The sequence below is a fragment of the Melitaea cinxia genome, chromosome 4 (assembly GCF_905220565.1).
Source record: "Melitaea cinxia chromosome 4, ilMelCinx1.1, whole genome shotgun sequence".
NCBI lineage: Eukaryota > Metazoa > Arthropoda > Insecta > Lepidoptera > Nymphalidae > Melitaea > Melitaea cinxia.
The window spans coordinates 6,942,653-7,086,831 of NC_059397.1; the positions used below are offsets into that span (position 1 = coordinate 6,942,653).

At 32.3% G+C, this 144,179-nt stretch overlaps 4 protein-coding genes across 4 annotated transcripts; 2 read left to right on the forward strand and 2 right to left on the reverse strand.

The window, feature by feature from the left end:
* Window positions 1-39,310: 39,310 nt before the first annotated feature.
* LOC123670246 (monocarboxylate transporter 1-like) lies at window positions 39,311-46,701 on the forward strand. The gene is made up of 8 exons (XM_045603754.1): window positions 39,311-39,320; window positions 41,079-41,222; window positions 41,650-41,922; window positions 42,216-42,381; window positions 42,623-42,770; window positions 43,180-43,324; window positions 44,638-44,826; window positions 46,567-46,701. Exons 1-8 carry the CDS (start codon window positions 39,311-39,313, stop codon window positions 46,686-46,688), a joined length of 1,197 nt encoding a protein of 398 aa, XP_045459710.1. The 3' UTR covers window positions 46,689-46,701.
* Window positions 46,702-53,095: 6,394 nt separating this feature from the next.
* On the reverse strand, window positions 53,096-64,450 carry LOC123670077 (cytochrome P450 4g15-like). Its single transcript, XM_045603583.1, has 10 exons — window positions 64,243-64,450; window positions 63,405-63,602; window positions 62,995-63,177; window positions 60,165-60,234; window positions 59,068-59,194; window positions 58,520-58,706; window positions 58,064-58,176; window positions 57,518-57,755; window positions 57,037-57,222; window positions 53,096-53,474 (listed from the first exon to the last, which is right to left on the reverse strand). The coding sequence occupies exons 1-10, from the start codon at window positions 64,448-64,450 to the stop codon at window positions 53,296-53,298; spliced, it is 1,689 nt and encodes a 562-aa protein (XP_045459539.1). The 3' UTR covers window positions 53,096-53,295.
* An 8,131-nt stretch (window positions 64,451-72,581) lies between these two features.
* Window positions 72,582-78,848, forward strand: LOC123670248 (facilitated trehalose transporter Tret1-like). The gene is made up of 4 exons (XM_045603756.1): window positions 72,582-73,039; window positions 74,908-74,915; window positions 75,320-75,455; window positions 75,588-78,848. Exons 1-4 carry the CDS (start codon window positions 72,907-72,909, stop codon window positions 76,835-76,837), a joined length of 1,527 nt encoding a protein of 508 aa, XP_045459712.1. The 5' UTR covers window positions 72,582-72,906; the 3' UTR covers window positions 76,838-78,848.
* An 18,997-nt stretch (window positions 78,849-97,845) lies between these two features.
* On the reverse strand, window positions 97,846-99,060 carry LOC123670078 (achaete-scute complex protein T8-like). The gene has a single exon (XM_045603584.1). It carries the CDS (start codon window positions 99,058-99,060, stop codon window positions 97,846-97,848), a length of 1,215 nt encoding a protein of 404 aa, XP_045459540.1.
* Window positions 99,061-144,179: the final 45,119 nt, after the last annotated feature.

The following is a 144,179-nucleotide window of genomic DNA, read 5'->3' on the forward strand; positions in this document are numbered from 1 at the left end:
ATTTTTTCTGGAGTGATTCAATCCTGTCGATGTGTACATTGTATACAGGGGCCCATATAATACAAGCGTATTCCAGTATAGTTCGTGTTGCAAACTCGTGATATGAAACCTAGTTGACTATATGCTTTAGGAATTATTGTATCGATATGATTTACAAAAGTCATTTTGGAATCTAGGTCTCGAATAGAATCGACTCTTACGATGGGGACATTGTTTTTAGCATAAGTATATAATATAGGATTCTTTTTACGAATGAAAGTAATTTGATGACATTTAGCTGTGTTTACAGTGTGATACGATTAGTTAAATAATATATGTATAGATTATTTAGGTCACATTGTATTTTGTGGCAATCAGTGAGTTTATTAATTTTTAAATAAATCTTCTTGTCGTCAGCAAACATTATAAATTTAGAGTAAGTTAAACATGAACCAACATCGTAGAGATACACATTGTAGAGTAATGGACCCAGAATAGACCCCTGAGGAACTCCAGAAATAACTGAAACGTAAGAACTTTGCACTCTTCCCAAAGTTATGGCTTGACTCCTATTTGTTACGTACGAGCTTAACCATCTAAAAAGGTCACCTCTTATACCCAGGGCATGCAACTTGTGTAACAGAATTACGTGGTAAACCCTGTCGAACGCCTTTTTAAAATCTGTGTATATAGCGTCAACTTGAATACCACCATCCATTGAGCGAAAGATGTAATCTGTGAATACCATTAAATTGCTTACAGTGGAACGCCTCTTCATAAATCCATGTTGCTCATCCGGGATCGAAGAGAGAATTAACGGACTTATAGGTTGGTATACTAATTTTTCGAAGATTTTACAAAATAAGTTTAATTTTGAGATTGGCCGATAATTCTCAATCCGACCACGGGAACCACTTTTATGAATGGGTATAACTAACGCTTCTTTCCAGATACTAGGAAAAGTGCCAAAAACGTTTAAAGAAAGATTAAAAATTAAGGTCAACGGCTTAGCTAGGCAAGAAGCACAGTTTTTTATAAACGTTGGGGGATCTTATACCTACCTGGGCCGTTGTTAAGATCAATATTTTTTAGTAATTTTAAAACCACATCCTCAGAGAAGCTTAGCCTATGAATTGTATCAGTTGATTCTGCTAGTAGTGGGAGATTACATTAAGATTATATGAGAGATATATTCCCTACTATGAGTAACGATCGCTATCAGGTGTGCATGATAATAACCGAGACCGACGGCTTAACGTGCTCTCCGAGGCACGGTGGGAAGACCCACAAAGACTGCACAAACATCCAGACCACGGCAAACACCTGTATGGCCAATACAAATGTTTGTCATGTGCGGGGACCGAACCCGCAACCGCCAGCGCAACAGGTATAATCCATGGCTGTAACCGTTGCGCTAACGCGGCGTATTATAATTAATATGAATAAATTTGGTAAAATCTTATCATGAATTTCTGTATACTCTCTGCAACTTTACAAGTTATAAAAATAGTAGTAAATATAATACAAATTGTTTGATTTTGTAAGTATGTTTCATTTTTAAATCAAATTCAAACACACTTACACACTTCAGCTTATCGTAGTCCACTGCTAGACATAGGCCTCCCAAAATTCAAACACGTTGCTATAATTAAGTTTTATATAAAACTCCCGAACGGTAAACACCGTATGACTTGCACACGCAGTTACTTTATATCTTGAGATATGTTATTGTACTGTAGAATGACATTCAGATAATTAACAATTGAATACTTTCCTTATCACAATTGAATTCATATGTCACGGATGTATTGAAGAAATTATTTATTCCAAGGTTTTATGTATTTTGTATTTACATTTAAAACATCTACATCATTTGAATAAGTCTAAAATATCACACTTATACAAAAAACGATTAACCTTTATATTCTTTGAAGTAAAGAATATTTTTTTTTAGAAAAAAAAACTTCGAAATAAATATTATCTAGAAATGCTTACAACATTAGTTATGTAGATGAATGTTGAAAATTTTAAATATATTTTAATAAAATTGCTTCATTAATGTCGACGGTTGTGGAGACTATCCTTGCTGGGCACAGATGTTGGTTGTATTTACACAAATATTCTGGGAATCCCTACCGTGCCTTGGAGAATATATAAAGCTATCGATCTCGCTTATATTTAAAATATTTCTCAATCATATTTACATTATATTCAGATCAAGCTTTCAGTTCTAGCTCAGAAATAGCATTAAACTCTATTTCTTTTCGAATATAGAAAGGAGCAGCCCAGCGTTTGGACACTCGTAAGACTATTTCAGTGCAGTTCAGTTCAAAATTCGTTTAGGTATACTGCATAACTTCCTCAAATGATATTGATTGATAGAAAAACAAAAAAAAAAAAAAACATGTACGATATTACACAACTCTAATTCCAATAATTTTATGTCTAGAATTGTTACAGTGACATATAAAAAAGCGGAATATGCGAATTTGCAATTATACCTAAAAATTATTATAATCGGTATAGTCAGTGAAAAGTTATGCGGTATAATACATCGTTAGTCGACGAAAAATACTAAACTAAATACGTATTATATAGCTCGAAAAGTACCTATTTGTAAGATCTTAATTAAATTCTAATGGGACAACATGACACGCACTATCTTTCGATTAAAACAAAAATCATCTAAATTGCTAGTCCAGTTCTGACGTAACATACATAAAAAAATACAATCGAATCTAGAACCTCCTCCTTTTTTAGAAGTCAGTTAAAAAATAACGAATTTCGACTAATTATTATTTTTATATAGGTACATGTGTAATAAGTGCTTCTCTGTATAATTAGATGTACATACGGGTCTACGAGTATTTGTATAATTTAGTGTTCATTTAGGTTTTATATGTATATCAGATTTGTGCAGAGTATCATTGTATTTAACAAAATCCTTATATGTCTTAGATGGAAAATCATAAATACTTATGCAATTGTATTATTATTATTTATTTTTATTATTTAACAGCTATCTGTTGCATGGTTTTGCTTTTATGCATGATATACAAATTTCTTTTTGTGCATGATTTTGTTTGTGAATAGGAATTTTAATTTAAATAATTGACGCTTCAGCCTGTACTGTCTCACTGCTGAGCATATGTCTCTTTCCCCATGTAGGAGAAGGATCAAAGCTTAAACTACCACGCTGCTCCAATGTGGGTTGGCGAATATATACTCTACCATGAGTAACAATCGCTAACAGGTGTACGTGATAACAATCGGGACCGACGGCTTAACGTGCACTCCCAGGCATGGAGGGCCCACAAGGTCTGCTAAAGCACCCAGACCACGGTAAACATTAGTATGGCCAATACAAATGTTTGTCATGTGGCGGGGATCGAACTCGCAACCGCCAGCGCAACAGCCACAAATTAGTGCTGTGACCGTTTGCGCCAATGCGTCGTCAAATCATTATATCGGTAAATTATTTATTACATTTTAATTTATAAAAATAAATAAATAAATAGTAATCATGATGATGATGATGATGATGAATTAACAAAATATTTATTCTTACCGTATTCTGACTGAACATATCATAATACATTTCTGTATTAATATATTAATATTAATATATTATATTAATACTAATATAGGTCAAGTTATTGTTGAACTTTGAAAAAAGGCTAAAATTCGTATCATCGTACAAAACTATTTTAACACTACAGTGTTTTTTTATTTCATTAGAAACGCTGAAAAACATACGTTTCTTGTATTGGGTACATTGTATATTTATTTTACATTGTATATTTCCTCGTACATCTACGTAATAATCTGCGTAATAAACGTAAGTTATCTAACATACAGGATGATACAGGAGATAGGAGGATTAATTATTATATCAAAAATCAAAATGTTGATTTTTTGTTATTGGAGAATGATGAATTAAGGAATAAATTAAATAATTATGAGTTAGATTAAAAAACAGTATTCTTATATTGAGAGTTTAGATAATAGAATATAATTTTTAGAGACAAAATCGTTATCATCGAGTATTGAGCTGTGTAATATTCCCTTTACCGTCCTCAAAATAAGTCTACTTCCTATAAGCCTATTGTTGTTGAGTTGAGCATGTCCTCTCAAACGAAAACATTATCACAAAGTTAAAGAAATTTAATAAGCAAACACAGTGAGCAAAAAGTTTTGTAATATGACACGATATTGACAGACCCTATTGACAGATTTATACTGATGATGATATGACTATGACTGTTTTACCTAGCACGTGATTTCGTCAAAGATAATAATAATTTATTTTGCTGGACTTCGTCTGGATGTATTTACTTGCGTAAAAGACAAGTACGCCGCTAATACGTATTGATAGCGAAGAGAAATAAAAAACTCAATGAGACTAGTACATTTTAATTTATTTTTGAATTTTAAAGTTTGCATATGCTTATGTTTAACTGTTTTATTACTGTAAGATATATATTGGTTTTTATTTGGTTTCCGTTTGTAATTTACATAACATAACATAACAATACACTTTATTGTACACCAAAACAGAAATAATACATATTATGGACTTAAACTTTGTTTACTTACATTTTGTTTGTTTATATTGTGTGAATACACAACATATGTGTTACCGGACATGCCTTGCTCAACAAACACTTACACAACTTAGGTGTTACAGACAGCCCCCTATGCAGAGCGTGCATGGAGGCAGAAGAAACGGCCACACACATCCTGCTGGAATGCGGTAGTGTGGCGAACTACAGGGCGATACACCTCGGGACACCGAGGTCGCTCCGGGAAGTCGTCGGCAACGCAAGGGGTCTGCTAGGCTTCCTCAAGGAGCTAGGCTGGCATGAATGAAGCCCCCAGCCTACCACGCAAAATAGGCGCACTAAGTCGTCGAGTTGCGGAGAATAGCCCGTTGAAAAATCAATCAATCAAATACACAACATAAATATCAGTCCATATGACACATATACACTTTCGCACATGTCCCTTTTGCAACATTATAAACTTGTTAGGAAGTTACTGCATAGCATTCATGGAATTATAGAATTTATTTCTATCGTTATACAGGTACAAGACTTTCTTGATTCAAATATTACAGATGTAGGTGACATCAATATAAACATTTTTTCACCACATAAGGATACTAACGCACATGAGTATCTTAATTTGTCGTTCTAGAACATAGATTGTCACCCAACAAAGAAATTTTAAAAAAGATATATTTTCGACATAGGAATTGTGAAAAGGTGCTAAAGAAATCAAAACGTGCGTACGGGAAACACGAATTTGATAGAGCAAAAAATAATGTATATGCCACATGGAATGTTATTAAAGGTGGCCGAAATAAGTCCAAAGAGTTCTTCAGCTACTGAATTGCTTAATTTATGTTCTACGCCTGATGATTCTGTAAACTAGGTTAATAGATTTTTTCTCAAGTTGGCTGTCAGTTTGCTCAGAGCATTGGTTCGGGTCCAAATTTCATGTTTCAATTGTTGTTTAATTAGATATAAATTCATTTAAATTACCATTACAGATGGACTCATACACCGTACATATTCTATCTCACAGCTATTGAATTGCTTAAATTACGTTCTAAGCCTGAGGATTCTGCAAATCAGTTTCATAGATAATTATATTTTTTCACACATATAAAAGAATATTTTATTTTGTTAACAATTATTTGTTTTGTATTCGCTACGCGTCTAATTTTTAATTAAGTGTAGATTCCTAGAGGGGAGAACCCTGTTAGTTTTAACTACTTCATAGGTATAATAAGTGCTGTTTGTACCACATTAATTGTAAAAATGTTAATTTTACCTGTTTATTTGTAACCATAAAAACTTGTTTACTGTCATAACAATAACAATATTAAAATATATACTGCAAATTTTCAAGTGTCTAATTAACTAACCAAGATTTCAAAGACACTGATGATATCCAGAAGGATAGACATAAAATGCTTATTGTACATACAGAAATGTTTGTTAATTATTAATATATGTAAGAATTCAAATATTTCTTTCGTAAATTATTCTAATTTGTTGACAATAAATTGTACATTATAATTTTTCTTATATAAGTCACAACCCAAAAAAACTAGTTTTTCGTTTTGAAGTAAACTTTTTCTACATAGGAAATCTGTGTATCTTTGCCTTGTTTTGTGTCTCGTGATGTCTCGTAACGTTGAGTCGAGACTCGAGACTGTAGCGAGGACATAAGGAGGCTAGCTCTTACGCGTGCAGGTTGTCTGCAAGCTTTGCGGACAAAATGAAACTTTTCAATAACCTAAAGTAGCATAATTAATTTATGAAATAAATAATAGTTACGTTTACCAAATATGAGCATAGTTAGTTGATGTTTCATATCACAATTTTGTTAGTTAATTTGTTTTTGTTTCGTGAATTTTTTATTAAAATAATATCAATAAAATGGATGAAGCATTTGCACACCTCGAGGGAAATAAAATAAGGAACAACAAGAAAACTGAGATTCCTCCGGATGGTGGCTGGGGCTATGTCGTTTGTATCGGAGTAGGATTTACGTTCGTAAGTATTAAAATTTTTACTAATAAAAACAAATCACAAAAATTATAATTCCTAGTCTTCTTTAAGTAAGTTATATATATATATACTAGCTGACTCGGCAAACGTTGTCTTGCCGCTAAACGCTATTTAAAAATAGGGGTTGGTAGTAGAAAGGTATAAATTTAGGATTGTATGTATTTTTGAACGTCAAATTATAATAAAATAAAAAATAAATAATTATCTAAAAATTAAAAAAAAAAATTGGGGCTGGACTACCCTTAATATTTAGGGGGATGAAAAATAGATGTTGTTCGATTCTCAGACCTACCCAATATGCACACAAAATTTCATGATAATCGGTCAAGCCGTTTGTGAGGAGTTTAACTACAAACACCGCGACAAGAGAATTTTATATATATAATACAAGATGACCCATACTTACTTCCCTTCAAAAGTTTTTCTTGCGATAAAATAATAGTGTGTGATTCTTAGCGCTATTTAGGATTTTTTATTATTATTTATTGACTGCTAGTACTGTATAACCCATGTTGAGATTCATTTTCCAAGACCTCTGTAACTATGCGTAGTATAATGACCTTGATGCCAAAGTAAGTTATTTATTCGTAAGTAGTATACCATACTTTATTTGAAAGCTTAGAAATCTCTTGCCAAATTTTATTTTATTTTCAAATAATTTTTTTTGGTTGTAATGTTTGCAGGTCTCTTAAACAGTTATATTTCTTTAATATATTGTATCTTACAATTACGTTAACATAAGCCGATAAAGCGGCACACTACTGCCTTTTCTTGCAATGTTTTACAAATATAAATATATTATATTCTGACTGAAAATTCATTGTTACGAAAATTATAACCTCTGAAACCTAAATAATTACATAGCTTTTAAATTTTCCCATCATTCCTAATTCTAATATATAAAATTCTCGTGTCATGGTGTTAAACATTGAACTCCTCCGAAACGGCTCGACCGATTTTAATAAAATTTTGTGGGTATATCGGGTAGGTCTGAGAATCGACCAACATCTATTTTTCATACCCCTAAGTTATAAGGGGGGGGATTAAGCGGGTTAATAACATACCTATATGGCAAAGAAACGTTTGCGGGGTCAGCTAGTCTTCTTCTAATATATAAAATTCTCGTGTCACGGTGTTAAACATTGAACTCCTCCGAAACGGCTCGACCGATTTTAATAAAATTTTGTGGGCATATCGGGTAGGTCTGAGAATCGGCCAACATCTATTTTTCATACCCCTAAGTTATAAGGGGGAGGGGGGATTAAGCGGGTTAATAACATATATGGCAAAGAAACGTTTGCGGGGTCAGCTAGCATTTATATATATTACCTACTAATACTATTAGTACCTACTAATACTATTAGTACTACCTTACAGATTTGTTTTAAAATTTACGAATTAACCGACTTTAAAAAAGGAGGAGATTCTCAATTCGAGTGTATGACTGATTTTTTCAAATTTGTGTTAATCTCTTTATTTGAACTGGGTGTGATGTTTTTTTTATTCATGACACGTGGTTACATTTAAATTTTGAGTGAGATCTGAAGTATTTTATGAATTATAGCTAACAATGTGTATTTTATTGACATTGATGTTTTTATTAGTCCATGTTAATTTAAGTCAGTTTATTTTTTATTTTTTTGGGGATAAACAAAATTAACATTAACTAGAATAATATAGTAATTTAACCGGTATATTATAATTTTATACGACAATATTTATGATTCGTGATAATCTATAGAATGACAATTTTTAGGTAAAGCGTGAAATTTGACGTATTTCGTACTTTTCTCTTAGTTTCCACGCGTTAATGACGATGTGACATTTTTAAGTATGATACTATTAATGTTAGTTTTATTAAAAATTAGCACTTCTGCTCAAGGGTTGAATGTTAAACGAGCCTATAATAAAAAGTTTAAAATTTCAATTTCATGCGAACCGGTCCGCTCGGTCCTTATTTTGCTCCTTAGTTGCATTTTTAAGACGCTCTGAACGAGTTATACAATAACATAACCTGATTACCTTCTTCTGTTTGTCAAATTTTGGTTTATTTGTTTTTTAGTTTGTTATCAAGGCAATTTATAAAAAATAAAAATGGATAAAATATTCCACAAAATGTCTAGATTAGATTTGAATTGTATTCTATATATATATATATATATTTTTTTTTTTTCTTTATATACAATCTTTTTATAAGCTTCCATATAATATTAATTTATAAATGTAATTAATGTACAGATTTAATAGTGTATCTGTGTCTCGACACTATTAGTTATGTTTTATGGGCTAGGTCGTTATGTTCATATTATTAATGATGTTTATCATTAATAATAAACGTTTTTAATAAAAAAAAATTATTATTATTAAAGAAATGTGCGTTAATTATCACTTAAAAAGGAGTAATATCTATTTAATCTTTTGTAAAAAAAAAAAAAAAAAACAAAAAATGTTTCCCTAATTTATGTTTATTGGTCAATATTTGTTTATGTTTGTTTAGAAATAGACATAAAAAGAAGGCGTCTTATGTGGTATGTGTTTTTTATTTGTGTTAAAATATCACAATAATGTAGTAGTTGTTTATTGCGGCTTCGGCCGCGTGGAATTAGTTCTGTCCTATTTCCAGTGACGGTAACGCAATACGTGTTACACGGAAACATTTTAGAAAATGTTTTTTTTTTTTTTTACATAAACATATATAATTAAATTATTTAGAATTGTAAACTGTTCGAGATAATCAGTATCATAATATATGTATATGAAAATAACTTCAAAATAGCAGATCTAATCTTTACTAATATTAACTTAGAATGTTTATTTATTTGTTTAAACGCATTAATCTCAGGAACTACTGGTTCGAATTAAAATTAATTTTTGTGTTGGATAATCCATTGCAGAAGATATTACAGAGCTATATAGCATCACGCTGCGATCAAAAAGATCAGAGCATTTATAAAAAAGTGTTACTAAAATGGGAAAAATATTCTTTTTTGAAAGTTTCCGTTGCATACACTGCGTAAACGGTAAAAACGGTTAAAGCTAACGTAAAATTATGTAATACAGAGTTGATCGCCATTAAAAGTTCTAAAAAAAATTCACGACCGCATAATTATATCCATCCTTCATTAACACCTTTTTTGTAGTAATCAAGTTTGTTCTAAAATTATGCTTTATTTTTGAATTTTGTGTGCATATTACGGGAGGGGGGGTTTAGGGGATTCGTAATATGGCAAAACAACGTTTGCTGGGTCAGGTCAGCTAGTTCTTATCTAAATAAATACGTCATTCATAAGAAGTATTTCTTTTTGAACAAAATTGTCCTTGACATCATTTGATTTCAATCAATATCTTAAAAGATATCATTGTGTTAGCTCTGAACGAATTAATGATCATAAAAAATGTAAACGTGATTTTATTGCTTTATTTTATTAGCCAGGCATAGGAATCCTTACGCAATAGTTTATCAACAAGAAAATTTTATGAAAAGAAACTGTCTTTTATATAATTTGATTTGGTCGCAAAATTTGGGAGATAATGTAAAATCAAATGATATAACGCCGCGTCGCGCCGCGTGATTTTGCAAGTAAACCAAGTTGCACAGTGATGTTTTAAAATATTTTAGTACGTCTTTCTTCCAACTAACGCGGGTGAAATCGTGCGGCACAGCTAGTACGATATTAAAATTTTAAACAGTTTTATTTTTTATTAGCCAACTAACTGCCCGCAACTTCGTCCGCGTGGAATTTGACAAAAAAGTTATTGTTCAGTTCGCAGTCATAAAATAATTAAATTTCTAAAATAAAAGTAGCCTAATTTACTCCCTATTATATCAGCTGTCTGCTAGTGAAAGTCCCGTCAAATCGGTCCAGTCGTTTCTGAAATTAGCCGGAACAAACAGACAGACAGACAGACAAAAATTGTAAAAAAATGTTATTTTGGTTTATGTGCCTGTAATAATAATAACAATATTAATACATCCATATGTATTTAGTAAAAATCGGTTATTTTAATATTACAAACAGACACTCTAATTTTATTTATTTGTATTTGTATCTTTGGAAATTAATATTGATAATCCCAGCCCTTTAAACATTTTACGTTTTACTTTTTATTTTTAAGGGCAGTTTAAACATTATCATAATAAAAATCAGCAAATTATCCTATTGCTATTCCATCTCATGTTTATAGAAAGTGATGTTGTCTCATATAATTTGTCAGGTTCTAGTTTACCAATGGGTTATTGGAGATCCGTATTAATAGATAAATAGATAAAAGCACATGCTTTTAAAGCATATGCATTTGTACTCTCTGTAGTATATATGTTAGTAGCTTAACTTTGTCCTCTACTCCTTTCTTCTAATGTCTTTGAATTTATATTTTCTGCGCAGCGTAAATGCAACGTTCTGAGCGGTTATCAACCTCTCTGGTGTAGTGGTGCGTATGACATGTCAGCGCCCGCGCACCTGTGGTTGCGGGTCCGAATCCCGCTCGGAATGTGCATTACTATTTACAAATATTTCTTTCCGGTTTGGACGTCTATTGTTGTGGGTCTCCCCACCTTGCCTCGGAGAACACATTAAGCTGTAAGTCCCGGTTGTTATCATAAATATCTAATAACGATCGTTACATGAGTAACATGAGTTTACATGAGTAACGATTGTTATCGTATCGTTATATGAGGAACGATCGTTACTATGAAGTAGGAATATATCCGCCAACCCGAAGTCGAGCAGCGTCGTGGATTAAACTCTAATCTTTCTCCTACACGAAGTAACAGCCCTATTCCCAGTAGTGAGGTATAACGGGCTGAATCGTGTGGGTAAACAGGTAAATCCCGTTTTGACAAGAGCATACAACATTAATAAATAATAATAAATAAATAAATAAATATCTATACAATACACACACGGTCGTCTGTTCCTAAAGTAAGCAACTAAATGCTTGTGTTATAGGTAACAGCCGACTGGTATATAGCTACATATATTTTTTTTTTCGATAAACCTATTTATAAATAATACATATATAAATATATAAATAAATATTTATATTACACCCAGACTCGGGGTGGGAATCGAACCCACAACCCTCGGAGCAGAAAGCAGGGTCACTACAAACTGCGCCAACGGGCTAGTAATTGTATTGTAACATTGTAGACAGGTGGCGTCGTAAAGTCTGACTGTACGATATTAAAGATTTTTTGAATATGCGTTACTTTGAAACTGGTATTTTCAAAAATATACGTAGGTACGTTGAAATAAAACAATTAAAATCTGTATTAATATAGAGTACATTCATTAAAGAGAGAGAATACATTCATATAATATTACTTGCACCTATAATTAAATATAAATTCTTATTACTTAGATTTATTACTTATTTTGATATATATATATATATATCAAAATAAGTAATAAATATATATATATATATATATATATATATGGGTTTTATTTTGGATAGGGTGTTAAAAGCTCAGCTCTGATCTTTCTTCTACATGAGGAAATAGGCCTCTTAGTAGCTTGGTTAGCCTTTCTAATGGGATATTATATGCTGAAGCGATTAGATCTAGCTCGAAAAGTAGTTGTTAGATCTCAAATAAATTTGGGACCAATTGACACACACCACCTTTCGATTAAAAAAAATTGTCGAAATCAGTCCACACGGTCAAAGGTTCTGGATATAACATACATAAAAAAAAAATTACATTCGAATTGAGAACCTCCTCCTTTTTTGGAAGTCGGTTAAAAATAGGTCAACGCGCGGCTGCTTAGGCTTACGCGCACCGCTGCCAAACCGAATAATTTTTAAAAATGATGATTTACTCTAAATACTTAAATAAATAGGGCTATTGTTAATTAGCAAAGATTTTTTAATGTAATTTTTTCCCGACCTTCGTTTTCATTGCAGATAATAAAAAATCTTTAAAATAACTGCTTTCTTATATATAGACTCAATATGATCACGTTGCTAAAATTTTTAAAAGTTATGTATTTTGTATATAATAATTTTTTCGGAATTAGTAAAAAAGACCGATTGTTAGAAAAACACAAATGCTTCATCACGTTCATGTCGTACTGACCAAAAATCTGATAATTATGCGAAGGAAATTCCCTATAACAGACAGTTTGAAAAAAAAAAATTTCTTCGTCCGGTCACACCAACCACGCAAACCGGCAAATTAATAAAATTCCGTTATCAGAAATACGTAGTCCACATACTACTACGAAATACTACTACTGTACTAATATCTGACGCGCTCGAGTAGGTATTTCCTTGTGACTGACTACACGCTCTCTCCACCGCTGAAAGGTCATCATATAATTTTTCTTTTTTCTTTTACTAGCCTTCACTATAATAATAGATGTTTATTGTCTTTTTTTACTTCTGTAACTGCTGCTTATTTGTAATTTTGTTATTACGTCGTCGTATCTTAAAGCTCTTGATGTTTCAGTGTATTAGAAGGATAAATACTGTAAATTTGTACCTCCTGGGATAAGTAAGACATGTCAAAAATAATTTTACAGGAGAGCATAAACAAGTTAGATAAAAACATTTTTGAATATCATATCAAAAATTGACCGCTCCAGCGGGATTCGAACCCGCGTCTCCGACTGACCGTGTCGGCGCTCTAGCCAATTAAGCTATGGAACGATGTACCCGCTAGAGCGAAATTTTTGATATGATGATTTTTATTTTCGGTTTAAGCGAACCGTGGCGCCGTCTATAGTGAGTTCTTTAGAGAGACCCGTAACTATTCAAAGTTTCATATTACAATGAAAATCTTTGACAGGAGACGACACCATGCTATTTTTAATAAGTACGATTTTATTTTTGTGTTACCCTCACATTAGGAATTCTAAACATTTTTGAATATCATATCAAAAATTGACCGCTCCAGCGGGATTCGAACCCGCGTCTCCGACTGACCGTGTCGGCGCTCTAGCCAATTAAGCTATGGAACGATGTACCCGCTAGAGCGAAATTTTTGATATGATGATTTTTATTTTCGGTTTAAGCGAACCGTGGCGCCGTCTATAGTGAGTTCTTTACAGAGACCCGTAACTATTCAAAGTTTCATACTACAATGAAAATCTTTGACAGGAGACGACACCATGCTATTTTTAATAAGTACGATTTTATTTTTGTGTTACCCTCACATTAGGAATTCTAAACATTTTTGAATATCATATCAAAAATTGACCGCTCCAGCGGGATTCGAACCCGCGTCTCCGACTGACCGTGTCGGCGCTCTAGCCAATTAAGCTATGGAATGATGTACCCGCTAGAGCGGCGCCACGGTTCGCTTAAACCGAAAATAAAAATCATCATATCAAAAATTTCGCTCTAGCGGGTACATCGTTCCATAGCTTAATTGGCTAGAGCGCCGACACGGTCAGTCGGAGACGCGGGTTCGAATCCCGCTGGAGCGGTCAATTTTTGATATGATATTCAAAAATGTTTAGAATTCCTAATGTGAGGGTAACACAAAAATAAAATCGTACTTATTAAGTTAGATAAAAACTTTGTACGTGACCTAAGTATACTAGGTTCAACTGGATTATCTTCTTTTGTAAAGTTAAACGTTCTCTTTTAATATACATTTTAGTTTTTATGACAAATCATTAATTTTAAAATTATTATAAGAAAAAAAATTGCATTGTACCTTTTCACATTTATTAGGTGTTACAATTATGTGATAAATGATTACTTTACACCTATAACTTGTCTTTGTTTAAATTTTAGATTAATGAACCTAACGCAATGTTCCTCAAACAAAAGATAAAGATACAACGCTTTAGATTTATTTATTTTTGTTATCCTCCTACTCGTCTGTTCACATAATTTAATTAAATTTTATCAGTTTACAAAAGCTTATGCGTTATGGGATATAATTCTAGATACATCAGTATTCACGAAAAATCGAATGAAAAATAATTGTGAAATTAAATACGAGTACAATTGCATTTAAAGCACAAAGCTGACAAAATTGATATCGATGAATTTTTTAACAAAGTTATATCACTTTCAACAAAAGTTATATACGGAACTCTGGCTAATAGAATAACGTAGGTTAGACCCGTAAATTTGTTATTTTTTTTCTGATAATGTCCATTAATTATCACATCACAAAAAGGCTATAACCTGACTTAAATTACTTGTCACAGGGAGGAACTGAATATTATAAGTAAGGTTATTTAACACTACAAATCAAAATTTATTTTTGTTACATTTGTTTTCTATATGAAAACCGATTTTTATAATGTGAAAAATCTATTTTCTTACGGAAGAAATACTAAGTCGCGTGTGGTAAATAAATCGGCTTAAGGTGCAAATTAAGGCTAGCTGGTGCGCCTAGATGTCTGTGACACGCTGAGCTATCTTTAGTTAGCACGTTTTAAGCGTTTAGCTCATTTTACAAATTTACTGTAAATTAGATATAAATATTATAGTGTTTGTTGCTTCTAAAATGTAATGTTTTTTCTTTTATTTCCGTTGCGATAGAATTTAATTGGAGCCATATGACCTGGAATTTGATAAGATTTCTACGGCCTACTCGTATTATTATTATAAATTTCCTTTAAACTACTAGAGTAGTATGAATTTGAATGTTTGTTCGTTACACAACTCATTCATAATTTAATATGTTGATAGAATAAATTATACCTTGAAATTATTTATGTCTTGAAAGTAAAGTATGTATATGGTAGAATTACAATACGAATTAAATACGAATACGAATTACATATTAGATTTAGGTAGTTACTAACCTGGTCATCATTACAGCCTATACAGTCCACAGTTGGACATAGGCCTCCACAAGCTCACGCCAAAAATAACGTGAACTCATGTGTTTTGCCCATAGTCACCACGCTGGGCAGGCGGGTTGGTGACCGCAGGGCTGGCTTTGTCGCACCGAAGACGCTGCTGCCCCGTTTTCGGCCTGTGTATTTCAAAGCCAGCAGTTGGATGGTTATCCCGCCATCGGTCGGCTTTTTAAGTTCCAAGGTAGTAGTGGAACTGTGTTATCCCTTAGTCGCCACTTACGACACCCACGGGAAGAGAAATAAAGATTATATAGCGTAAAATAATAATTATATAGGGTTTTCAATTAACGTGGGTAGGTTTTGGTGGCCCGTAGTTTTGGTGACATCTGTAGTCTTTTGTTTATTATTTAGTCACTTAGTTACTAATGCCAAATCATCATGGAAAGTTACACGATTGAACTGCTGTTCAATCAGTCCATATGGTAAAATTTCAAAATGAGTGTTCGTAAGCGCGGTCATTGTGTGCGCATTGCGTGAAGATTTTTACGGTAGATATGGTTAAAACTTCACAGTCGACTCTTCAACGTTTAGTGGCTAAATTTAAAATAATCAATAATAAACAATCAACTATACGTTCAAGAAACGTAACATCAGCGGAAAACATCGCCGCGGTACGTGAAAGTGTATAGCAGAACCTAAGACAGTCGACTTCTTGCCATGCACAAAAAATCCGGCTTTCAAAGACTTTAAATTGGGCGCCAGGACTTTGGTCGACATTCCAAAAAAAAATCTATCGATCTATTAGCTCAATGTTTACGACCAAAGATAATGCCGTTTGGTTGTCGACTACCCTTCGGATCATTTGGTATATCACCCCAATTTGCGGAAAAATCATCTTCAGAGAGGATTCCCATTTTTTGATGGATACTTATTATAACAAACTAAATTGTCGTATATCTGATGACACCAACTTACGCGAGGTTTATTAGGCAATAATGCATCCGCAACGATAACCTATCCAGGGCTAGCAGCGACAGTTGTCTGTACTTGCTGCACTGCTGGACATAGGCCTCCACAAGTTCGTGCCAAAAATGGAGCGAACTCATGTGCTTTGCCCATAGTCACCACGCTGGGCAGGCGGGTTGGTGACCGCAGGGCTAGCTTTGTCGCATCGAAGACGCTGCTGCCCGTCTTCGGCCTGTGTATTTCAAACCCAGCAGTTTTTTTTTAATTTATTGGAACCACAAACAAGTTTACATTAGACATTAATAACATTAAGCTTAAGTATTACAATTTAAGTTATTGCAAACTCAACATTGATGGTCACATTGAACATAATTAAATTGCAAATGGTGAACCAGTCTTACAATTCATTGTTTCTATAATGAAATTTGATAAGTTTTAATCAAAAAATAATATATAATACATATGTACTCACATATAGATATATAAAATTTTATTAATAGGTACACAATTATTAACGTGACTATAAAATATGTAAATACACTGATATAGTAGTTTTAAATATACTTTTATATACATATTTTCTTCAATATAGGTATACTATGCGTGTAAGTGACTGGTGTGTTATGGTTGTGCATTTAAAATATTAATAACCTGCCTTGTATATGCGTCAGTAGGATGGTTATCCCGCCATCGGTCGGCTTTTTAAGTTCCAAGGTGGTGGTAGTGGTACTGTGTTATCCCTTAGTCGCCTTTTACGACACCCATGGGAAGAGAGAGGGTGGCTACATTCTTAACGCTGTAACCACACAGCACCAGCGACAAAAAATCTATCAAATACAAAAATACATTTCAAGAACCCGATAATTTTAGTTTCAAAATTACAGTAACGGTAAGTAGCGAAGAATCAAGTGCTCGATAGCTACTTTCGAAAATTATTAATTAAATTCATCCACTTGCTAAACAATGTCAAAAAATATCGAAATGAGCCAATCTTGTAAGATATTTATTTATGCTAAGTCTATTTGACGTTTTTGTATAAATCATTTAGGTTTAAAACGAATGCAAATTTTAATTAGCCACATTAAATAAATTTATTATAATTTTAAAGCAATCGCAATAACATGAACGCAAATGAATTAATTAGGTATTCAATTATTATTATAAATATTTGTTTTAAATAAGGGTTAGTTCGTTAATTTTTATATCTAATAGGGAACTATCCCTATAAGATATCTCTCTTCCTATCAATCCTTTCGATTAAGGAGTTGAAACAATTACACTATTGAAAAAATAACAAACAAAATATTTAACTTAGTGACTCATAAACATAACAGACAGGTTCCAAAATATTTATCAAATAATTAAAAATCTTGTTTCTTGTTTTATCACATACCTGTCTGAACGCTTACGCATGTGGATGTGCACACGTGAATTTAGCTACATAGTGGCTGTTCAAAAATAAAATTTACATTAAGTATAATTAATGACTAATTTAGCAAAAACAAATATATATAAATTGTCATTTTATATAAAATAAAATATTTTAAATTTATTTATTATTACATGATTATTTATTATTCAGTTCCAAACGAAATGTTAAATACTTAAGTCATGTTAATATTGCTTTTCATTTAAGTATAAAATGAGAAATCATTATTATAAGTATGTTTTTTACATACCGTTGTGCAAGTATATCATTTTACTATAGCTACTTGATATGTTTTACGAAGGTTATGTTGCCACAAGAGGCAGAAAATAATTTTAGTATGGCGGAAGGAAAAAATAAGTAATAAATGTTTAAGTATACAAATGTATACAACGTATATTTTGTTTTCTTTTTTTTTAAAACTATATATAATTTAAGTTTGGTTCATCGAAAAATTTCTTTTTTAACCGACTTCCAAAAAAAGAGGTTCTCAATTCGATTGTATTTTTTAATGCATATTAGTTACCTCAGAATTTTTGATTGGTTGAACAGATTTCGATGGTTTTTTTTAATCGAAAGGTTGTTGTGTGTCATGTGACCCCATTAAAATTTATTTGAGATCTAACAAGTATTTTTTGAGTTATATGTAATAATGCGTATTTGCTTGACTATTTTTTCGTCGACCTACGTTGTATAATTCCGAATAACTTTTCACTGGGTACACCGATTTTGATGTTTTTTGTTTTGGTCTATAGCTGATGCTTGTCTTGAAGTCCCATTTTTCCCAGTCCCAAATTAGATCAAGATCTGATAACTAGTTTTTGGGTAATCTTTGATAACGCGTATTTGTGCGTGTACTTGACAATTTTTTCGTCTATTTATGTTGTATTATTTGTCGATATAATTGAAGTCGGTTTTTTTTTTCGTTTGCGAGAAAACAAATTTATATAACAACATTATTAATTGTTACTATAAAACAGTAACAATTAATATGGCACGCAAATTCAGTAGCTATGTCTTCGAATTAGTTACTTCTAAAATAAAACTTAGAAGCTCGAGGTTTAGAAAAAAAATTAGAATTATAATTCTTTTCACCTAGTGACGAAAGAGGTAATGTCCAATTTTATTTCGATTGTCAATAAATATTTAGTTCTGATCTAGGTTTTTAGTTTTTTTTTTTTCGTTTCAATATTTGTAACTGGTACGGGACTAGGAGTTGCATTAAGTATACGAGATTACATATTTGTTTACAATCAGTATAAAAATTCAAATAGTATCGAAAAAAGTTTTAACGAGATCAGATTTAAAATAAAATTCTAAGACTTTAAGTTAGTGAAATTTTCATCTCATAATTAATACTCTGGTTACAGTAGTATGTCCGATAAATAAAAAAGTACTTGTAGAATTCGGAGCCAACAAAGAACCTGTTATATCAGCCCAGTACTTAAAATTAACCATTTAAAGTTGATCCACACACCCATGCTTTCGACTATCAAAGTAATGCTATTTTAAGATGGTCAATATTTTGTTTTTTATTTTTTATTTTATCAAGTAAAGCTTCGCATAATAACTTCGCATAATACGTTAGGTATAAGTTGACGAAATTTTGTTACTAATTATTTCAAAGGTTCTAAGTTACTGGTTTTAAGTTGTGTGGATCATCATAACATTGAGATTAGGTTGGCACCGAGTTTTGTACCTTATTTTCTATTATCATATTTATATTAACAGTTTTGTTTTCATAAGTTTAAGGGAATTTAATTATGTATTATTATTAATAAATTATATATTTATATATATGTATATATATTATTAATAAATGATATAATATATTATTAATAATAAATTATTAATAAATTATATAATATATTATTAATATATTATTAATTAGCACTCTAATAAAAGTACAATAAAATTTTGTGAATTACTAGAATACAAAAAAAAATATTAGAGGCGTGCAGACTTGTTGTTAATATTATACTTTTAGGAATCTTTTTTTCATAAGTGCGATATAGTTACAGGAAAGACGTAATAATTAGGTTAAGCCGACTCAAACTGTTAAATAATCCACTTTGAAGCTGTTAAGGTCGAATTCACTAATCTTATTTTGGCTTCGTATGTTAATGTGTTAATTACCACCTTATAACTTAATTTAGATTTTTTTAAAACTTTTTTATACGTATATAATTGTATAATATTTATTGCAATTATTTTTCTCGTTTATCTAAGATTATAAATGACACTAATAACATAGTTATAACAATGTGGAAATGTAAATAATTATATGGAGTTTTTATAATATGATACTACTTTAGTACATTTTATTTTATAAATGAAATATTCGTATAATGTATACCTACATATGTAGGTATAATAATTTATTGTAAATAAATATAATAGTTAATGGGTAGGTAACATAATAAATTGTATAATAACTAATCGATGTTTGTATATGACATAGCTATGCCCGTATTTAGGAAAAAAAATTGTAAATTTTTTATAATTTTTATTTTTCTTAATCAGAATCACTTAAACTTTCTTAGGTTTTATAACAAACTGACTGAAAAACTGTCTAGAAGTATAGTTACTCTACGGAAAATTGTGTTTGAACATCGTGCTTATGACATACCTAGCGTGGTTTTTTACCACACATGGCCCACGGAAAATTTGCCGCCTTTAACAATTCATTTAATTATCTTTACCAAATTAATTTAAAGACTTATTGCAAACACAATTTTCATTTTGTTCATTAACTGACTTCAAAAAAGGAAGAGGTTCTCAATTCTACTGCATTTTTATGATTACATTGCTGCCGCGAATTGGAATTATTTTTTTGTAAATTGAAAAAAAAAACATTGTGATTTTGCCACCCACCTTTTGTGTGCCCCCTCCGCCCCTGGCATCCCCCACGCTACGCCACTGTGACACACATAAGTGGAATAATTCTATTAAAGGTAACGCTATTGGAATCAAATCCACGTCATGTAATTGTTACTTAGTAGTTGAACTTAGCGTAGAGTTGTCATCTGGATATCTGACCATGGTATCTCGGGTTTTTGTTTATGTGTTCTATTTGTTTTAAGAGCGATTGCTAAAACCAAGTTTGGTATTACTTCGAAGTAATAATTCGATCTAATAAAAGACGTTCACAAAATATATGTAAGTACGGTACACTCAAGAGCTTTATGTCACGGAAATGAAAATGCTGCGAGGGCTGTGTGGCGTAACGCGAGACAACCGCATACGAAACTCCTTTTTCCGAGGCAGTCTCGGGGTCCGTGACATAACCGATAAAGTCTAAGAGCAGCGCCTAGGGTGGTATGGTCATGTGGTGCACCGGTCTGAGGATTACGAAGGAAGAAGGTGCATTAATATGTCTGTCCCTGGAACTAGACCTCCCAGACGTTCAAGAAAGAGATAGTTAGATATTCGTGAAGTTGGACATGAGAACCAATGGTCAAACCTTTATACAAACATTTGTCCGGCTTTAATGACAATTTAGGTTACAACACATCTAGTTTAGCGACCCTGTGTACCTCCGCGTAATGTAAAAAAGAAATCATGGTTATAAATTTCTTATCAATCAATCTTTGGTTATAAATTTGTTATATTTAGATAGCACAGATATTCTTAGTCTAATATTATTCTTCTTTTCCATTATAAATATTGTAATTTTTTCATATTTTACTTTAATGACGAAGTACCAACACCTGAACGTAGACTTGAATTAAATGAATTGAATGAGTTTGATTAATCGTAGGATTCGCAGGGCTGCAAACCATACATATAAATATACATATAATCACGCCTCTTTCCCGTAGGGGTAGGCAGAGACCACTTCTTTCCCCTTGCTACGATCCTTACATACTTGTTTCGCTTCATCCACTTTCATTATTCCCTTCATACATGCTCGTCGGTTTAGGGTACTCTTGACCTGGCCTTTTTTCAAGACGTCCCCGATTTGGTCTTGAAATGTCCGCCTAGGTCTACCCCTTCCAACACTTCCACTCACACTCGCCTTATACACTTTTTTCGTCAGTCGTTCTTCATTCATTCTCTCGACATGACCAAACCATCTCAGCATACCTTTCTCAATTTTTGTCACTACATCTTCTTTCAGACCACACCGTTTCTTTATCTCACTATTTCTCATCCTGTCACTCAGTTTAACTCCTATCATACTTCTTAACGCTCTCATCTCAACTGCATTTATTCTGCTTTCATGTCTCTTCTGCCATACCCAACTTTCGCTTCCGTACATGAGTGTCGGAAGCAACACCCCCTCATGCACAGCCAAACGAGCCTTTTTAGACACCTTCCGACTGCTCATAAAGGAGTTCAAAGCTCCGTTCACCATGTTTCCTGCATTCAATCTTCTTTCAATATCACTCTCACACTTTCCATCTCTTGTAAACTTCGAACCCAGATACACAAACTCTTTCACCTGTTCAATTTGTTCATCTCCAATCACGATATTACAGTCTGTCACTACCTCATCTCTTTCAAACACCATCACTTTCGTCTTCTTTACATTCATCTTCATTCCCTTTCTAACAAAAGCTCCACTCATAGCAGTTACCATCTCCTGCAACTCCTCGGCCGAGGACGCAAGTAGTACTTGGTCATCAGCATAGAGAAGACATTTGACGAGTAACTCACCCATTCTCAACCCACTTTCATTCTCTTTTAACTCTGTCAAGCAATTGTCCATGAACAAGTTAAACAGCCACGGTGACGCTACACATCCCTGTCTAACACCTTTTTCGATATTAAACCATTCAGTGTATGCCCCGTTTATCCTCACACAAGCACTAGAATCCCTATAAAGAGATTGTAGTGCTCGCATGAGTGCGTCGCTCACACCGTACACGGACAATGCTGACCACAATTCATTCCTCACCACTCTATCATAGGCCTTTTCCAAATCCACGAACGCGCAATAGACCTTTTTGTTTTTTGCTAAAAACTTTTCGGCTATGCACCGCAAGGAAAAGACCTGATCCGTACATCCCATTCCCTTTCTAAATCCCGCTTGTGCATCCCATACTTTTTCATCTGTTTCATTCACAACCCTTTCAATCAACACTTTCGCATACAATTTACCGACGACGCTGAGAAGGCTTATACCGCGGTAATTTATGCAGTCCTGCCGTGACCCTTTTCCCTTATACAACGGCACGATTACGGCTTTGCACCAGTCTTCCGGTACTTGCCCATTTCGCCAGCACAAATTGAAAAGGCAGTACAGCTGGCTAGCCACTATACCCTGTCCAGCCCTCAGCATCTCGACGGTGATCCTGTCATACTAATGGATAACCGAAAAAATTTTATTCATAAAAATGGCGGCGGTGTGGTTCGCCACCCATCACGTCTCGTTTCTCGCGGGGGCGAAAAGCGGCCCATGGAGAGCCGCTTTGCTACGTTGAATGTAAGAGGAGGAATGGATGGTAAGGTAGATGAAGTATGTCAGATGATGGATGAAAGATTCATAGATATTTTGTGCGTGAATGAAACCAAGAGGAAAGGGTGTGACACCACGGTACATGGACCCTACACGGCATACTGGTCGGGAGTCCCCCAAACCAGCCGAGCCTGTCAGGGAGTTGGTGTGATCCTTTCCTCTCGAATGGTTGAATGTGTGATGGAGCATGAATGTGTAAGCCCAAGACTCCTCCAAACCATACGATCTGTTTAATTTAATAAAATTATGAATTTTTCGCATTATCGTCTATTTTTGACTTTGACTTGACTTAGCTAGGGGCCCTTGAATCCGCGGGGCCCTGAGCTGAAACCCAAAAAGCCATATGATAGATCCGGCCCTGAGCTTAAGTAACTTTCATCTGAATTTTAACATTAACCGACGTCCATTTACATATTACTTATACTTACTCCTACAGCTACAGTTTAGTCATTTTTATGTATACGTAATATGTAAAAAAATTAACTTCATAACATCAATGAAAGCAAATTCAATTTATTTTTTTACAATTTTGAAGGCACATTATAATTGTATTTTTTTTGTACAGCAAGAATTACCATATTTAAATCAATCAATTATACTCAAAGAATTAATAAAATTATCGCGCATTTATGACTTAAGTTTTATTTGAATAAACATCATATTTTTCAAGCCATAATAAAGGTATACATACTATTATACATTTTTATTATAATATATGTTGATATAGGTACATTTTTAATTCTACAGTCTAAATTGAAATTTACATTAAATATCAATAAACAAAAATTCCGATCTACTATAAAAACAATTTTGAACCATAATAAAATAAATTAGGCTTCAAAAATAAAATTTAAATGATGAAAATTTTGTCTCTGATAACCTTTTTATTTTCGTAAGTAACATTATATACATCGAGAAATAGTTCCTAAAAAAAATTGGTAGGTATATGTTCCTATACTTCATTCTATATATTTAAGTTTCTTTAAGATAACAAATCTATAAATCAGATTTGGATTTCAAATTAGCAGTTCAATTTAAGTGTATAGCCACTGAACTAAACAAGTACTCGCATATCTACCACTTTTTTTTAAATTCTTGATTTATGTTCGTGGTTGGATTTTAATGTAAAATTTTTATTTTTATCAATATTTATTTCATATATTATTTAACTATAAAGAAAAATTAAATCAATCCTAATTGATTTATGAAAATTAATTAACTTTTAAAAATATAAGTAATTTAGAATAAGCATCGCTCAAACTACACAAAATAGGTATAATATACACTCTTAGCGATAACTTTTTATTAATAACTAAAATATTAAATTTAGATTTGGGTTTTTTTTCAATAAAACAATTAAATGTAAAATTTACTAATAGGCATTTTTTTAGCTTAAGTTTTTAACGTTTTGTATTTCTATTATACCATATAGCTAGTGATGATACGGTTTGAACATGACAATACAAAATAAGATATTAATTTATCTCTTTAGGTATACTTAGAATAAATTGACAGTTATTATTATTTTATGAAAATAAGCGTGTTTTTTAAAGTATAAGGTGTTCGACTGCTAACTGCTGTCATTCAAATGGGGTCCTGTAGGTGTTATAGATCACGTTTAACGGAAAAAAATTGTAGTCCCCCTTTTAATTTTACATTATCTTAATATACTGGCTACTCCGGATAGATAGCTCTGTATAAACCGTTCTTCCATTGTAAATTATAGTCGTGCTTACGCGTTCAATGGACACTACATACGTCATAACTACAGGACCCCTATTCGAAAGACTGCAGTTAGTAGTCGAACACCTTATAAATTTTCGTACACACGCGGTTTTTTGTTTTTTAGATAAGCAACTTAAAAGTCCAGGATCCAGATTCAATTGTTACCACTAATTACTATTGGTCTTATTTACCGAGTGTAGGTTTTTTTGGGGAGATGCCCAATTTTTTGTCTGACAAAAGTTAGTAATACCTTTTTGAGAATCGTCAAATTAACATATTCCATCCCTGCTACCTCTTTTACCTACCACAATCGAGAATCGTTGTCCGAGAAAAAGTTGGGCGTCTCGTCAAGTTGAAGTTATTCTCGGAAAGTATGCTTGGTAAAAATGGACCCTGTAAGTGTAAATATAATAAAAATAAAAACAATTAAAAAAAAACAATATGTAGAATAATCTTGGTCAGTGGACTCGCGTAGATTTTTAGAGATTATTAGGCTAGTTCTTAAGTTTTCTAAAGTTGCAGTGAAGTACCGATGCATATTTAAAAAAAAAATTAAAAAATATGAAATAAAATCACGGGCATTATAAGCTTGTGGATATATCACTTACATAAAAAAATGGACCCTAGATCCTGGACTATAATGTTTTTTTATAGGTAAGAGGCGGCTAATTTACTCGTAACTATATTTATTCGATAAATATACACATACATATACTTGTACATAAAGACATATTTTACACCTAGAGTCGGAGCGGAAATCGAATCATTTTGATGTAATAAATATGTATTAAGATATAAACAACAATATAATTTAAAATACACGGATTGTTCCATACCAACCGTTTGATGAATAACCTAATTCAAATATCTGTGACATATAAAATATCGACCCATCGTGTCACTATTTTCTCGACCAGGCTGCACACAAACAACAAACAAATATGCACATTCTTGTTTGTCGTGTTAAGACGGATACAAACTTATCTATCCAGTTTCATATTTTAATTCGCATTAATCTAGTCATTCTAATGTATCGGCTTGTTATCTTTCTATAGAATACTTGTTGAGCTAGTTTGGCATAAAAATAATTAATTACTTTTTTGCTTGATATTTAAAACTTAAAAAATATGTTTCGTAAATATATCTAGTGTTACTTTATAAACAATGAATGATGAATATCTCATTTTGTTTCACATTTGTGACATCGTGAGGTAATTATTAATAACGTGTATTAAATATGCCAACATCGATCATTTTAATCACATTAAAGTCCTATTTACCTTTTGTTTTTAAAGTTATCTGACTTTATCACACTATTTCTGTTAGTAATTTATCTAAAAGTTCTATTTTTAACCGACTTCAAAAAAAGGAGGAGGTTACACAATTCGACCGTATATATATATACTAGCTGTGCCCGCGGCTTCGCCCGCGTTGAAATCAGTGTGTCACAAAGTTTTCCCGGCACACTTCCAGTTAAACTCTCATTATAATCGGCTTAACCGTTCCGTAAACCTTCCTCTTGAACCGCATGAAAATCCGTTCAGTAGATTTTGAGGAAATCGATCACATAAACTTTTGGAGACTTTGTTTTATAATACACTAACTGTTGCCCGCGACTACATCCGCGTGGTTATGAAGATATGCATTACTATTAAGATGTTTAACGCATTTTTTTTATTTCAGTCACTTGAAATGCTTATCACACTGAGTAACTTTTTAAAAGGCACAATTTAGTATAATTTAATACTTGTTTTTATAAAACCTCTCTATACACCACATTTTTAGTTTTATTTTCAGGCTGCAGTATAAATAACCTATCGACGAATTTATATAACTGCTGTATATGTTTCATACAAACTATCAACCCCAATTAAACCCCCTTAGTGGTGGAATATCGCTAAATCTCTCTACTCTACTACTATTATCTACTAACTATAATCTACCTCCCTGCCAAATTTCATCTTTATCCATCCTAGATGGATGGACCTTCCAGCTGTTTTTGGGTTCTCGTGATGAGTGAGTCAGTGACCTTTCTCTTTTATATATATAGATTACGATGTATTATTTGGACACCTCCTCGCCATCTATAGAGCATATATTTTAAATTTCAAGTCTCTTACTTCAAAGACATAGAACTTTCATACAAATTTCCAACCCCCGTTTTATCCCCTTAGGGGTTGAGTTTCGTAAAATTTGTTCTTAGCGGATGTTTACGCTCTATAATGAACCTACCTATCAAATATCAAATTTGTAGCTGTTATAGTTTCGGGGATTTCGTGATGAATGAGTCATTGTACCATCCCCCGTTTTAACCCCGAAAGGGAGTTGATTTCTAAAGATAAATTGTTTAGAGACCTCCTCACTATCTATAGAGCATACATTTTAAATTTCAAGTCTCTTACTTCAAAATCATAGTACGTTCATACAAACTTGCAACCCCCATTTCACCCCTTTAGTGGTCGAGTTTCGTAAAATTTGTTCTTAGCGGATGTTTAAGCCCTATAAGAAACCTACCTATCAAATGCCAAATTTGTAGCTGTTATAGTTTCGGAGATTTCGTGATGAATGAGTCAATCTACCATCCCCCGTGTTAACCCCAAAAAGGAGTTGATTTCTAAAGATACATTGTTTACGTGTATTATGTGTAGACACCTCCTCACCATCTATAAAGCATACATTTTAAACTTCAAGTCGTTTACTTCAAAAACATAGGACTTTCATACAAAATTCCAACCCCCGTTTTATCCCCTTAGGGGTCGAGTTTCGTAAAATCCGTTCTTAGCGGGTGTCTACGTCTTATAAGAAACCAACCTGCCAAATGTCAAATTTTTAGCTGTTATAGTTTCGGAGATTTCGTGATGAGTGAGTCAATCTACCATCCCCCGTTTCAACCCCAAAAGGGAGGTTATTTTTAAAGATAAATTATTTGTACACTTTCTCATCATCTATAGAGCATACATTTTAAATTTCAAGTCTCTTACTTCAAAAACATAGGACTTTCATACAAACTTCCAACCCCCGTTTTACTCCTTTAAGGGTCGAGTTTCGTAAAATCAGTTCTTAGTAGATGTCTACGCCTTATAAGGAACCTACTTGTCAAATATCAAATTTGTAGCTCCTCTAGTTTCGGAGATTTCGTGATGAATGAGTCAATCTACCATCCCCTGTTTTAACCCCAAAAGAGAATTTATTTCTAAGGATACATTATTTGGATACCTCTTCACCATCTATAGAATATACATTTTAAATTTCAAGTAGCTTACTTCAAAAACATAGGACTTTCATACAAACTTCCAACCCCCGTTTTACTCCCTTAGGGGTCGAGTTTTGTAAAATTCGTTCTTAGCGGATGTCTACGATCTATAAGGAGCTTACCTGCTAAATTTCAAGTTTGTAAGTGTTATAGTTTTGGAGATTTCGTGATCAGTGAGTCAACCTACGAACCCCCGTTTTAACCCCAAAAAGGAGTTGATTTCTAAATATACATTATTTGGACACCTCCTCACCATCTATAGAGCATACACTTTAAATTTCAAGTCTCTTACTTCAAAGACATAGAACTTTCATACAAATTTCCAACCCCCGTTTTATCTCCTTAGGGGTTGAGTTTCGTAAAATTTGTTCTTAGCGGATGTTTACGCTCTATAAGGAACCTACCTATCAAACGTCAAATTTGTAGCTGTTATAGTTTCGGAGATTTCGCGATAAATGAGTCAATGTACCATCCCCCGTTTTAACCCCAAAAGGGAGTTGATTTCTAAAGATAGATTATTTGGACACCTTCTCATTATCTATAAGGCATACATTTTAAATTTCAAGTCTCTTACTTCAAAATCATGGGACTTTCATACAAACTTCCAACCCCCGTTTTATCCCCTTAGGGGTTGAATTTCGTAAAATCCGTTCTTAGCGGATGTTTACAATCTATAAGGAGCCTTCCTGCCAAATTTCAAGTTTGTAGGTGTTATAGTTTCAGAGATTTCGTGATGAGTGAGTCAACCTACCATCCCCCGATTCAACCCCAAAAGGGAGTTGATTTCTAAAGATATATTATTTGAACACCTTCTCATCATCTATAGAGCATACATTTTAAATTTCAAGTCTCTTACTTCAAAATCATAGGACTTTCATACAAACTTGAAACCCCTTAGGGGGTGAAATGGGGGTTGTAAGTTTGTTTCGTAAAATCCGTTCTTAGCGGATGCCTACGTCTTATAAGGAGCCTACCTGCCAAATTTCAAGTTTGTAGGTGTTATAGTTTCGGAGATTTCGTGATGAATGACCTTTCGCGTTTATATATATTATATATATATATATATACGGTCGAATTAAATACTAACGAAAGTAAATACTACAACAACCTGACTACAATAAAAATACAAACAACACACACACAACAAACGAGTACAAAAAATGTTATTAGATATATCAAAACAATAACAGAATAATAACAGTATTCAAACTAATAGTCAATGAAACAAATTATGAAAGAAAACTGAATACAACTTACCAGTAGATACTAGAGTAGTTATTGTTTGACTTGGCACCGACTTCAAAATTAAAAAACATAACCCTTCCTTGGCAGTCGGGTAAAAATATTTATTAATCATTTCTGATTAACTAAATCAAAATACGAATTACTTTGTACTAAGTAAATTTATTTTTCACTTTTTAGTTTCCTGTTTGAAGTCGGTTTTTTTTTGTTAAAAATTATTTTATTCATTGATGTGAAATAGGCGTTTTAGTGTACAACCCGTTGCATAAAATTTCCATATACGATTATCAAAATAGTTTCTGGGTTACAGCTAAACGCCACAGAATGAGCAATTTAATTAAATTTTATAATAAATAATAGTTTTCGTAAATACGACTAAAGTTGTTGTAAAAATAATTGTGTTTGCTTGCAAACGAAAAAAAAACCGACTTCAATTACACCGACGAGTAATATAACGTAGATCGACGAAAAAATAGTCAAGTAACTACGCGTTATCAAAGATTACTCAAAAAGTAGTTATCAGATCTCGATAAAAATTTGACCACATGATAAACATCCGCTTTCGATAAAATTAAAAATTATCAAAATCGGTACACCCAGTAAAAAGTTATTGCGGATTTTCGAGAGTTTCCCTCGATTTCTCTGGGATTCCATCATCAGATCCTGGTTTCCTTATCATGGTACCAAACTAGGGATATCTCCTTTCCAACAAAAAAAAGAAATATCAAAATCGGTACATTCAGTAGAAAGTTATGCGGTATAATACAACGTAGGTCGACGAAAAAAGTGTCAAGTAAAAACGCATTATTAGATATAACTTGAAAAGTAATTGTTAGATCTCAAATAAATTTAAATGGGACTAATTGGCACACACCACCTTTCGATTAAAAAAAAATTTGTCGAAATCCGTCAAAAGTTCTGATGTAACATACATAAAAAAAAAATACAGTCGAATTGAATACCTCCTCCTTTTTTGGACGTCGGTTAAAAAAAACATAATTTTCGTTAATGTTAAAGCTGGAAGAATAATAAATTTACTGTCCTAAATAATTAATTAAATAACCAAAATGGCGGCGATGTGGTCCGCCACCCATCACGTCTCGTTTCTCGCGGGGGCGAAAAGTGGCCTATGGAGAGCCGTTTCGCTACGTTGAATGTAAGAGGAGGAATGGATGGTAAGGTAGATGAAGTATGTCAGATGATGGATGAACGATGTATGATATTCTGTGTGTGAACAAGACTAAGAGGAAGGGATGTGACACCACAGCTCATGGTTCCTACACGGCGTACTAGTCGGGAGTCCCCCAAACCAGCCGAGGCTGTCAGGGAGTTGGTGTGATTCTTTCCTCTCGAATGGTTGAATGTGTGGATGGAGCATGAATGTGTAAGCCTAAGACTCCTCTAGATCAGACTAAAAGTCGGACTCATTCGCATTTTTATCCTTGGGTCTATACACTGACAGAGCTGCGCGGAGGTGGGTTATCAAAAGTCCAACAAGAGACAGAGGATTTTTGGGATAGCATGAGAGATGTCTTGAATAAGTGCGGAAAAATGAACGGATCGTGATGTTAGGGGACTTTAATGGATGGGTTGGAATGAAGCGTGATGGGTAATAAAGTGTTCTGGGTACGTATGGGGACGAGAGAGTGAATGACAATGGGAGAAGCTTGCTTGAAGTATCCTTGGAATGAAATCTTTGCGTGGCCAACACAATGTTTGACCACAAAAAGATCCATTTGTATACAAGAGATGAGGGTGAGTCTAGAAGTATGATTGATTTTGTAATAGTGGATGAAAGACTGAGGAAGAAAGTGCTAGACACTCGGGCATACCGCGGTGAAGGCCTTGACACAGACCACTTCCTGGTCGTAGCCCGAATGCGTGGCCTCTTTAAACGGTGGTGATACCAAAGGGCCGAGCCTATGAGTGTTTTGGACAGAGTGAAAGTCGAAAACCTATAAGAAAAGGAAAAGAAAGACGAGTATGTAGAGAAACTGAAAGAAAGTTTTAAAGGCATAGAAGAGATAGGTGTGATTGAAGACGTTTGTGTGGAAAAAGGTGTTAGACAGGGATGAGTAGCGTCACCGTGGCTATTTAATCTATTCATGGACGATTGTTTGACACATTTAAAAGAGAATGAAAATGGGTTGAGAATGAATGAGTTACTCGTCAAATGTCTTCTCAATGCCGATGACGTCTTCGCCCGAGGAGTTGCAGGAGATGGTAACTGATATGAGTGGAGCCTTTGTTAGAAAGAGAATGAAGATAAATGTAAAGAAGACGAAATTGATGGTGTTCAAAAGAGATGAAGCAGTGACAGACTGCAATATCGTGATTGGAGATGAACAAATTGAACAGGTGAATAAGTTTGTGTATCTGGGTTCAAAGTTTACAAGAGATGGAAAGTGTGAGAGTGATATTGAAAGAAGAGTGAATGCAGGAAACAAGGTGAATGGGGCTTTGCACTCCTTTATGAGCAGTCGGAGGATGTCTAACAAGGCTCGTTTGGCTGTGCATGAGGGGGTGTTGGTTCCGACACTCATGTACGGAAGTGAAAGTTGGGTATGGCAGAAGAAACATGAAATCAGAATAAATGCAGTTGAGATGAGAGCGTTAAGAAGTATGATAGGAGTTAAATTGAGTGACAGGATAAGAAATAGTGAGATAAGGAAACGTTGTGGTCTGAAAGAAGATGTAGTGACAAAAACTGAGAAAGGTATGCTCAGATGGTTTGACCATGTGATGCGTGAGAATGAGTGAAGAACGATTGACGAAAAAAGTTTATAAAGCGAGTGTGAATGGAAGGGTTGACCTAGACGGACGTTCCGAGACCAAATAAGGGTCGTCTTGAAAAAAGACCAGGTCAAGAGTACCCTAAACCGAAGAGCATGTATGAAGGGAATAATGAAAGTGGACGAAGCGAAAGAAGTATGTAAGTATGCGGTCCCTACGGGAAAGAGGCGTGATTATATGTATGTACCTATGTTAAAAATAATTATTTATAAAATTTTAACTAAACAAGCTTTAGTAATATCAGTTGTTTATTAAATCGTTGACCCACATGTGTCACTTTCCAAGAAATTATTAGTGAAACGATATTAAAATACTGTATTTAATTATTCGACTAGCTCACATCTTCGTCCGCGTGGAATTTAACAAAAAGTTATTGTTAATTTCGCAGAGTTATAAAATAAATAAATTTCTAAAATAAAAGTAGCCTAAGTTACTCCTTATTACATCAGCTATATTCCAGTGAAAGTTCAATCATTATCGGTCCAGGCGTTTTTTGTGTAGCCGGAACAAACAGACAGACAGAAAGACAGACAAAAATTGTAAAAAATGTTATTTTGGTATATGTACCGTTTTATATATCCATATGCATAAAAAGCGGTTATTTTAATATTACAAACAGTCGCTTCAATTTTATTTAATTGTATAGATGTATTATTATCTTGAATAAATTCTCTGGTTTCTCAAAGCACCTAAGCCGTTTATGCGCCAATTATACATCAGACAGATAAAACAAGATTGCGATTTTATAACTTTTGTAAATATTGTTTCGTCTTCTTATAATCTGCACTAATGCCGCAGTTATTTTTTTGTCATTTATCTTTTTTAAACATATTATGTAAATTACAACAAAGCAAATCGTTACGAAAGCTAGACACGTCAACCTTGATACTGACTCAGGAACTACAGAATTTATCCAAATATAATTATACTCCTTTTGTGTAGTTTTCTAATACTAAAGTTATTTTAACACATTCAATCGCTTAGTCTTAAGAAGTAATGCAATTTACTTAAAATATGAAGGGCATGTTTTACATCTTTTTTATAGCTTATTCGGGATAGATTGATTCATGTATATATTTTGTTGTTAAGTTTTTATGCACTTATAGTTCAAATAAATGTTTTTTTTTCATTCTGTCGTTCTACCCCAAGAAAGAGAGGGTTTTATATTACTGCTCGATATTCAACGATATATAATTAGAGGTATTAAATAGTTCAGAAAATCACGCTCTTCTATTTTAGAAAATAATCTTCAGGCTTGAAACAAACGTTTCAAATTCAAATGTTAATTATCCCCCTAAGAGTGGACTGGCATAAAATCAAAGATATTTTTATCTCTAGAAGATTTTTAGGTAATGAATAAAATGAAATTTAGGTAATGATAAAAAATATGAGAAAACTATGTAAGAAAAATAAAATTTTTCTTTTTTCAACATATTCACACATTCAGCACGGTAAAGCTACCGCGTTATGGTGGCGAAGCTGATGGTTTTTATACTGGCATATAGAAAAGGTTTTATTGTGGTCTAGACGTCGTTTTTTGTTTTTATATCGTAGTTAGTGCCTAATGATTATTTTGCAATAATTTAGGACCATGCGTTGATATGCAGTAATGTGATAGACATGTCTTAGCGGACGTCTAGGTATTAACTATAAACTACTATTCTTTCTAACTTCATCTTTATACGTTAAATAATTTTCGATACTAAAAAAATCTATATATACAGATGTACTGGGGATCAATAAGTTTGAGCTGTTTGGATGGTTGATTGATTAATTAAAAAAAAAGTTGGTTTAGTCTTAGAAACAAATAAAAACCTATAGTCATTTAAAAAAATATATTTTAATGATCGGAGATTTGAAACTAATAGAGCTTAAGATAACGTCAATAGTCTTTGTTGTAATTTGTATTCACAATTGTATATTTTCATTTTTTTTAGAACTATTTACTATTCAAATCAAACGACCTAAATGCTATTAAATGAATGATTAATCGACCAATAAAAAAATTAAAAAACTGGAGGACAATTGAGTCATAATTTAAGCGATGAAATAATTAATATTAATAATGAATTAAACCATTTGACTAATAAGTTTAAACGACATTTCATGTTTGCGGTAACAAAAACGCGATAAATTACCGTGAAACATTCTAAATTTTACTAATGGGAATAAGTATTGTCGTTTAAATATTTATGAACTTCTTGATTTTTATTTGACGTTTTAAAAATTGTGTCAAGAAAGTAGAAATGAAAAAATATATGTATAACTAGCTATGCCCGCGACTTCGTCCGCGTGAAATTTAATAAAATACTTATTGTTCAGTTCGCAAAGTTATAAAATAAAAAAAGTTCTAAAATAAAAATTACCTAAGCTACTCCTTATTACAACACCTAACTGCCAGTGAAAGTCCCGTCAAAATCGGTCTAGCCGTTTCAGAGATTAGCCGGAACAAACAGCCAGACATATATAAACATATATGTACCGTGCACATATGAATTTAGTAAAAAGCGGTCATTTTAATATTACGAACAGACACTCCAATTTAATTGATATATATATATATATATATATATATATATATATATATATATATATAGATGTAAGATGATAATAGTCACAGGACTGTCGATCTGTAGTGTTAAATGATAAATTGCCCGTCGGATAAGCTTAATTAATGCATAATGTTTTATAAAAGGCATGGGCATATTATAGAGCTTGTGGATGTTCATACAAAATAAAAATAAAAATGTAATGATAACACGTTTTGGGACAACCTGCTGTGTTATTTCTTTTAGATCTAAAATAAAAAAAAGAATGAAATTACACGAGAGACACATTTCATCTTGACATTTCCTTTTTCAGATGCTTGGCTTTGGCTCGTCGAACGCGTTTGGTATTTTGTTCAACAATTTCTTCCTTGAACAAGACGGTGCTAGCGGTCTCCCGCTTGTCATTGGTGTTTATAATGGAGCACTATCGATTGCAGGTAAGTCAGTAGTATAATTATTTTATTTAAAATTTAAATTATTTTTGAGAAAATTGTACTAAATTCATAAAATTTTTATTAAAAAAAAATTACGAATCCAGTGCCTGTTCATTGTACAAGATTTCCTAAATAATGATTTTTGTAACAAGCTTATTAGAATTATTTCTATAACACTATGTCACAACGTAGTACGCGAAGAGTCGGTATGTCTTGCAATGTGTAATACAATAGCTTGCCTTAAAATTGGTCTAGTAACCTTACGAAGTATATAATTGTGTTTGCTCGCAAACGAAAAAAAAACCGACTTCAATTACATCGACAGGTAATACAACGTAGATCAACGAAAAAATAGTCAAGCAACTACGCGTTATCAAAGATTACCCAAAAAGTAGTTATCAGATCTCGATAAAATTTGATGAAACCACACATAAACATCAGCTTTCGATTAAATTAAAAATTATCAAAATCGGTACACCCAGTAAAAAGTTATTGCGGATTTTCGAGAGTTTCCCTCGATTTCTCTGGAATCCCATCATCAGACCCTGGTTTCCTTATCATGGTACTAAAATAGGGATATCCCCTTTCCAACAAAAAAAGAATTATCAAAATCGGTACATCCAGTAGAAATTATGCAGTATAATAGAACGTAGGTCGACGAAAAAAGCGTCAAGTAAAAACGCATTATTAGATATAACTCGAAAAGTAGTTGTTGGATCTCAAATAAATTTAAATGGGACCAATTGGCACACACCACCTTTCGATTAAAACAAAATTTGTCGAAATCGGTCTACCCGGTCAAAACTCCTGATGTAACATACATAAAAAAAAAAAAAAATACAGTCGAATTGAGAACCTCCTCCTTTTTTGGAAGTCGGTTAAAAATAAACTATTCGAATAGCATTAAAAATAGATAGGCAATCTAATCTATCTGCGTAAGGCGCATATTTAAATCTTCCTAATAGTAGTTAACAAGAAACGAAGACTTCACAGTTTTAAGTCTTAAGTCTTACCCATATGTTTGGATTGTAATTAATAATTTTATTTATTTTTTTATTTTAATCGATACGAAATTTATAATTATTCAAGCAAATTGTAAACTGTCAGAAAAAAAAGAAGGACAAAAAACTCTCTAATCGATATGATTGTTCTTCTAATTATCAAAGTAAAGAAACAGTTCTCAGACATTAATCATATCAGGTCAAATGTTAAATCTCAAGGCTTATGTTACCAATTCTGATTGATGAAAGACTATTCATATTTTAAGCCATTAATCTAAACGTAAAGAGACCGATTTAAGACTGTCAATGGCAAATCCATTCAGTTGCCCCAGTTATTGATTAGAACGACATTTAAATGAAAACCATATCCAGTGTAATCCGAATAAAGACTACGAGTAAATGTCAATGTGTACTATATTCATGAAACTGTAATCTTAAACATTAATATGATTTAGTATGTAGGTATGTACTTATTATTTGAGTTGATTAATTAGAGATAGTGGTTTCACTGATTCTCTTTATAAATAATAATCAGAGATAGAGAGAGAGAGAGATAGAGAGAGAGAGAGAGAGAGATAGAGAGAGAGAGAGATAGAGAGAGAGAGAGAGAGAGAGCATTAGGGAGCAGGAATTCGACTTAAATTTTTTTTAAAGTATGAAACGAATGTATTTAATTTAAATTTGGACATAGCAAAGATATAATAATAATATGTTACGGAATTTAATACAAACTCAAAAACATAATGTATGTATGAATTTTTTATTAAAATCCGGTCTTCAAATTTTTTAAAAAACGATTCTAATAAATGAATTTAATTTAAATTTGGACATAGCAAAGGTATAATAATCATGCATATGTTATGTAATTTAAAATAAACAAACTCAAAAAGATAATGTATTTATGAATTTTTTATTAAAATCAGTTCTTGTAATAAATTTTTATTTTATGTAAAAAAAAATGTCAAATTTATTAGGCCGTTTCGTTGTCAAGGAAAACTTGATGTAAAATGTAAATGATCTACATTTTCGTCCATCACATTAAAAGTCTTAGACGTTTTTAAAATTATGTTAATTTTGTAGTGGTATTAATTTTTTGAACAAAATTAACTAAAGTCCTTATTTAGCAATTGTAACACTATAAATATCGGTATAACAGATAAATAAGTCTAGAAGTCAAGAACTACGTGAACGAAAAATCGGGGATGTATAGTATGATTTAATTCATACTAGCTATACCTGTGCGAATAATTCACACAAAATAAGTATAATAGTTATCACTTTACAAAGTAACAAAAAAGTATTTATACGTGAGTAGATTTGAAATTTTAACAAAAATTTACCGACCGTCAATCATCTTGACGTTGTTTCTCAATAATATATCTACATATATAGTTTTAATGATTAATTAATTTACAAAAAATGCCATAACAAGCAAGCAATTATCTATAAAATTATATATAATTTATGTGGAATAATTGTGAGGCTTTTTCTGAAAAGGGACGCAAACATCTTAAACCTTAGCGTAGTTATATAATATATGATACTATTATATATTATTCATTGAATATTACTTAATTTAATTTTCTAAAAGATACATATCTACAACAACATTTCCTTTTAACGATAACATTTTCTTTTAACGATATTTTACTAACAGTAAAAGTGTCAGGTTTTCTTGTCATCTATACACTCATAGACATAAATAAAATTTAAATGTGTCTGTGATTTCAAAATAACTGTGTTTTCAATTAAATATATTTATTTACACTTCCGGTCAAATGCCCTGTATTTTGGATGACTCTAATGGACATGGGCACACCAAAACACCTTGTTCATTTGCTCCGACGTTTATACGAGGGTGGTACTGTGCATCTGTAAGGACAGACAATAAGCTTTCGGCTAACTTTCATCCTAATGCCGGCGTCAGCCAAGGGTGCATTATTTCCCCGATTCTCTTCAACATCTATACTGAAATGATAACGAGACGAAGTTTTGAGAACTGGGCAGATGGAGTAGCAATCGTAGGCTTAAAAATCTCCAACTTACGTTATCCGGATGATACCACACTATTTGCGACTATTATCTGCCATATAGAAGAGCTTTTCCAAAAGATGGAATCCATAAGTCTAGAATTCGGCCTCAAGATCAACCGCAGTAAAACTAAAGTCATGATTGTCGGCCGAATTAACAACAACTCGCCAGAAGTGACTCAAATAGCGAACTGTGATGTGATCTTATGTCTATTTAGGAGCATTAATCTAGAATAACGGAGGCTGCATAGACGAAATAAAACGGCGCACGGCGATATTCAGATCAGCTATGGATAAGATGCAAAAAATATGGAGGAATCGTAAAATCACCAAGACCACTAAGATTCGGCTAGTTATAGCGCTAGTATTTTCCATATTTCTCTACGCTTCGGAGACGTGGACCCTGCGAGAAAGTGAGAAGAAGAAAATAGACGTTCTCAAGATATGGTGCTGGAGAAAAATGTTAAAAGTGTCCTGGAATTAATTTCGGACCAACAAGTCCATTCTGGAAGAACTCGGCATCAAGAAACGTATATCTTCCATCGTGCAGCCTCGAATTCTCACTTTCTTTGGTCACGTGACTAGACGTGACAATGTCTCCATCGAAAAGTAGAAGGAACCAGACCTCGCGGCAGATTGCCTATGAGATGGACGGACCAAGTAAAGGCTGCAGTGGACGTTCCATTGCATGTGTGCTGCCGAAAAGCAGCTGTCAGGGAAGAATGGAGACGGATCGTCAAGCATGTGACTGGGAAGTGATGACCACGACCGCTCTGAAAAGAGCGTAACGAAAGAGATGACATCATGACTCCCACTTTTCCTTAGTTTTTGCGTCGAATACATATTTGAATATATTGTTTCGTTAAACGTAAAACGTTTACGTTAAAAATATTATAAACTCAAAAGCCTATATGGATCGATGTGTCTTAAAAGCTTATATTTAACTTGTGATGTGTTCTATGTATGCCTGTTTATTGGGGTAGAATCTTGCAACTTAATTTTTAAGCATTTATCTTGAATCGATTGATCTGAAATTTAGTATATACGTTTAGTTTAGATCGCAATGCATAGTGTGACATTATTCTAAATCCAACATAGCGGAACACCCAAGATGACGGACAGTCAGATATCAAATGAAAAAAAAAAAAAAACGACTGTGCTTTAGACTACACGACTGAAGTGAGACATCTTTAGCTCCATCTAACTTATATCTCCCTCTGAACTTCCGTTCGCCTCGTCCGATCACACTTTTTGTAACGCTCTCGTCATGAATTCACCAGCTTACTCCCCAACTCAATCGTGCGTAAAAAAAGTTTTACTTCAAAAAGCCTACTGAGAATAACTCAAAAAATAAAGTGACGTCACTTTAAATCCAATATATATCAGCATATGTATATAATGATTGTCGCGATATTTAAATATTTAGATACATAAACAAGTAAATTACAAAATTGATATTAATTTAAAAAAAATCAACTTAAGTAAATACGGATCGTTAAATTTTGCGACCAGATTTCATCCAGGTCATATAAATTGTGTAATGACGCTATATACTCGTATTGATAGTAAGAGCTTTAAAGGAAAAGTTCATTTTATTCTTTTTAGCCCAAATAAAAAAAATAAAAAAAATAATACTTTTAATTTATTTCATATGTCCGGATTACGACTAGTAAAAAATTCGGGTTGAACCTGTCATCTAAATCGATAGACTTAGAAGATTAAAGCGGTGTCTACTATTTGTTTTTTAATTAACTCGAAATTAAAATAGCAAAGTTTGTTGTTAAGTTTTGACATAAATTCTGTTTGTATTTATGTTTGTGTTTGTGTCGTACATAATATTTTAGACAAATGTCACGCTTAACGCTTCAGCCTGTAATATCTCACTACTGGGCGTAGGCCTCTTTCCCCATATAGGAGAAGGATCAGAGCTTAATCCACCACGCTGCTCCAATGCGGGTTGACGAATATATTATATATATTAATATATATATATATATATATTAATATATATATATATATTAATATATATATATTCCTTACTATGAGTAACGATTGCTATCAGGTGTACATGATAACAACCGGAACCGATGGCTTAACGTGCTCTCCAAGGCAGGGTGGGGAGACCCACAAGAACTGCACAAACATCCAGACCATGGCAAACACCTGTATGGCCAATACAAATGTTTGTCATGTGCGGGGATCGATGCCTGCAACCGCCAGCGCAACAGGCACTTAGACAAATATGCGAGCTCATAAATAAAAAGAGTTTTTTTTATTAGAACTTATGTTGTTTGGAATCCGCGACTGATTAAAATTAACGAACTTTACAGTATTTCTAATCTACGTAACATTATATGAGCAGGTACTAGCGACCCGCCCCAGCTTAGCATGGGTGCAATGCTGATACTAAATATAAAGTATAAGATAAATATTTTTGCTATGTAAGTACAAAAAATGTGTCTATTTATGACATCCCATTAGAAACATCTAAAACTATCAGTGTTCCTCTACTACATTATGCATATATCATATGTATATATAAACCTTCTTCTGGAATCACTCTATTAACTAAAGAAAACCGCATCAAAATCCGTTTCGTAGTTTTAAATATCTAAGCATACAGACAGCGGGAAGCGGCTTTGTTTTATACTATGAAATAAAATAGTAAATTTAGTTAAGCTTAACTTACATTTTAAAGTAGGGTAAAATAGGATATATTATTAAAAGCCTGAAATCATTGTCTGACAAAACAGCGTATTTTACCATTGCTCTTATACCTATTACTCACTGTGTACAAAATATGTTAATTGATAAATAGAAGTATCATTGATTTTCTCGAATATTTAGAATGTATCATTAATTATTGTATTTGTTTTAAGGGTTCCTGAGTGGAATAGCTTTAAAAAAATATTCCTTTCGTCAAGTTGGTTTAGTTGGAGCTGGCTTATTTGTTTTAGGAGATATATTGACTATATTCGTACAAAGAACTTACCAGCTTGTGTTCACTTTTGGAGTTATACGAGGTATATAATGTATACGTATTTCACATCTGAGCTAAGTATTAATTTATAAGTGTCAATCTACCCATAATAACCGGTAATATCTTACCTTCAACCCCAGTAGTCACGTCAAAATAGCTTGTCCTAGGACAAACTAGTTAGAGTCGTACGTGATCGGTACATAAAAACCGATAATAATTTTTTTAAGCTCAAACCTGACATAATTTGAATATTGTTTACGACTGATTCGTTCAAAATTATATGTATAACTTTTAACATTATTATTTACGACCTGTTTCATATATTTGTTGTACACATGTTTGCTTAGATATGCTTGTCTTTCCTATGATTTCTCAGTCAGATTCATGATTTGAGTAAACGAATCATTAGTACTAGTGAATCACTCTCTTGGTTTAATACAAAATGAAAGACTCTCGCAATTCCTTTCTAGGTGCAGGTTTTGGTGTAATGATACCTGTGAGTTTCACAGCGTTTAATTGTTATTTTACAAAAAAACGGACAGCAATGATGAGCGCAAATCAGACAATGAGCAGTATGGCGTCTATAACTTTTCCAATATTAGTAACGTTTTTACTGGCGGAATATGGTTTTCGGTGGACCTTAGCTCTGATAATGGCCGTTGACTTACATCTACTAGTCGCTATGATAGTAATGCATCCTGTTGAATGGCATATGATTAAATCTCCCGATTGCCCCGAAAGAGGTAAGTGTATGCAATACTTATTTGAAGTTAGTACTTGTTGTGAGCGTCTTGTGTTTCTTATACTTTGCTTTTTGTGACGAGATCTTACATCCATCCATTATGTGTATATATTCTTAGTTTAAAAGTAAAGCTTTCCTAACTATTCCTTTGGGCTGCATTATCACATTTCTGTTTTATTTTAAATCATTATTAATATTCACATGTAGTCAACTAAACTAACTACTCTTTCTTTAGAAACATTAACACCATTTGTAAGTTGTCTGCAATTCATTTTCATGTTTATGTATTTTTAGAACTATCGGCTTCTGACCTAGATCATACTATAAAATGTAAGACCAATAAATCGGAAGTATTTGATGAATCAATAATAAAAATGTTACCAGGTGATGATAATGTAATTGAAATGAAAAAAACACAGGTGAAGTCAGGTCGACACGAGTCTATACAAAAGAGTATAATGTAAGTTAAAAAAAACCAATCTCGTTATGTAACCAAAAAATAATTAAGATTGTACGAATACAATATTTATTTAATTATAATATTTTTCATCCTGTTGTCTTTATCGCGAGCCTGTCTGTTGGCCCATTAATTTTGTCACTTAAATTACAATTTTAAAATACTTAAAATAAGTATCAGTACTATATACTTTAAACTATTAAATTTAAATGAATTTATATTAATTTAAATGTAAATATTTTAGTAAAGTCATATACGACAACGTCGAACTCGACTTATTGAAAGATCCTCGATTTGTAAGTACTTTGGTTGGACTTGGGTTTGCTTTCGTCTCTGATGTGACGTATTTGGCTATGGAACCGATGTTATTATTTTCATATGGATATACACAGGTGAAATATATACAACATTTATCTTTTATTTATTACATATCAATATTAGTTTTAAAATGATTATAAAATGTAAAGAGTACATAAATAATTTTATAAAAAATAACCGCAAAAAAGCAATGCTCCCAATTGTTGTTGTATTGCGTTAGGAGCAATGTGCTTTACTTACTTTAAAATAATTTGACTTAAATAGAAAAAAACAATATAGGTATCATTATCATAGCCATCAATTTATCTACGTTTATTCATAGTGTAAATTTTCAATAGATGATTAATTTTTTGTCATTAAAATGAACTACACAAATCAGCAACATAAGTACTGTCATGTCATGTGATGAATGTAGAAATTATTCAATTTGTCGTTCCTGATCAAATAAATGATTAAAATGTAAAATGAATTTTATCTTTTCAGATGCAAGTAGCAACGTGTGTCATGATTGGTGCCATAGCTGATCTAGTCGCAAGGTTCAGCCTAGCTGTGTTTACTTATTTTTATAATGTTGACAGTAAAATACTTTTCTTCGCCGGTACTTGTGTTACTATGGTTTTAAGAATAGGTAAGCTAATTTTTGTTATATTTTAGTCTTACTGCCGCACTCAGAAAAGTTCATTAGTCCTAATTGGTACTTAAGTAATTTACATTAAATCCCTTAATTATCGTCACATCCCAGAGACATAATTTAAGTGTTCGTTAGTTAATGACAGATTTAAGTGACCGTGTCAGGGAAATGACTTTTTCGATAGAATATCGATAAGTGTTGGTGTTGTTGTACGTAAAAATGTAAATTTAAATTAACAACATTTAGAATAAATTACATAAAAAACCTCATTTTATGCATAAATATGTAAGAATTAGTTCTTTTGCGATCAGTTTTTATCAAAAAAACGTAATGAAAAGATACTTTTGCGTTATTTTTAATACTACGTTCAGTTTTTTTTTTTTCAGTGGTAATATTTAATTCCTACTGGCAGTCTGTTTTAATATATCAAACAAATGTTATTTGTCAATCGGGTTTTCGGCTTTCGATCGTTATCGCAAAAATTTGATTTTGTTGGATTTTGATTCAATCTTTGTTGAATTTTAATTTTGTAAAGTAATGGTTGGTAAATTACTACCGAAAATATTTAAGTTTAGTTTCTCTGAACCTTCTTGCATAATTTACAAACTCGACAAAATCTTCTAGATCAGACATCACACTTGTTTATAATTTATTTATTAATTAGATTAATTTATAATATTATACACCACGGGCTACTGTTGTCATATAACATAACAAGCTAACCTCACTTTCGAAACGTGAAAATCTCCATTTAACAATACTTAAGTAAGGGTCCAGCAATACTTAAAGTTAATGGATGATTAGTCATATAACAAATCATTAACTGACTCTGAGAGACAACTTTTTTAAATCTGTACTTAGTAATCGTTTAAGTAATCATTAAACGTCTCTGAGTGCGGCAGTTAGTGTTTTTGGTGTGATGTTAAAAATTAAACTGCAACTGTCCATTAAGTTGTTGTTATTATTGAGGTATAGGGCACAGCAAGACATATCATGCTTAAAATGTGGAACAGCTTAACTGGGGAAATACCTTGACCTTAGAGTCTTCTCTAATCGTAAAGTAATCCTTAGAGTCGTCTCTGTGACCTTTAACAGCTAAATAATATTGCTTTCAAGCAGTTTTGTGGTACTGTGTTGAGTAAGGTGGCCAGAGCTCTTGAGATTGGGTAAAGTCGGCAACACTCTTGCGATGTTTCCTAAAAAGTAGATACCAAAATTATTCAGACCAGAAAAAAATATACAATTCATCATTACTACGGAATGATCTTTGGAACTATGTTTTGTTTAATTTAACCCGTTTTTGTTTTTAGTTCTCGTAACATCTGACAATTTGAGCTTCGTGATCGCAATCACGGCAATCTCAGGTCTGGTCAGGTGTTCTGTGCAAGTTCTATTTCCTTTAGTACTTGTGACGGCAGCGCCGGATCGTTTTCCGGCTGCTTTAGCATTGCATATCCTATTTTCTGGATTCCTGATGTTAATGGCCGATCCGTTAATAGGTAAGATTCATTAAAATCATTTTCGGGTACGTGTATATGATGTACAATTTTTGATGACAAATAAAATAAAAAATAACCAAGTTCCATACAAACTTGTCCCCTTTTAAGCTATAAACATCTAAAATCCTTTCTTAAATGATGCCTGTAGTATAAAAACAACAAATTGTCAGTATTTCAAATTTCTATTATTAGTGTAGATATGTCGCGCGTTGGCGTAACGGTCACAGCACTGGTTTGTGGCTGTTGCGCTGGCGGTTGCGGGTTCGATCTCTGCACATGAAAAACATTTGTATTGGCCATACAGATGTTTGCCGTGGTCTGGGTGTCTGTGCAGTCCTTGTGGGTCTTTCCACCGTGCCTCGGAAAGCATGCTAAGCCGTCAGTCCCGGTTGCTATCATGTACACCTGATAGCGATCGTTACTCATAATAGGGAATATATCCATATATGTGGGTAACACAAAAATAAAATCTTAGATATTAAAAATAGCACGGTGTCGTCTCCTGTCAAAGATTTTCATTGTAATATGAAACTTTGAATAGTTACGGGTTTCTGTAAAGAGCTCACTATAGACGGCGCCACGGTTCGCTTAAACCGTAATTTAAAATTATCATATCGAAAATTTCGCTCGAGCGGGTGTATCGTTCCATAGCTTAATTGGCTAGAGCGCCGACACGGTACGTCGGAGACGCGGGTTCGAACCCCGCTGGAGCGGTCAATTTTTGATATGATATTCAAAAATGTTTAGAATTCCTAATGTGGGTAACACAAAAATAAAATCTTAGATATTAAAAATAGCACGGTGTCGTCTCCTGTCAAAGATTTTCATTGTAATATGAAACTTTGAATAGTTACGGGTTTCTGTAAAGAGCTCACTATAGACGGCGCCACGGTTCGCTTAAACCGTAATTTAAAATTATCATATCGAAAATTTCGCTCGAGCGGGTGTATCGTTCCATAGCTTAATTGGCTAGAGCGCCGACACGGTACGTCGGAGACGCGGGTTCGAACCCCGCTGGAGCGGTCAATTTTTGATATGATATTCAAAAATGTTTAGGGAATATATCCGCTAAGCCACATGGGGAAAGAGGAATATCCCAGCAGTGGGACATTACAGGCTGAAGCGTTGATATGTCAGTCAGGATATTGCATTAATAATAAATACTCTTCATTGTACACCACGAAGAAACATTACAAAACTTAGTAGGTAGGTACATTTTAGAAGTATTATTACTCGTTTCGAACATTGAAATTCCATCTCTTATGTCTGTCATGTGATATGGATTCGTTCGACGCTGAAAGTAAAGGGTAAATATTTTTTGCAACATTAACATATACGTATAGTGAATGGTCACTCACTCATACACTGTGTAATTGGGAAATTTCGATAAGTACTATGATTTTGACGTTTAAATTTGGCACAAAGTTTGATAATGAATAGAAGACGACATTAGGAACGGAGTTTCTCAGAAAATTTTCTTTTTTACCATTACTAGGGCAAGGTTAGAGCTTGCACGTAACTTTAATGTTTTTGAGAAGTATGGTGACGATTTTAAGACTATTGATAACAATAAAAAGTAATCTATTTTAGTGTTATTAAATTTCATTCTAGTAGATGTATTGTAACTTTTTAATTTTTTACATAGGGCTGGGGTTTAGACGGCTGATTACATCATGTACTTTTATAAATTAGAATACATCGATTGTTTATAATTATTATATTATTATTTATTTGTTTCAGGTGTTATTTACGAAACAACAGGCAGCTATGTCAATTGTTTTCTGGCTATGAGTTTCTGTTGCTTAGTTTGTGTAGTGCTTTGGACTGTAGAATACTTTGTTAGTCGTAGAAATAAATCGTAAATGTTAATTATTATAGACCAAGTATTATTGACTTTAATAATCACATATCAATATAATAAGCACAAGGAAAGTTTGTAACTCTGTTAAGTTCTGTTATCTTTCTCGTCTTTATCTTCTCGTATTATTTTTATTATGTTTTTATTTTCCTCGTATCGTGTTACCTTACGCAAGAAATATGTACAAGACTCCTGACTTCAGACTTCAAGATATCAGTTCTAGTACGTGAAAAAATGTAAATTTAAAGTTGGGATGAAATTTAAATTATTTATTTATTTTTCCTGAAAAAACTAGAAGAGGGTAAATTAAAATCTTAGGTAGAAACAAAGGGCAGATCAATATCTATAGCCTGGTATTCTTTTATTAACAAATTATTAAATTATTATATATGCAGACTGGAAGGGGGGGGGGGAGATGCCTGTGAAAATTGGATCCTTAACCTTAATCTTAATTTAGAGGTCGCGCATCTATTTTCTCAGTAAATAGCATGGATACACATTCAATCAACGGAATTCTATGTGCCATAAAGATTTTTTTAGGAAATTTATTACTCGACAAAAAATGTCTCTTATGATTTTTCGATAAATCGACGAGTTTCAAAGTTAGTCAAGGTTAAATTTAAATTTTTGTTTGTTGTGAGGCCAGCGGATAAATTTATTTTCGCGCGCTTATTAGTTATTGTTTGCATGTAATAATATTGGAGTAAATATCGTTCTTAAGTTAACAAGAATTGATACTGTATTCATCTAAATAGTTTCCCAATTACTGCATGTAGTAAGCAGTATGCATGTGATCATTTCCTGAAAATTATAAATTTAACCAATTTCACAATTACTATATAAATATATACCCTTAAACGAAATTTATAGAATTTAAAGCATTGACCTAAATAAGTAAAATTTATAAAGATGTGAGATTTGTTTAATAACGCTTGTTTACAATAAAATGTAAAAAGATACGATGTAAACGATGACGATACAAATAGACTTTGACAGTGGGAGGTAGAATAGGTTGAATAGGCCAGTAGGACCTGCTTCTCTTTAATTAATAAAATGCAAATTTATGTATATGCGAATAGAAATATCTCATAAATAAAGTAGAATTCGATGGTATGGATGGTAAGCAATGAATCAAAAACTTTGTACTATCGTATACTGTCATGTCGTATAGGTCAGGGTGCGGTGTCAGCGACCGCTTGTGGTGTGCGGTCAAATGATCTTTTGTTCACGATTGTGCGAGTTTTTCGGTGTAAATATTTAAAAGTAAGATCAAGTCACAAAACCATCTATGTGTTATGTTAATGAGTTATCAAAAAAATGTATACATAATTATGCAATAATTCGCGTGATGTTTTATTATGTTTCGTTTGCATTAATAGTATCAAAGAATTGTTTGTATACAATATTTACAGATTATGGGCAGATTCAGTCTAGCTTGGCTAGAACAAAAATACAAATATCCACCCCGAGCGGGAATCGAATCTGCAAAACGTTGGCGTTTAAGGCAACTACCCGCACTACTTCACCAGAGCGGCTATTAAGTGTAGGCGACTTAATGGTTGTGTTTTATTAAGAAAACTTTGCATATCGTATAATTATTACACAAGCTTGAGAAGGTACGCTCTTAATTATTTTTTATACGTCTGGGTTACCAGTACGTTCTATAAAATAATTAACAAATTTTTCTTTAACATACAATGGTAGCTTCTTAAAATGCCATACAGGTATACTTTCCGTACCTAAGTTTGAGCATTATTATTTTCATTATGTAAGATTTGAATAATGATAATAATTAACGATATTAATAACTTAACGACTTTGGTTTACGATAAACTATCAATGACAGTCATTCAGACGCCAAATGTTATGTTTTAACGAGCGTCGAAAGTCGGGTGTTTGTACATATTCAAGTTGTGTGGTATAATGTATTCTTTTCTTTTTTTTTGTTTTGAGATACGTATACGTAATAAGTAATCTGACAAATTGTATATTATTATTGTACACAAAAAGTAAATAATGTAAAATAGAGTTTAAACAGACCCATATACAAAGTATCATGTATGTATTGCAGTTGAAACTTAACAGCACATTTAATGAATCAATTGTCGAGTACAAACATGAGAAATAGTGATTAAGTATTTTAATTTTAATTCGTTTTACTTGGTCTATAAATAATACTAATAGTTTAAGTTAACAATCGTCATTAGCATACAATAATGTACCTATAAATATAATTTAAAACATTTAATAAGAAACTCAAAAGTGGAGTTGGTCACATAAATGTTCATATATTTTATGAATTTATTTTTACTTGTTATATTTCAGAGCTTTAAAGACGACAAATAAGTTATGTTAATGTATCTAATTAATAGCTTTGTTGTATTATACAAGCACCAAAAGTAGGAAAATTTTAAACTCAATTTGTCAATATTATTGTTTGATTAAATTTTACAATAAAAAGTTAATGTTTAAATTGAATATCTTTTTAAATAACTGTTTTTGCTTGCAAATAAAAAAAACCGCCTGTAATTATGTAGACACTTATCGAAAAAATAGTCAAGTAATTAAGCATTAGGTACTAGAGATAACTCAAAAAAGGACGTGTCAGATCTCAACCAAATTTAAATTAGACCACATGACAAGCACTATCTTTTGATTAAAGAAAGAATTATCGAAATCGGTCCACCCAGTAAAAAAGCTATAAGGTATAATACAACGCAGATCGACGAAAAAATAGTAAGTAAATACGCATTATTAGCAATGACTCAAAAAGTACTTGTCAGATCTCAATAAAATTTAAATGAGGCCAAATGACGCGCAGCCAACTTTTAATTTAAAAAAAAAAACCATTGAAATTGGTCCACCCAGTCAAAACTTCTGAGGTAACATACATTAAAATACATCCGAATTAAGAATCTCCTTTTTTGAAGTCGGTGTAAAAAATACAGTCGAATTGAGAACCTCTTCCTTAATGATGTTGTTTAAAAAGAAAACGAAAATGGAAAACTTATAATTATACTTATAGTGCATTGACATTTGGTTTGAGTGTGAATATTAAAAAATTGATTTTTAAAAATGTGTAAATGAAATATAATTTTCGTTCGAATGTTTCCTCAATTCACTTTTGATTTATTTAAAATCGAAAATATTTTACAAAAAGAAAAGAAACGTAGAGCTCATAATCACACTTAGAGTAGGTATATACATATACATTATACATACTCGTATGAAGCGAAAATATATAAAATAATGAGTATATAATAAAAAGGCTAAGAATATAAGTATCTTGGATGTACGCTTATTTTTCAGTTTTGGTTTACTATTACAATTTCGGGAATATCTTAGCATAATGAAATGAGACTATCCGCGAGAGAACGAAAGTAACCGACATAGTCCACAGAATCAGCCAAGTTGAAGTGGGAGTGGGTTGGTCACCTGTGGCGCAGGACCGATGGTCGATGGAGCAGACGTGTCCTGAGTGGAGATCGCGTCTTAGCAAATGCAGTGCGGGTCGACCTCCGCCCCGCTGGACCGACGATCTACGTATAATTGTGCGGTGTATGCTGGATGAGGATTGCGGGAAACCGGGCTGTCTGGCGAGAACTAGGGAAGGCCTATATTCAGCAGTGGACTGCAATAGGCTGAACTGATTGACTGACTGACTTAGCATATAGTTTTCTCTATTAAATTAAAATTAAAAATCATTTTGTAAGGTATTATGATTTTATCAGTATTATAAAAGTATATATTTTATAATATACTTGTCGGCATTACCTTCACATTCAATAAAATCAAATAAATTGAACAGAATTATTTTATCATGTGCCAATAATATAACCAATAATTACCATATAATTCTTTTTACTTTTTGGCCGGCGGACTTTAGTAACCTGGCGATTATGAGTTTTTGAAAAAGAGTGCTTTCAGTTGTGGAGTGCTATTTTGTTCTGGAATAAAGTTAGATGTATGGGGAAAATTTTATCAAAGTTGTGATTTGGTATACATGTTAAGCGGAACAAGGATAAAAACAAAGTCAACTGAATAGATGCTCTTTTTATTATTTAGTATTGCTAATTTCTCTACCGTTATTGGCGCTGCGGTTATAGCGCTGGCTCTTATTTTTATAGGTTTTTGTGATTGTATTGGCTCTAATAATCCGGACTATAATAGTATCAAATGAGGATAAGGACAACGGCTGTGGGCATGTTTAATTAATGCAATACAATTTTAATTTCACGATTGCTTTTCGATGAATAAATAAAATAAAAAAATAGAAAAAAACAAGTTTTAGATCATTTTAATATTAATTAGGTAACCTTAACTTCTTTGACGCAAAATAAGAAGTTGTAAAATGAATAATGCATAATTATTTAACAATTATTTAATTCAAAATAATTTAGTTTATTTAAAAGCCTACAATTTTAATGACTATTTAAAATTATATTTATCACAATAGGATCGCGTGCCGTGCTGAGTTTGTTTATTGTAAATTAATAATTCACGAGGGACTTGAAATCTTAATATATTAATATAATAAAACCTGTATTAATATCGTGACTAAACTAAATTATTGAAATATAATTAGAAACTAGCAGACTTGAAATAGGTACATTACGAGTATACTGTCTCGTAAACTTTAAGCAGTCGTTAAGTTTTCTGAAACTTACCACGTTTTTTGTGCAATTTCCTATTTTTTTTTTGTTTTGCAAGAACCTTATTTAAAGTAGTAGGAAATAAAAATATAAATTATGTGGAGTTAGGGAAGACAGATCCTAAATGATGATGAGAAAAAGAATGAGTGTAGTGAGAATTCGTGGTCTCAGCCACTGTAGCTCGTACAGTAGTCTAACATTGGTATAGTGCTGAAGATTGTTACAATTCCACGCCTTTAAGTTTCCATGAAACACTATGACCAAAACATATTTATGAGCTACATTGGACATACGAGCATATGTAGCAAGTGTCTGAAAATTGCAAACTTAGCATTGTCCAAGGAACATTTAGGTTTTGTAGAATACTCGTAAACAGTTAGTAAAACTTGTAAATGTTTTGTACAGTATACAATTACTAAAAGTAAAATTTACTCTAAAGTCTCATTGTTAACTGAACGTGTATACTACGAGTGATCCAAGCTAGTTAGAGATAGTTCATAGAATAATCTTACGAAAACTAGTTTGAATTTTCACAGGTAACATACAGCACGACGACTTGCTAAATCGTTTGACATACTTTATTTTTTTGTGCGTGTCCATAACACAATGTTTTCAACTTTATGCATACTAACTGCTTAAGTTTAATTCAGCTAGAATTCCAGGCAACTCTTATACTTTGCCCAGAAAATGGATGTTTGATGCAGTGACTTTAATATTTAAGTATACATTATTAACATCATTACAGCCTATGCAGTCCACTGCTGGACATAGGTCTTCACAAGTTTACGCCAAAAATAACGTGAGTTCATGTGTTTTGCCCGTAGTCACCACGCTGGGCAGGCGGGTTGGTGACCGCAGGGTTGGCTTTGTCGCGCCGAAGACACTGCTGCCCGTCTTCGGCCTGTGTATTTCAAAGCCAGCAGTTGGATGGTTATCCCGCCATCAGTCGGCCCTACGGTCACCAACCCGCCTGCCCAGCGTAGTGACTATGGGCAAAACACATGAGTTCATACCATTTTTGGCGTGAACTTGTGGAGGACAATGTCCAGCAGTGGACTGCGATAGGCTGAAGTGATTTGTCATGTTGTCTACTAGCTGCTTCTTGGTTTCTTTTTGTTTGATATTTATCTTTTATTAAATTATCTTTAGTGTTTATTTTCTACTGATACCATAGTACATTCCTTATATCAAGTCTTGTTTAGGAGGATTAATTATTTTAATTTCAATAAGTATTTACGACTATATATTATTATTATAGAAATTGGTTTACATTTTATGTTAAAGAGTAAACCGTTGCATCATTACAAAACATTCTAAAATAACAAAAAAAAAAGAACAAGACCCACTATAAGAAAAAACCTAATGATAGGACCTAAAACTGAATAGGTACGGAAAAAAAACTAAACGGCTAAACTAAGCTAAATCAGTATTTTGCGACACAATTATTCGTAATGCAGCACTAATTATGAATTTTATAGCATAGATTCGATAGGATTTATAGGATAGATTCAATAGGATTACATTAGGATAATTCTCATGTCTATAAACTGAGCGCACAGTGTACGCCACCGACTGCTTTAAAAATAATATTATTTTTTCGTTATAATAAAATTAAAGCACCAAGTTGAGTTTATAGTATATTTTATTTAATATTTACAAAAATATAACATGAAATTATATAAAAAAATGGAAAATAAGACATTACCAAGGAAAATAGAAATAATGTTCAATTTATATATTGCCTATAAATGTAAATTTCGTTATTAATGCTTTGTAAAATACATTATAAATGTACGAGTACGCTTACAAGTTTGTAATATAAAATAGACATGCAAATATACCTTACCTTTATATAGTTTAACTCATAGGTAATATTATATTGTTAAATAAAAGCTTATTATTATTAATTAATAGTCATAAAAATGAATATTATAATGTACATATGATAAGAGCACCAAATTAAGCACTCGTCGGGACCCTCTTCCTCGGTTCAATCTGGACCCTGAATCCGTCATTCCTTTTAAGGATGATATCTGCTTGAAGTACAAACTGATCTTCGGTGATGTTAGATACCATCTTGTAGTTACGCAGAATTGTAGAGATTAAAATTTTGAGTTTTAAGATGGCGTATTTCCGTCCTAAGTAAAAAATAAATCAAAATCAGCCGTTTTCAGGTTATATTTGCTTTAAATGTAATTTTTGTTACAAATGTTTTGTGTGATTTTCTTCTGTACATAAAATATAAAGTAATTATAATAAGAAATGCAAGAAAACTCGTGGGCAGTCGCTAGTCTGGTCTGGGTCTGAAATTTCTGTTTGTATATATATATATATATGGATGTATACAGGTTACAGATACCATAATATCATTTTTCATAATTTTTGTCTGTCTGTTTTTTCCGGCTAATTTCTGAAACAGCTCGACCGATTTTGACGAGACTTTTACTGGCAGATAGCTGATGTAATAAAGAGTAACTTAGGCTACTTTTATTTAAAAAAATTATTTATTTAATAACTTTTTTTGTTAAATTCCACGCGGATGAAGTCGCGGGAATAGCTAGTATCAATATAAATAAATATAATACGCATTCTGTCTTGGCGTAGAGAACATCAGAATTTATCAAACTTGTTTTACTCGTCGTTACTAAGGATATGAAGGCGTATATTTTATTTCACAAAATGTATATATATTGCGTAACTTTTTATTGACTATAGAATTGTTGCACAAGTATATGTAATGTTTGTGGAACACAATACTGAAATGGATTTTGAATAACGCATAAAATTATTACGGAGATTAATTATATACGGAGGTTTTTGATGCGTAATAGAATTTTTTACTTTTTCTGTAGCTTTGATTTTTTGAGAAAGATGTTCTATGACTACAAAACGTACTTTCAATGTAATATCATATTTACACGCGATGACTTCATTGCGATTTAGGTTATGTTAATATAAAAATAATAGGATTAATAACTTGGGAGAACAAAACAGTTCGTCTTATGCTAAAATTATTATAATATCGGATTTTTTACCATCATAATTTGGTAGATACCAAAGTTGCTGTCTTTATTACATTACAGTTTTTAAAATAAATCATAATCATTATAGCTATATTAAATTTTAGTGATAAAATATAAGAAGTATAAAAGATTGAAATTAGCAGCGAAAGAAGTTGTGTCTAGAAAGAAGAAGAACGAAAGGATAATTTTGATAGAAGTCTCACTGAAGATTTCCAGTCAAACATCAAGTTTTTCTGGAAATCCATCAAAACAGCTAGAGGAAAAACTTCTACCTCGGAGCTGAGTACAGTCAGAAGTCAAGATGGGAGCATTATAAAAGGAGAAATAATGTGTGCTAAAGAGATGAAAAGAGTATTTTGAAAGTTTATTTGAAAGAGAGGAAGTGCAGGTATAACATACGGCCATGGAAGAGAGTATAAATGGTGATGAAAGTGAGATAAGTATGGATGAAATAGTGAAAGTGTTGAAAAGTATGAGATTAGGTAAGGCTGCAGGATATGACAGGATTACAGTCGAGATGCTGAAGGCTGGACAGGGCATAGTGGCTAGACAGCTGTACCGCCTTTTCAATTTGTGCTGGCGACATGGGCAAGTATCGGGAGACTGATGTAAAGCCATAATCGTATAAGGGAAAAGCGTCATGGCAGGACTGCATAAATTACCGCGGTATAAGCTTTCTCAGCGTCGTTGGTAAATTGTATTCGAAAGTGTTGATTGAAAGGGTTGTGAGTGAAACAGACGAAAAAGTATGGGATGCACAAGCAGGATTTAGAAAGGGAATATGATGTACGGATCAGGTCTTTTCTTTGCGTTGCATAGGCAAAAACTGTTTGGCTAAAAACAAGGCGGTCTATTGCGCGTTCGTGGATCTAGAAAAGGCCTAGTGGTGAGAAATGACTTATGGTCAGCATTGTCCGTGAACGCTATGAGCAGTATCCTCATACGAGCATTACAATCTCTTTATAGGAATCTAGTACTTGTGTAAGGAAAACATTGAATGGTTTAATATCGAAAAAGGTGTTAGACAGGGATGTGTAGCATCACCGTGGCTGTTTAATTTGTTCAGGAACAATTGTTTGACAGATTTGAAAGGGAATGAAAGTGGGTTGAGAATTAATGAGTTACTCGTCTAATGTCTTCTCTATGCTGATGACCAAGTATTACTTGCCTCTTCGGCCGATGAGTTGCAGGAGATGGTAATTGCTATGAGTGAAGCTTTTGTTAGAAAGGGAATGAAGATGTAAAGAAGACGAAAGTGATCGTGTTTGAAAGAGGTGACGCAGTAAGAGACTGCAATACGTGAATGGAGATGAAAAACTTTGTGTATCTGGATTCAAAGTTTACAAGAGATGGAAAGTGTGAGAGTGATATTGAAAGAAGAGTGGATGCAGTAAAAAGGGTGAATAGAGCTTTGTTCTCCCCTATGAGCAGTCGGAAGGCGCTTAACAAGGCTCGTTTGACTGTGCATGAGGGGGTGTTGGTTCCGACTATTATGTATGGAAGTGAACGTTGTGTATGGAAAAAGAAACATGAAAGCAGAATAAATGTAATGCAATAAATAATGCAAATCGCTCTAGCGGGTACATCGTTCCATAGGTTAATTGGCTTGAGCGCCGACACGGTCAGTCGGAGACGCGGGTTCGAATCCCGCTGGAGCGGTCAATTTTTGATATGATATTCAATAATGTTTAGAATAAATGCAGTTGAGATGAGAGCGTTAAGAAATATGATAGGAGTTAAGCTGAGTGACAGGATAAAAAATAGTGAGATAAGGAAACGTTGTGATCTGAAAGAAGATGTGACAAAATTTGAGAAAGGTATGCTCAGATGGTTTGGCCATGTCGAGAGAATGAGTGAAGAACGATTGACGAAAAAAGTCTATAAGGTCTATAAGGAGTGTGAATGTAAGAGTTGGAAGGGGTAGATCTAAGTGGACGTTTCGGTCTTGAAAAAAAGTCAAGTCAAGAGTATCCTAAACCCAATATCATGTATGAAGGGAATAATGAAAGTGGGCGAAGGGAAAGAAGTATGTAAGGATCGTAGGAAATGGAAAGAAAAGGAAAGAGGCGTGATTATATGTATGTAAATTTTATAATTTGTTGCAATCTTAGTCGCAGTAACTTGAGCGATGACTATTATATAAATTCATTTATATTCTTTCATATTTTATTATACATGTTACATAAGAAGAAGGCTATAAGAAGTCGTATCTAGTAAATTAGATTGTTTATGAGGACCGTAAATATATCGAAAGACTTATTTTTATACAACTAGGTCGGTATGCAACTGTATGGCTAAACTGGTAAACGATTACCGTAGCCTATATACGCCTGCAATACCACAAGCATCGGAAGTGCGTTGCCGACTCTACCTCGATCCCCCCGGGAGCTCTAGTCACCTTACTCACCACAGGAACACAACACGACTTGAAATTAGTATTATTTAGCTGCTATCTTTTGTAAGGTGGATATTTCCTGCTGTACCCTAGCTTAGTTATTGACTGTTTGTTTGAGTTTAATACATATTAATAATGACTGTAAATTTAGGAATAACGTATGAAGATTTATTTAATCATGACCGTACTGAAATATTTTATTGTTAAGAAAAAAACTTACTGTCTGTTTAAAAGAACGAAGATTTAAAACACTTATATATTTAAAAAAAATCTAGTACATACCAACACAGCTTCTAGGTCCAGCACTGAACGGAATATAACTATAGTAGTGTCTGTTCTGAGTATTTTCTGGTAGGAAATTGTCGGGATTAAATACGTTAGGATTTTTGTAGTATTTTGGGTTCCTATGTATTTGGAAAGTTCCAATCACCACAGTTGCACCAGCTGGAAGTACATAGTCCTTTGTTGCTGGAAAAGTAATTAAATAATTAAACACATGGACGACTATTCCTCAAGTAAGCATGTGTTTTAGTTAAAAGCTGACGAATGACTGATATAATATGTTTTATATATACGTAGGTAAACGTACCGTAATATATAAAGATACAAGTAACTAAATATAAGTAAAGAATAAAAAAAATCAAAGTGATTTTCACGCAAGGATACACTATGTATTAGATATATTTTACGAGAATGTAATTTATTTTATTTAAAAAAAAATCTACATTTAATAGGGCGAAAATCTAATTTATTTTGGACATACCAATTTTAACATCGCGTTGCAACTTTCTAGCGATAATCGGTACAGGTGGGTACATCCTCAAGCCTTCGAAAATGACTCTCTCCAAGTATTTCATCTGAAGAGTGTCTTCGAAGGTAGCGGGACGGTCGGAGTCACCGAAAATGCTATACAGCTCATTGTATACTCTCTCTTGGATGTCTTGGTGGACGCCGAGGAGGCAGAGCACGAAGCTGGAACCGGCAGCGGTTGTGTCGTGGCCCTATATGATGAATAAAATTAATGATAAAATAAATATAAAACTCTAATGTAGTTACAATATAGTGAAACGCAATTCTACTAATATTTGAAACAAAAGCGTGAATAGAAAAGGGACGGGTAGTCATAGCCATGTCAGTATGGTCTGATTTCGAATCTGTAACCACATATTAGATTCGAAAACCACAGGTTCGAAACTGATGACGTTAAAAAGGTTAACATTAATGAATCCTATTAGCATTGTTCGTAAAAATTAGCACGCAAAACATGCATTAGAGAATATAGAATGAAAAATTTTTTTTTTGTGCTTACCTCGAACATAATTGTATCGACTTCTTCTTTGATTTCATGATCAGTAATTACGTTGGTACCATTTTGAGCCGATTCAATCATAAGGTCCAAGAAAGCCAAACGTTTCTTTGCACCTTAAAATAACAATTATATTAATTTTAGTAACTAACCTTTAATTTACCAAGTTATCAAATACATTTTTTTTTACGATATAAAACGTAAAAGTTAAAAGATTTTTATAAACATTTTAAGCTCAATAGACATAATATATATTGTGCGGAAAGTTGCTGCTTAGAATGTATTCCTAATTCGGGTTATTTGGGATACGTTTGCCTTTAAATAATTAGTAACAAGTAAAACAATTTAAATATCTAAAAAGTTATAATAATTCATTAAAAGTATACGTAGAAAAATTAAGAACCTGATTTAAGAGATTATAGAGCATGTATATGTGTAAAAACATTTTAAAATACATACCAACATCGTTTTCATCATTGAAATCTAAGTCATCACGGTAACCCTTGAACACCGTATCAGCAAGAGTTTTTTCGTTAGCGAGCGTAGTTTCACTTTCAGGTGACGATCTCGTTACTTCTTCAATTGTAGGTGGAATTATGCCTTTTGCTTTATTTTGCTGGTATATTTCTTTTTTAAGTTTAATGACCTAATGTGAAAAAAATACTTTAAGAACTTTTATCGTCCTTTTTTTCTTTTTGAGATGATTTAAAATTTAATTTATTAATTCAAATATTATTCGAAATATATTTTTAGTATATTGGATCTACATGAAGTAAGGGCCACATCAGGAAATAGCTTGTTCGAAAATTTTGAGAAGCTCGGATTATGTTCCTGTGACAAGTAAAGAAATTAGTGCTGCTGAGAAGTGTCGGGTATATAATTGGCAACGCGTTTGAAATACTCCTGGCGTTGCCGGCATCCATAGGCCATGGTATCCGTCTACTATCAGGTGAAGCTTTAATTATAGCATAGTGGTATAAAAAATCAACAAGTCCCATAATTATTACCTTATTTGTCAGTCCATGAATAATTCCAAGAAGTTGCTTCTGTTTTTCAAAGAATGATGTTAATTTAAAAATAGAGTCAAAACGCAACCAAAACTTGTAATGTCTTTGATGGATAATATCACACATCCTGAAAATAAATATATTCTATTCATTTTACATCCTAACTATGTTTGCTTTTTTTATCGGTAATTATACAAAATATTACTTGTGAATTAATTGTGATGACTTTGCAGAAGATCGGTTAATCTTTTGTCATGATTACAAAACTTAAGCTGTGTAAAATAAAGTTTACTCTTTGTAAAAGAATCACTCAAGCAGACTAGACGATTATAATAACGTTTTTTTTTTTTGTAGACTGATCTTTAGCGTTTTTTTAAATGATTAAAAGCAATATAATAGACGATGACTTTGTAAAATAATAGTGACAACGGAGTCGATAGTATAAAAACATCAAAACAAATATACATACAATCTGGTGAAACAGGCCCTGAGACTTAAAAACGATCGACATCAATAAGTTATACAATGAGCTATCTCATTGTAAAATTCTAATCATATCGTGCTTTACTTAAGGTTGTAATTTGTAAATTACTTGATATATTATTACATTGAGACAAGTTTATTTGAGATCTAACAACTACTTTTCGAGTTATATCTAATAATGCGTTTTTACTTGACGCTTTTTTCGTCGACCTACGTATACCGCATAACTTTCTACTGGATGTACCGATTTTGATAATTCTTTTTTTGTTGGAAAGGAGATATCTCTAGTTTAGTACCATGATAAGCACAGACACTGATTAAATCATCTGTCAAGATGTTACAGGCCTTATGATGATGAGACAAGTTTTATATTACCTAACTAATTAGTAATTTAATTAGAATAAAAAAATGTATACCCTTATAGTATGTAGTAAGTATGAATTCTTCTCGGTTACGCACAACATATTCAAATGCTAGCACACATATACATAAACGTATTTGCACACAGTCATGTCCACGCACGCACGAAACACTTTTTGTATGATAAACAATCGTTACAAAAAATTTACTTTAGCGGAGGCTCTAAGACAGTATTCGTAAAAAAACAAACTTACTTCATAACTGCCATTGCGTAGTCAAAACCCGCATCGTCCTGTGTATCCTTTGTGATGCCCATGGCGGTTTCTGCAAGTTGAATAAAACTTGTGTAATTACGATTTAACTGGGGATAATATTTTTAGTAGTAGTAAAATTTTAATAATAGTTCGGCTGTTCTCAAAAAAAGAAATTACTTTCACTAACATAACAAGTACAATACAATACACATTATTAGGAATAATTCAAAAATTACTAATCAGATCTCGTTCGAATTTAAGTGGGAATACGTGTCAAGCGTCACCTAAATAATTTAAATAATTGTGTTTGTTCGCAAACGAAAAAAAAACCGACTTCAATTACATCGACGAGTAATACAACGTAGATCGACGAAAAAATAGTCAAGTAACTACGCGTTATCAAAGATTACTCAAAAAGTAGTTATCAGACCACAATGAAAATTTTATGTAACCACATGACAAACATCAGCTTTCGATTAAATTAAAAATAATTAAAATCGGTACACCCAGTAAAAAGTTATTGCGGATTTTCAAGAGTTTCCCTCGATTTCTCTAAGATTCCATCATCAGATCCTGGTTTCCTTATCATGGTACTAAACTAGGGATATATTCTTTCCAACAAAAAAAAGAATTATCAAAATCGGTACACCCAGTAAAAAGTTATTGCGGATTTTCAAGAGTTTCCCTCGATTTCTCTGGGATCCCATCATCAGATCCTGGTTTCCTAATCATGGTACTAAACTAGGGATATCTCCTTTCCAACAAAAAAAGAATTATCAAAATCGGTACATCCAGTAGAAAGTTATGCGGTATAATACAACTTAGGTCGACGAAAAAAGCGTCAAGTAAAAACGCATTATTAGATATAACTCGAAAAGTAGTTGTTAGATCTCAAATAAATTTAAATGGGACCAATTGACATATACAACCTTTCGATTAAAAAAAAATGTCGAAATCGGTCCACACGGTCAAAAGTTCTGATGTAACATACATAAAAAAAAAATACAGTCGAATTGAGAACCTCCTTCTTTTTTGGAAGTTGGTTAAAAAATACTAATCCGAATATATGTTTTTCACTCACTTTATTAAAATAAAAGTTTAGGGAGATAATCTTCTCCTTTTTTTTCCAATTCGGTTAACAATATTATTTTCGATAGTTAATGTATTTTAGGATACTCAATTAGTTAATGAGTGTATTCTAAATATTTTATCAAATTAAATTAATTTAATAAGCAAAATAGTAATAAATAACAAAAATAAACAATAAATATCTTCCGGAGAAAATGTCGGCACCTGCCCTGTCGTAGGCCACTAGCAAGGGATTTATAAACAACAGATGCACCGATTACGCCACGCTCGATATCATTCGATTGTCACCTACCTTCACTTATTTTATTACTCGAGTCATTTTGACGTGTATAAAAAACGATCGATGCAACCGCGGCTAAGACAGTCTTTGTTCTGGTTTAGCTCGGTGCACTTATTGTATCCTGCTATTAGCTTAACCTAGACTCTTTCAATAATTAATTTGTGAAAACGAATTAATTGTTACATATTAGATTACGATCTATAATTTGGCTAGGCATTGCGGGCAACTCGTGCAGTGAAGGTGAGCGTTGATGCGCATCTCAAAGGGGGCCTCCTTAAACTTACACCTAGGTCGCAAGGTGAAAAACCCACACTCCCTCCCCCCCTTTCCCCCACCCCATTAATTTCTTACCGGCGATGTACATAATCACTCTAATAGCTACCTTGTGTTAATTATTATTTTACATTGTTACAACATATATGAACAACATTGTATGCATCTAATTATATCTACAATTTTTTTAAATGGCTAAACTGTTAAAATATCTTTATTTTTGTTATCTATTAATTATATTCTATTAAGGTCGAGTAACATCATAAAATCGGTTTTAATGAATATCCTTAATTAAAATACGATACCATAAAAATATTGAGATTTTTGTTAAAATTAATTATTCAAATGGTCTGTTATTTTATTATTATATATTTTTTTACTGTGGTTTGTTTTCAGATTTGTTTATCGTTTTGTAAGTTTGACCTTGTTTTTTAAACTAAATACGTTATATATAACTAATACGTTATATATATTAATAGTTTCGTAATAATAAAAATGTTTTTGCTAAGAAATTTCCATTCAAACTGAGTGTCGCTTTCGACTTTCACTGGAATAATATGAAGATTTTTGATCTGGGTGCTTTTTGATACTTGTGGGTACTTCGGAAAGGTATTTAAGCTATCTGTCTGGAGGACCCGGCAAGCCGGAGCTGGTGGCGGCAATTCGGCCCTGTTACGTAGCTGGTCGCCGGGGGTATATCGTCTGATTTGCACGGTCCCGAGGTGGGGGGCGACTTTAGTGTTCGGGGGAGCCTCTCGGGAGTCGCTTATGGCGACGTGCCCTAGTTTGGGCAACGCCGGCGGGATCGCGGAAGTGCTTAGCGTCCCCGTGATCCTACTCCAGGCGCGTGAAGGAACACCCCAGAGGTTTTAGTCCGTGCGAATTGGACATACCACCGGACTTGAGCCATCTGTTAGGGGGTCCTCTGAGTCAAGAAAAAAAGGGTCCTAAAGCTATCTGTCTCGGATGTATAGCACCTGATAATTATTGTTACCACGTACGTATTAGACTGCACAGTTTTCTTGGTAGACACCAATCAACATAATAGTGGATTATAGCCTCTAACCTTTCACCTATTCAGAAAGCAATGTGGAGTTTTTACATTTGAAACGATTTATTTTATTAATCAGACTCCATAACTATGACTGAAGAAAAAAATTCTAAGATATCTTACACGAAGACACTTACCTAGGAGAATGTCTACAGTGACGCCGCTCATGTAATCGTGGACATCAAAATATTTACCGACTTCACCCCTCATTTTCTCGACAACATTTTTACTATTTTGGTTGAACACACCAACAAACGACTTGAGAATATTTATATGGAATGTGGGTGCAATCATTTTACGATGTGAACGCCATTTTTCACCTAAACATATAAAATTACAAATTAATATTTTTTAAACATTCAAATTTTATTTTATGGTAATTATTCTGTGACACACTACACTTTGTTACTGAAAATTTTCGCTACGTCAACTAAACTTTTAATAACGTCTCGAGGACGTCTTTGGATTCCATGAAATTACGGATTTAGGTAACAGTGACAATTAGCGTACTCTTGTATTGAAATATATTTTTTATGGCGTAAAGTACCTGAACTGATTAGAAGACCTTCGCCGAGCCAGGGTTTGAAAAATCGATATTCCGAGGCTTTGTCGATGTGTATGTGGCTATTCAGGATAACTTCAACATCGTCAGGGTCTGACAAAAATATGAGTAGCTTTGTACCAAGCCATCCACGGACCACTGTTCCGTATCTGTCTGCGTATTCTAACGCCAATGTTATGAGTTCTAAAAAGACGTATAAAAGATATAAAAAATTAAGAGTCTAAACTATTAAAAAGTAACGTCGCAAAAATAAGCGTAATTAGTAGCGAGTTTGAACAAAAGCCACACCTTCAAAGTCTTAACTGACAGCTGATAGTCGTTTATTTTTCTTATAATGTTTGTTCTATTTTGTTCTTAAAATGTTAACTTCAAATTAGACTTGTTAAAAGCAATTATAATACAGAAAGGTATTTAGAAAAAAAAAGAATTATAAGCGTCATTATTGAAAACAAAAAGAATTCTCAAAATAACTCTTATTTGAGTTTTATCGGCTTGTTTCTAGAATTATTCTTATTTCTGTATAAAAAAAATGTAGTGAAATTCTAACAACGTCGATTTGTACACAAACCTATTTTACATTAGCAGCGAAGCACAGTTAGTATTAAATATTAGTCATAAAAATTGTAACTTTATTAAATGAGCAAAAGTATAGATTGATAAGTTTGATAGATTTTATTAGTTTTTTCAGCTTTAGCACAGTTGATGTCGTTAATGCTACACAAAATGAAGAAGACCCGAAGCGGATTAATCAGTCTTGAGAAGCAATTAGCATAAAAATTAAGTTAAGTCTAATCATTCAATATATGGCCTGATGTGGTCTTACCTTCAGGTTTCTTGCCAATAGCTAATAGTGCGTTTCCGAATAGCGGTATTGGCAAAGGTCCAGGTAGTTTGTTGCCTAGCTTGTATAGTTTCGACTGTTGCTGCCATCTGTATAATAACCACAGGCCAGTGGCGAGTAAGACTAGAGGATAGAAGAACAATCTCGTTGAGGTAAGAGCACCTAGATTAACGTCTTCGACGACCGTCATCTTCCTAGATGAAGTAAATTATGACAGTAAATATTGTGTGATTATATACAAATAGTCTTTAGTTAGTACGGATAATATGTTATTAAAAACAATAAAATTGACATAAAATATCAAAAAAAAAAATCCATAATAGAAAGCCTTGATATATACTTCAGTTATAGGTCATAAATACACACACACACAGACATGTGTGACAAGTTATGGTACTAAAACATGACAAGTCTGGGTGTTTGTACAGTCTTTGTGGGTCTCCCCCGTGCCTCGGAGAGTACGATAAACCGTCTGTCCGGGTTGTTATCATGTACACCTGATAGCAGTCGTTTTTTTCTTTCTTTTTTTTATGTCACTAGGTCGGCAAACAAGCGTACGGCTCAACTGATGGTAAGCGATTACCGTAGCCTATAGACACCTGCAACACCAGAAGCATCGCAAGCGCGTTGCCGACCCAATCCCCAATCCCCCCAGGAGCTCTGGTCACCTTACTCACCAACAGGAACACAATACTGCTTGAAAACAGTATTATTTTGCAGTGATCTTCTGTAAGGTCGAGGTACTACCCCAGTCGGGCTGCTCCATATTTTGAGCAGGAAATTCCTGCTGTGCCCTACCTCAGTTAAAACTCGTTACTCATAGTAGAAAATATATCCGTCAACCTGCATTGGAGCAGGGTGGTGGATTAAACTCTCCGATTAACGGTGAATTAAACTACATGGGGAAAGAGGCGTATGCCAAGCAGTGGGATATTACAGCTTAAAGGTTTAATAACAAAATCAGTTATCAGATCTCTATGAAATTGAAGTATAACCACAAGACAAGCATTAGCTTTTGATTAAAATAAGAATAATCAAATATATTTGTAAACAATAACTTGCCATTGCCCTCTAGTGGATAATATAGTTCACTACGTAATACGATAGTTTGAACCGAAGTAGTTTCTAACAAATCGGAACTCAATAATGTTCCGATAGATGGCGATACGACAACGACGCGTACGTACCGTTACATAAATACGCGTTATCAAAGATTACTCATTATATCATAATTTTAAATGGAACCACAAGTCAAGCTCCAGCTTTCGATCAAACAAGAGTCATCAAAATCGGTATACACAGTGAAAATATAACATAGTTGAGCAAATACTAATAGCTTAAAAAGTACTTGATAGTACATCATCCTAGACTGAGTAGGCTCTACAGAGAATTTACAGTTAAAACAAGTCATTAGACATCTTTGCAGATAACTTAGCTGTATTTAAAAAGAAACTATTAAAGTCATTTGATTCCTCAAATCAAAATTTATGTAGCACTAATATTAACTTATCTTAATTTACAATAGTAATAGTTATGTATTTAGTTCTTTATTTTGTATGTATTTTTTTTAAATTTAAATCCTATATGTTTAAAATCTTTTAATGCTGCTAACTCAATTGTCTAAAGCGCATGCTGTAACTACCTTTAAGAGGAATTATATGTATATACTTAATATCTTTGCATATATCTAATTGTAAATTTTTTAAACATGCAATTCTGTTGGTGGTTCTAATTAAATAAATAAATAAATAAATAAAACGTTTAAGTATTTTTTTTAATGCGATAATCTCAAGGACTACTAGTTTAAGTTGAAAAATTATTTTCCTATTGGATTGTCAAGGAAATATATAGGCTATATCACCCTTCTACCAATCCACATGCATGAAAATTAGGAAATTACTAATTTTGGAAATTTGCACCAGAATCAGGTTGCTTGTCGAATTATTTAAATATTCGGAACAACGTTCTTACGTGAACTCTTTTATTCCACTCTAAAATTCGTGAAATCCAACATCAGTGTTAACTAATCAGCATGTGCAAGAACTGCTGTACTGAGAAGTACTGTCACCATTTATTCACAAAATTAAAAAATATATATATGAAAAGAAGTTAAGTAAATTTGTTTAATTTTTAATATTTAATAATTAAATTCAATGATATAATTATAAATATAATTTCTATAAAAATAATTTTAAAATTTTTTTGCTATCTTTTAAGTACGTAATTAATTACGGCTCGCGAAAATTTCAAATTTTGAAAAATGGTGCTAATCGGGCTATATAATATTTTTAGTATGTTTTTTTCTTAAATCAACTCGGGTAAAACCGCGAGGTATAGCTAGTGAAGCAAGCAAGTAGTGAAGCATATTTTATCGATTGAAAACTTTTTTATAGAATAAAAATAAGGACGCTGTTAACTTTTGTTTAATTTGAACTGTCAATAAAAATCTATATATGTTTACAACATCCATAAGGTAAAATTCATTACCAACTAAAAACTGTGTTAATTTGAAATATTTTAAAATGTTACCTGTGTTGATTATATTTTTCTTGTGATTATTAATTAATTTGTCTATGTAAAATTATTTCTTTCGTTTTTCACAAACTATCACCAAACTTCTAAAACGAGACACTTGCATATTCTTTTATGTACACTTTTTATATATTGACCTCTACTAAAGTTTATATTAATATGCAATAAAAGTAAGCAAGTAAAAATAATTAAGGCGAATACAATATGTTGTTTTTTGTTAATTGAATTTTTTGTAGCAATGAATATTTGTGCAAATCATTGTAATGGTGGTAAAAGCTAGAAAAAATTATCAATATAATAAATTGCGATTTTATTGTTAGATTAATAAAGCTTAAGCGTTTACCTTTTTTTACGTAAAGGTAGGTAAACAGTAAACGATTAAACTTACTATAAAATATTGTCGTTTGACGTAACAGACAAGTTTTTTATACGATTTTATTTTGTTCCAAACAAGTTTATTTTATAGACCTATATATGTCTATTATAATTTCTGTATATTGTCTCTTTGTAAAAGTAGATGGTAAACAAAGTTATGCTTTCTTTACATACAAATAGTTCATAAAAATATAAAAATAGCGTTACAATTTTTGTAAAATTTATGATCTTCGTATCATATTTTTTATAAGTGTGTATTTTATAGAATATTAATGCATTTTTATAAAATTATGGAGGTTACAAAGTAAGCCCTTCCCGTATTTTCCATTTTGTGAGAGTAAAGCTTCTTTGGATAAGTGCGAAATGATAGCGTAAGGTTAATTTTTCACCAGAGCTATGCGATCTTGACTAAAATAGCTTAAACGTTAATAACATCGTAAACCTATTTGACAATAATTATTTAAAAAATAATATCGGGGTAAATAGTTTATAGACCGTCAGTACAAATACTTATTTCTTTTTATTTGCGATATGATTATATTTAAAAAATAATAGAATGAGAGAGTCATATTACACATGTTTAAATGTGTTAAGAAATCCTGTAAGTGTATTTACTCAGTCGGAGTGTTCCAGATTTTGAGTAGGATATTTCCTGCTGTACTCTACATTAGTAATTAACTATTTTAATCTCTTATTTTAATTATTTTCATGTATCATTAAATTTTTCATCACTTCTCTTTTGTAGCTGCCTAAATAATATGTATCGTTTTTTACCCTTAATGAATATTTTAATTGATTGTTATAATGAGTAACTTTTGACCCGAGATTTTTCATTGTTTGCTAATCAATGACAATGGCCAAAAGAATTGCCAATAAAATGACAAACAGTAAATATCGCTTGCTCTTCAAAACAATAGCGCATTTTAATATTTGTTTTTATGGAACTAGTTGCTTATAAAAACGGTAGACAGTTTTTAGTTATATATTTATATATATTACTATCTATATACATCATTCTTTTAATTAACGATATTAAATAAAATGTCTCACATAAAAATAAAAAATATATATTTAAAAGACTGTGTGTGTGTGGCTCTTCCTGACAGGCCCCAGGGTCTGTCTGGGTACGAGCCTCGAGATTGCCCTCTTTACCCGGGCTGTCTTCACCGGGGCTTCGCCTCCGGGGTCACATCATTTCGGCCCTATTGGGCCAGGGTCTCAATGCCCTTGGGGTCTTCGCCTTGTATATGTTTCCTAATCTAACGTCGGTCAGTCCTTTAACGTCGGTCAGTCCATTTCTACGACGGGATATCCTCCCCCGCGTCGTCCAGATCGTCGCCACCACTGTCCGCGCTGGGTCGGCTCGGCGGTGGTTGCAGGAGCTCGCGTGGTAGAGCACGCCCTTCTCGCGGTCTTGCATACTGCAAAGCATACTTGCAAGACTGTAAATAAAGAACATAAGGTTTCATAGTATTTATCAATAGATGGCGTTAGTTTCTCATATTAAAGTCTAATGTTATATTTTTAACCACTTCAAAAATTGAGGAGATTATCAATTCGATTGTATTCTTTGAACCAACCTCAAAAAAGGAGGTCTTCGATTTGATTGAATTTGTTTTAATGTACGTTACCTCTGTACATTGGACTGATTTGACTGATTTTCATGTTTTTTGTTTTTATCGAAAGTTGATACGTTAAGTTATACGATTTAGTTGAGATTTAACGACTAATTTTTGAGTTATATCTAATAACCCGTATTTACTAGACTGTTTTTCATCACTCATCCTCGTAACTTTTCACTAGATTTACCAATTTTAATGATTCTTATTTTAATTCAAAGCTGATGAGTGACATGCAATCTAATTCAAATTTGATTGAGATCTGATCACCACTTTTTGTGTAATTTTTTATAACGCGCATCTACTTGATTATTTTTCGGTCTACTCACGTTGTATTACTTGTCGATGTAATAGAAGTCAGTGTTGTGACCGTTGTGCTAAAGTTGTGCTAAAGCGTTGTCATAATGTCAAAATGTGTGCAAGAGGATGGAAATAGTAAAAGTGATAAAGAGGAAAACCATTACTGTGAGTTTATACATACCGATTTTAGCTTCTTGCACGAATGCTATATAATTTGTTAAGGCGCTTTAAATGTATAGTGTAAAAATTGCAATCCATAAACGTTTGTTATTATTATTATTATATACTTTATTGCACTTAAGAACAGAATATACAGAAAATTACATATATAGTTGATGGTAAAGGTGGACTTATCCCTAGAAGAGATCTCTTCCAGTCAACCAATGGTCATGAGAGAGAGTGTCATATAGCGGGGGACACAGTGCAAGAAATAACACTATTGAGAAAATAGTTGAATAACTGTAATTTATTACAAACTTATAAGTATAAATACATACACACAGACATATCATACATATATATATATATATATACATACCTTATATTTATACATACATACATATATATATATATATATACATACACACATACATACACATAAAAATACACACATAAATACATACAAATACATAACATAATAGATAGGTAATTATGTACTTACATACTCACTAAGTAGATGATTGTAAATTGACTTGAGAAATATAGTGCTCCTTTAATTTACGTTTGAAGGAGACAAGGGAAGGACTTTTTTGGATACTTTCTGGGAGTTTGTTCCACAGTATAGAGGCGCGTACCGTAAATGAATTAAGTTTGAATTTCGTATTGCACTTTGGTACATCCAGCTTTGTTGTAATTGCAGGGCGCCTGGAACGATTAGGAGAGGGTAGGAAGTGAAAACGGGATCGAAGATAAGAAGGAGAGTTTGGATCACGTAGGATATTAATATTTACATATTATATTGCAATACATAATTTGTTTCTTTATTTCAACATAAAATTACGTTAAATAAAACTCTATTACATTATAACTATAAGTTAGATTATTGCTAAAATTGTTACATTTTTTGTTACATTTTTTTATAATATATAAGTAAATACATACATATTCTATAATATACAGATGATTACACATTAGCTAGTGAAAGCAAGTGTTTCTTTAATTTATATTTAAAGGAAACAAGGGAAGGACTAGTTTGAATGACTCTTGGGAGTTTGTTCCATAGTATGGAGGCGCGTACCGAATAAGAATTTAACTTAAATTTTGTATTACATTTCGGTATGTCTAGCTTAGTTGTAATGCCAGGGCGCCTGGAACGAGTAAGAGAGGGCAGTAGGTGAAATCGGGATCGAAGATACGATCGAGCATTTGGATCATGAAGGATATTAAAGAGACTGGAAAAGATGTGCATATCACGCCGAAGACGAATAGGGAGCCTTTTTAACTGAGCACGAAAGTGAGTGATGCGATCAAATTTTCGCAGGCCAAAAATGAACCTTATGGCAAGATTTTGGAGTCGTTCTAACTTTGTAAGTAGCTCCTCAGTCACATCCAGATAGCATACAGCAGCACAATTAAGGATAGGCAGTAGAAGGGTTTGCGCAAGCATGCGCAGCATTTGGTTTGGAAAGGAAGAAAATATTGGAGACGCTTGAGAGAGTGAAATGTGTAGTGTATTCTTCTGCTGACCTCGCTGACATGAGGTGCCCATGACAGACTGCAATTCATAATGAGCCCTAAATTCCTAACTTTATTACAGTAAGGAATTGGAACCCCAGAGTACGAGATTTTAGGAACCAATTCCCAGTCAAGTCTGCTTCTCAATCGACTAATTCCAATAATGATAGCTTGTGATTTAGCAGGGTTGACCACCAGACCAAAAGACCTAGCCCAGTCCTGAACTGCGACAAGGTCACTATTTAAATTTTCAACAGCCTCATGCAACTCAGTCAACTGTAAGTGTCTGTATATTTGTAAGTCATCTGGAAGGGAGAAGTGATAACACGAAAAACATTGTTAATGAACACAGAAAATAGCAATAGAGATAAGGAAGCCACCTTGTGGAACACCAGCAGTAAGTTCCATCCAATCTGACGCATTGCCATTGAAAGTAACGCACTGCTGACGTCCAGAAAGATAGGAATGAAACCAGTCAATAACTGCAGGTGAAATGTTAACCGCACGCAGAGTACCAAGAAGAATGTCGTAATCAAATGAATATAGAATACTTAAGTATAAAGTCATTAGTTCTTTTATTTTTATTATGCATTTATTATTATATGTAGTCTAAACTGATCAAAAAATAGCTCACGTAATTAATGGATATTAAATAAATATTTATTTATTTAATGGCTATTCCACATACAATAAATTTATTTATAAATATAAAATCCTATTTGGTGTTATACCAAATATAAGTTTAATAAAATTTACAATCTGTTCTGAAAATATGAGTATTAATATTTAAAAAAAAAAATGTCAAAAATAAAACACCTAAATTATGCGAACTGACCCTATCTGCTATCGATGTTTCTAAACGCACTTAGTTATGTATATACAGTTCAGGCCAGTCTAGCAGGAAGTCCGTTTTTACACATGAAGCGGTCGTAAGACGTAGTAGGAGTTAGTTAAATTTTAATATAAAAATAATTACATGCGGTACACCAGATATCAATGCCTACCTACCTATTTGGTACCTATTTGGCTACATTTCACTGAGGACATTATGTGAAAGATATAATATGCTATATTGTTCTTAAAAGAATGTAAAAAGTTGATTACGATTATCTTAATGATATTTGCTTTTGTGATGTTAAGCGGAATTCGTTTAGTATACAGACACTGCTGTTTCCTTAGGTAAAGTTATATTTGGTCGAAAGTGTTTGACATTAAATCATACATATTTTGCTCTCTTTAAATTAAATATATCTATTGTCCATATATTTCAATTCTTTAATCAGTTAAATCAATATATCCATTTAACATATATTTTACATATTCAGTGACATTAATGGTCATTTATACTGTTAGGATAAATTAATTGATAAAATGCATACATTGTGTCGAAAATCATCTAATAATGAGGCAATCAGTTAAAAGAGCTCCTGGAAGAAACTGGAGCTAGGGTCGGCAACGCGCTTGCGGTCCTTCTGGTGTTTCAGACGTCTATAAGCTACGGTAATCGCTTACCATCAGCTGAGCCGTACGTTTGTTTGTCGATCTAGTTACATAAAAAAAAGGAAATCCAATGATAACGTTTTGTCATCATAACCAGACACAGTAAACAATAAATAAAGAGATAGAAGAAAAAAAAAGTTAAGTTTTCTTACAATCAGACTTACATATGTATAAAATTTGTTTGAAAAACATACATATGTCTCAACGTCTTATTAGCATCAAAACAAAACAGCATGTCGTGGACCTTTAGAAACGAGTTATCGAAACACGTGCCTTTACTTTATATTTTCGCAGTATCAACAAGTTTGACCAGTTACTTTGTACCAGAAGTCTATATAAAGGGTTCAGGAAATGAACTCTATTCGATGCTTATAAGTATAAAATATTTGGATGTCATTGACATAGTGATGCGCTTGAACATAACGTAAGACTTTAAGTATCTTACTTAAAGACAAATAACAAAGTTTTAAATAGTAATTTTGTTTCGATCTTGACAATGACAGTTGATTTGAAACGTCGAATGACTGTAGATGCAAGTATTTACGAAGAAGTGATAAGATAGTAGGCCATCAAATATTGTGATTGGAGTTTCATACAGTCCTTGTTTCGGACTTACGGAGCAGTTTCACCACTGATTCGATACGCGATGGACCGCGCCACTGCACAGGAATTAGAGAAAATTAATCATAGTGAATACGAAAATGGACATATTAAGAATAGCGAACAAAAGAGATACGATGAAGTACAATCTAGGCATTCGCCGTTTTGGAGACAGGTGTGTTAAGTAACGTTTGTGTGTGTTTGTGGTTAAGATTCACTAAGGAGCTTTTGATTAAATTAAGAAAAACGTTATGTGAAATTATTTAAATAAGTAATCTGATTTCTGATGAAATTCAATTAATGATAAATTAACATAATTAAAGGTGTAATGTTACTGCATATAACAACTAACTGGTAAAGTATTCCTAAAATCAAAAACGTAAATACAATGTTTATACAAATTTTTAAATAGATTTTTTATTTTTACCTTTAACAAAATTACCTTTAAAAAAATAATTAATTAAAAAAATAGGCAATAACATGATTAAGTCTATCCTAAGTGGCGCAAGAAAACGTCTTTCAAACGTTATAAACAATAAATATAAAATGTATCAATATAATTAAATGGTCTATAATTAGTGTTATAATACATAATAATTATTTAAACTGTATATGTAATAAATTACTCGGTAAATCTAGTTTTGAGATAAGTTCAAAGAGCTACCATACATACATACATACATACATAATGGATTATGAACTTCTTTGCTTTTATATTCTCTTTGTTCTTGCATATTGATGTATTAACATTTATTGTTGCTTGTGTTTATGTGTATGAATAGTCTTTGTCTACTAAATAAATAAAATAGTGAACTAAGTTTAAGTCCGATGGATTAATGTTTTCATAGAGAGATATGTTTATTAAGTGCAAGTTAGAGATAACATTTCTGTATAACATTTCTCATCTCTTCATCTTATCATTTCTTCATCTGAGAAAAGTAGGATAGTTCTGTATCAGTATACATTTTTTACGCTTATAAAGAAAAAGTTATTTACCTACAACTTTACAAATTTGAACCCTTTTTTATAGTCGATCTACTATTCAGAAATAAAATGAAAATAAATTAAGAGCCCTTCTTAGTAAAATGACTTACAAATCTGCATTTCATTTTAATGATATTTATATTAAAGTAATAACATGTTCTTATAGATCAGAAATGTATGCTAAACAAGCTATAAAATAGAACAACAAATACGTATCTTAGCATTTACATTTTGTTTTTTTAGTTAGAAACCTGTTATGAATAATTTTGATCAATAATATTATTAAATTTTTATATCATTTTTTGTTTCAATAGTATTGACCGTTTTATTACTTTCATCATATAACTTAAACATCAAGATGATGATGACTTACGTAATGAAATAAAAACTATATCTATTTATTTAAATAAACACGCCCTCTGTGTCATCGCTCTTCCTTTGTTATGGTCAAAGGTCAGATAGCGTCTATCTGGAATCAAACATGCAATATATTGCAAACATAACATAACATATAAAACTTTGTCCACTTTTTTATGATATTTACAAAGATTGTGGTCAACGACATCGTTCGCGTGGATCTCTAAAGAATATTATGGAGTAACTTCAGAGAGAGAGGGAACACCTCAAAATTCAAAATATTTTATTTCAATGTCTTAAAGCTATTTCCAAACGTTTTTAATTTTTAAACGATGTGTGTATATTCAGTTACATTTAATAGTAGATAAAGATAAATTAAATATGTTTTAATAGATTCTGTATCGATGATAATTTTGTATACCTTGACACCATTAGGTATTTATAATATGACACGACTGAAGTCCTTAGATTAGTAAAGATTGTATGCACGAGTTTCCTTCGTTCTGCTCTTTATTTAACAGTTTACCTCAGTTATAAACAAAATAATTTTTCAGTTCTACGTTTCTACTTCAGAAATTATTAACTTTTACGTTGTAGTAATGGTCACGTTGAAGTCTTAGTTTTTTATTTTGTTTAATTTTTGAATATAGAGCAACACGGAGTTTTAGAATGATTAAAAATAATGAATCATGTTTATTTATGATAGGTGCGGAAGTAATTAAATTGCTGAAAGTTGGAATTGTTTTGGTTTTTTAATTCTTACATTATTCATATAACATTATTAATTAGGGAAAATTCTGCTTCTTACTAATACAACTAAATTAAAATTTTGTTTATATACGTGTATGTAGACAATAAAATTTGAAATATATTTTAATTTAATTTTAAGTTTGAGTAATGTTTATTTATCCATATATATGCAAGTTATTTTAGTTACTTCTCATTATCATCATCGTCATCATAACTTCAGCCTAATACAGTCCACTGCTGGACATAGGTCTCTACAAGTTCGCGCCAAAAATGGAGTGAACTCATGTGTTTTGCCCATAGTCACCACGATGAGCAGGCGGGTTGGTGACCGTTACTTCTAAAATAATCAAATTTTGTTATTGTTACAGGCATTTATATCTCTTGGTTCGTTCCTGCTATCCTTTAGTGCGGGAGCAACAGGAGGATTTTCAGCTATCCTAATACCACAGCTTCAACATGATAAAGGAAAACATAAATACTCTACGGAAATGGTTTCATGGGTGGGTACGTATCGTTTTTACAATATTTCTGTCGGTGACAGCCCTTTTTGTGTCACCGCCGAGGAAAATTTATTTTTATTGTACATTTCAAGATTATTGCAATTTAATCTAATTTTATTGTTATTTTTATTTACAGCGGCCATGGCTTCTTTTGCTTTATTATTTGGAAACATGATATCAGGATACTTGATGGATAGACTTGGAAGAAGAGCATCGCAAATATTATTATCAGTTTGTTACGTGGGTGGTTGGACAATAATTGGTTTTGCTAGTAACATACACTTGATATTACTTGGAAGATTCATCACAGGATTCTGTCAAGGTTGGCTCGGTCCTTTAGGGCCCGTTTTTGTTGGAGAAATTAGTTCACCAGTGTACAGGGGTCTATTTTTAGCTGGCCTCTCCCTATCTATAGCCGCAGGTGTTTTTATGTCCCACTTGTTTGGAACATTTTTACATTGGAGAAACGCTTCCTTTCTTTGCGGGTTGTTTCCTTTACTTGGATGTATTATACTTTACTTTGCACCAGAATCTCCCGCTTGGTTAGCATCTAAGAATCAAATCGATAGATGTGTGCAATCTTTTCATTGGTACAGAGGTACTAGTATAGAAATGAAATCTGAACTAGAAAAAATGATAGCTGATCAAACTCAGAGGAAAGAACAAAAGAGTAAATTGGCAACATTGTCAGAAAATATAAAGAAGCCTGAATTTTGGAAACCTTTGGGTATTATGATTGTGTTCTTTTTAGTAACACAATTGTCAGGAATAAATGTCATCAGTGCCTATTCGACCAATATAATGGAAGCGCTTATTGGTAATAATTCAAACACTTATGCAGCAATGTTGGCAACAGACCTTTTACGGGTTTTTTCTTTACTGTGTGCTTGTTTTATACTGAGAAAAAAGGGTCGGCGTCCTTTAGCTATATTTAGTGGTGTCTTCACAACATTGTCTCTTATAGCACTGGCAATATACTTATATTTAGTGGATGTACGTGTAATAAGGCACATCTCACCATATATATCCTTAAGCTTAATGTCAATATATGTTTTTGTATCAAACCTAGGAATATCGTTACTACCTTGGAACATGGTAGGTGAACTATTTGCAACTGAAACTAAAGGTTTGGGTTCTGGCATAAGCGTGATGATGACATCCATCGCATTTTTCGGCACGATAAAAACTGCTCCTGCAATGTTCCAAGGAATAGGGTATCATGGTACATACTTATTTTATGGATTGTCAACTTTGGCAGGAACTATATTTTTATACTTCTGTCTTCCCGAAACAAGGGGTAAAACATTATTACAAATTGCAGAAGAATTTCGATATGGGCGTAAAGGACGAAGAAAAGTTATAAATGATTGTGAAAGCACTTTATAATGCTGTTAGGTAAAAAGGTATTTTTAAGTAAATGTTTTTGAAATGCCAGTTAAATGTTTTTAAAAATATCGTTGCAAAATTCGTGTGTTGTAATGTATAATATATCGATTTTTACTCGCTTGTGAATACGTAGCTAAATTAATTAGTAATATTGATATGACATTGAAGTTCTTTAGGAGGGGCAAATATTTAACCCAGTAAGATAAAATATTAAATTTTATAGAGGACACAACTTCAAGTCAAGTATCGATTAGTATTACGTAGTAAACGTTTATTAAATAGTCTATTGACAGTAGTAGGTACAATATTTGTATAATCTCTTTGCGATATATTGAATCACTTATCAATCTGTTTGTGTGATAAGAATTCAATACAAGAACTAAGTAACATAATTATAGTTATTAGTACAATTGTTGTTCTTGTATTACGTAAAACGGAGGCAACTAGAAAAATTTGTCTATGTTAATTTATAATCATTATATCATAGTAAAACAAAGCGAATTCGTGCCGCATTGATGAACCCTTATTATAAAAACTTGAGGTCTATTTCACACTACGTTAGAGACGGACAAGTGGCACGCGTCGTCGCTAAAATACATACGTCTTCCTGTTTTGACACGTGGATATGACCTTTTGAAGAAAAAGGCTCTCAATGATTCGCTAACATCTGCGACAAACTTTTTCGGCGATCAGAAATTCCCACGTTGGGACGCGACATGTTTCTGTAGACAGCAAAAACACCAGGAAAACATCTGGGGTATGGATATGGTTATTAATAGAAAACCACAGAAAGTTAAAGAGCATCGCGTACATTGTATAATATAACATAAAGTTGCAAAGTTTATTAAAGTGATAAAATTTATAAATTGTTTTATAGACTGCTAAGTAAATTATCCATTAAGTGTGACTATTATAGTCTTCATTTGTTTAACGAACAAATATGATTTTGTTGACATTCATTTAAACAGTACAAATCTATTAAGCTTTGTGCGTTGCTGTAATAAAAACGTATCTGATGATCACTTAATAAACTTGCCATAATAATATACTGTGATAGTACAGGCGTAAATATTTTAGCATTTTTTTATTATAGTTAACAATAGTTAAGAATTAAGTATTGAACTATTTGATTTATTAAATTAGTGACATATATCTATCTAGGCTTGATCGAAAGTAGATAATGAGGCTAATAACAATGACACAGGGAGCTCATGTCGAAAATGTAGTGGTAATGTGGGGTGAGCGTCAAAATTGCCTTTTATTTTCACGTCAAGTAGTTCCTGCGCTTTCATTTGTTTGTTTCATTGTGCACCACTTGTACTTGTATAATCATACCGTAGTCTGTGGCGATGGTGCGCTTAGAGCGGAACGAATATTTAATAACTTACAATAAGACACGTGGCAGAACGGAAACTGTACACGTGGTATCAATTAAAGAGTTATAAAAAATATGAAAATAATTCAAAGGCTAACCCTTAGTGGGAGGAGTTGTTAACATACAATAAAGGGATATCTATCGTAGAAATATTTAATAATCTATGAAGTTTTTTTTTTATGGTTGCAGTGTTTGTGTTTTGTAAGTTTTCTTAAATAACAAATATAGCCAAGAGAAAAATTATTACGAGTCCATAAACATATTTTTCGACCACTTTATCATCAGTATCTATTCATTTATTTTAAACTTTAAGGTTAATGTTCAAGATACAAGTTTATATTGTGATCTAATAATAGCGATATTTTTGTGATAAAAAAATATTCCATTAATACGAAAATTTTCCTATACTGTTTGTTATAAACACTGATAAAATATTACTAACATAAACGAGAAACAAAAAGAATTAATTTTTGTAGGTACTTACGATAAAAAAAAGTTAAAGCAATACTTTACCTACTTGTTTAAAGTAAATTATGTAGTAAATGACATGTTTTGTAAAATTTGCCTTGTTTAAGAGTAATAGAATAGTATTTTTATTTATTTTAGAATATATAAAGGTATGTTCAATACTGAAAATATGTTGTAATTATTTTTGTATGAGATGTAATTAATATAAAAATGTTGTAATGGTTAGTTAATTTTTGTTGAGCAAACAATTTAAAAGTAAAGAAGAAAACTTAACTACTTTGTATTTAGTAACTATTTTGTATATAGTAACTAAAATTTAGACTTTATCTAGTTACGATTATTACAAATGTATGCGCTGTCTTAGCTTCTCCTAACAAGTCTACATACCCAAGTACTAAAAAAAGCACTATTCATTTGCCACGTTTGTTAAACTGTCATTCAAAGTCCAAGTCTGGCAGTCATTTATTATATGGCCTATGTACTTAAAAATTGACCCAAAGAATAAAAAGTGCACAATTGAGGACAAATAAAAAAGTACACAATCATTGTATAATTAACATTAAAGTTTAACTAATGATACAATTTTGTTTGTATCATTAAAATTATATTGAATAATTTAATATATAATCACGCCAAAATCAACGTTAAACAGTTACATTGCTATGTCCACATGCATGTTGAGTAATTTAAATTTTAAACTTTGTGACATGTGTCTGGGCAAAGGCGGAATCATAGTTGAATTGTACACGTAAATCTGCGCGCACGTGTGCTTCCGTGATTCCGGTTATTGTAATGAGTTTTTTTTAAATATTTTTAAAGGTTTTTCTGCTGTTATTTTGTCATAAGTCACGAATTCGAGTTGACTTATAGTTTACTATCATTTTGCAGTTTGCTGTGATTCTATTTTTGTTTCTGGGTCATGGGTTCGATTCATACTCCTAATCTAAGTATAAAATCATATTTATTTACTTATTTATTATAACAATTATACTCTACTAAAACAGAAATTAAGTTCGGAATTGTAGGAACAAACGGCCATGTGTATGTTAAACATAATATTTAGTCTTTTAAAACTCTAACAAGTCCGGCGCAATAGGCTTGTACTAATATGAATGCTGTTAGCAAAAAAAAAAAAAACAACCAAAAGTGACCAAGTAAAATAGAGTAAGCAATAATTAAAGGCGATTCTTTACAATAGTAATTTGTACGGTGGTTCGGAATAATTAATCTGCAAATCTGATCCGCATTTCTAGATGCAGTTGCGACTCTTCATTTTACTACACCTTTTATAGTATAATTATATCCAGAATGCATTTTTATCTTGCATTTCCTGGTTGAATCACACATGACTCTCTGTTCTATTTTCGTACCTCTTAACAGTGGGTCTTATGCAATGCATATGTTTGAAAGGAGCTATTAACTACGTAATATTTAAATTTCTTTTATGACAAAAATGTGCTTATCAATAGTGACAATCTATAAAGATTTACTGATATGTCAACTCGGTTAAATGCTGGTTTTGAAGAAACAAATAAAAACTTTATTTGTGTTTGTATAAGTTAAGCCAATTTAAAATAATAAATTAATTATACACAGGGATGGTTACTATGTATGATTGTAGAATCAACGTATTTTTAGATTCAATGTCATCCACCAACGTATTTTTATGATTCAATATCATAAGAATGATATTAAATAGATAGATAAGTTCTTAGTGACAACAGTAGGTAGGTCAATAATAATGTTATAAACTTAAGTTAAAATGTTAGATACACATCAGTGTAAAGTTGAAAAACATTATTATAATCTATAATACGTAAAACAAAAAATTGTATCCTTTTACGGAAATTGCGCGGACGGAGAAGTATAACGTACACTTATTATTAGATAGAGAACTGCATAGAGGATTGCAGAATGCTAATATATTTTTTAAATTTTGCATAAAAACACATTAAATCAACAAAACACACACACACACACACACACACACACACACACACACACACGCATATATGCTCTTTTTAACCGACTTCCAAAGAGGAGGAGGGTGTCAATTCGATTGTATTTTGTATGTATGTATGTAACTTTTGACTAGGTGGATAGATTTTTATTTTAATCGAAAGATGGTGCGTGTCATTTGCTCCCATTTAAATTTAATTGAGACAAGTACTTTTTGAGTTATATCAATAATGCGTATTTACTTGACTATTTTCGTCAACCTTCGTTATATTATACTTTTAACTGGGTGTATCGATTTTAATTATTCTTATTTTAATCGAAAGCTGGTGATTGTCGCATAGTTTCATTCGAATTTGATCGATATCTGATAACTATGTTTTGAGTAATCTTTGGTTGACTTGACTATTTTTTCCTTAACCTACGTTGTATTAGTTGTTGATGTAACTAAAGTCGGTTTTCTAACCGACTCAAAAAAAGTAGGAGGTACTCAATTCGACCGTATACATATATATATTTTTTAATGTATGTTTGGGGATAACTCCGTCATTTATGAACCGATTTTGATAATTCTTTTTTGTTGGAAAGGAGATATTCCTAGTTTGGTACCATGATAAGGAAACCAGGATCTGATGATGGGATCCCAGAGAAATCGAGGGAAACTCTCGAAAATCCGCATAACTTTTTACTGGGGGTACCGATTTTGATGATTTTTAATTTAATCGAAAGCCGATGTTATCATGTGGTCACATTTAAATTTCATCGAGATCTGATTACAACTTTTGGAGTAATTCTTTGATAATGCGTATTTACTTGACTATTTTTTCGTCTACCTCCGTTGTATTACTTGTCGATATAATTGAAGTCGGTTTTTTTTCGTTTGCCTGCAAACACAATTATTTTCTTTTGCGAGCAAACACAATTATGTTTATTATTATAGAAGTAGGCTTTGACAAGAGAACCTCAATAATGTTCAAACTAATAATTTAAATTAATTATCGTCGAATTTCGAACACTGGACGACCACTAGTGATATGTATCAAAGCTGATATGTTTAAAAAAATAGCTGATATGTATCAAAAATGAATTTTTGTTATATATTTGGAATGTTCAAATGGGTATGAACTTTTCTAGGAAAAATGTAATTTTTCTAGTTTTAAACACGAGATTTGTTAATAAGCTTTCTGTCAGAGAGAGGCTTTAAAGTAAATAAAAGCTTTTATTAAATTGTTATAAATATTATATTAATTATGCAATTATTACCAAGCTACCGCGTGTATATGCAAGGCACATTTACTTAGACATGAATTTAAACATTTATTTCTCAATATAAGTAATTAATTGTGGAAAAAAAATATTAACGTAATTATTTCACATGTAATATTATATAGATTTTATTAATCATATATACACTTATAAAGCGCAATTCGCTTATTAACGAAATTTTTGTTTTTAATAAATTTGTATCATATTGATGCTGTTTGTATGTAATATTAGTTAAAGAAGTTGGGAAGTTGCGAGTCATTCTAATAACAACAAGTATCATATGTAAGTTAGTTATATTGTAGTCAGATTTCACGAATAAAGGTGTTACTATTATTATTATTGTCTTTTATTTTAATATTTTAACCTATTCATAAATATGCTAATAAAAATGCTACACATATTTATAAAAAAAGATAAACAAAAATATTTAAGAATAGAAAAATAGTAATCTTCCAGTGGCAGGTTGAGGCCCTGGTCACCGGTAGTTAAGGCTTCTTCCTTACAATGCCGTCTCAAGCAAAACTGTTTTTTGAATCCAACAGACAAGCGAGACTTTCTTAAGGTGTTGATAAAAACTCTTCGCTAATAAACTATTGACCGACACAACAATGGGAACAATTATTGTAGAGTATATATTCCACATGCTCGTAATCTCGTGGCCAAGGTCTAAATGTTTTCTTAATTTTTCTTTTACCGCCTTTATCGAAGATTATCGTCATGTGGAATTGTAACGTCAACAATAATATGTAGCTCAGCGTGTTGATCGGTCTACTACCACTATTGTATATATTAGCTGCAATAAACCTGTCAGTGATAATAGACCGATCTCAGTAGAACAACGCATGAGAATTTTCAACGAGGCCGTATCGAAAAGAAAGTTGTTGGTAAGTAATTTACTAGGTTTACGCCATTTCTCTTTCCCTAAGGACAGCGGAGTAAAGCCTTGATCAACGATAACAACATCCTTGTGCATGATGTTTCAAAAATAGTCTCGGAGATTATTGTGGAGATTTTTTGCGTTTAAAAAGCCTCTACCCCCACATTTAAATAGGATGTATACGGTTTCCACTAAAACGGAGAGGAGATGCTTAACAGAAAGGAAATGTGAGCTGTGTGTAGCGAAAATGAGAGGAGAGATCTTCACAGAGCTGAAAATCAGTCAATTTCTGTTAACGACAGGAAAATGTCATATCGTTATAAAAGTTATATCCTAATTTACTTAAGGAAGAGGAATTAGAGGTTAAAGAAACATTATTAAGGCGTGGGGAATGGATAGAACGAACACTTGGCCCCCCGGCTATACACATCTCTGCTGTGCCGCGCTGCTTGCTCGCTCGCGGCACTAAATTCTATAGATAAATGGAACATCTCTTTACCTACCTACCAAAGAAGCTAAGTTTTTTTATATATATCACTAGGTCGGCAAACATGCGTAGGCTCACCTGATAAGAGATTACCGTAGCTTATAGACGCCTACAATACCAAACGCATCGAAAGCGCGTTGCCGACCCAATCCCCAATCTCCCCAGAAGCTCTGGTCACCTTACTCACCAACAGGAACACAATACTGCTTGAAAACAGTATTATTTAGCTGTGGTCTTCTGTAAGGTTGAGGTACTACCCCAGTCGGGCTGCTCCATAAGTGGAGAGGAGATTTAAAAATAACGAAATCTAAATGGTTATTCAAAATACATCTACTCTCGTCTCCTCTCCTTTCCTCTCCGCTTTGGTGGAAACCGGACCGTTTGCTTGTTTGTCGTCCTAGCTGTATAAAAAAAAAGAAAAGTGTAATAATAATGACAAGCAGTTGTACCTAAAATAAACTCTTCAACGATTTAACTAATACGTCTTCAAGCTTGTAATCATTCATTGAGTTTTGACACACCGTGTTGCAAAATTCTCACGAAAGCAGTGTAAAATAGGTATATATTATTTTAATAATTGTATATTATTAATTAAATTGCTTGCTGGCAAAAGGAAAAAAAAACCGACTTCAATTACATCGACAAGTAATACAATGTAGGTAGATGAAAAAATAGTCAAGTAAATACGCATTATCAAAGATTACCCCAATAGTTATAATAAATATTTACCTGTTATAATGCCCTTTGTTGGGAGTTGATATCGAAACTCTTATTTTATTAATGCATACGTGTTTACGTAGGAAGCATATGCAAAATTATAAAGCATTGTTAAATAATTTAATGTGCTTTTATATTTTTGAACCGACTTCTGTGACGTACTGTGTGGCTACGGTACTAAAGAATATAGCCACTCCCTCTCTTCCTGTGGGTGTCGTAAGAGGCGACTAAGGGATAACACAGTTCCGCTACCACCTTGGAACTCAAAAAGCCGACCGGTGGCGGGATAACCATCCAACTGCTGGCTTTGAAATACACAGGCCGAAGACGGGCAGCAGCGTCTTCGGTGCAACAAAGTCAGGCCTGCGGTCACCAACCCGCGTGCACAGCGTGGTGACTATCGGCAAAACACATGACTTCACATTATTTTTGGCGTAAACTTGTGGAGGCCTATGTCCAGCAGTGGACTGTATAGGCTGTAATGATAATGATGAACCGACTTCAAAGAAAAGGAGGAGGTTACTCAATTCGACCGTATATTATTTTTATATATATATATTATGTCGATATAATTGAAGTCTGTTATTGGTTATAGTTCGTTTGCCTGCAAACACAATTATTTTATAACAAGCAAATATATAGAAAACAAAGATAAAAATGACGCATAACGACTTACGTATTTAGTATAATTAATGACATCTGCGAAATTCAAAACTGCTATTATGTGGTAAAATAAGCTTTATAATAAAGTAATACTCACAGTAGTGTAAATAAAGATAATTATCATAATCAATGTTGAAACATGTACTTTAATTTGATAATAATATCAGTATAGAAACAAGCGTTTAGAATTGTTAGGATACATCATCATCACTGTCATTCTCGTTGTTTACTTGAAGATTCATTTAAGTAAATAGTGATTGGTGTGTTTGGTTTTATGCGTCTTTATTTACAGAAATTATTTACCTACATTTACATGAGACACATGTCAACAATAGTTTACATTGTGAGCGTTGACTTTATAGCTACGTGCAAATATTAGATATAAAATTTCATTATTTTTGTACACTTCCTGTATATGTAATACAATTGTGACTGTTGATGTCTGTAGATGAGAGATATTTAGGAAAAATGAAGTCATAGAGTAGGGGTGTAAATGGTCTATAAAAGTAATAGAAGCCGAAATAATTGTTTTTAGCATTTTTGATTATCTATCTGCCTGCATGTTCGTTCCCGCATCGTGCAAATTTCCATTATTCTGCATCTTGATACTCCATTTAGTGAAAGGGTTTTATTAAGTATTCTATAAACAATTGTAAGGAAATTGTAACACAGTCGTTTTGTAAATATATAACGCGAAAAATTGTTAAGTTATAAATTCAGCAAATGTTAAATAAAACCGTTGTTGCGTTCAAATGAAATTTCTATATTCTAATGCCCGTTTGCGTTTTACTAGAACTTTTTACTAGCTTCAGTTTTCGCTTTAAGTCATGTAGTAGGTAATGCTGCTTCATGGCAGGAAAATGACTCAATTACTGTTTAACTACAAACAGTTTAAACCCTACCTACTCAAATGACAGGTTCACGTTGCAAATAGTCGCCATCAGAGGCACGCGTATGCGCAAGAAATGCATATATAACAGAAGATCTAAAATCATTTCTTCAATAGGCCAACGTTTCTCTATGTTATGGAGCAGATGAATCTCTTTTCAGAGCCCGCGACGTCTTTTGCAGCTTGGTGTCACTTCTGTCGCTAATTGAGAACGCTACACTAGAGGCGGCACCAAGGCACAAAGTTTGATGTTATGAGTGAAACAATAATTTCTCAAATAAATGATTCTTTACCGTTAAATTTTTAATTAGATATTATATGCCATAATATATAAGATCTACTGTTGAATAAAGTCTATATAAATTATATCAATTAAAGGGAATTTTGAAAAAAATATTACTCAAATCTCTGCAGATATATAAAAAGTCAAAAACTAAGTTTGTTAATATACTTTTCAATAAAGCAAGTTGTTCATTTAAACATCAGCATTTTAGGAGTAAAAAATCTTAGAAATTCATATTACATCGAAGTTACATCATTACTACATAATTTCTTCAACTAGTAGTCGCCCAGTGGTCGAAATTCGACTATAATTAAAAATTTAAATTAAAATAAAATCCAAAATAATGAAATATTATAAAAGTAAAGAACTTTTTAAAAAAAATTCAATTTGACTTCAGACTTTGACAATCAACAAAATAGTATGTATAATATGAGCGTGTGTGTCAAATACATGGTAGTGTGTATAATGTCTGTTTTATTGATTTCATATATATTTATGCACTATTTAAAAAAAAATAGTATTCTGTACTTCTTCTTTATATTAACTATAATTATACGAAATTTCATACTTCTCCGTCCACACAATTTTCGTAAAAAGAGGTACAAAGTTTTTGCTTCACGTATTAATATTATTAAATGGTAAAATACACTAATTCACTCTTAAACTAGATTGAGTTTTTTACGTTTAAGTAGGTAATAAACAAGTAGTGTGTTTATACTTGATCTTAAATGATCTCTGCCGACGCTCTTAGCACTTTAATTTTAACAACTTTAACGTTGCAAATGTTGACCGACACATTTTATTAGCATTCAAAATTCTGCTTGTAACTATTCTACGCCAAAACGCCTATAAGAGTCGGATATAGTATCTGCTGAACGCTGACGCATTAAACTCAACAATGTATTTATTAGTACAGTCATATATAATTTGTTTGCTTACTGCGTGTAATTTTAAATAGAAAAAACACTTAATACTTTGTTTGAGGGTAGATTAAGATTACCGCCAATGATGCAACATGCAACTAAGTAATAATATTTGAATGTGAGTAATCCACGTGTAAAACTGCTTTAATGTATATAATTAAAATGTCATGACAGAGATACATATGAACTTATCATATCTTTGTGTACATATTGCTAATTATTATGAATCATTAACGGATTGTTTACGAGCTATGTTTAGAATCAGCTGTTTGTTATCACGTAATTTATGCTTTGAACTTTATTAATCTGAGTAAGTGCTCCACATTATTGACGACTCATTTAAAATATAATTATTAATAATAATAACAGTGGAAAATTAGTATCTACTTTTGTTTTTCTTTGTTAGTTTATACTTTCTTATCCCTAATTCTAATTTAGTTAATGAAAAAAAAATGTGGTGTCATGGGACACCAGGTAGGAACGAATTTCCTTCGGATAGTATAAAAGCAACACAATTTGAAAAAAAAAAAATGTTGAATTATATATATATTCTAGTTCTTGATTTTTTTTTAATTTTGTTGATTGGTTTTTAATTAAGTACATAAAAGTATTTAGGAAATTTAGTATTTTAGAAAATAACAAATACCATAAAATGAAACAAATCAAAGAAAATAATAATAATTCAAACTATTAAGTGAAATAAAAAAAACATATGTCTTTATTTATTTTTGTCGACAGTATAAATTGAATTTTGAATTTCCGGTTCCGGTAGCAAAAGCGTAACACCCGTGCTAGTAATCTTCGTGAATAAAATTTAAAATCAGTATAAATAAGTGGCTACACAACAAATTATATACACATTTGTGAACACCAATGTACAAGAACTTTGAACAGAATAACAATCACAGTGAAAATCTGCACAAGTGCTAAAGATTTTATGGAAAATATTCGGCAGTATAACCTAAAAGTGCATGTCATCGGAAACTGTGAAACGTTCGTTCACCACCATATTATATTATCATATTACCCTCCAATTACTCAACAACAGTACCAACATAACAAACGACATTCAACTGTCAACGTCATTGACATTTGGCATATTGACAACGTCAACGTATCATAAACAATCATTGGAACAAGTGTTGCCATCGCAAGCTAAAAAATTTCCCACATTAATTTTAAAAATGAATATAGACATGGATTTGCTTTTATCAAAATTAGATGAAAAACTACAGCACCAAACTTTAAATATTACTGCAGCTATAACTAAAACTGTTATGGATGCATTGGAAGAAAAAATAGCTCCAATTATTGAGGAAAACAAAAACTTGAAAACAAAAATGATCAAATTAGAACAAAAACTAAATTTCATGGAGAAAGAAAAGCGAAAGTTTAATCTTATTTTTTTTTTTTTATTTTTTTTTTTTTTATTTTTTTTTTTTGGTACTGAAGAGAATGGTAAACGCGAAGCAGAACTTGTAGACTACATAAAAGAATTGATCCTGGAAACAGGTACATATATAGACAGCCAGGAAATAAGCAATATTTACCGTATAAAAACATCTAAGCCATCAACAAGCCAACCGGTAGTCATCACTCTTTCTACTATATGGAAAAAGCATCTTATTTTGAAGAATAAAAAGAAACTACCCCCTGGCATCTACATCAAGGAGGACTATCCTAAAGATATTGTCGAAATACGTAAAAAACTACAGCCAAGAGTAGATGAAGAAATAAAGAAGGGCAATATTGCCTTCATAAAATACGATAAATTAGTAACGAAAAATCTAAATGAAAGTAATCGCGAGAAGAGAAAGAGGGAACAAAGTAAATCGCCGCGTACATCTACTCAAAAGAAATTAAATACTAACAAAAATGTTGAAGAAACAAACAACAAAACACTTACAAAGCAAGTAATCAAACCAAATATATTAAACTACTTAGCACGTGAAAGATCATCTTCTTTATCAGAAATATCAAAAAACAACTAAATGCCCCCGACAACCGGAGTTTGAATTTGAATAGCAAAAACACTCAACAAAAACAAACAAGAAAAAATTACACCCCAAGCCGGCTGGTCACCGTGGGGGCAAGAGACCAAAACCCTCCCGTTCAAACACTCCATATTTGTACACTAAATACAAGATCACTTTTATCAACAGAAAGGCTTTTAGAATTAAAAGAAAGCTTGTCAAATATTAAGTACGATGTTGTTGGTCTTTCGGAAGTAAGAAGAACAGGCTATGCCATACTAGAACAAGAAGATCATATTTTCTGTTATTATGGAGAAACCAAGGGTCTGCACGGGGTTGGCTTCCTAATAAAAAAGAACTTGAAAGAAAATATAGAGAGCTTTATTGGAGTAACTGAAAGAATCGCCATCCTCAACCTCAAATTTGGCAACACATCACTCACTATTGTCCAGGTATATGCTCCAACTATTGACGCTAGTGACTATGACATAGAAAGTTTCTACGAAAAATTACAAGAAGTTAAAGAACTCAATGGTAAAAACCTCATACTAATGGGCGATTTTAACGCGCGCATTGGTCAACGTCTTCCGAGCGAAGAACATGTACTTGGGCCATACTGCTATGAAAAAAGGGACAAACGAGGTGAAAGACTGCTCCAATTCGCCCTGGAAAACAATCTTACTATCATGAACAGTATATTTAAAAAGAATGTCAGCAGCTTGTGGACCTGGTGCTCACCAAAAAAGAATAAAAGTCAAATAGATTACATCTTAACAGATAATAGAAAATATTTTACAAATATAGATATTATTAAACAGTTCACCTTCTCTACTGATCATAGATTGATTAGAAGCACTATACTCATAACAAAAATTAGAAAAAGTAGAGCTACCTTCAACAAGATAACATCAAAAATCGGCACACAAGAAAATCAACTCCAATATATAGAAGCTTTGAAGGAAAATTTAAATAAGTCTGATATATCCGAAGAACATAACATCGAATGTTATAATTCAAAACTCAAAACAATGATTATAAAAAGCCTTAACTCTGTAAAAAACATAAAAAATAAGAAGAAATACTCGATCTCAAACTCAATTAAACTCATGATACTAAGAAGAAGTGAATTACAACATAAGAAACCCCTTAACTTAGAAGAAAAACAGGAATTAAGAAAGCTATACAAATCTATTGGTAGACAAATAAAAAAAGAATACAAAGAACATAAACTGGAGGTAATAAAAAGACACTTGAATACTGCAAGAAGCCTGAAAAAGGGATTAAAAGAAATATACACTGCAAAGAACTGGATACCACATCTAAATAAAAACTCTATCAAATATTATTCAAGATCAGAAATAATAAACATATGTACAGAATTCTACCGGTCACTCTATACGCAAAAAACACATATACCAAATCAGAGCCCTTCTATTCCCACCATCAATCATCAAGATTCTACATTATTAGAGAGATTTACAGAACAAGAAATACTTTCTAGAATCGAAAAACTTAAAACAGATAAAATTAATGGACCAGATGGCATACCAAATGAAGCCTTAAAATCAGCCAAATATGTACTAATTACTTACATAACTAACCTCTTCAACAAAATACTGGACAATAGACAAATACCAATAGAGTGGGCACAATCTGATATCATACTTTTATACAAAAAAGGCGACCCTGCTGACGTTGGCAATTACCGCCCCATTAGTCTCCAGCCAAATATGTACAAACTATTTGCCTCGTGTCTCGAAAAACGCCTAGAACCCTATACTGAAGACTACCAGCCAGTTGAGCAAGCAGGTTTTAGAAAAGGCTACTCAACAGTTGACCATATATATAGCCTTGAACAAATTATTGAGAAATATGAAGATCAACAATCTCCACTTTACCTGGCCTTCATAGATTATGCTAAAGCGTTCGATTCAATCTCTCATGAAAGCATATGGAAAGCTTTAGAGGACTGTAACATACCAAATGAAACCATAGAGCTTATAAAAGACATCTACAAGAAAAGTACAAGCAGAGTCAGACTAGAGAGAAAAGGTCCGGAAATAAAAATATGCAGAGGAGTAAGACAAGGGGATCCGCTGTCACCTAGACTGTTTATTACTGTTCTTCAATATGTCATGAAAAGCCTAAAATGGTCTGAAAAAGGAATTTTCATACACGGAAAATATCTGAATAATCTCAGATTTGCTGATGACATAGTAATATTCTCAGAAACACCAAAACAATTACAAAAAATGATTAACGACCTCAACAATGTCAGTAGAAACATAGGCTTAGAACTAAATATTACTAAAACTAAGGTCATGACAAATAAAGTTAAACACCCAATTATAGTCGATGGTAGCCTCCTAGAATATGTACACGAATACATCTACCTCGGCAAACAAATTTCCTTTAGAAGATCTAGACATATGGATGAATTAAACAGACGCATAAACTTAACATGGAAAAAATTTTGGAGCTATAAAGAAATACTAAAGTCACGTCTACCAATCAACCTAAAATCTTTTGTTTTGGACTCCAGTCTACTACCCTGCCTATCATATGCGTGCCAAACATGGATCTATAACAAGAAAACCGAAAGGAAAATCCAAACCTGCCAAAGAGCAATGGAAAGGAGTATTCTGAACCTAAAACGCATAGACAAGCAAAGAAACATAGCTATAAGAAAACAAACAAAGGTAATGGATGCTCTAAACCACTGCAAAAAACTTAAGTGGAGATGGGCAGGCCACGTAGCACGTATGAATTCAGATAGATGGTCTAACAAAGTAACTCATTGGCCAGGCCCGTTTGGAAAAAGGAAACAGGGTAGGCCCCCTGATAAGTGGCTTGATGAAATTAAAAAGATAGCAGGAGAAAATTGGACGTCAAAAGCCAAAGATAGAAAACTTTGGAGTGAAATGGAGGAGGCCTTTACTCGAAAAGAGGTCCTTAAAAGAGAAACAATAACTACATTTGCATGATTTACTCACAAAATTATTTATTGTATTTTAAGGATAAATAAATGGCTTAATAATAATAATAATAATAAAAATACATAAATAATTTTAAAAAAGTTTACTAGTAATATTTTAGTTTTACAAACGTCATATTATACAGTCGTGTGACTGATATTACGTTACTTCCGATATATATTTTTCTTACGGTTTTAGTATCACATTTTTTTCAGTTCGGTCACCTAGCCAAATGTCAAGCCTGCCGTAAGGAACTTCGTTCCAAAAAGCTTAATCTGATTTTAGATAATTGACTTAGCGTTGTCGTGTTGCTATCTTATTATAGGTATGAAATATACAAATTACATTCAAATAAAAGCATATGCCACCGTGACTTTTAGCGTAGTGTAGTTAATTTAGTGTTGGTTTTTGTAACAAGCCGAGTTGTGCCAGATGGTTGTTGCCTTGTGTCGCTCGCATGCCGTATGGCGGCACCAGGCTTTGGAGTCTGGCAATTTCTCTGTCTATCTCAGATAATCTGGTGTGCGTCTGTTGTAAACAGTTTGAAGCCTACATTAAAATACGAATGAATAATACATCAACAAAAAAAGAAATAAACAGAATAGTTTCCTGCTTTAAGTATTTTTTTAACTGATTTTACAATATTTCCTTAAATTGAGATATTCGTATTTTATGATTATATTTAATAAATGTAGTTTATTTAACTATGTAATGGCTTACTTTTATTTGTTTAATAGAAAATTATATTGAAAAAGTAATTTCTTTAGTACAATACGGATATAATTAATAAAAACACTCGTTAGTAAATAAAAATGATTCCTGTTTAAAAGTTATAAAACTTTATCGTTCCTTTTCTATTTCTTTAAAATCCGTACAACCAATAAACAAACATGTTTTGTAATTTATGTATGTCTAAGAACCAAAAGGTCTTCGCATAAGACGTTCAGATTATATACGTCATTCTAATCTCTGAACACGTGGATTCATGCAATGCGTTGAAAAAGTGCTTATTCAGTTCTGTACGTTGTAAGTTTCAAAGCAGAGTCCGTTTTTTGCCGGTTCCCATGAACCCTGCGACAATGGAGGCGACCTCGATGAAAGACTTTAACGAAGATCCACGCAAGAATAAATATTACAACAATAGGGTAGCTTCTTTGACTTTAGTTCGCGTGAGTGTAGATGGAATGATACGACTTGATACTTTTAAAGTATTTCGTATTCACAGTTATTCGGTTTTATGTGAAAATATTTTGATATTCTTAATTCGTTTTTATTGACTACATTAATAAATGGATAATAAGTTATATTAAAACTGAAAATATCTTTTTTAGTTTAAAGTAACATAAAGTCTACTTATTAGCTTAATTAAAATGTATTGTATGTAAAAACTTATAAGTATGTGTATTAAATATAATTTGTAAGCATCCGCAATAATTTTCACTATTGTGTTAAAATAGCAATAAACTCGTCGTTCCATGAATGAAGTAATAATAAAGCAAAAAAAAAAAATCTTTTTGACGATTAGAAAAGTATGAAGATTATGTATTCCTGCTGCAATACCCAAAACAACAAAAGATATAGTGGTTTCTAACGGACTTTTTGATGCATCGATCAAGATTTTTTCCTTATGTACTGTATAAAGATTTTAAATGCATTTTGTAATCCAAATTATATATTCCCACGCCTTACTATGATTTTACAAAGGCAAATTGCTAATTTTAGTAATAAATTATTTACAATAAATTAATGGTAATTTTACTATACGTCTTATAAATAATTGTGTTTGGCTCGCAAACGAAAAAAAAACCGACTTCAATTACATCGACAAGTAATACAACGTAGATCGACGAAAAAGTAGTCAAGCAACTACGCGTTATCAAAGATTACTCAAAAAGTAGTTATCAGATCTCGATAAAATTTATATGTAACCACATGATAAACATCAGCTTTCGATTAAATTAAAAATTATTAAAAGCGGTACACCCAGTAAAAAGTTATTGTGGATTTTCGAGAGTTTCCCTCGATTCCTCTGGGATCCCATCATCAGATCCTGGTTTCCTTATCATGGTACCAAGCTAGGGATATTTCCTTTCCAACATAAAAAGAATTATCAAAATCGGTACATCCAGTAGAAAGTTATGCGGTATAATACAACGTAGGTCGATGAAAAAAGCGTCAAGTAAAAATACATTATTAGATATAACTCGAAAAGTAGTTGTTAGATCTCAAATAAATTTAAATGGGACCAATTGGCACACACCACCTTTCGATTAAAACAAAATTTGTCGAAATCTGTCTGCCCGGTCAAAAGTTCTGATGTAAAATACATAAAAAAAAAAAAAAAAAAAAATACAGTCGAATTGAGAACCTCCTCCTTTTTTGGAAGTCGGTTAAAAATAAAAAGATTTGTAAATAAAGATATAAGAACATGATACGTTAATGATGCATTTTAAAAAGCTTAAAGAAGCTAATCAGCTAACACTTTATTTGAAGAGCTAGTACTTATGTTTTCAAGCGCTTGGTTTTTAATGACGGTAGCAAACACACTACCCCTTAGGGATTTTTTTCATGTAAACAAAAAATACGTTTAAGACAACTATAATACTTTTAAAACTACTTTATAAATTGTAATAGTAAAAACTGCTCCCTTACACCTTACCAAGTTAGGTGGTAAAAGGAAAGGTACCTGTACCTTTCAACATACATGATGTTTTCTATGTGAGAAAATAACACTTACTTCCAATATATATGTTTAAAAAAAAAATACTTTGCGAGCTTAGTAAAAAAAAAAAAAAAAAAGATTTAAACAACATTTACATTATAGTTAAATATTTATTTTAATTGTTTTAATATTACGGGATATGACTTTTAAAGCAGATGGTGGTATGTAGAAAATAAGAATGTAATGTGCTTGCTACCTGCTAATCCATAGAAAAACAACGTGTTAAATTAAAATCAGAATAAAAATTTATCGCAATCATGAGAGACCTTTACTTGGGTTTAATTAATTAATAATTTATTCCAATTACTGAGGATATGCTAATAGTAAATTTAAATAATTCACCGTTTTATTAAAATTTATTATCATTAATAAAAAATATTTCCACAGTGCTTCGTAATTGAAACTGCAATTTATACATTTGTTAGAAGAAAGTTATCTTTTTAATAATTATTAATAATTATTTACTTATTAACAATAATTTAGTTATTAATAATTATATACTTTTTAATAATTATTTAATTTAGTATAAAATGTTTGTGTATGTGGTTGTACATTTACTTGACCTTAATTTAAAAAAAAATTAAGGTATATAAAATACGAAGTGTTTTAACGATTATTTTGTTTGTATTTTGTGTTTCCGTTGGGTTTTAACTATATATTGACATTTTACTGTATATTGAGATTTGTACTTATATTTGACCCTGATTTTTGCTCCAGGAATTCAATTCCCGCCGAGTTTAGATTCATTTAAATTTGTATTTTTTTAGCTGAAATTTGTTTTCATTTCGAAATTTTACAATATTTACAATTCACAACTTAATAACTAAATGTTTACACGGTTACGGTATAAATCATACGTATTACTTACGTGGCTTAATTGGCTGTCACTGAGAGGCATTAAGGTTGCATATTTTCTTTATTATTATTACTACAACCAGATGAGTGTATGTGTAGATTAAATATATTTATTTATTTATTTACCTGGTTGACCTTATTGGAAATGGAGAATTTAGTTCGCTCACGTGTGTCTAAAACACTAATCATAGGGAACGGTGCCTGACGAATGAAGCGGAAAATATTTAAATGGAAGCCAAAATAGCGTGCAACGTTGAACCCGTAAAATATGACGATATTTTGACGAAGGGAAAAAAATTAAAGAAATTAAAATTCTTAACGCTCCCGGAAACCGGACGCATGCGCAACTTATGTTATTAAACTCTAAAATCGATAAAAATTTTCGCGGGTAAGTAGAAATTAGTAAAAATAAAGACGAGTAGTAGGAGTTACTTATAAAATAAGCCGAGGAAAAAATCGTTTCGTATTTTCTACTAAAAAGTGGCATTAAAATCTTTTTGGTTGTATTGTTTGTAACTGCCTGGTTGTGACATCAGGAAAAGGTGACATTTTAAAAATGAAATTATTATAAATTTAGTAGTAGTAATTAAAAACAGTTTCCCGCCACTTTTAATTTGTTTTTCTGTCCGTTAAAATGAGTGAATCCAACGGAGAAAATTGGTACATTTTAAAGCTTTACTTTAATAAAAGGGAAAAGCGACTCAAGTTGCGAAAAAAAAAATTGTGACGTTTATGGACCTAATGCATTGTCAGTAAGTGTAGTGTAAAATTGGTTTGAGCGTTTTTAATCAGGAAATTTTGATGTCAAAGATGCATTTCAAAGAATTATTTTGTAAAGTGAACATCAGGAGGAGACTGTCAAAATTAAATGTCGCGGTTTTTTAATGGGAAGTCCTAAGATTTCTACAGCAACGGAATCCTTTTATTACCAAATTATCGAAAAAAATAGTATATATTATAATTATTGTAAATAAATTTTGTACAATCATACCTTGAAAATCTATATAAAAGACAAATAAACTTTTTCACCGACCTAATATTATTTATGTCTGTCTACACATGAAAATAATTTTTTCTTTCTCTCAAAATAAGCTGATAGTAATCAAGCAATCTTATATCTTGTAAATGATCAGGTAACCATAAATATTTATTATTAAAAATAATCAAGACAGTTCGTTCGTTAGAGGAGCAACCTTAGAATAGATGAGAATAACAGATGTAGAAGCATAATACTGTTTAAGTTAATAATTTAACGTTGATTTGCCACAAAAAAAAAAAAAAACTTTATAAATCCGTAATTACTTCAAGAATTTTAGATTTACTATACTTTTTTTATTTATTTCCTTTTACAAATTAAGCAAATTTATTAACATCAAAAGCAAGTTCGGAAACCCATTCCAAAAATGCCCCTATTCTTTTCACCTCCCTTGAAATCTGGTATTTTTTAGAGTAACGGCGGCGCATTACAATCATAATGGCGCCTACCGTTAACGGTCCAATCTCTGGGACCAGTGTCACGAAATAGAAAACTTTAATTTGTAGTTTAATTTACTACATCAATTTGAAAATATATGTTGATAATGTAAACAATAAAGAAATAGTTATTAATTAATCAACAGTTTGATATAGTGATTTATATCAAAACAGTTTACACTCTCGTGGATGTTTATTTTATATTTATGATTTTTTGTATAAAAGTAAATCTGATTTATGTCTACTTATTATCCACTCATGACAAACCAACAAGAAATTTATTAAAAAGAAATTTAAGCAACCAGTTAAGTTTAATCTTAACTGGTAGTAAGTCAATGCAGTGTAACAGGCTCGGCGGCTTTTTTAACCCAAAGCTTTTTAAGTAGGTCACTTAATGTTCAACAATTTGGCTGCATTAGCATAGGGGTTTGTTTCAAGGGGTTGCTATTCAGGAGATGTGTCGTTAAAGCGTGATTAAGATTATCGAATGACTAAAATTAGATGAAAATTTATATATAGCTATTATTGGAAGGTCGCGTTATAAATTAAACAGTGTGGTGTCGATAAAAGCATTTTATTTATTGTATTTAAAATTACTATCTAACATCACATTCCTTTTAGTTGAAGGCACAGTATTAAGTTATTATCATAATTTGTATTTTTATTAGGTGCCCTATTTGACCTTTATGTACATTATAAAATAATGAAATAACTTATGATTAAGTGTCATAAAATAACACGTGATCATATATATAAGATTAAATTAGAATAAAATAAAGTTAAAAGTTACTGCGGCAATTATTTTAACTAAAATATTATATGGAACGTATTACTTAAGGTACCTACCGCTGTTTAAATTGTAAAAACATTTAATTTAATTATTAATAAGTTATTCAATACTAAAAAATTAAATATCTAACTCTATATTTTTTAGTTAACGCTATGTCGAGTGACCGTTACAGAACACCTTGCGCCCCCGTCAAGTACACTCTTTGGCAACAACAGCTGTATGTTTTTTTTTTTGTTATTAAATAATTGCAATATATGTATTTACATTGAGAATAATTTCTTTAGGGAAATTTTTCTAATCATTAAATACTATTAAACTAATTGTTGATTTTAGACAGCACACGAGTTTGTCTTGTTTTTTCTTGCCACCATTTAAGGGTTTCTTCGAATTGCTCACGATCTTCAGGAGTTACTTGGATCTCTGGAAGTTCCTTCTTTAAATCCACGTCATTATAAGGCTCGTTATCGAGGTACGTATTTGTTTCTTCTTTGAATTTGAACTGATTGTTCGATAGAATTAAATCTGGATTAATGGCATCTAGATGCATTTCAGATTCTTCGTCAAAATTTGAATTGATCTGTTGATGGATATTTTCTGCATATTTTACTTCAAAATCTCCTTCACCTATAGGAGCATCCGCTTCATTACTGAAAGTTTGTTCAGGGATCACCGTAAACTGTTCTGCTGAGTTGGGAAAAGGAAAATGAGTCTCCAATACATGCGAATTCATTTCATCTTGGGCCAGAAGATCTGGCGAAGGGGTTAGTGGTTGCCCAGTACCATCTTCTTCTTCGTACAAATGAGGTGTAGACACTAGCTGAAAGGTTTCGGAAGCTTGTAAGTCAATGTATTGCTGTGGTGGCATCTGGTGCAACGAACCGTCTATTTCATCTTCATCAACATCTTCATCATCCAAAGCTGGCGAGTTCAACGAATAGTAACTTCTTTCTTGACTATTATCTCTAGGAGATGACGATGCAGGTGAAGGGAAAGATTCAATAGATGGCCGTGACAAATTTTCTTTGTCAGCATGACCAATGTTGAGAAGACTTTCTAGATTTCGAATATATTCTACTGCCATACGAAGAGTTTCAACTTTGCTTAATTTCTTGTTTGGTCCTCGATTAGAATTAGCATTTTCAAAAGCAGCAGCGACTTCTTCTGGTATGTGACGACGCAAAGCAGCAAATCCGTCATTCACTTGACGCACTCTATTCCGTTCCCGCGCATTTCTTCGCGCCACTGCTAAAGGTGTCGGGGTTCGTGAAGACTCCTCGAGAGAATTTTCACGTAGACGGGGTCTTTTTGCGAAAACATTTGAATTCACAGGTTCGTTAGCACGCACTAATGATGTAACTGAAACTGTATTTTGTGGCGAATGAACTTTTGATTTCTTTCTCACTATAATGATTTCACGTTTTATATTGATCGCATCGTTATTATTTATATTGACAGAATTATTCACGGACTCCTGCAACACCTGCGCCTTTAGCGGCGAGTTACGGAAAACGACAACACCGATAGAACTCATTATGAAAGGATAGTCGGTTTTTTCAACATGTTATAACTGTTTGTTTTTCATTAGTTCCGGTTCAAAAATTAGATGAAATCACGTAGCTAGTTGAGCTAGACTATTACACGTGGCTATCCTTGAATTTAGATGGCGTCAGAGCGCCGGTCGCGGCAGGAATGGCGCGTGCCGTGCAGCCGCACCTGGGGTGGCTCGCGGCTCGCGGGGGGATTAACAGGGGTTGTACTTACGTGTACTAGTTGCACACATGTCTTTCAAAGAATGGAATGGAGTAGCACAATTTGCAACTTTGTTTTTAATTTTTGTTATTTAATCTCAGACGTTTTAAAACTCCGTTTAGTTTTAGTACATTTTGCTTTTGTTTTATTCCTACTGTATTTTTTTTAAATAAATTTCAATGAATTATACTTTTGATATTAAATATTAGTTAATTTTCAAATAATTATTATTATAGGTACTATTAGACATAAATTATCATTAGGTTTTTTTTTCATATAGGTCAAAATGTAAAATGTTTAATAGTTTACTTATGGTATATATAATTTTAGCACAAACAGTTTTTTGTAGTAGTTGTAGATTTGTGGTTATTTCATCAAAAATGATTTAGAAACTATAAACAATTTAACGAAGCTCTACTCCACTTACAACTAATGACAATAATTTCGTGGGGTGTCGCACCCAACTACCTTGTTTGTGTATGCGTGTATGTAGCACGCACACATCCCTTATTTAGATGAAATATTTATAGATATATATACATATATGTGAAATAACGGGCTCAAACCGTTCGCGTGTAGTAATGGAATTTCGAATGCGCTGGCGCAGGGGATGCTTGATACAATTGGAATAAATTATTACGTTGAGAGCAATATTTTGATAATCTAAAAATTCAAGATATTTCATAATTATAATATTATTTGAAATATTTAGGATTTTGTCCGTTTTTATTTATTTTTTTCTTAATCAATGTTTAAATTTCAGCACTGTAAAAATTAAGCTGTTTACAATGATTGATGATGATTTTTTTATCGTTGATTCTGGTCAATTAAACTAGTAGATTGTCACGTGTTTTATTTTAACGGAAACGTCTTGTTAGCGGATTACTTGAGCGAATTAAGACATAGAAATTATTAATTAATGTAAATTTTACTAGATGTTTCGTTGATAATGTAGGTGGACACACACACAAACAACTTTTGTACATACACGTTCGCCTACGCCAGCTGCCTGTCTGCTTTTATGCTTTGTATTGTGGCACGCGCCAGTTTTCTATGACTATTATTCACTATCGTAATCTATAAAACTAGTTATAATTATGTCGTCTATTCAAATACCGCTTCTATTTACTAAGGTACTAGGTTCCTTTATCCATTAACCAATTTTGAAAGTGCGAATTACATTTAATGTTATATGTGAGGGTGAGATAAAATAATTGCAGTGAATCGGTAATAAAAACATTTTTATTATTATAAGACAAGCGCCTGAGTCTCTCTAGCAGCAATGTTTTAAGATGTTAAATGATCCGATAGAGCCTTTAAGGCGTATAGTATTAGTGCCTACAGGAGCTAAGTCACTTGCATTGACTTTATTTATATATTACACAAACATATACCCTTATCATATATATATAGTAACTAGTACTTTAGCATACTTGTATTCTATTTTTGCATACTTATATAATATAACTATCCCGTTGGCGCAGTTTGTGGTCGCCCCGCTTTTTGCTCCGGGTGTTGTTGGTTCGTATTAGGTACTACTCCTCGATGTAATTTGAAGTTGGTTTTTATTTCGTTTGCGAGTAAACACAATGAAATATTACTTAAAATTTAATAATAAAAAAACAACCCAAAAACAATTTCTTAAATCTGTCTAAATTTGATTATTATTTATGTTATTTATAAAATGCATACAAACGTATATTTATATATGTATATTATTACGGCTCACCCTTGAACCAGTATGAACCAAAATTTATGACCTGAATGTACTAACCGCTACATAAGGAGATTTTGTTGGGATAAAATATATTTAATTCTTATATAATTTTTTAATTTTGCTTAGAACAGGTAATTAAAATATAAAAAAACTGCATAATTAATCGATCGCAAATTTTTAAATATAAGCAAATTACAATAATTAGTAATTTATACTAAGAATTTATAATAGAAAAAGAAAAAAGGTACCCGCAGTAGGTACACATACATATATAAGGTAGGTAAAGTAGTTAGTAGGTATATAAGGTAGGTAATAAACGGAAACATAAATACACCTACAATGTATTTACACATTTTTCAAAGTAGATAAATTTCATCTATAAATTTGGTACATTAGGTATTCTAAACCAATTTAACTAATGTTTTCAAAATTAAATCAAATATTATCATCAAACTAGCGATACGCCGCGGCTTAGCACGGGTGTAATACTGATTACTAAGTATAAAATATAAAATAAATATAATATAAAATAAAAGTAATAAAAAATAAATATACTATAAAATAAATATAATATATAATATATGTGCAAAAAAATGTCTTAATTTTCGACATCCCATTAGAAACCTCTAAAACTATCAGTGTTCCTCTACTACATTATGCATATATTATATGTACATATAAATCTTCCCCTGGAATCACTTTATTTACTAAAGAAAATCGTATCAAAATTCGTTGCGTAGTTTTAAAGATCTAAACATACAGACAGCGGGAAGCGACTTTGTTTTATACTATGTAGTGATATAATAAAAACACTAAAACAATAAATTTATTTAATGTCATTTTGATATGTTAAGTCCGATCAAATATCATTTTGAGGATTGCCTACTAGTGTTAAAAATATTTAAATTTTAGAGTTGCATGAAATCTTTTATTAATAATAATATAAACATATTAACAAAATAAATTCGAAATCTAAATAAAGGATTACTTTTATTTTGATAACTAACTGTGCCTACAACTTTGTCCGCGTGGCATAGTGACTTTGGACAGCATTTTTTGGATATATCTTTAGGTTTATTTTGGATTATAAATACCGTCGTCGTATTATTTGAATTAGCATAGCTTTTTTATTTATGAACCGATTGACAGAAACAAACTCTAAATGTTAAGTGAAGTTTAGCACAATATATTAGTGATCACCTAAATCTCTAAGCCGTTTCTGAGATTAGCGTGCACAAACATTATATTTACATTTTATTATATGTATTGAATGATATCTACTGATAATCCATATGTAATTTAAGCATAATGCGAATAAAATTGGATTAGTTATTATGGTTTTAAAACGACTATCGCCTGACTTTAAAGAGGGAAGTCCTCCTTATACTCTAAAAGTGCATCCTGTAACTCAAGATGTAATTTTTTCGCTCACAATCCGCTCAGTAAGGTGAGTCCCACCATCTTGCGAACATGTGGGTCCCGTACACGAGGGATTAGATCTATATTTAGTTAAACCATATGTAAAATAAAATTAATAGCCTCGTAGAGGAAGGTGTAGCAAATCAGTTTTGAAAGTGCATGTGAGTTGGAAATGCTGTCAAAATAATGTAACCCTTTCTACCTTCTTTTTTCTTGCATACTTATTAGTTATTTCATAGCCTTGTCATGACTGTATATTTAGCAAACTTTAATAAAATACAATTTTATAAAAGTATTAAAACTATATGTTAAATATGTGTTTATAGACAGATTTCATTATTATTAATAATATACTAGCTGTGCCCGCGATTTCGTCCGGGATGAATTTAACAATAGGTTATTGTTCAGTTTGCAGAGTTATAAAATAAATAAATTTCTAAATTAAAAGTAGCGTAAGTTACTTCTTATTACATCAGCTATCTGCTAGTGGAAGTCCCGTAAAAATCGGTCCAGCCGTTTCAGAGATTAGGCGGAACAAACAGACAGACAGATAAACAAAATTAAAAAAAATGTTATTTTGGTATATGTACCGTGTATACCATCCATATGCATTTAGTAAAAAGCGGTTATTTTAATATTACAAACAGACACTCTTATTTTATTTATTTGTATGGATTATTAAATTTATTTTAGCGGTATGCAACATTTAATATTGATAACTTTAATATTTTAAACTAGTTTCTAATTTAGTATCCAAAATTAAACATATATATAATATAGTATAATAAATATTTTTTTAATAGTCATAAATATTTTCATTTGTTTGTAATTCAAAACAGAAATAATTTAACATTACACATGTGTTGTTGTACAATAATTCCTACAAATACATCTAACCTGCTATACTTCTAAACAGCTGTATTTTACAAGGGTCCCTCCGACCGAGTTACCTTCAAATGCAATAACCTATCTCAATACAGGTCGCCTTGAAATAGTTTAGCTATTGAGACTTCAGCCAGACGTGCCATTATTTCTTATTAGAATGCAAATAAAAGGGAACCTTCAACTTGGGAATAAAATAAGCTAAGGTCAGTAGCACAAAGCAGGTATAATGTATACTGCATCTAGAGGACTAGACTGTAATGATTGTTCATTCGGTTGCTATAGGGGAGCTCTAAAGGCTGTGTATCCGGCTTCCTACATTGTTGGTGTGTTTCGGATTATGATTCAGACATGGATTTTTATACAACACGTTCTAAAGCTATTTTATATTTGAGAAATTCGTACAAATAATTTTAGGTACATATTTAGAGCCACATTTGTATTAAATCAAAAATATATTGTTATGCATAGTATTATTAATTTTTCTTATTCTAAGTCTATATTATTTCTTTCTCTTCTCTTTTCTTTTCTTTTTGTGTATTTTATATATATAAGTTTGTTAATTTGTTTTGTCTAGTTACGTTGTATTACTTGTCAATGTAATTGAAGTTGGTTTTTTCTCATTTCTAGCAAACACAGTTATAATCATCATGTAATTTTTGTATTCTGTGCTTTAAATTTTGGAATAGATTTCCGTAACGATATCCCAAAATTTATAGTTTATTGAATTGGGCTTATTGAAAGTAAAAATATCTTACGAATGATTTCCCATGGTTAGCTTCGCGCTCCCTTTCAACATATCTAGAGCAAAAATAACAATAATAACGTCGAATGCGCTTTCAATTTGTGGTCCAGACACAAAACGCTTTTCAAATTCATTGTTTCTCTCCAGACGAACGTTCAGATTCTTGTTCCCTTCCTCGGGGAACTTCTCACTGCGCTCGTTTTCAATGAACTTCTTACATCCTACAAACTTATACTAGTGACTTGGTAATGCTCTTGCTATATAAACTTGTCTCTACAATCCTATAACATAAGAGTGCTTTGCCAATTCATCGAGTAAATGTTGTACCTGGTGAAAGAACAAGATCGAGTCTGGTAGTTGTTAAGTTCAATTATTTAGTATTTTCAATAGAAGAAACCGTTACATGCTGAATGCTTGTTTACGCAACGTACAAATAAAAATTAAAAATTAAAAACTGGAAAACTTTAAAATGTTATTTGTTTGTTTATTTATATTTTAATGCTAATGTTGTTTAAAATTGTACTTTATTCTGAATATAAAGGAAATTATAAGCAAAACTAAAAATATTTAAAATAACGAAGGCTATATCATTATTACGCTTTAATCGTCCAAAAAATATCAGGCCTGGCAGATGTTCGGGCCCGCGCCATCTTAAAAACACAATCAAGTACGTCATATATTTTGTCTTTGTCTACGTGAGCGGTTTCGAGATATACGGAAAGAGAGAAAATATCGATTAGGGGTTGTGACGAGGGTTTTGCCACGTGACCTCAGTTTCGTTCACTCACACATATGCACCGTAGATTCCTCGACTATTTTATTGATATAATGAAAAAAAAACTTACGATTAATGATATTATTTTTACCTTACATTACTTATATGTTTATACATAATCATAGCAACGTTTTTAAAAATCTCCAAGTTTATGTGACGTATGGCAATAATCCAAAATTTATATATGACAACTTCGGAAATATGACCAAATCATTATTATTTTTTGTATTACTTTTAATTTGAAAAAATATCCAAAAAAGAATATATTCGTGTCAACGAACTAAAGTACATGTATTGAAATGACTATAAAATTAAATTTATTCAAACGTATTCGTTACGTCACATTCGTAATGTAAGTGTGAAAAACAAAACAATAATGGACAGACTTAAATATTAAAACATTTAAATTGACAACAGCAAAATGACAATAAGAAGCGGCATTCATAAACAGTCTATTAGTTCAGGGTGATCTTCAATATAATATCGTCAACTCACTGGCTTCCGACAATTTGGATCGTGTAAGAAAAACAAACTACTGGACTCGCGTATCGTGTTACACTACTTAAACTGTCGTCAGACGCCACCCACACAGTGTCGATTTTGTTTTTTACTAGATTTTTTAGACAACAAAATAGATTTCCTGTTAGAAAAACAAACAGAGACGTTTATTGACTCCGGAATTTTTCATTTTAGTATGTCTTGTTACGGATGAATGATGGACTTAGGTCGACTTCACCTTTGACGGATGGCGCTTCCGATCTTTGGAAATTATACATATTAAACATAAATTATCATTATTCTGTGCTAATACTATAGGCTATTATCTTAAAGGATTGCGGATCAGGAAATTTTCATTGTGTGAGGTCTTCACAATCAAAATTTAGGAATATTTGTTTGAATGAGGTTAACTTGGATATCAAATTTATCTGTTCATCAAACTCCATTTAAGAGAAATATATCAACTTCTGTAAAATTTTAGGGTATACATCGGGTTGACGGAGCGTATTCGGTGATCATAATCGAGGTTGGTCTGCGGGAATTGCTTTCATAGTCCAGTAGCCATGGGTTAGACAATAATATATGACTATACGATATCCTATTCCATATCGAAATTTATATACGACAAATAAAATCAAATGTTTGGAAAAATAAATAATTATAAAAAATTATGATTTACATACACACGTCTGTTCCTGGGGTAGCTTAATGTCACTGTTTTAGGTAACAGCCGGCTGATATAGCTACATATTATTACTTCATTTGCAATACATTTATATATGAATAACACACATATAAATAAATTCATATTACACACAGGACGGAAATCGAACCAGTAACCTCTAGAGCAGAGGGCAAATTAATCCTAATAAAAGCCTAATTAATGTCAACTATGCATAAATTAAGAAATCGCATTAATACATTACAAATAATAAAATAAATACGATACTTAAGAATAGATAAATAATAAATAAATATCTTAGAACATTTACAAACAGTCGCCTGTTCCTAACGTTAGCAACTTAATGCTTGTGTTATAGATAAAGAAATATATATAATTACAAATATTACACTCAGTTTCAGGCAGGAATCAAACCCACGACCCGCGAGTAGAAAGCACTATAAACTGCGCTAACGGGCTAGAAAATATATACAGTTAACGCATTTATTACATACTACATACATTGTAAAAAAATATATAATAATATACCTACATATTATTTTTAATCGTACTAAATTGTATAGTGTAATCTTTTTATTTTTTCCCCTATACTAGTTTTTTCCTAATTACTAATGATGTGATGGATGGAAAAAGAGATACTTATCTCTCGCTTTAGAATATTTGACCAAAAATGCACAGGGACCGCAAACAACTACCGTGGACACCGCTTTGATTTACGAGAAATAAAATTTTGGGACGATTTAGCGGCGCAATTAAAATATTTAAAAAACCACCCTCAGTGGGTGGTGGGCGACAGTTCTCACGAGCCTATTAAATATTATTTTATTTATTTTTGTCGTTCTTTTTGTCGACGAATGCTGTCCTCGGATTTATTGTCGTGGACATTTCGGCGTACTTTGATGTGTTTTATGACATGCGTTTCGGTACGGTGGCGCTACGATGTCACTTCCTATACGGAATCGGAATAAATTATTTACGTGCTATTTTTTGCAAACACTAAAACAAAACAACCTTTTTATGCTATTTAATTTATTACCTATCCTTTGTATGAAGATTATTTTTTAATTCTTTATACACTTTGTTCTGCGATGTTCTAAAAATCACCGTTAAGTTGTTATAAGTATATTTCCGTACTGTGCACATTACAGGACGCAGCGGGTATTCTGCAATTATGTTCTGATTTATAAATCGGAAACCGACAAGTTATAATATCATGACAATTAATAGCCCGTTATTCAAAGAAGTAACCCTTTAGAGTCGAGTGGGCCGTTTGTCCAAATGTCAACATTCATAACCGCGCGATGTTATCAACGAGGCACATACGTGTAGTGTCAGTTTTAAAATAAATTCTATTATAAACGGTTTGTGAAATGCGTTGTCAGCATGACGCGCTCGGCGTTTAGTGAAATCAGACTTTTTATTCAACAATAGGCATAATAGTTTTGTCCTCTGACAACGCTGATGAAATGTCTTAGTGAATTCACAGCATGAGGCTCGCGGCCGCTCACTGTTTGGAAGCTGCCACCCGCTTTGAAATGTTGCTCGAAATTAACATATAACATTCATTTTTTAGCTTTGCATTAATTGAATGTCAGTTGAGATAGAACGGATCAAATGAAAATAGCTTATCACTATGGTTCGATGGGGAACGGAGCATGTCATCAGTTACTATGGGTGGGGAGGTCGTTAGCATAAATTGAGCACCAGATAGTACATCAGCGGTACTAGAGCTTTTAAATGAAATGGCAGTGTACATGGAACGTCTGGTACTAATCTATTGCAATAATTTCCGAGGCGTTAAGATGACCCCGGTCGGAGTCGACTCGCAACTGAATAATTTAATTGAACAAAATTAGCCTATAAATTTCGTTTGGCGAAGCCTACAATGGAATACCGTATTCTGAACTCGTAAAACACTTTTATTTACTAGAGCCTTCTTCGGGAATCCACATTACGAAGCCACAATACTCCACTTGAAATATTTTCATATGTTTTTATCTTAGGAAGTATGTTAGTGGATAGTGTGCTGTACTAATAGAATTGTAAACGTTCTATTGAATTTTTTTTTTGAATTAAAGTTAATTTAGATTTTTAATGTTCATTCAACAATTACGTATGTACGTAACATAAAAGATGTTTTAGTCATAAGGGTTTTACTACAAGAGAAATTTACAGATTATATATGAATTATTTAAGCAGAAAGGAATTATAATGAAAGAATATTTTTAATTATGTAGGTGCGCAGTTGTTTCAAATCAACTATTACAGGTGCTCAAGACACGCAAGGCCGCGGTGGTGCCACTAAAACAAGCAGAAGTCTTAATCAGGACCTGTTTATTTCATTTTTTACTTCAGTGATGACCAAGATTTAGAATTAGTATTTATCGATATGAATTCTCTCGTATTGATATTTCGATAAAGATCACATATTTGTGATTTAATTCGTAGGTATAAATTCTTACATCTGACGAATCTATATCAATATTATAAAGCTGAAGAGTTTGTTTGATTGTTTGTTTGTTTGAACGCGCTAATCTCAGAAACTACTGGTCCGATTTGAAAAATTATTTTAGTGTTAGATAGCTCATTTATCGAGAAAGATTATCAGCTATATATCATCACGCTAATACCAAAAGGAGCGGAGCAGCAATGAAGAATGTTTCAAAATCGGGGGTTCCTTTTTCTTTTTGTGAGCTTCCGCTACGTGCGCTATGAAAACTATTAAAGTTACGCAAAAATCATGTATAACAAAATTGATTCTCTTTAAAAGTTCTAAAAAAAAGTCTGCGATAGCATATATCTATCTTTTAAGGTTGGTTCACTACAACCTTTTTTATGCTAACCAAGTTTGTTCTAAAATAATGCATTATTTGCGGAGATGTTTTTATAAACATGATATTAATCCTTATCTAAATAAATACGTTATTCATCACGAGTATTTAATTTAAAATAAAATAGTCTTTTACATAATTCGATTTCAATGAGTATCTCAGGAGATATCTCAGCTTTAAAATAACATCGCAGCAAAATAATGATCAAGTATTGCGCCTCTGTGCCACGCGGACGAAGTCGCGCGCAGAAGCTAGTATACAATGAAATTTAGTTTTGATATTGTGACAAAAAATGTGTTTACAAATAAAATAATTGTACTTTATATCAAAAACTTTTGTGTGTGATTGTTGAAACCGTAGTGTATTTGTATCGAAACTTTTGTTGTTATTTGTGGATGTTATGTCCAACACTATAGGTCGGTTGACAGCAAGGTGGGACCGCCTACGGATTATAAAACAATGCGTGACACCTCTTGTCCGCTAAACTATGATGATGAAATAAAAGTATCTAAATTAAGATAGGGATTGAAAAAATATTCCTTTGATTAACAGCTATATATCTTTGAAGCGGAGATAATTAAACATTGTATATAATCTCATTAAAATTATGCATTTATATCAGTGTAATTGGGACTGGCTTGTTTAATAAAAAAACGAATATCATAATCACCGAGTGACTTACTGTACCAATTATAATATGAACGAAACGAAACTGCATAAGAGATTTCGCTATTAGCGATACTACCGACCGTGTGACAAATGTTGGTCGGCTCTTTGTCGGCGACCTAATGAGACGCTGCGTGAGCCGGGGACAAATTTATCTCATAAATAATCCGATACATCGATCTAAAGGTTTAATTTACTTTCGATAATGATATCGTAAGTCATTCATGTCTTTATTACGTCATTTATTCGAATATAATCGTTACGATATGTCATATACTTTATTCAGAGTATGGTACCTACTCATCACGAGGTATCGTGAAGCGTCTTTTAGTTACCGCTGATTGGTGTATTCATATTTTAATGCGAAAGTTTTCAATTTCAGACCAATAATGTACGAATTTTTGAAAAGTTTAGTATAGAAATATGTTCTTACTTTAAACTACAAGGACAGAGAGAGTAATGAAATTTTGGTAATAAATAAGCAGTTATTTTCGTAAAAACCATTCCACAAGATACTATTTAGAATGATTTCAGGAGAATAATAGGTATTTGGGGGTGTGAGGAACGGTGTGTTGAGTTCCTCGTCCGCCATCATAAAGGGAGGATCCTCCAACCAGACGGGTATTACCCCAACGGTTGTTGTCAGGTTCTCTTGTATATATGTTCAATTGCTCTGATAACTTTGATATCGCGATGTAGGACACTTTAGTTCTTAGTTCGTAGTTCGTATGCTACGCGATAGGTGTCGCCACAGGTATTACGTACATAAAATAATTAAATATTATATTTCGCCGAAAATTGTAATTTATTTATTTAATAAGGTTTGCTAGCAGTTGTTACATTTATGATACATGACAATATTAATTTTATCATAGACTACATTTCTAAATGTACAACCATATTAAAGCAAACACGACATGCAAAGTTATCCTGTTAATGTAGCAATAGAAGAGAACTTGATCAAACAGTAGCAAGAACTCAGAAGAAAATAAGGCATAAATTTTCAAGATGAAATTTTTTTTTTAATTGTATAGTGCCAAACAGTAAAATATTACATTGTAAGAGAAATAAAATCAAGATTAGTGTGCCGAAATTTGATTAAGCCAATATTTGACCAAGCCAAAATCATAAAGTTTACAAAAACATTCATCAGTGGAACTTAATTCATAAAACGAACTCAAATTACACTAAGCTCAGACAAGATACACAATAGATTTGATTTAATCAGTGAAATCATTAATTATTAAATCAAATCAAAAGATATGTATAACTGTAAATGAAACTGAATCAAGTAAGACCGAGTCAAGTTGTCATGAATTAAAACATTAAATTAATCAAACTCTAGTCTATAGATTTTTAGTCAAATTATGTTATTATCAATCAAGTAAAACGAGTTTAAATTTAATTTAATTTAATTGAGACTTTAAGCCACTTTCAGTCCATAACAATCAGGACCACGTTTTACAAATTGAATCAGTGAACCACAAAATACACAATATTACACACAATAAAATTAGGTACTTATAATTTATATAGTAGTATTTATTTAGCGGAAAAATTTCGGAATTGACAAAGCAGTAAATGTAAATAAAATTTAAATTATGTTTATAGCGTAATAAAAACAAAATTGTAATCAACTTTGTGATGTCATTAATTAATTATGTATTTAATTTTACTTTGTTTAAATTTAAATTTGTCTTTGTAATACTAGCAGTGAAACTCGTAGGTAGTATTTTATTTATTTTTTTGTTTTTTATGTAAAGTTTACAAATTGATATACATTTTGGTAAAAAAAAATCTTTATTATTTTGTATATGTAATGTGTATTAATACATTGGATCCGTGTTCTGTTGCATTCACTTATTAAAAAAACTATTTGAGTACTTTTTAATGTTTTTTATTTCAATTTTAAATCTCATTCTCCTTCTTGTAGAAGTTATCTTGCTTTTTTGTCGGCTGCCTGTTTAATGGTCAGATAAATTACGCCTCATTTCTCACTACAACGCGCCATAAATTAAAAGTGCAGCGTCTATTTCATTAAATCCGATAATCGTAATGACGCACTGACCTTAATCACTGCTTGCATTGCAGATTGCATTGATAGAATTAACCTGCACGAAATATACTAATAAATTCGTATCATAATTTATCCATCTCTTTCTCTTGTACGTTTTATAAGCGAGACAGAAATAGCTATTGGATATGTGGTCAACGAATGGGTCCAATGAGCAATGATCGCTCACAGGCACGGTAAACATATTTCCTTAACGATTGCTCCTGAAACCTTAATTTTGCAGATGCAGAAGCGTGCCACACGCCGTGTTTCGACCTTAAATCCCTTATGCAAATAGCAACTATATTGTAAGATGTAACCATTATGTTAAGTGGGCGTTTGTACATGTCATACTAAAGTATGTTGAAAGTTTATTTTTTATTTAAGCGTACAGAGCCAATATGACTTAGTGAATAGATTACCAGTTGGCTGATTCATTTGAGGTTTCGAATATTTACCTCTTCTTCGATGGCGAATTGAGATATTTTAAGAACATTTCTTAAAAATATTGTGGGATAATTTTGTCAGCCTTCAATTGATATCTGGTCAAGATCATCTTTTTTGGACTCACGAAATTTCATTCGTATAAAATATGAAATTATGTTATTTATTTATTTTACAGAAAAAAAAACACATTGAATGTGATAACCAGTGCAACAAAAAGAATGTACATTTCAACGGTGTTTCTAGAAAAGTATTATAATATAAAATTGTTATAATTAATATATCTGTATCGCCTACCTTTAGTAAGATGATATATATATATATATATATATATATATATATATATATATATATATATACGAACATCTAAACATAAATTCCCCGCAATGGTGTGTCCAGCGATGCGATGGAGCCAAGCCGGGTGGATTAGGTGAATCAAAAATAATTAAAAACTGAGAAATAAATCAATAAGTTCAAAAATTAATTAAAAGTAATAAACAAATGAATAAGGTTACTAATCTTATAATTACTATTTATTTCGTGTAATATATTTTAAAATATTTTCTTATGAATGAAAAAATAAGTTGTAACTTTTAGAGAAACAAAAAGTTAAAGGCAATTAAAATGTAATCAGTTAAAATCTTCTGTCACAGCTATAATCGTGTTAGCAAGTTGTTAACAAGATCACAACCACTCATTGTTTACAGAACAAACAGCGATAACAAGCTCGAAGATTCTCGGTCTACTTTTTGAGATTTGGCAACAAAACATTTTTTATTCACCTGTTTCGTTGAGATATCTCAAAAGTTTCTACCACCCGTGTTCTAACAAACACTTATCGGAACTGGATCACATGTAGCAAAGAATTATGGCATATTTAAACAATTTATTGCTGCCGCAGAAAAAGGGAAACCTTGATAAGCCTCTGGTTTTGCGATAACGTTTTTTAGTTTCAAATCACCAAAAACATTGTAAATGGTACTGGGTAAATACTGACGCTGTCATTTTTTTAGCCGACTTCCAAAAAAATGAGGAGGTTCTCAATTCGGTTGTATTTATTTCATATGTATGTTACCGTATAACTTTTTACTGGATGTACCGATTTTGATAACTTTTGTGTAAATCGAAAGTTGATGCTTGTTTTGTGTGCTTGATTATTTGTTCGTCTATCTACGTTGTATTAGTTGTCGATGTAGTCGAAGTCGGTTTTTTCCGTTTGCGAGCAAACACAATTATGTTTTTATTATTTTAGTTTTGTTTTTACTTTTAAATACGCTTTTAAAATTCTTTTAAAAATTGGTTATAATTAGGTATATTAATGGAGACATAGCTTACGATGAATATTGCTGTTTTAAATATTTAACGAGAGCTAATGAATAATATTTTAAATATAATTGCAGAACTAATGTTATTAGTTGCATACGAATTGTTTGATTCGCGTTGTTTTCTTTTTGGGGTTTTTTGTTTACAAAACGATGGAGGAAATTGTGAATGGAGATTTGTAAGGTTTGCAAAAAAATAAATACATATGACATTATTTCTGTAGTTTAAAAATATGAATAATAGCAATTAAAATATGAACATCCATTATCTATCAACCCGCAGTTGAGCAGTGTGGTGGTTAAGCTTCAATCCTTCTCCTACATTGAGAAAGAGGCCTATGCCCAGCAGTGGGATGTTCAGGTTGAATCGTAAAATTGATCTCCTTAATTTAGCTTATTTATTACGAAATTGTTATTTGACTGATGCAGATTTCTAATGACAACAAGACTTGAAGATATTTTTTTTTTTTGTTTTACTAACTTTGATTTATTTTGCAAACATTTTTAACCGACTTCCAAAAAAGGAGGAGGTTCTCAATTCGACTGTATTTTTTTTTTTTTATGTATGTTACATCAGAACTTTTGACCGGGTAGAGCGATTTCGACAAATTTTGTTTTAATCAAAAGGTGGTGTGTGCAAATTGGTCCCATTTAAATTTATTTGAGATCTAACAACTACTTTTCGAGTTATATCTAATAATGCGTTTTTACTTGACGCTTTTTTCGTCGACCTACGTTGTATTATACCGCATAACTTTCTACTGGATGTACCGATTTTGATAATTCTTTTTTTGTTAGAAAGGGGATATTCCTAGTTTAGTACCATGATAAGGAAATCAGGATCTGATGATGGGATCCCAGAGAAATCGAGAGAAACTCTCAAAAATCCGTAATAACTTTTTACTGGGTGTACCGATTTTGATAATTTTTAATTTAATCGAAAGCTGATGTTTATCATATGGTCACATATAAATTTTATCGAGATCTGATAACAACTTTTTGAGTAATCTTTGATAACGCGTAGTTGCTTGACTATTTTTTCGTCGATCTGCGTTGTATTACTTGTCGATGTAATTGAAGTCGGTTTTTTTTTTCGTTTGCGAGCAAACACTATTATTGTTGAAATGTACCCATATAAGACAAAAATATGTAGGAGCGTGGCAAATTATTTTTTTCCCTCCTATCTATCATTAAACATTTCAAAATTAAACAGTATTAATCGAATAAAACGTGATCCCATAGCTTCACAATTGTACAGACTATCCCACGGAGTATCAATTTCAAATAATAGTTTGTAATATAATCTTTTTTGCGGACCGTAGCTTCAGTGCACGCTTTGACATCTTAATCCAATCATCGAAATTAGTTATTAAGTTACAAAGATTGTTGTTTAGCAAATTACTTACAAATCAACGATCTCTGAACACGTGCCCTAATCATTAGCATTCGATGACTTAAGGTAGGTCAATAATAATTTGTTGAAATTTATAATTTAAGTTTCTTAGTTATTTATGTAAATCGGTATCAAATGAGTTAATTTCATGATGAACGAGTTTCAAGAATCCTAATTTAAAATTAATTATATTGCGACGACAATGTTTATGTTGCTTTGATAAAAAAAAACAATGACTGCCCGAAACGACTTAATGTGTGATAATTTATATGTATCATAACATGAATATTAACACTGTTTTTAACCTTACGTTTGTGTGTAAAATCGCAACACTTGTTGTCAGTATGATTTGGCACTTTATGTCATTGCGTAAAATAATTGTATTTGTTACTTATACCAAACTTTTCATATACCAATGGAAACGATATGAGTGCCTATTTTTATTTTTGGGAAACGATAGCGCCGGTTAAGATGACCAGCGATTCAGGGAGGATTGCTATCGACCTATTATTATTAATACATACTTTTTCTAACCACCCTGTTATCTGACGCGAGAATCCTTTCAATCCATCCATACTATTGTTTTTGAATCACTTTTTTATGGTGATATCAATATTTTTTTCGATGGGAGTAACGATAAAATAGTGATTTGTTCGGAACAGATATCGAATGAACGAAATGCCTTTAGGCCTCTTATGATGCGTATATCATTCGGCGGCAACCTTTCTTTTGTATGTAAATGTTTTATTGTTACATTTTTAACTAGTTTATTTTCGAATATCCGTGGTGTAAGATAAATATATTTCTTCATAGTTAAGTATTTAAATTCCCGATTGAATTTACAATCTCGTCATGAGAGGGAAGGTTCAAAAAGTAATTTGTAAGGGTTAGGAATTGATCTGACACTAATTTTAGATTAATGGGTCCTTAAAAGATCTAGAATATTTACATTTTTAACTAGTTTATTTTCGAATATCCGTGGCGTAAGATTTTGTTTATAGTTAAGTATTTAAATTCCTGATTGAATTCACAGCCTCGTCATTAGAGGGAAGGTTCAAAAACTAATTTGTAAGGCTTAGGAATTGATCTGACACTAATTTTACATTAATGGGTCCTTATAAGATCTAGAAATTTATTTCTTTTATTACAAAATCGTTTGCAGAAACGGACATCGATATTTTAACAATATGGGATACTGCTAAGTAGACCATAAAATATCATCGATTTTTATGGCGGCCGCTTTTGCTGTTAGTAGAGGCAATGTAATATTTTTCTTTTATAAGGAGATATCGTTACGATCTGGTGGTCACATTTTAGGTATTTAATGATTCTCGTATTAAATATCTAGCTTTGTACATTTTATTGAGACATTTTGAAATGAAGTAGCATGTTCATTTTATGAGGCAATTTTTTACAATTTGTGCTTAAATATCATTACAATGTTTAAGTGTGACATAGCTGTATTTTTTATTTCTATTACTTTATTTCATTTAGCAATTAAATCTTATGTATGACTTGTATTTATCGGCACATTAGAGATAAATATAAATATTTATTTCATGTAAATTTTATGGTCATATAATTAATATAAATTAAAAAACGATAGATTTTGTCATGTTGAGATTTAGTTATAATGAAATACTAGCAGGAGATTCGTTTAAACGAGTTTTGTAAGGCAATAAAAAAGCTTTGTTTTTTTTTTCTATTCGAAGATCCTGCGATATATAACACATCGATTAAAAATCGTGTTAGATTATAAGTTTAGACATTCTATGATTAATACTGCTCCCGATTTTAAGTTTTTCAAAGGCTCAAGACAAATTAATAGATATGTTTGTTTTAGGTGATACGAAGCATCCGGCGCCGCGGGCGACTAAAGTATTCCAATCTTTAATGGAGTGTTGGTTGGTTGTTTATGAATGTGTAATATGATTTTATTTTGTTACTCTGTATGTATTTTTGATAAAATATATTGAAGAGTTTACATATTAGAGACATTTATACCTTTGGTACATATGCTGCGTGTTCGGCGTAAGCTAGAATGTTATAATGTATTTCGTATTCACATTGGTCCCTCTAATCGTCTGTATTTTTGGTTACTAAAAATAAAATTCTTACCTAAATCCACAAATTGTCTCTATCCGTGAAAATAAATTTATACACAATAATATTCGTCCTCAAAACTTTTCTGTTTTCCTGCATTCCATTCCATTTACAAAAAATTCCAATGAATCAGTTATTTATACCATACACATTAATACAACACATATAGATAGGAATTCAAATAATTATGGAATGTATGTCAATATATTAACGCTAAAGGGAACAAAAGCGAAAGTAACCGCGATAGACACCATCAAATGATAGTTTATAGTGTACTAGCATTAACACCGCTTCTGGATTTGGTTACCGATCATGAATAATCGAAGACTTGCATCGCGTTAATGACAATGAGTGTAGTTGAGTGAGATCGAATAGATGATAAGGCGAGCACCCCGCGGCCGACAGATACATTGCAGTAAAGATACAGTAAACAACAAATATTACTATTTAAATCCGTGTCCTGATTGGGTATTTAATTTTATCATGTGTTTCACATCACCTATATATATTTAAAAATAATAATAATAGTTTATTAAACATTATATATATTTACAATTCAAACTTAAGAACTAAATATTTACAGACAGTTTTGGTATAAATCATGTCCGCGTGGAATTGTGCCAAGAATGCTGTTAGCATTTCCCCGTTGAATCGCTATGCCGATTTTATGGGCAAAAAATGCACCAGCCCTCTTGTCACCAGTGGAGGCAATAAGGCGAGGAGTTATCTCATTTAAAAATTTTTAGCACTGCTACTCCAAGGTCCAAGTTTTTCGACTGCAAACGGCACAAAGATGTAATTTGGGATTAGTGACGAATATTTGTGCCGTTTAGTCATTTCAGCTTTTTTCGTTGCGGTTCCCGCTTTTAAGGCTGATTTCCTTACATGTGACGGAGCAAGCGTGTCAACGCAGGTTGCGTCCCACAAAAGCGCCCGTCCCCTTTCCCAGGGAACAAATGTCAATCCATCAGGTCGCTTGCCATCATTGTGACTAATTCCAGTAGGCTCGATAATAGCAGCAACGTCGATGGTGGCAAGAGCTCTTTTTTATGGTATCGTTTAGGGAACCGTGGCGGGAAAACCTACCTGAACTCTTGTTATAGGAAGGCCGTGCAGTCCGAAAGAAACAACCTCAATATATTTAGTAAGTTTAACTAAGAGACTTTTCGTATGTTACAATTACCTACAAATATTTTTTTACAAATATTATATTGGTTGCTAATTTGCTATTAAAGTTTTGCCTTATGATTGTCTTACATATGAAACGGATATTTCGTTTAAATATAAGAATAATAATAAACAATAGGTATAAGTGATTCCAAAACATTAAAAACTGATTAAACTTTAAAGAATATTTTTATTATAAACCTTAAAAAGATACGATGAATTTAAATTATAAAAATAATTATATTATTAACAACCTCTCGGGTGTCCCAGCGGTGTAACATCCCATTGCTGGGCATAGGCCTCTTTCTCCACGTAGGAGAAAGATTTTAGCTTAATCAACCACGCTGGTCCATTGCGGGTTGTCGGATATATGTTCCTTATTATGAGTAACGATCACTATCAGATGTTTAGGATAACAACCGTGACCGACGGCTTAACGTGAGGCACGGTGGGGAGATCTACAAGGGCTGACATCCAAATCAGATATTTTTTTTTTGTACAAATACAAATATTTATTCCGAGTGGGAATCGAACCCGCAAACCTGTGTTATTAGACGACTACTCGAACCACTACACCAGAGCGGTTGTTAAGAATAGAAGTTCAATGAGAGTTAAACAATAACAATGGGAGTCATGGTGATAACAATATTTACATTTACTGATTTTAATTTTTTATATCACTAGGCTGGCAAACAGGCATACGGTTTCCCTAATGGTAAGAGTGTATCGTAGCTTATGCATGCCTGTGACACAAAAACCATCGCTAACGCGTTGAGGATCATTCCCTCGACAATAACCTGGAGCTCTGTCTGCATTACGCAACACATGCAAAGCATTACTTGAGGTCAGTATTATTTGGCTAATATCATCTGTAAGGTGAAGATACCTCCCAAATCAAGTTGCTCTTAATTTTGAACAAGATAATTTAAAAATAAAATTTATTGCATTTGTTACATTAATGTTAAGCAATCTAAACATGTTTCCGACTGTACTTAAAATCGTCGACCACTTTACGGTATAATAATGAATTTGTTTCGTTCTTTCACAGTTAGACAGTTCTCGTTTATTTTAATAGAATAAATAAGAAGATAATTTGAATATTATCGTTTGTATATTAAAAGGGCCATGAAAGTTATACGTCGTTTTGATATTATTTATTAATTGAAAGATAACGCATATGTATTAGATACGTTTCTGTGGGAATAAATTTTTTTGAGGCAAAATTGTAGTTTTGTATAGTAGAGGAATTATTGTAAATATTGTAATGATAGCAATAAATAAGTCCCACAGAAATTACTAATTTTATATTCTGTTTTTTCTCATAATTAAAAATGATGACACTTATCCGGCTATTTATTTCTATTTTATACTTTAGCTAGCTCTCAGATATGACCTTGTACGAAGTAAAATTAAAAATAAGCTCTAAATTTATCACATTAACTGTTCGACTGTGTAAACTAAAATACTAAGTTAAAATATCATCATCATCATCATCATCGACGTCATCGTCATTATCATCATCATCACTTCAATCTATCACAATACACTACTGAACATAGGCCTCCACAAGTTCACGCTAAAAACGGCGTAAATTCATGTGTTTTTGTCATAGTCACCACGCTGGGTAGGCGGATTGGTGACCGCAGGGCTGGCTTTTGTCGCACCAAAGACTCTGTTGCCCGTCGTCGGCCTGTGTATTTCAAAGTCAACAGTTAGATGGTTATCGCGCCATCGGTCGGCTTTTTAAGTTCCAAGGTGGTAGTGGAACTGTGTTATCTCTTAGTCGCCTCTTACGACACCTACGGGAAGAGAGGGGATGGAACAGCAGTTAAAATATAAATTGGTCAGACAAGAATTCGATTTTTTTTACGTAATCTATTTTATAAAACCTTCAAAAATTCAAACCATTGAAAAAACTGAACAGCAAAAAATAATAATAAATAAATAATTTTTATTTAACCTTAATAACTAAGTTCTTAAACTTATGTAAGTATACCTAAGTAATTTTGAGCCAGCGCCAAACAATCAAAGAACAAATACCACTAATTTACCTTAAATTTTAAGAATTAACAAAATCAAATTAACAATGAAACGTGAAATTTCCAGCGATAAATAATATTAACTTTTCAAAAAAATGCGTCTCCGCACGACCACTCGCAACAACGTGTGTCCCGTTCGGGTTGCTGTCTAGCTGACAATAACTTCGTGAACGCTCAGTATTTTTCCCCCGGCACGCATCACACCATATATGTATATATAAATAAATAGATAATTTGCGTGTTTGGCGAAAATGGGAGTTTAATTTTTTTGTTAAAAAGTTTTTATTAATACTGCATATATTGATGCCGTTGTCGACCTAAATATAATTATTAAAAAAATAACAATGTTCCAATGTAAGCTGTTATTTGGACAGGAATGTAATAACAACACGTGATCACATTATATTTTTATTCACTATAATACATGGAAACTTGGCTCGACAAAATTTCCATAACACGTCTCTCAACTATAAATTAATTTAAAAGCACTTTGAAAGTCACCTCCGCACATCGCTAGATAAAACTCACGCAGTGAAAAAATACTTTAATATTTCCAATTAGCCCTAATAATAGGCTCTGGGCACAGTGGAGGCAGTGCGATTAAAAAGACAAATTCCTTAACCACTAGACTACAATAGCAGGTTGCGAGCATTCCCTTCGGTTCGAGCCTCGCCTTTATTAATAGATGGCGACCGGTAGCTGCGGTCAATACTAGCGAAAGATATGATTAACACAAAGGCGAATGCGACCAGTTTGGGAGCTATGGTTAATATGCCACCGCAGCAGGTTTCGATCATATTCATTACAGGCTAATAATGTTCGTGCGACAAACGCGATTGTATGAGATAGGTCGGGAACATATTGCCGGCGTATTGTTTTGATTTTTATTTTATTTTTATTCATAATACTTATAAATATTTTACTTTTACGCTAAATATGCGTAATTATTATAAGTTAAGTATTAAGTGAGAATACGATCGAGTTTCTAATGTTTCGGCACTATTGATTTATGTATAAATATATGGTCAGTTTAGCGATCAACATTTTATCCTTACAATAATAAGTAATTTTACTCATTGTGATATCGTTTTTAATTATATCTTTGTCACATTTTTTTTTAAATTACATTACCAAAAAGTATTTCATTCACTATTGCTTAAGATTTTACATTATTCTTCATACATACACATAACTTCCTAAAGAGCGATAAGGACCGCGTTCTCGTTATTTGAGTTTCACATCGCGGACGTACTTAAAACATACGTATTCGATGTCGTGTCCTTAATGTGTAACCACAGCCTTTAATTAACGAAGGTGCAGATGTTGATCTGGCACGTGACCATAGTATCGGACGAGAATAATTTTACGTGTGCTTTACGGCCCTAGTCCTGGTGCATTCATTTATATTCATTTCGCACTCCGCTATAATTCAACTCATTTACTATTCTCTGTCGATGATTTGATTGCCATCGCCCAATTATCGCTAACCCGTTTGTAAATTTGATATTCATGCATGCATCATTAATCTTTATCTAGATATTCATATATTTGCATACGCTTTTGGTTTGAGAGAAACTTGCCTTTACGATCAGTGAAATATTCGTTTCTATGCCCATTGTAGGATGGCGCATTTTTTGTGCTTTTTAACAATTTTTATTTTTAACCAGTACGCGATGCAACCTTTACGATTAAGGCGATGAAAAGCTATTAATTAAGTTAACGACAAAGCCGTCCATCTCCCGTTTACTCGGACGTTTATTCGAGTGTAAGACGGTGAGCGAGCATAATAAGTCAACTAGTGGGACCGTCATAGGAGGGCGTTTTTGTCCGTCTGTGACGCAAGTAGGCGTTTATCGTTGCTGCCTCCGTTCTCGCTTTTTCAAATGTATATAATAATAATTTACTCTTATCTCATGATAAATACACAGTGGTGATTGTAAATAACTTTCCAATGACAAGGGATGTAATTGGTTGCGCTTCGACATCGATCAGACGGCTTTGAAGTTATTGCTAAACGAAACGCTAGTGAAACCGAGGACGCGTATATTTATTTTGTTGACTTATTAAAGGCTTCGGGCATATTCTATTTGGATTTAAAACAAGAAAGTACAGAGTAATTATTGAGTTTGATTAGAGTTTAATGAATACTGCTTATAGACACGCAAACTTCTGATTTTACCCACTCTATAATTGTGCAATAAAATGTAAATTTAAATATACTCTGTATTGATTTTCTGCATAATAAATATAAGAAGAAAATTCGCATATCGCATAAAAAATGCAAAAAATTGATCTAACCTTGCAATACCTAATGACGAGTATCCGCCAATTAAGGTGCGTATGCGCTGGACAAGTGCGACAAAAACTTGTCTAAGAGCTTTCAGAGGCGCTACCGAACTTAATTGGACTCAGTTATTGACTGGTGGGTATTGTACTAATATGCCATTGCTATTTGAAGGTCGCTTGGCATATCTTGTATATAGCATTTCTGTAGTCAGACAAGTCAACTATTTCTTGATGATCGTTTAAAAATAAAGCGAACGAAATAATAATGGAATTCGATCTGTCGCCAAAGAATGTAGTATTTACGATAGCTAAATGCTATCACGTAATACTATTATCTATTTATACACGAACTAGTTAGGAGATTTGTTGGAATTTCAATAATTACAATATGCTTTAATTTTAAGTATTTTTCATTTAAATGCTTTTCTTATGTACCTTGTCTACGGCAGTATTCTTTGTGTACATTTTATGGAACTAATAGAATTGACTTAGAACTTCAAATAAATTAAGAAACGTAATTTTAAAAAGCCATTCAGAGTGTGTTTTATTACGTTTGATTTTAAAGTTACTGTTCGTTTTTCACTCTTCTTACACTTGACGTTTGATTTTTGAATAGTAAGTGTGGTAAGATAAATAAAACTGTTGATTTCTACTTTGTAGTATATCGACTGGAGACTATAAATAATATTAATTCCTGATTATTAGAGGATTTTAATTATTGATTAACAAACATTGACATTATTAATGATTTAACAAAAATCATCTAATCTGTATTTTAATTTTTTTCCTTTCAATATTGGCAATTCCTAAGTTTTCATAATCTCATAATTTCTTATAAATAAAGAGATTGTTGAATGAGAGAATTGTTGTTTTTATTTTTTGATATCATAAAATTAGCTAAGTAAAGAAGTTACTTTCCAAAGCATTTGTTTGTTTAACGATTATTCCTTGTGAAATTAAGGTTGCATTTATAAGAAATCAATTACTACTGTTTTTGCAGATTACATTAATGAGCTTTTATAAGATACATTTTGGTTGATGTACTTAATTTCCGTCCATATTCTTTGCAATTTTCTTAGTAAAAACTTCCTTTGATACGTTCAAAATACTTAATAGGTAGTGTTTGCTTTGATCAATATATTTGGATAGCCCCACTGATAGACTTATTTTTAAAAATGATCACAAAATCGTCTTTGTATTCGTTAAGCATGCGCAATATAATAATATTTTTCAGTGGTAAACGTATGTCAAATTTTAGAATTTATTGTAGTTAATAATTATAATAATAATTTACTCTTTATCGTACAAATAAAAAGTTTATAAATGTATTTACAACAGGCGCTCTTATCGCTTAACAGCGATCTCTTCCAGACAACCAGCGTGGAGAGAAAAGCGGAAAGGGTTTACCGAAGTTAGAAGTATTTTAAAAAAAATGTCTTTTTCTTCTGAAGTCTGTCATAATAAAATGTAGTCAGTCTACTATTGGCAGATGGAAGCCGATGTGGCTTAAAGGTATGCTGTTGAAGTCACTGGACGCAACAACAATTACGTTTAGCTCAAAATATTATAATATACAAAAAATTATATAGAAAGAAAAAAACTCAAAATTTTAATTTTAAAAAATAATTTATTTTATAGTCAGAGTTTGATTTGTTAAATTTTGTGCGTTGCTACTATATACACAATTTATCCCAACCTTACTGATAATTATAGCTAAATAATGCTTTCAGAGGAACGTAACCAGAGCTGAGGAGAGTTTGCTATGCTTCTGTTGCTGCAAGCATCCATACCCAAAGGCCTCCGCTTACCATCAGGCTGACCGCACGATTGTTTTCCATTTTGTTGTATAAAGTACATTAAAAATATTATTCGTGTTATCAGGTCATTAATATATAAATTAACGCTACAATTGTATTTAAAGCATGCTTTTCTTTTTCCTTCTTTTTTATTTTTTGCTAGTATCTAAACTTAATTAAAACACTTTTGCGCAGACGATCAGGTTGATTTTTTAATATTTATGTAATTTTTACTCATTATAGACAAGAAAATGATAAGAGTTTTAAAAGCCTTGTTTCAGAAATAATACTAGCTTTACAAACTCTTTCGTATATACCTTTATACTACTTTAGTTAGTCTTCAATACAGTGACAGTGAGTTGTTATAATTTATATCAAACAGGTTGTATCGATGGCGCGTGGCACGTACATTATATACGTAGTTGTGTACATAGATATGTATGTACATTTGTTTGCACGTGTGTGTGTGAATTATTATATTATATGGTTCGATAAAATTAACACTGTGTTGTGTAGAATTTGATGTTCTATTTTTCATTTTTATTTATGTAATACCAAATAATATAAGATAGATACAAAGTTACATGGGAATGACGAATGTAAAATAAAAACAGTGTATATCCACGTACATAATTCGAGCATTATTATTAAATAACACTAAAAATGAATAAAATATCTATATAATTCATATTACAATTAAAATATGAATATGAATAATTTATATGATATATTCATTTATACTTCTTTACAAAACTACTTTTAATATAAAGATAGTTTTTATTTATTTATAAATAATCAATACCGAATTTTGCATACTTATGATTATAAGTCGATAATTTAAACAATAAAACTAGACACGTGCTGTGATTGTGTTTTGGTATAATAAAAATGTTGTCATTCGATATTGCAATAATATGCAAAGGATTATCGAAATGCATAAAGTTTTCTTGTTAGTTCTTTTTATTTAAAAAAGGTGCGTATTTCATTTATTTCTTAATAAGCGAGCAAGTGTCCTTTGGGTTTGCGGTTTAATTAAGAACTAGAGAAATATTCGCACCCAACCTGATCTGTATAGGTATTTGTATTTTAATCACGATTATTTATAGATGCGATTTTCTTTTGTCAGGTAATTTAACGGTGATTAATTCGTTACTTAAGGTGATGAATGCGCCATTTAAACGTTTCTTATTTTCGTTAGCGTGATCTTAAGAGATCTCGCCTGAAAGATCTCGAATAAAAACGAACAGTAATAAATATATGGGCGGCGAAAATAATTGTAAGAAAGCGAAAGACAAAAGTTTAAAGTCACTGCGGAAGAACAATATTAAAAAATATACAGGAGGTCGTCGCTCTTCGACGATACTCACATAATTCTCTTTTAAAATACTGAATTTATTAAAAATATAATTGGTAGTAAAGAATAACACGCGACTGCGGAAAATATGTTACAACTTTGTCAAATTCAATCTATCGCAACAATGTAAGCGAGCTTTTAGCATTTCAGGAAATGCTTTACTTTGAAAGGGTTCTAAAAATGATGACTTGTTCATCGAGCTTACCAGGTTAGTAAAAAATGGAATCTTGTGTGTCCAGCGAAGGAGTCCATTCAAGAATTTGTTGACAAGCAATTAAGGGTGGGCCGAGTATTCGAAGTCGATCAAAGGACTAAGTGGCGAAATTCAAGTTTGACTGTTTTTCTTACTGTGAATATATCTTGAATTGAATTAAGATATAAAGTCTAATGAACCTCCAAAGAATATGTGCTAAAAGAAGAAATATAATTAGCTAACATATACACACATACATACATACATGTGATATAGTCAAACAGAGGAGACGAGCAATCAATTTCGTCTCGCGACAGAGGTATTTAACGCTTTCTTTGACTAGAATATAATATGTTCACGTTCAATTAAAGTCATAAACACATCGGATCCACGTAATAAAATTTTGATAGTCAAGAACAAGCTTTCATTACGTGTGCACGGCGTGAGTGCATAAACGCTCTGATTATCTCTATGGCATCTTATTTAAGTGTCAATAAACCAGTACAAGATTAAGGATAATGAAATATTTGTACGTCTGCTTCAAAATTTGTTTTTGAGTCGTTATAATTAATTTCTGGTTATAAAATAGTAACTGCAGTGTTGTTAAATAAATTCAGTACCACAAAAGAAGTCTTGTTAATTATTATTACATTCACGGTCACTCAGATAAACAAATCTTGTTTTCGAGATTGTGTTTACCTCTTCACAAAAAAAATCTGTCAGTTAATATTCTGACTATTCTATGATAAAATATTAAACCTAAACATAAAAACTAGATTAGAACATTTTACCAGCTTTTAAAATACTTCTGAGACACGTGGAATTTTTTTCACAAAATTTTGCAGTCTTAAAAAATAAAAAAGCTGGATCTGTTAAGATCTATTATTACTAAATTGTTAACAGGAATTAAAATATTCATTCAAATTAATTGCTTTGTACCTCTTTATATAAAAAAATAAAATAGCGATTGAGCGCTGAAGCTGTTACCGGCGCTATTATTAATAATTAAAACGATTATTTACACGAGACAGTTCAGCAGCAGAAAATAATTAATATTGTTAATAGCTCGCTAGAGGCTCGCGTATCCATATCATAGTAGCATGTAATGGACGCGATAGTGGCGTCGAAAGCATACGAGAATATTCAAAAACGCTCATTAATTTCTGAGGATATTTCAAAAAGACGAGTAAAAGTATTTTGTAATTTAAATAACAATAATTATATATTCTCCGTTTAACTGCAAAAATAAAACAAGCAAATTCATTAGGTGAGCTTCACTGTTTTAGTGTTGTAATTATGAAACGATATTTCTTTTGTGTGTCTTGTAACGTAATTTAGTTTTATATAAAAATAAAGTAAATATAACAGTCACTTCACTCCAATGTATTTAAGGGATTTATATAAAAAAATGAGTATAAGTATGATCTTCCATAGCCTTAAATACTTCACTGACGGTTAAAAGTTTGTTAAAATGAAAGTTTCGGATGACACGTAATCCGTACATACATAATCCATTAAGCTACTTTACTCAACACCGTGCTTATGTTTTTTCAATTTTTAATATTCAATTTTGTATTAATTTTAACTGATTTAGTTATATTTGAATTCAGGGGATAAAGTTCGAATTTCAAGCATGTGCAGACTATTATTTAATATTGTAATGTTTGTAAGTCACTTTAATCTCGGTATTTACACATTCCATTTAAGAAGGTAAGTGAGAGTAAAACTGCGCAGGTTTCCCAGTATTGTAAACAAGTGTGGCGTGTAAGAACTTTGTTTTTCTTGTATAAATTCAAGTGTTTAAGAGTAATTTATCAATACAGGTATGTACTGAAAGAAGTTTAATTGAGAAGCTAGCTATTGAGCCACGCCGGTTCTTCTTGCCACAATCCACATTCCGGTAGTATCAACATGTTGAAATAACTGTTTTTTTTTGTAATAAAAATTTAAATGTTAATAATTTTGCAGCATTCTAGTTATCAGTCGAAATGTTTATTACAGTCTGTAACTCTTGAATATTAAAAACATATTTTCTAATATATGTACATATATAATTATGATGCTATGAATGGGCTTCAAATATTTGTACATTGTTTATGAATGTCTTTTTTTAACATCGATGTATTTTGTAATGAAACAACTTTTTCGGAATTTATCGCGGTTTACAAAATTTTTTAAACAGCATCGGGCATCTAAACAACTTAATAAACCGCGATAAAACCTGAAAAAAGTTGTTTCATTATAATGAGTGAAATTCGCCTAAATATTAGAAAATGTTTATGTTTAGATTTCCGCAATTATGACTCGTAGCGTATATTAAAGAGAAACTAGTGACTCGTCGTTGTCACCCAGCCACCATCCTTGTTTAATTTAATTGTTGTATAACAAAACAGTTGTCCATAGGGCTATTTTAAGCTTTGAGCTGGATAATTTTAACACGATAAATTAATTATTATTTTTGTGCTGTTTGGCTACGGCACTAAAGAATTTAGCCACCCCCTCTCTTCCCGTGGGTGTCGTAAGAGGCGACTAAGGGATAACAAGGGGTTCCACAACCACCTTGGAACTTAAGAAGCCGACCGATGGCGGGATAACCATCCAACTGCTGGCTTTGAAATACACAGGCCGAAGACGGGCAGCAGCGTCTTCGGTGCGACAAAGCCAGTACTGCGGTTACCAACCCGCCTGCCCAGCGTGGTGACTATGGGCAAAACACATGAGTTCACGTTATTTTTGTCGTAAACTTGTGGAGGCCTATGTCCAGCGGTGGACTGTATAGGCTGTAATGATGAAAATAATTTTAGACTTAGAAGTGATTTATCTCATATAAGTAACTCATTCGAATAAACAAAGTAAACTATAATTTTGTTTTGGCAAACTTAATATTAACAATTTAAACTGATGTAAATACATTTAATAGTTAGTTGCTGTAAGAGGTAAGAAGGTATCCCGTTCATGCCCAGACCATGAAGTAGGCCAATATCGTCATCGTTTGGACCCATTATCATCAACCTGTTTACACTTTACTGAATAACAATGTAACATGCTACATCTTGTACATACTCCGTACATGGGCATGTTATGAGAACGTACAAGTCGACTAGTTAGCTTTAATAGTCTATTTTATATCAAATTTAAATATCATATTTCAATTATTTTATTCCTAACGATGTCGGTATTGATTAAAATAACTTCGTTAACACAGGCATCCTTTTAAGAGATAGATCTCTAATAAATTATCGATTGAACACGTAGATAATATAAAATATTTTATTAATAATTTTAGCCTTCAGAACTCGGTTGTATCTTGTAAATTGTAAGTTTCTCGATTTCAAGACAATAAATATTAATAAACATTGCTCTTGTCAAAAAAAGTCCCTTAACGTAGTAACTCTTCCAGGGTTGTAGTGTAATAGATGGCGACTTTGCGCACAAAAAATCATTAAAATCCATTATAATGAAATAAACTAGCCAGTATAAAAATTAAAATTATTGAAGTAAATTGAAGTTAACTGAATCTGCATGCTAACATTCCATTAGCGGGCCCTCTTATCCATACATAGAAGAAGGTTGGCGCTTACCATCACGTTGTTGTACTGGGTCCGACGGCTTTACATGTTCTTCGAGGCACGGTGTGAAGACCAACAAGGACATTTGCCTAAAATAAAATTAATTGTTTATAGAAATAAAAATATACCGCGAGCGGATATCGTACTCGCGTCCGTCAGACGACTTCTTGCACCACTACACCAGAACGGCTGTCACAATAATAAATGTATATATTTTTTCCTATGACTACCCACTACTCAATCGTGAGAACGTAACTATTTCATTAGTAAACGATTAACAAATTGTTTTTATTAATTTACGTTAGAATGAATTGATGGTTTGTCATTGTCAAATGTGTAAGATAAAATGTTGAAAGTTAATAACGCATTAACGATGCTCGAATAAAAAAACCGTGTTTAGTGTTTTCAATTAACTTTATCGCACGGTTACGCAAACAATTTTCTTGATTTTTTAATTTTATTCGCCTCAGCCGAGTGCTTTTAAAGTAATCGTTTTTGTAGTAAGCTATAAGACTTGCATAGTTACTCACTTACAAGAACGTAAGATGAGGCTTATATTTAGTTATAATTAATACTAACAAGTTTTAAATCAGCAATCTGTTCGGAGGTAGAAGAATCATGGCATTTTCTACCGTCTTTTGATTTACAAGTGATCCATAGAGGGATAAACTCAGCCTTATAATCGTTAAGATAATTGTTGGTTTAACAAATGCAATCTGTGGTATTTAAAAACGTTGACTACAGACGGGAGACAGTAACACATATTCTACACAATTTAAAAGCGCTTCGTTGTTCTAAATGTAATAAATTAAAAGGAATATCGAAATATATATTACATATATGTATTTTTTTTATATTTTTGTATATATCCTTAATGACTTTCTTTGTAAATGATCTGCGATCAACTTAAGTTTGCAACACCCTCGACTAACGCACGGCAGCTAAAATTAATGGACACCTGAATTAAAGCTGCGGTGCGGAGTCGTAATGAAGATAACGTCAGTGTGGACGCGGCTCGATAAACAACTGACGGCGTTCCTGCTCCCAAGATAAACCTTTAATTATTGAGATAATGCCCTTTTCAAACTAGAGTGAAGTAGAGTTTAGTAGATTGAACCTTGTCTTGTCTTGTGTCTGTTATCTGTTAGGCTGAAACGTTACATTAATACCTAGGTATTTTATAAATATTTTCGTCAAGTTACTTAGAAGTGATCTAGAACATTTTAAATAAAAAAAAAGCGTTTGAAGTAAAACAAAAGCATCTGAAAATATTCTGGAATATCAATTCCCTTTATTAACGCGCTCATATTTTGTGTGTTAACACATGCGCTTAAATTATACACTGATATTAAATAAAACTCAGCCATATCATTTCATATTCCAGACATAATCCGTTGAGATATTCGAGTAATAAATTTATGCGAAAGTACTAGCTGGGCTGTGTTAATATTGATTGACGAGTCAGTTGTATTAACGCTTGGAAGGAACCGCATCTTGTTAGCGCCGAGCTTCTACAGGGAAGAATTATTTCGGTACATTTAAACCATCAATCTCGTATTCATTATTTCCGAAGCATTGATTGCTAAATCTCTCGGTCGCTCCGCCTACATTTCGCACTAGCTAAATGTGTTTATAACGACGACGCCTCCGACGTCCACAGAAGACGACACCGGCCATCCATTTCCTATTTCACTAATAGACAATGATTGATGAAACATTGGCGAATTTCATATACTAGCGAGAGAACCATATAATTATAGTGTGATTAATGTGCAAATGATATAAAACACGGGATTACTGTTTTTTGTACATTAAAGCTGAATTATTTTTCAATATTTCGGACGGAAATGACAAATAAAACCAGTTGGATGGGAGATATTGTGTTTCCGCTATCAATCTTGATGAAAAACAATAAGTTGGCATTGAGGAGGTGATTTCCCACGCCCGTCGGCCAATCGCAACGTAGGTACGTAGTCAGGCCGAGTAATAAGTCACTAGGTCCTGAACACACAACTTCATGTCTTGAATGACATTAATTTACAATGAATTGTAAGAACTGTATAACTAATATAATGTGTATAAAATAATGAATTTTATGACTATCTGACCTTTTTATGGTCAGTAGTATTTTATCGAAACTAAAACTGGTTCACTACATATCAAAGACATACCTATGTATATTCGTTCGTATCGTCCAATCAACATTAATTCATTAGTCTTTTTATAAACATTGTTTACATTAACACTAATAATTCATTAGATTAAAATTTTTTATATATTATATCTACAAATATTGGTTTATTAGGTAATAATTATTCAAAAATAAATATATTTTTATATAAATCACGGTATGTTATAAATGCATATTTCGAATATTTCCATGTTGTGTCATAATTCAAAAATAATTAAAATGTGCCGCGAACATCGTTAACAATATGTTGATAACATATTCGGAAGGTGCATTATGTAATAATTATAAATTATTTCACGGACGATTGGCGATGATTTATTATAATTGTTCTCGAATAACGACAATAAATTATTTTAAAATACGGTCATTATGCAGACGTGCTTATAATGTAGTCTTAAACGGTGAAAATGAAATATATTAAAATTTCTAACCGTTTTATATTGTTGAAAATGTTAAGGTTAGTTACTTCAATTAAACTATTATACGACAAAAAAAAAAAGCAATGGGCTTACTTTAGTGACATCCGGAGAAAATAGCTATAAGGGTAATAAGCATACTTTTGTCTGGGCTATGTAATGTTATAGATTTTTTATTTTCTTATTTAAATTAACTTTATTAACAACTAAACGAATAAGTGAGTTCACTAAAAAGATCACATACTCACTCTACCCACCCGTTGAACGACTTGTGCGACTCTGGCCCGCGGCGTCAGACCAATTTTGCAGTTAATATATTTGCACTGATTGCCGGGACAACGCTACGCGTATTTATTTACAACTGTACTCAAACCCGACTTGAGAAGTTTATTATTAAACTTAATACAGCTCAAAGTTATTACATCCAATGGCAAGTCCGGTAATTGCATGTGGACTCTAACGATTTCATATTAAAAGGCTATCTATCATTGTCTCGTATTACCTATATTGTTTAGCTGTAATTGCTTGACAAAGTGGCGGTTAAGCGCTTCATTTATTTTAATCATGTTTTACATGACAAATTCAATAAAAACGTAGACTATACTATTTCTTCTTTATAAAACTATTATTTATATCTTTAAATATGAAGATGAAAATATTAAGAAAAGCAAGTTTTACATTTTTTTTACTTCTTAATATACAAAACAACGCGGCGCCTAAATACCGACAGTCGCGGGTTCGTTTCCGCTTAAAGTGGATATTTGTGTTGATAATAATATTTGTTTCTGGTCTGGTTGTTAGCCCTTGTGGGGTCTTCCCACCGTGCCTTGGAGAGCACGTTAAGCTGTCGGTCCTATTTGTTATCATGTACACTTGATACCGACCGTTACTCATAGTAGGGAATATATCCGCCAACCCGATTGGAGCAGCGTGGTGGATTAAGCTTTGATCCTTCTCCTACATGGGGAAAGAGGCCTACGCCCAGCTGTGGGATATTATAGGTAAATAATATAAGCATAATAACGTAATATATAAACAATATCGGATTGGTTTGAACACTAATAACTCGTGAACGGCTGGGCCGACTTTCATGGACTTTAATTTGACTGCGTCTCCAATAGCAGAATAACTATTAAAAATATTGGAAATTACCGAAAAAAAAAAGGCAAAAACATCCAATAAAAATGTTCATGGGTTACGTAACTGTCGAACATTTAAGGGTCATCCCGTCGATACGGTAAACTCTCATGTAACTGGTAAATGAACATTGGTTAATAAGGAAGAAAGAAAAAATTGAAGTGAACGTAAAAATATTTATACTATACTATTTAATTATCACAATATAATTCAATCATATCCTGAAGTCCATATAAAGCAAAAGTAAGTACGACCTCAGTATGCATAGTACAATTGCAGCTCTCGGTATTCCGGCGTCTACAATGAGGGCGGATACGCAAACAGCTTTTTGTTCTGTCGGTAAGTCACAAACAGCTTTCGGCTAATGGGCGGATAGAAAGGCGATTACGTTGTAAACCTACTTGGCATAGCAGTTACGAAATTTCGGATTTCGTTTTTGAAATTTGGTTTTAAACATAATAAGTTTTCACGTCGTTGACGAATTTATTTGAAAAGTATATCATGTGGAATTCGTAAATGTAATAATCATAATATAAAAAAAATCTTTTAGTTTAAACATACACGCACAGTCATAAGTTGCAAATATAGGCAATTTTATTAAAACACTCGTAAATAATAAATATATACATAATTAACGTGTGTGGTTTCGACCGAGTAGAATAGCACCACACCCTTTCTTCCTGCGGGGGTCGTAAAAGGCGACCGAAGGATAAACCTGGCCCAAAATCATCAGGGTCCTGGAGAAGGAAAACTTCATTTGAAACTCGGAATGGGGTCTCCGTCAAGCATTCGTGGCATAGCTCTAAATGCGAAAGACTCCTGCAGCCGAACTGGCTCCACACGTATCGATTTGTCGTTCCTGTGGGCCTAGCCAGTGAGGTCGAGAGGGTGGTACAGAGCTTAGGCAACTCTACGTTTTCCTGAAGAGTGACATAGGCGATACAGTGTCTGTCTGACACTGTCTAAATTGTCTGTAATAGACGGACTAAGGCCAATGATGATGACATAAATGTATATTACACCCAGACAAGCGTCAAAACTAACAATCCCAGTGCAGGAAGCAGGCTCACTGTTAACTGCGCCAACGGGCTAGTAAAATTTACGTACAGTTCGATTTCTCATATGTTCCAATTTGAATAGGAACCTTATAAGAAGTATGTATATATGTGTGTATGTGTATATGCGAAAAAACGTGAGAATGTGCGTATTTTTAAACTTGATCTTTACTTTAACTCTTTAATTAATTCGTTTAATCAATATATCGATTTAACTTAATGACGAGGCAATCATATTTTTATTATTATTATTATATAAAATTCTCGTGTCGCGGTGTTTGTGGTTAAACTCCTCCGAAACGGTTTGACCGATTCTCATTAAATTTTGTGTGCATATCGGGTAGGTGTGAGAATCGAACAACATCTATTTTTCATACCCCTAAGTATAAGGGGGGGTAAAAGAGGTTTAATAAAATATTATGAAATTTTGTGTGCATATCGGGTAGGTCTAAGAATCGGCCAACATCTATTTTTTATTCCCCTAAGTTATAAGGGGGGGGGGGGGATTGAGAAGGTTAATAAAATATGTGGCAAAACAACGTTTGCAGGATCAGCTAGTTTTATTATAAGTTTTATTATTTTTCTCCCATTAAGAATTTCTGTAACCATTATAATTGTTATTGGCTCATGATATTTTTAATGTCTAGTTTTATTTTTAATGATATATTGTTTTTAATACTTTAAATATAAATTGTAAACACAAAAAGGACTTGTTTCTAGCTGACTTCAGACAGGTATTGTATAATTCTTGTATTATATTGTTTAATAATAAAAATTACGAGTTGTAAAGGGAACGCGTGTGTGATAGACAGGTGTGTTCGACCCTCTGACACTAAGGCTCGGAGGGTCAGAGTTAAACTAAGCATTATTGGATTTTAAGTTTCATTCATTGTTATACGAATATTATAAAAATAAAAACTCATTGATTTAGAAAATATATTTAACGGGCAAAATGTTTTATAAAGCAAATGAAAAGTAAACTTAATGGAAATCATATATATTAATACGCTAAGGTAAAGATGTTTGCCTCCCTTTTCAGAAAAAAAACCCACAATTACTCCATATAAATTGTATCAATTTATAGATAATTGCTTGCTCTACCGGATCAATAACTAAAAATTTATTATTGCTTTTATTTTTGTAAATTAATGCGAATTATTCGCACGGATATAGCTAATATGAACTTAGTCTTTTTGAGTTTCATAGCCTGTTTGTGTATATAACGAAGGTACAGATCCTATATAAATGTGTGTATTGGTGTTTAATGTCAATCATTCTGACACACATCAAATTTAAACACATATGAGTAAAATCACGTACACCTAGTATTATTACACAATCGTAATAATTGACCTGCCTGTTTCATACAAGTAATAATACCCAGGCCTAATAATAATGCACCCTGCGCAAATCAGAACAATAAAAAACAAGCCACCATAATATCCATTACCGTACGCATTTCTATACAAGTTCTGATTTAAGAATATTGTGTATGGCCACCGGCACCCTAATATGTAAACCATTTTTAATAGATCTTCGAGCGTCATATTAATTGTCACGACGTAATAAAAAAGAGGAGGTCTGGCGAAGCTGGTGGACGGTCTTATGCAACATGCGTTAGCGTCGCGTGTCGCGAGGGCGCGGGACAGGTGTGTTTCACCCCTTATTTGAGGGAATTTGAGGCTATAATGCATAACTATACTTGCACAGACTATAATAAAGAAGGGCGGCCACAAATTATAATAGCCAAAGCAGCGTTTCTTAGACTTAACAAAAACTTTGGCAATGATAGAAAATAGCTTAAGATTAAAGTTTATTGTTTTGAAATGTCTCTTGTCACGACACTGTTTTCTGATGATTATAATTATTATATTAAACCACAAAATTGTAAGAATTACTACAGAAGACGTTTATTTGAAAAAAGTAGTTTTTTTTAAAAACATTATTTTTTAAATCTGTAGTGTAAATTTAGTACAATTTAAGACAACGTTAAGTATAAAGATATGTCCTTTACAAGCATCGATAATGGTGTTCCTACAATCGGTACTCATCCACAGTAAAAGCACGTTACACTTATCGAATGCAAATAAACGTGTTATATTTGAATATTGTCAACCCCTTGGTAAAAATAAAAAATTTAAGTGAGAATGTACGTGCGTATACTGGGCGTGTATTCATTATTATAACAATATACTCGTAATTTTTATGGATTATATTATAAAAAGACGTAGGTCAATTATGTTTCAGGCTATCGAAGTCCGCTACTGGATATAGGTCTTCCCTACTTCACACCAAGCGTCCCGGGTCTCCACATTCCTCATCCAGCCTCCGCCGGTAACCTTACTAAATCATCGTTACAGCGGAACGGGTCAGTTTGTTCCAGCGGCCATCGCTCGGCCTCTCGACACGTGACTAACCTACTGAAGCGGCTTTATCTTGTGGGTTCTACGGGATATATTATTATTAATAATAATAAGAATAATAAATATCTAACAATACACACACGGTCGTCTGTTCCTAAAGTAAGCAACTTAATGCTTGTGTTATAGGTAACAGACGACTGGTATAGCTATTATTCGTATTTTTTTTTCGATAAACATAGTTATAGATGATACGCATAAATATATAAATAAATATTTATATTACACCGACACTCGGGGTGGGAATCGAACCCACAACCCTCGCATCAGAAAGCAGGGTCATTCGTTTTCTCGAGGATAATCTCACTTTTAATGCTTTATTTGAAATATACTAAAATCGTAGTCCGTTCCGTAGAACATTGAGTAAGTTTAAGTTTGTGGGTAGAACTGTACCTACTACTATCATCAGTGTACACGTCTCGGCATCGTATATCAACACAGGCAGGAAAAATTGGTTGAAGAGTATTCGCCTTCAAGCGTTGAAGACTCAGCATATCCTGCAAGTTTTTTTTTTTTTTTTTTTTGATGGAATGAATAATATAAAAGCCCAAAATGTATTTATGATATTTATCAAAATCCGCGTGAAGATAGATAGTATCAAGTCATCTATTAAAGAATTTTATCTTAAGTTCATGTCAATGTTTGGATATTTTGACCGCAAGAAAAATCAAATCGCCATATATCTCATACAGTATTGAATGTTTTTTTCGTGATCGTTGTGACGGCTTTTGTTGGAACGGCGTTATATTGAAAGTGAGTCTGCGAGTGTATGAGCCTGATCGCACGATAGCATTCATCTATTTCGTCACTATTATATCGTCTCTTTGAAACGATCTACGCTTTTCTATTGAAATTTATCCGGCGATGATGGAACCTTATCATTAGGATCATTTTTTTTAACAACATTAATACAACATTGCTCACCGAATTTAAATTTTATCAACAAAGTAAAAGAGCCGGTGTTGCTTAATTCTGATGATTATTATTATGTACTGCGAATACTTGTATAAATTGTTTGATTTATTTTATTAAATAAAAATGTTAACCTATATAGAGTAAGAATTTTGGTTATTGGAATTCTACAACATATTATAATTACTGCACAAAATAAAAGCAATTTTGTGATTCAAATACATTTTTCCCAATGTTTTTATATTATTTGTAAAATAAGCAAAGTAAGGTTGTATGCGTATATAGTTACTACATAGATATTTCATTGATATATTTTTTTTTACTTATCTGCGTTACAGGTACCAAAATTTAAGTATCAATAAGTATTAGGCCTTCATTTTGTCGAAAACGTATTAAAGTGCGATAATATTGTTAATTTTAGTCATCGACTTCACGCTTCTCTTTAAAAATTCAATTTTGTGAGGACACGTTTAGATTAATTCATTTTTTAAGTTTTTTAAAAGAAAGATAAAAAGGTTTCAAATATCAGGTAGACACCAATTCAAACTTATTACCGGCGTCATTAAATTTTATAGACGCGGAGGAGTCTTCGATATGATTATATATATTTTATTTCACACGGACGCGATACGGATTCTTGATACATCGGTTATTTCATACACCGCGCTATGAATAATAGATACTTGTATTTTTGCCATGTAATTGACACGGCGCAGTTCTTGTGCGAATAAACTTATGATATAGTTAAAACGATTAATCTGGCACGGTAGGTGGTAAAATTTACGAATAATGAGACGAAACACCTCCGGAGCCCTTCGCGTGCCAATTATTGACGTAATTATTTTAAAAATATGACCATCCTTCTGCTATATTAAACACTTTAAAGTGGTAATATTTTTTAATCACCCACCGCGACCAGTGTTTATACACTATGCTTCTCGGATCGTTAATTGACTCTTTATTCGTCTCTCAGTTTCTCCACACATTCGTGAAGTTTTAATGATGAAGTGTCATTTCATACTTCAACGAAGTCGAGGTCTTTATAAAGTCTGCGAGTCGTTTATTATCTGTGATGCGTTCAATGAAATTAAGTACATACGTTTAACCTGCAACATGATTGGAACTGGCAACCCGAAAATAATGTAAGCGTCGTAATGGTCCAGTGAATCACGCGCGATGCCATTAATGGAAGAAGCAAGTAAATCCTGGCATGAATTGATGGGATAATCTGTACTTAAGCACGTAATTAGCACTTATTGAATGTTTTCCTGAGATAATACGGTTAAACGTCAAGGGGATTATATGAAAATAGTTTGCACAGATAAAATATTAGCATATTACAGTCGTACATTTATTTTTTAAATTTATTACCACGAAATCGAAATTTATTTCCTTTTAACCAAATGCATATGAATAAGTATAGTTGTCAAATTAATACTACTTGCTGCAGGTGAAATTTATTTAAGTGGTTTTAAGAAATCTTAGTTTAGGAAAGTTTGTTTGTCATCCAAGTGTCATCATCATCATCGTCACTTTAGCCTATCGCAGTCCACTGCTGGACATAGGCCTCCCCAAGTTCGCGCCAGACATTCCGGTCTTCCGCAATTCTCATCCAGCCGACACCGGCAATCTTACGTAGATCGTCGGTCCAACGGGCCGGAGGACGTCCCACACTGCGTTTGCCAAGACGCGGTCTCCACTCTAGGACCCGTCTACTCCAAGTGTACGGTCTTATAAATATCGTCAATGGTTTTACAACTTAGATATCCGTTACAAGCTACTGCAAATTTTTACATTTATATATCTCTTAAGAATATAATAATATGAATATCGGATACGTATTTGCTATATGAAATCACATTTATTTGTTTGTAAATAAATTTGTCACAAACTACATCCTACACCCGAATAATCACGCTGTCTAATTACCTAAAATTATTTTGAAATTTGACACAACATTCTCATTTCTATTTGCAGCTTCATCAACAGACTTTGTTCTTAATATATAAGAACTTTTTAGGACCGATCAAATAAGATCAAATATGATAAGTTTATGATTTGGAAGGGAACTAATCACGCTGTAGCACCAAGTGAAGGATATTAGACAACACGCATAGATAAACACATCAAAATGAGGAGTATAATACTAGTCGTTTTAGTCAAGGGTAATAATTATGTTTGCAAGCAAACGAAAAAAACCGACTTCAATTACATCGACAATTAATACAACGTAATTAAACGAAAAAAATTGACAAACGCACTAGTCGCCACTACGATTTTCATCCATCGATTTCTCTGGAATATCATCATGAGATCCTGGTTTCCTTATTATGGTACTACCCTTAGGATATCTTCTTTCCAACTAAAAAAGAATCATGGAAATCGGTTCATAAACGACGAAGTTATCCGCGAACACACATAAAAAGTATGTATATACGGTCGAATTGAGAAACCTCATCCTTTTTTGCTGTCAGCTAAAAAAACACGTACCAAATTCACAAATTTTTTGAAAAAATATTGCTGGTAAATCATTGCCAGAAAAATATGCAAACGTTTACAGGCGTTTAATTAGTTTGCAAACTAATCTCAGTTGCTTTGCGTCTCGACTCGTTAAAGAGTAAGACTTATCATCAGACGAGACATTTGAAAAGTGACTTCTGATTATCCGCCGTTCACACCACGCCATGCTATTAGTAGCACAGAAAGGATTCCATTTATTTCGATTATCAATTAATTAGTCCTTTACACTCAGATGTAAGATAAATCCACATTTTTAAACATAAACGACTAACTTTTAATTAACAGCGAATTAAAATGAAAAATTCACCCGCAGTTAGTGTTAATAAAGCGAATAATATGTGCGAACTGCAGATTTTTCTGTATAAGAATTTGCCACCTGAATCCGAATAGTTTATAGCGACTTCTTGCTATATAAATTGTCTCAGAAAAACTGCTTTAAGTGGCGGTGACAAAACTCATTACAACTATTTATCATCGCATAAACAAAATGATGGCATGGCTTTTAATTGTGTTTATTATTTATAGCAAAAATTAATGTCAGCCAATACTAATATTTTAAAAACGCCGTTGCATTTCTTTTTGTCCATATATTTGATTCTGCTAGGCTACTGTGATAAAAGTAGCCGTTTGTAGGAAAGGATAAATTTTTACTATGCCTCATTTTATTGTTTAAAAGTGACTGTATAAATGATGATACGTCACAAAAAACTATTCCCAATATAACTGAATTGGGCTAGCAACTGACATATTAACTCCTTTCACTTAATAGTATCATAAGTTATTTTAATAAGTAAAAACCTGAATTCCTACCAATTATGTAAAGGAATACAGCAAGCTATTCATGTATTATTATATTTTATTTACATGGTTTCTTCTTCAGAAATTTAAGAGTTTCAAGTAAAAACTTTTAATAAAGCATCTCTCTTTTATTTTCACTTGTAATTGCTTTAAACTTCGTATGAACAACTCATTGTAGACGCGAGCTATGTTGGGAATACAAGGATTTCGCACTAAAGCCGTTCTATTGCACTGTAGTGCATTAAGCTGTCCTGCGAGTAATGGATAGGGAATTTCATGCTCCAAAGGTCGATTTAAATTAATTTACACATTAAAAAGACAAGTGGAGTGGTCGTGAAACTCGGAGTAAATAGCCTTAATCCGATCCGCAACGAGCGGGCGATGCTTGGTAGTACGACATGTATTAAAGATAATATTTATTTTGAACGATAAAAACTTGCATGTTGTGTTTGTGTGCTTGTAGGTGTCATTACTTTTAATAGCAATTAATATTTCATTACGATTTTGTACAGTGAATCTTTGTTATGGTAAGTGAATCTTTGAAATTCATTTTACGATTAGTTACGCGTGTGCTTGAGTACATATATTTTATAAGGTAGTAATTTCGATATTAAGTGTTTTATTTTTTATTTTAATATTAAAAACAAAATATATTTTTATAAAAACTATAAAAAGGCTGCATTTTATTCATTTGTCCGTTGAATCGAACACAAAAGGGTTATAATTGATTTATGGATTATAAATAGGCTGCCACCGGATAGTAGGGGTGAGTTTTTGTTCATTTCTGCAAATGCAAAATCCTTTAAGATGAAGGCGGATACTTAAGATGTTTACAGACATAATAAGAAATAAACCGAATATCGAACGGAAGCAATTGTGGATATTGACCCTTTGAGACCCTTGCCCAAATACAATGAAGGATCAACAAAAATAGAGAGTGTCGAGCGCGCCGTCGCATCTGCCGGCCACTATCGAATAAATCTACTAAAATAATATTTTTATTTTGATTATGCATGCACGGGTTAGGCAGATGTTAGAAACATTTTACACTTACGTCTACTTCGTCGAGCAACACGGTATTAGTGTCTGTCAAGCGACGAATAAATATCAAGTTGCTGGCTCTTCATTAAAACACGATAGAAATAAATTGGTTAGCTCTTATATGTACTCTGTTTTCAGATTAACATCATTTCCACTTCAAAAGGCTTACCTATGCGTAATAAGTAAAAAAAAATGAAACCTCCTACTGGCATTATGTTCGACAAGGTTTTATTAAATAAGGTAGAGTTCACTGAACGTAAGCGCCGTGTGTCGTTAAAACTATGGGCGGTTCAAACCTCTAGTCTGACCAAAGCCGCTTTTAATAAGATAGGGCATTATCTTCATATTGACCCAGTACAAGGTGTGATCATACATCACGGTGCTTTGAAGATCGTTACAATATAAGATAATGCATCGCAAACGTAGGGGAAGACGAAATTACTATCGTTTTTATCAAACACTAGTCGGTTTTTACCGTTAGCTTTAAAATGTAGATACACTTGTAATTGGTTTTGAAATCCAACTTTTAATCATGCAGTTTTACTATCCAGGTATTTAGGTTATAATTAGTTCAGATAGACAACTCATACAAACAAAATATTGTATTTGTATACAAATAAACAAATAGACAATAACTCAAAAATAGTATTATTCAAAGTTATTAAGATGTTATATAGAGATATATATTTTAAATTGTTATTATGTGCAAGAAATTCTTATGACACGCTAATATAAGTACTTATACCACGTAGATTTACTAGATACAAATATAGTTAAAAAAGAGAGTATCAGTCGCTGGATTTTCGAGATTTTTAACATAAAGGTTTTGTAATTTATTAGTGTATCGGATATAAACGCAAAATAGTGATTAAATTTTGTGTATATCTTTTTTTTTTCATCGTGCATTACCAAAATATACAATAGAATTTAATATAAAAGTTAGCAATCGTACTAAGGTAATTAAGCTTTTTCGAAACTCTCTAAATAGGTAAGCAGTATTAATAGATACAAAGTAAGTATTATAAAAAAAAAAATTGATTTCATGCTTGGGTAACATGAGGTGTTACCGCCTTCATTGACAAAGGTGCACAATTCCATAATTTGACAAACCATAAAAGACTATAATAAATAAAATTAACATTGTTGCTTATAACGACAATGATCAAAGGTCGCCGCAGGAATTTATAGGTCCTCAACCATTCTTGACCATGTATTTGGAAACCATAAAAAATATAAAATTTTAATTGTTTAGGGATTTAATTTTAAGGTAATTAATGACTACATTAAAATAGTGCTTGAAATAATCAGTAACTTAATAGAAACAAAATAAGAAAAAAGTATTTTTCTCTTTATGCTATAAGTCTACAAAATAATATAATGAAGGCTAAGTAAGCCTTTTTAGGCATTTACTATTGTTACTAAATCAAGAATTTTAACCAGGAAATATTATAAAAAAGACTATTAAATTAAATGTATTGTTTATCTATAAAGCACATTCCTAAAGAAAGATAAATAGAATTTCAAAAAAATGTGACCCACTAACTCCAACGCCGACATAAATCTTTAACGCTTCGACACATTTTGACCACACGTCAACTTATGATCGGTATAAAATACTTCCATTTGTAGTCCGCCCTTTACGCGGATCATACAATGGACAGACGTCTAACTTATAAATTTTAGTACGAACAAAGGCGCCATATCGACAATGTCTCTGAATATAATCGATAAATGGATGGCCGGACGGCGATATTAAAATATATCGGCCGTGAGATCGGAGTAAATCAAAATCGATGATAGCTTAAATCATATGCAGTCCAGTTGTTTACAGCGCTGCATCGCTGCAATAAAGTTGCTACTGAATGCTCATGTAAATCTGTTACAAAACACGTGTATATCTATCTATACTTATTTCGTATCATTTTGCAGGAAGAGTTTGTTGGTGGCATGTTTTCCTGCGTGTTAGTGTCAGTTCAGTGTTCGACGCATCGGTGTACGCTATTTCGACATTCATGCGAAATAATCCAACAAAAAGGCTTCCGCTCAATTTCCCTCGAAACGTCAAATGTTTGCTTTCGAGAAGTATTTTAAAATGCAACAAGTTTTTGTGTGTTGTAAGTATCCCCCGATTGCAGTATGCAAAGCTGCAACAGATTCTGTTCCTGCGCGTAACTAAACGCAAACCTTTAAACCCCGTAGACTTAAAGCACCGGTTCTTACAACCTATTGTAGCTAAACTTACCTCTGTAAGATAAACGCAAAAGTTTGTGCTCGATTCGATGCGCGGATATCGACCGAGCTACAATGGATACTATTTGATTGCTTCATTATGCGAAATCGGAGTCGGTTCATTGTATATCATTTTGCATGTTATATCTGTTTGTATCCTAATTTAATCATCTTGAAGATTGGACCACCGGGAAATGTCGTGTATCGGGTGGCCTTAACGTTATTATTATTTAGTTCTTTATTGCTAT

Bases quoted from the DNA above. Each gene is read 5' to 3' on its own strand.
- LOC123670246 (XM_045603754.1), top strand. The intron at 42,771-43,179 runs GTGAAATATATA...TTATCTTTTCAG, and splicing joins TTTCATATGGATATACACAG to ATGCAAGTAGCAACGTGTGT. The intron at 43,325-44,637 runs GTAAGCTAATTT...TTTTGTTTTTAG, and splicing joins TACTATGGTTTTAAGAATAG to TTCTCGTAACATCTGACAAT.
- LOC123670248 (XM_045603756.1), top strand. From the start codon at position 72,907: ATGGACCGCGCCACTGCACAGGAATTAGAGAAAATTAATCATAGTGAA. The intron at 75,456-75,587 runs GTACGTATCGTT...TTTTATTTACAG, and splicing joins GGAAATGGTTTCATGGGTGG to CGGCCATGGCTTCTTTTGCT.
- LOC123670077 (XM_045603583.1), bottom strand. From the start codon at position 64,450: ATGACGGTCGTCGAAGACGTTAATCTAGGTGCTCTTACCTCAACGAGA. The intron at 60,235-62,994 runs GTAAGTGTCTTC...TTCAACTTGCAG, and splicing joins CACTGTAGACATTCTCCTAG to AAACCGCCATGGGCATCACA. The intron at 53,475-57,036 runs GTATGTACTAGA...TTTTTTACTTAG, and splicing joins TGGACCTAGAAGCTGTGTTG to GACGGAAATACGCCATCTTA.
- LOC123670078 (XM_045603584.1), bottom strand. From the start codon at position 99,060: ATGAGTTCTATCGGTGTTGTCGTTTTCCGTAACTCGCCGCTAAAGGCG.